At 48.6% G+C, this 142,122-nt stretch overlaps 1 protein-coding gene across 16 annotated transcripts; it reads left to right on the top strand.

Moving 5' to 3' along the window:
- Window positions 1-27,374: 27,374 nt before the first annotated feature.
- Window positions 27,375-135,139, top strand: ZNF532 (zinc finger protein 532). Of its 16 annotated transcripts, none has more exons than XM_058677063.1 (11): window positions 27,375-27,600; window positions 30,047-30,156; window positions 32,765-32,934; window positions 74,041-76,403; window positions 89,391-89,572; window positions 96,058-96,234; window positions 105,921-106,083; window positions 110,191-110,472; window positions 129,199-129,311; window positions 133,157-133,337; window positions 134,634-135,139. In XM_058677063.1, the coding sequence occupies exons 3-11, from the start codon at window positions 32,931-32,933 to the stop codon at window positions 135,126-135,128; spliced, it is 3,960 nt and encodes a 1,319-aa protein (XP_058533046.1). In that variant the 5' UTR covers window positions 27,375-27,600; window positions 30,047-30,156; window positions 32,765-32,930; the 3' UTR covers window positions 135,129-135,139. The 16 variants fall into 16 exon arrangements, with proteins under 16 accessions (XP_058533046.1, XP_058533052.1, XP_058533042.1 ...); XM_058677059.1 differs by lacking the exon at window positions 27,375-27,600 and adding an exon at window positions 28,189-28,318; XM_058677065.1 differs by lacking the exon at window positions 27,375-27,600 and adding an exon at window positions 28,214-28,318 and having other exon boundaries at window positions 30,089-30,156.
- Window positions 135,140-142,122: the final 6,983 nt, after the last annotated feature.

The following is a 142,122-nucleotide window of genomic DNA, read 5'->3' as shown; positions in this document are numbered from 1 at the left end:
GCAGTGTGTACCCAGGGGTGCAGTGTACCCAGGGGTGCAGTGTGTACCCAGGGGTGCAGTGTACCCGGGGGTGCAGGGTACCCGGGGGTGCAGGGTACCCGGGGGTGCAGTGTGTACCCAGGGGTGCAGTGTACCCGGGGGTGCAGTGTGTACCCGGGGGTGCAGTGTGTACCCGGGGTGCAGTGTGTACCCGGGGGTGCAGTGTACCCGGGGTGCAGTGTGTACCCAGGGGTGCAGGGTACCCAGGGGTGCAGTGTGTACCCAGGGGTGCAGGGTACCCGGGGATGCAGGGTACCCAGGGGTGCAGTGTACCCAGGGGTGCAGGGTACCCGGGGATGCAGGGTACCCAGGGGTGCAGGGTACCCAGGGATGCAGTGTGTACCCAGGGGTGCAGGGTACCCAGGGATGCAGTGTGTACCCAGGGGTGCAGGGTACCCAGGGGTGCAGGGTACCCGGGGATGCAGGGTACCCAGGGGCCTGCTCACCGTCCTCGGAGTCCCATGACCTTGCAGGCTGCCTTGGAGATCCCTCTGTGGTGTGCAATTGTGCAGGAAGCATGAGAAGCATCCGTCTTGGGGGGCATTCAGCCCACGTGCTCTCTGACTCGTGTTTACCTTTTTGCCAGATCATCACTTCTTTGAGATCAGATGTTGGACTCACTGGGTGACATAGTAAATGTCTGTTGCCTGCCATCCCTGGCAGGTCCCGTTTTCCAAGACAGCCACGCCTACATTTTCATCTGCTTGGACATGCTTCTCCTACAAGGAGACTGATACTTTGCCTCCACCCCTTGTATCTGAGGGACACTTGCCCTGACCAATGGGACATTCAGCAATTTGTTGACTTCTGAGGTTGGGGGTGAAAAGGCCATGCGGAGTCTAGCAGGCTGGCTTGTTCTCTCTCTCTCCACAGCTGCCCCCTAACTCCCCCCAACACACACACACATACACACCATCCAAAGCTTGCTCTTTGAGCAGCCCAGGCTTCATGGGGCACCACATGTGCCCATTCTGACCAGTTTTCCCCAGCAACTTGCAGTGGCTGACTCTTCAGTTGAACTCACGTCCAGATTTTCTAGCCAAGACCCAGACCAAAGCAGGGACTGGAGACCAGAGACCCTTCCACTCTGCTGTGACATCCTAACCCACGGGCACCAGGAGAGATGGCAGGTGGCTTTTCCTTCTAAGCTACTGTGTGTGAAGGCATTTCCTAGGTAGTGATAATAGTGAATACATCACCATGCTCAAAGCATTACTAAGTTAACTTTCTCTCTCTCTCTCTTTTTAAATTTATCTTATTTATTTCAAAGGAAGAGTTATACTTGATCTTAGCCAAAAGGCCAAGAAGCAATGAAAGGTAGAGTTAGAGAGAAAGAGATGTTTCCTTCCATCTGCTGATTCATTCCCAGAATGGCCATAACAGCTGGGGCTGAGTCAGGCTGGAGCCAAGAATCTGGAACTCCTTTTGGGTCTTCTTCATAGATGACAGGGGTCCAATTTCTTAGTCCATCTTCCACTGCCTTGCCAGGTACATAAGTGGGGGAGCTGGGTCAGAGTGGACAATGTAAAACATGAGCTGGCACTGATGTGGGATGCTAGGGACGTCATAGGTGGAAACAACTCACTGTGCCACAATGCAGCCGTTAGTTTTAACTTGACATCTCTTGACTGCTTGCATCCCCCATTAGTGCGCCTGGATGTGAGTCCTGGCTCCACACCCCATTCCAGCACCCTGCTAATGCTAGATGCTAAATGAAATGACCCATCCTTCAGGCGCTTCTAAATCACCTCACAGCCACATGAGCACAGCAGGAATGACAGCTGTTTGCGTGGACAAAGTAAAAAGATGAGCAAAATGAGTCATGATTGATTTCCAAATAATTGTTGTTTCCTTTTCATGTGTTTTAAGAGGCACAGATAGTGAGGCTCCCAGGAAACATGCCCAGTAGATGAGGCCTGGGAAGTACACAAGGTGGCTCCCCGCTTGCTGAGCAATCATCACAGTCAGGCCACGCTCTGAGAACAGAACTGGCTTCTGTGCATTGCAGTGGGAGAGCAGAGCTTGCTAGGCAGAGCTTGGCCTCCCGGCCATGGCCGGATGAGGTGGCCTGACCAGTCCAGCGAAATTCCTGGCTCCCATGTGTGTGCCTCTATGCCCATGGTCTTGCTAATTCTCCCGAGGCCTTTGTGGTGGTTACCACGCACCCCTCTGCACACAGAGTGGGCATCAGGTGATGGTATTTATGCGTCCACCAAGTCACGTGGCTCTAGGCAGGCCTCAGCTGGGGCCTGACTTCAAGCCTATTCTTCCAGAGCCACCTAGCCCATCCTTTGCCTGAACTTCACTGCTGTGGCCACAGCAACCGTTGACCCTGGCTGGTGCGTGGTAAGGCTCTGCTCCTTCTGAAAGCAATTCCGTGGGTTCTGGCCCTGCCCACATTCTTCAGGGTTTTATTTTATGGTATTTTGACAGCCTGGAGGGGCAAAATGGGAGGTACTCCAGACCGAGGGTTAGATTGCCTGTCTGCATCTCCCTACACCTTAAGGATCTGACAACTGGCCTAGGAGCACGCCTCTCTCAGGGAACCACACCTGAGTCTGAAGCCCTGGCCGTCCCTTCAACCAACTCATGCAAGCCATCCCTTGCACTAGGTGGCCCCAGTGTCTAGGACCAGGCAATCACCTGCTCAGCTCACCGTCTGCTAGAATTTTTAAACTTTCTAACTTAGGGTAGTCATTTAGCCTAGTGGTTAAGACATTTTTCCCTTATCTTAAGTATCTGGGTTTAATACACAGCTCCAACTGCTGCAGCCAGCTTCTTAATATGCATTCCACGAGGTAGCAGATGACGGCTCAAGTCACTGGGCACCTGTTGACCACCTAAAGGCCCAGAATGAGTTCCTGGCTCTGATGGTTGTAGGCATTTGGGAAGTGAAGCAGCGCATAGAAGACACCTCTTTCTGTGTGTCATTCTTTTAAAATAACAACCACAAGGGACATGTGTTTGCACTGCTTAGAATGCCTGTGTCCCGTGTCAGCATGTCTGGGTTCGAGTCCTGGCCCTGCTCTCAATTCCAGCTAATGAGCACCCTGGGACCCAGCAGCAATGACTCCAGTCCTTGTTGGAGAGTCATGCGGGAGACCTGAATGGGGCTTCCTGGCCCAGCCCCAACAGCTGCAGGCTTTTGGAAAAGGAACCAGTGGTTAGGAACTCTCTTCTCTCATCTCAGTGGAGTCCATGGTCACCTGGAGGAGAGGTTGGATTTGCTGACCTCCATCGCTCCCGTGAGTGGCCACGCAGGAGCAGGATGGACAGATGTAGAATCTGTGTGGCTCACAACCCCCTCCTCACTTCGTCCATCTCTGCTTTCTTGCAGCCATGTTTGAGAACATGACTGCTCCCAGGTCAGCCCACACGCCTGGCCCAAGGGCTGTCTTGAAGCAACTTGCTTATTCTTCCATTTGTCCAGTTTGTCAACCAGCTTGTCAAGCTTGCCATTTGGAGTTTTCTGTCACAATCAAGCCAAATCATGCCCGAGTCTGTGACAAATGGCCTAGGTGAGCTTAGGCCAAGGAAGAGGTAGTTAGAGACAAAGCTAATCACTGCATGCCTTAGCTGAAATGCCGTCCAGTGGACAAGTGGTCATGATGATGGCTTGCCACTGCGAGTGCTTTGTAATCGCAACACACTCTCAAATGAAGTTTCTCTTTGATCCTCAGAATAATCACCTGGGCAGAAGAAATCAAAGGGCCTAAGCCATTACCTTTCCACTGAGAGCTCTGAGAGCCGTCCTCCCAGAGCCCTGGGGCACAGCTTTTCCTACCAACTCTAAGCACCTGGGAGGGCTCAATGAGCCAGTCAGCAGCATAAGACAAAGCTGAGGGGCTGCTGTTTTTTGCCCAAGAAAAACCTGTTTATGATGAAGACAGCAAAGCTCTAGGGGAATGACTGTTCTCATGTTTGGAAGCCCTGATACCCAGTGTGACAGCATTGGGAGATAAGGCCATAGGGAAAGGCCCGGCACAGTAGCCTAGCGGCTAAATCCTCATTTTGCATGCACTGGGATCCCATATGGATGCTGATTCATCTCCCAGCTGCTCTACTTCCCATCCAGCTCCCTGCTTGTGGCCTGGGAAAGCAGTAGAAAAAGGCCCAAAGCCTTGGGACCCTGTGTGGGAGACCCAGAGGAGGCACCTGGCTTTGGATCGGCTCAGATTAGTCATTGTGGCCACTTGGGGCATGAACCAGAGGATAGAAGATCTTTCTGTCTCCTTCTCTCTGTAAATCGACTTCATAATTAAAAAAAAAAAAAAAAAAAAGAGCATAAGGAACGCTGTTGTAGCCACTTGGAGAGTGAACCAGCGGATGGACGATCTTTGTCTCTCCTTTCTGTAAATCTGACTTTCCAATAAAAATAAGTAAATCTTTTTTTTTTTAAGCCACTTGAGGCACCCATGCAGGCTCAAGTCCCAGCTCTGTGAGATTGTACCTAGGCCCGCCCTGTGAGGCAGCAGGTGCGGCTCAAAAACCTGGCCCCTGGCATCATGTGGGAGACCTTGACTGAGTTCCCGGTGGCTGACTTCGGCCCGGCTCAGCCCTGTATGCTGCTGCCTTGTGAGGATGAAGAGTAAACAGAAGATGCTGATTATCTGGCTCTCTGGCTCTCCAACAGATTAAAACAAAAGCAAATACCTTAGTTAATGCTCTCTGCATTTATTTGTCTTCATTCTGCTGAACTGGTCCTCATAAAATCTTGCAGTTCCTTGATTGATGATCAGTGAGTTCGGATCTAACCTGCTAGCTTCTGGCTGACCTCCCAGAGCTGCATTGTCTACATTTGGAAAATAGAAAATGTAAATAAAGCCAAGAAGTGAAAATGAAAGACGGCCTGCTGGTGAAGCACAAAGAAGACAAAACGCTGAGAAAAGAGGCGTGAACAGAGGTGGGATTCAACCAGGAAATAGATATCTAAAAAGAACTTGGGGGCCAGTGTGGCAGCATAGTGGGTAACTCTACCACCTACAGTTGCTGGCATCCGCTATAGGCACAGGGTCGTATCCCAGCCGCGTCTCCTCTGATCTGACTCTTCGCTAACGTGCCTAGGAAAGCAGTGGGAGATGGCCCAAGTGCTTGCACCTCTGTCAACCATGTGGAGAACCCGAACGAAGCTCCTGGTTCCTGGTTTCTGCCTGGCCCAGGGCCGGCTGCTGGAGCCATCTGGGTACTGAACCAGCAGCTGCAAGATTGCTCTCTTTCTGGACTTTTGAAATAAAAGAATAGATCTTTTTAAAAAAAAAAATGACTTCTATATTTTTTTAAAAATTTATTCATTTTTATTGCAAAGTCAGATATATAGAGAGGAGGAGAGATAGAGAGGAAGATCTTCCGTCCGGTGATTCACTCCCCAAGTGACCGCAACCAACGGAGCTGAGTTGATCCGAAAGCAGGAGCCAGGAACTTCTTCCGGGTCTCTCACATGGGTGCAGGGTCCCAAGGCTTTGGGCCGTCCTCAACTGCTCTCCCAGGCCACAAACAGGGAGCTGGGTGGGAAGCGGGGCTGCCGGGATTAGAACTAACACTCATATGGGATCCTAGGCATGCAAGGTGAGGACTTTAACCACTACGCTATTGCGCCGGGCCCAACATGTAGCCTTTTCAAGCTGGTTTCTTTCACTTAATAATACGCTCTTTCCTCCATGTTTCCCCATGACTTGCTTGTGTGCACCTTTTTAGCATTGTTTTCTGGGCATTCCACAGTTTATGCTGTGACCTATGGAAGATGAACGGCAAGCAGCAACTGCAGAGTATTCTGTTGGTGGTAGCAACTACACGAATCTACATAGCTGCAGAGTTCTAGAACTCCTCCCCCCACACACAAATTAGTTCAAGCAAAATTGGAGAAACCTGAGGTCTACAGATTATACCAATGCCAATATCTTGGCTGTAATACTGTACAGTAGCTTTGCAAATTGTTACCACCAGGGAGAACTGGACAAATCACACAAGGAAACTGTATTATTTTTTTTTTTAAGATTTATTTATTTTATTACAAAGTCAGATATACAGAGAGGAGGGGAGACAGAGAGGAAGATCTTCCGTCCGATGATTCACTCCCCAGGTGAGCCGCAACGGCCAGTGTGCACCGATCCGAAGCCGGGAACCTGGAACCTCTTCCGGGTCTCCCATGCGGGTGCAGGGTCCCAATGCATTGGGCCGTCCTCAACTGCTTTCCCAGGCCACAAGCAGGGAGCTGGACGGGAAGTGGAGCTGCCGGGATTAGAACCGGCACCCATATGGGATCCCGGGGCGTTCAAGGCGAGGGCTTTAGCCGCTAGGCCATGCCACCGGGCCCGAACTGTATTATTTTTTTACAACTCTGTATGAATCTCCAGTATATTGAAAAAAGATTTCTATTAAAAAGGATGATAAAAATGCTGCACATTTGATGACGATGCTCCTCAAGTGTGTAGTGGTTAAGTATTCTTGGATGCATATTTTTACAAGACGATTGATGGATGATTTGAAGGATGGTTAGATGTGAGAGGAATACAAAAAAATTCATTCTAGAAGCTAGGTAGTGGGGATTCACAGTGCCATGACAGACTTTCAGTGCGTGTAGCATTTTTCGTGCTAAGATGGTGGGGGCAAGGAAGGTGGCTGTGGCCATGGCTGGTTCTGCACACTGGAGACCTGCCAGTCCTGCTTGCCTGTTTTCCCTCTCCAGCTGACTCAGGGCAGGGCTGGGAGTCAGCTGCTGCAACACACACACACTGTGTCCCCAGCAGAGCCAGCGGCCAGGGCAAAGGCGGGTCTGCTCTTACTTGTCAGGCAATGAAATCTTGCCCAGATGCCTCCCAGCCGATGCCTGTTTACTTGCCATGCTGCTGAACAGTCATGGCCAACGGCACCCTCAGGAGAGGTTGGGAAAGACTGATTAGCTGTGCCATCAGCAAGCTGACTCTACATTGGGTTCTTGAGCAGAGATGACACTAAGCAGGCAGGTTGTGCTGTGGGTAGCTGTCACACCCACGCCTGATTGCACAGTCTGCTCACCAACACTGCAGGGCTTAGCCGGTGTGGGCCCATTTCTAACATTCTAGCCTTGTGACTCCCTCTGAATTTTCATATTATCTAAGAAGTATGAAAGTTTCTCCCAAAATATGTGATGTCAAAAGTGTTTTCCTGCAGACTTTACATGGCTCTCGACACAGGATATCATGCTATAGAAGACCTTAGTGATAGTGTGAATCATATAGCAGAGAATTGAATTTCACTTGGCAAAAGAGACTGTCATATCCCAGGAGATGCCTTGATTTCCTTCTTTTATGAGATGATATGTATAGAACATGGAAAAAAATTCTGATCTGGGCTGGCATCGTGGCACAGTAAGCTAAGACACTGTCTGCAACACTGCCATCCCATATGGGCATCAGTCTGAGTCTTGGCACCTCCTCTTTTTTTTTTTAAAGATTTATTTATTTTTTATTGGAAAGTCAGATCTACAGAGAGTAGAAGAGACAGAGACGAAGATCTTCCGTCTGATGATTCACTCCCCAAGTGACCTCAACTGTTAGAGCTGAGCTGATCCCAAGGCAGGAGCTTCTTCTGGGTCTCCCCCTGGGGTACTGGAACCCAAGGCTTTGAGCCGTCTTCTACTGCTTTCCCAGGCCACAAGCAGGGAGCTGGAAGGGAAGTGGAGCTGCCAGGACATTAATTTGTTATGGGGTGGGAGCCAGATCAAATCAGACATGTCTAAGGTTTAGCAAGGAGTCTTTATTTACCAAGCTTAGTGACAATAGAGCATACTAGAAATAGCATATGGCATCCAACCAAACATAACCCCTAGGGGAACAAATGGTCATTACCGTTAAGTCCATCCATTAAGCTGAAGACCTATGTCCCAGCTTCCCCAACAATATAAGTTATCCTAAGGGACATGCAATGAATAACCTGGACACACTTACAAAGCTGCAGACATTCAGCTTTCCCTGGCTTCTCTGCCCACATTCCACTACTGCTGGGCCTCACCTCCCCTGGAACTCCAGATAGTAGACAAACCAGAAATAACATTGTTATATCCATTGTCCCATCTAAGCAGTACACAGGGACCATGCCTATGGGATTACCTGTCCTGGCCAGGCCAGAGCAATGGAAGTATACAGCCCGGAATCCATCGAGAGAGAGAGCTCCTGCTTCAGGAACCTTTTTTAAAAAAAAAATATATATATATATATATATATATATATATTTTTTTTTATTGCATTTCCTTTTTTTAAAAATTAATTACATCGCATTATGTGATACATTTTTTTATGCACTGGGATTCCCCCCGCCCCTCCCTAAACCCTCCCCCCATGGTGGATTGCTCCACCTTGTTGCATTTCCATAGTTCAAATTCAGTTGACATTCTTTCATTGGAGGTATTTACCAAGCATAAAGTCCAGCATCTTATTGTCCTGGTAAGTTCAATGGTTTGTTGGTGAGACCATCTCTGGTCTGAAGGTAGAGCCGGCAGAGTATCATCCCAATCAATTAAAAGCCCCAACATATTTCCAACCATTTACAACATTATGGCATTAATTGACATGGTATTGATTAACCAATATGTTAATAGGAAAATGCAGGTCAGGAACCTTTTAAAGGGGCTTATGAGGGGATTGGTTATACAACAATGCAATACTGTCCCCTTTCAGATGATAGGTGAGTCACAGGTGGGCAGGAGCAAATACCAAGGTAGTGGAGGAGGGGGAGTGGCTGAGGATGGAATTAATATTCCATTGCTGTTAGGACCCATCTTCAGGACAGAGGGTGGGGGACACAGCCTCATTCCATTTGCCCACTGTCAATGGGTGCTGGCTATCACTGGCTGCACCCCATCACAAATTGGCACCCACATGGAATCCCAATGCATGCAAGGAAAGGATTTTAGCCACTAAGCTACCACACCAGGTCCAGAGCTATGAATTTTGAAGAGAACACAATTCAATCCATAACATTGTATATGTTTTTCAACATTTGCACAGACATTTGCTTCTAATATTTCCCGCACATAAATTATACCTCAATAAACCTAATTAAGAGGATGGCATTGTGGCATAGCAGGTAAAGCTGCCACCTGTGACACCAAAATCCCATGTGGGTGCTGATTCAAGTCCTGGCAGCTCCACCTAGCACCCTGCAATGCACCTGGAAAGTGAGCATGGGATGGTCCAAGTGGTAGGCCATCACTGGGTGTGAGATCAGGGTGAAACTCCTGGACCCTGGCTTTGGTGTGGCCAAGCCCTGGTTGTTGGGGTATTTGGAGAATAAACTAGTGGATAGGCAATCTCTCTCTCTTCCCTCGTTCCCTTTTCCCCCTCCTTCTCTCACTGTAACTCTACCTTTCAAATAAACAAACTTAAAAATGGATAAACCTAATTTAAAAACAAAAAGCAGGTGGGTTTTTGGCCTAGTGACTTTGGCTTTGGTTTGGCCTAGGCCCTGGATGGTGCAAGCATTTGAGGAGAGAACCAGTGAATAGATGATCTGCCTGTGGTTTTCTTTCTTTCTTTCTTTTTAAAGACTTATTTGTTTTTATTGGAAATGCAGTTATAGACAGAAGGAGAGACAGAGAAAGATCTCTGTCTATTGGTTCACTCCCCACATGGCCGCAACAACTGGAGTTGAATGGATGTGAAGCCAGGAGCTTCTTCCGGGTCTCTCACATGGTACAGAATTCCAAGGCTTTGGGCCATTCCCCTCTGCATTCCCAGGCCATAAGCAGAGAGCTGGATGGCAATGGAGCAGCTGGGACACGAACCAGTACCCATATGGGATACTAGTACTTGCAGGTAGAGGATTAGCCAGTTGAACCATCACACCAGTCCCTGTGTCTGTTTGAAAGAGAAAGTTGAGATGATGTAAAATAAAAGGAGGTGGGGGAGGAGAGGTATGTTGCACAAAGACAAGAACCCAGTGAGTGTTGCCCTGAGCATAGACCTGCAGGCATGGCTTACACAAGGGAGGGCTCTGGGCTGTGGGCTAGGCTTGTGCAGACCATGATCACATTAACAAGACTGTGTTGCTTGCTAGAATGAGTTGCAGGGATATTTTGCGGCTTAACATGAGAGATCACGCTGGAGAACTTTGGATGGGTTGGCATGTCTTCACACTGTACAAGTCCTGGAGCCCGTGCTGTTAATCCTGGAGACAGCAGCCTGTGGTGTCACCAGCTTCAAATAGCTCCAGGCAGCGGTACCCAGGAGTTGTTGGCACAGGCCCAAGCACAGGGCTTCAAGAACGACCCAGAGCACACGTGCCCCAAACTCCTGACCCACCCTGTACCCAGCCTTCACACACACCACCAGGACTCCAAAGCCATCAGCAGAGCTCAGGATTTAGAGAAAGAAAGAACCAGCAAAGATGTGGGGTTGAAAAGGGAAAACATTTTTACCCGGGTTAAACCACGTCCTGGGGTTAGGGCTTGTTAGTGGAGCCCACCTGCTATCCTTTAAAGCCATCAAAGACTTGCCAGCCTCTTCCAGGGAAAACTACATCCGCTCTACCTCCCTCCACCGCCTCCAGCTCTACACCCTGCCCCCTCCCCGCCACTCTCAACCCTGTAATTAAAAAGGTCTCTTTTCACACTGGAATACAATTCAAGCACAGTCATTATGTCCTGCCCTGTTTCTGTGGTTACTGTGAACTCCCTTAAATCTCATTAAAATCAGACTGGGGACTCCTCCTGTTTTGTTTTCTTTTGTTTTGTTTTTCTTGCCACACTTTCTATAAAGAAAAAGCTATGTTGATTTAAGTAATAATGTTACAAGTCTCAGGTAGGAGACCTCATTGGATTAGAGAGTAATATTATTTCTCTCTCTCTGAAGCCACTAACAAATCAACCATGAAAATGTGATAATGGCACTTGTCACCGCACATCCTTTCCTCGCAGGCAGTGTTCTCTGTATTTAACAGGAGAGGGAAACAGCTTTCTTTGATGAGCTGTTTTATTTCCAGGGCTTTGAGGAAACAGAAGAAAGGGCAGAAAGCATTGCTTTAGAAACCACTTTCAATTCATTTTTGTCCTATACATTTTTGATACTTAGGAGCAATTTGCTTCTTATTAGATTAAAAAAAAAGATTCTTAGTCAAACCAGAAGCAACAGTGGGTTTTGGGTTATTTTGTTTTGGGTTTTTTGTTTGTTTGTTTGCTTTAAGATTTATTTATTTTTGGGCCCAGTGCCGTGTTCTAGTGGCTTAAGTCCTTACCTTGAACACACTGGGATTCCATATGGGCGCCAGTTCTAATCCTGGCTGCTCCACTTCCCATCCAGCTCTCTGCTTGTGGCCTGGGAAAGCAGTTGAGGACGGCCCAAAGCCTTGGGACCCTGCACCCCTGTGGGAGACCTGGAGGAAGTTCCTGGCTCCTGGCTTCGGATCAGCTCAGCTCTGGTCATTGCAGCCACTTGGGGAAATGAACCAGCAGATGTAAGATCTTTCTATTTCTCGTCCTCTCTGTAAATTTGCCTTTCCAATAAAAATAAAATAAATTTTTTTAAAGACCTGGGAGGAAGTTCCTGGCTCCTGGCTTCGGATTGGCACAACACCGGACATTGCACTCCCTTGGGGAGTGAATCATCGGACAGAAGATCTTCCTCTCTGTATATCTGACTATGTAATCAAAATAAAATAAATCTTTAAAAAAATTTATTTTATTTTTATTGGAAAGGCAAATTTACAGAGAGGACGAGAAATAGAAAGATCTTACATCTGCTGGTTCATTTCCCAAGTGACTGCAATGACCAGAGCTGAGCTGATCCGAAGCCAGGAGCCAGGAGCTTCTTCTGGGTCTCTCACGTGGGTGCAGGGTCCCAAGGCTTTGGGCCGTCCTCAGCTGCTTTCCCAGGCCACAAGCAGAGAGCTGGATGGGAAATGGAGCATGCAAGGCCAGGACCTAACCACTAGGCTACCGTGCCGGGCCCCAAAAGTGGGTTTTTCTTGCATCCTGAAAAGCTTGAGAAGTATAATGGGTCTTCTATAAGATTCCGGATAACAGTGAGAGGTCCCTGTGTCTTACAGGGTGGCGTGTAACATCAAATGCGTTCATTTTTAATTTGGGTCTGTAAGTTGTGCTAGCTGCTATTATCCTTATTTTGACTTTAATTCTTTCTAGCACCATTCTCAACTCTGTCCAGCTTCTAACTTTAAACATGGTCCCTTCCCTCATATCTTTTTGCATCAAATAACAGAAATGGCTTAGTTAGTTTCTTGCCATCAAATGCCCGTATAGACTGTGTTGGACACAGTTCTTGGTTCTACCAGAAAAGGCCATGGTACAGCACTGTGTTCTGGTCTCTTGGGACTAGAGGGTCCAGAGACCACCTCCACTTACTCCTCTGCCACGAAAGGATCTTCTTCATCCCTTGTTCAGCCAAAATCAGTGTTGCTTTTCTAACTGTGCATGTGGTTGCTGTCATCAATGACAGAGCTGAGGTGGGTGTGAGGCAAACACCTGAGGAAAGGAGGTAAGATCCTGTAGAGGCAGGCATTTGGGACATCCACGTGCCACACTGGAGTGCCCAGTTCAAGTCCTGGCTCTTCTGCTTGTGGAATAGTTCCCTGCTAGATGATGGTCCAAGTAGTTGGGTCCCTCTTGCTCACATGGGAGACCCAGATGGAGTTCCAGGCTCTTGATTTTGACCTGGCTGAGCTCTGGCTGTTACAGGCATTTGGGGAGTCATTCAGGGGATGATGCAACTTTATTATTATCTCTATGTTTTTGTACAATTAAGGGAGAGGAGGTACATAGCAGGGATTGGCGTGCTCTGAGTGCCACATGTAACCCTGAGTCACCCCTCTCTCTGTATGTCTCTAACTGCTCCCACGGGGCCATTGCCTGGCACTTCTCTTTATGCTGATTTGGTTCTGCCTGTTTTCACACAATGTTCTTTCTTCATCCTGCACTAGACTGTAAGCTAGCATCCTTCCGGGCAGTCCCCCAGGGCCCAGCACAACAGACAATATGCCGGGGTTATAGGGAGAGCCTCTAAATACCCAATACTAAAGGTGTCCTGGAAGAACTGATGCAAAGAAGCTGGATTGTTGGGCCCTGGTCAGACATACTTTATAGGAAACGGTCCACCTGTTGATGGAATCACCTTCTGAAGGAGTTCAAGTAAAGCACACTTTAGCTCAGCACCAGAAATAGCTTTCACCTGAATTAAACTGGGATCCCTTAAGAAGACCTCTGGAGGTTTAGGAGTGGGTTGGAAACATCGCAGACAAAGGGGAGGAGAGGAGAGGGCCAGAGGAAGTAGGATTACAGGGACACACCCACTGTGAGATTATGCAGTGATTAGCACAGAAACAGATGAATATGCATGAGGGAGGAGCTGGGGCTTCTTTGAATAATCATGAACCTGCTTTCACCTAAGGAAACCTTTTCAGTCTTCCAGGAGGTGTTGGCTTGGGTTTATAGAGCTAGACAGGGAAGGGCAAGGACTATGCCAGCTCCACCATTTCCTGCTGCATCCTCCGAAATCATGCCGTGCGTGTGCCTCTCATGGCACTTGGGCTTTCATGGTTTGCTGTTTCCTGCAAGTCCACCCTGCCCTTGAAGACAGGAACTCCACACCCTTTGTCTTACAGTGCAGTCCTTCCAGGCCCGAGTTTCAGGAGGACTGAGTGACTGCCAGTGTCCCACATCTATATCACAGCCAGACTTACTCCTTGGATCCATTTATTGAGTCTCTTCCAAGTGCTAGGAGTAAATACTTGTTCTCTTTGTGGGGCCAGTCCTGGATTATAGCCATTATTCTGGCACCATCTCTAAAGGGCCACCCCCCTCACATTTGGAAAGTCACATGGTTTCTTTTGATGATGGTTTAAAGAGAACACTCAGTCCCTAGGGGAATATTATTTGCCAATAAGCACTGTTTAAAAAAAAATTTTTATCACTTATTTTCATTGTATTTGAAAGATGGAGAGAACTTCCATCTGCTAGTTCAAGCCTAATTCTCACAGTGGCTGGAGCTACGCCAGGTTGAAGTCAAGAGCTAGGAACTCAGTCCATCTCCGACGTGGGTGGTAGGGGCCCAAGTACTTGAACTATCTATCACCTGCTGTTTCCCAGAGTTCACATTAGCAGAACACCGGATAGGAAGGGGGTAGCAGGAACTCAAAGCACTTAAGCACAGCACCAAATGCCTGCCCCAGAGGCGCTTCCTTCAAAGGGAAAGATGGCAGGCAGCAGGGCAGCAATAGCACCAAAGGGCAGGAGTTGTCCAGGGAGTGGTGAGGCACTGGGGGCGAAGGAGGAGGCCTTGCAGTGAAGTTCTAATCTTTGCTGCTTGGATACACTTGCTTCTCACGAAGACAAGCAAGAAAGCAACAATGCACGAGGCTGGGGCACACAGAAGGCAACTGTACTGTATTCTGCAGCATCCTGGTCTGCTCAGGTGGCCGATACACGCCAGGCAGAAGCGAGGTCATCTTGCTCCTCAAGCCGGCCAGCCAGCCCCGAAGCCCCAGCTCTTTCTGCAGTCTGACCTTGGGCAAATCCTCTAGCTCTTCAGGCTATTGCAGCAGCAGGCTGGACCGTGTCAGGCCTGACCTCAAGCAGGGGTGTAGGCGAGTGCCTGGTTGGGGACAGACCGACATTTGGGAGCTATTATTAGGCAATCCTGCAGGCGGGAGCTGCTGCCAGGCCCAAAGGGAACTAGGGCGGGGGAGACAGGCGGGTGACTCAGCTTTCTGCTGCACTGTCCCCCCATGGGGAACACCTGCTGCCTCAGCTGGCATCTACCGCCCCGGGAAGGTTCTGGGACCTGGGGCTGTCAAAGCTGGATTCCCACTGGAGTTTATTTTCCAAGTCCTAAAATCAACCCCCTCTTCTGATTGACACATTCTTAATTTAGATATGCTAATGTATTCGTTAGATTACAGTTTGGTCTTATAGGGGACTGAAGGCTTTGTCAATTCTGGAGACTTTCCTTATCCAGTCTTTTACTTTGGACGTTTTTCTTTTCTTTTTATTGCAAAGTCAGATATATAGAGAGGAGGAGAGACAGAGAGGAAGATCCTAAGTCGGATGATTCACTCCCCAAGTGACCTTAGCCACCGGAGCTGAGTTGATCTGAAACCAGTAGCTAGGATTCTTCTGGGTCTCTCACATGGGTGCAGGGTTTCAAGACTTTGGGCTGTCCTCAACTGCTCTCCCAGGCCACAAGCAGGGTGCAGGATTGGAAGCGGGGCCACCGGGATTAGAAAAGGTGCCCATATGGGATCCCAGCGCGTTCAAGGAGAGAACTCTAGCTGCTAGGCCACTGCGCCGGGCCCTACTTTAGACTTTCTTGATAGTTCATCTAAAAGGAAGCAACTTTTTTTTTTCAATTTATATTTAAAGGCAGATTTTCAGAGAGGAGAGCCAAAGAAAGGCCTTACAGCTGCTGGACCACTCCCTAAACAACCACAACAGCTGGAGCTGAACTGATCGAAGCCAGGAGGCAGGGTCCCCTTTGGGCCTTCCATGTGGGTGCAGGGTCCCAAGGCTTTAGGCTGTCCTTGACTGCTTTCCCAGGCCACAAGCAGGGAGCTGGATGGGAAGTGGAACAGCCAGGACACAACTAGTGCCCATATGGGATTCCGGTGGCAGTGCATACAAGGCTAGGATTTAGCCATTGAGCCATTGCTCCAGGCCCAAATGCAAGATGGACGATCTTTCTCTCGGTCACTCCTTTTCTCTGTAAATCTGCCTTTCCAATAAAAATTAGTGTCATTTTTTTTACAAGTACACAGATTACTTTCAAAAGTACGAGCTTATTTTGATGCAAAAAATAGCAATCCATGTATAGCTTTTTGGTGATTTTTTTAATTTGAAGGGCATATTTATAGGGAGAGAAGGAGAGAGCCTGAGGGATCTTCCATTCCTGGTTCATTCCTCTCCCTGCAATGGGCCAGAGCTGGGCCGATTTAAAGTCAGCAGCCTGGAGCTTCTTCTGGGTCTCCCACATGGGTACAAAGGCCCATCTTCCACTGCTTTCATAGGCACAGTAAGTGGGAGCTGGATTAAAAGGGGAGCAGCTGGGACTAGAACTGGCACCCATATTGTATGCTGGCTGACACGTCGCAGACGAAGGCTTAACCTATTCCAGCAAGACATCAGCCCCTTTTTTATGATTTTGACAGGCCGCAGCTATGCATGGATTTCAAAAGGTTTGCACTGAGGCAGGCTTTGCAGTACAACAGGTGAAGCCACTTCTTGGGGTGGCCACATCTCATGTTGGAACACCTGGGGCCCAGCCCCGCTTCTGCTGCTTATAATGTACCTGAGAAGTCAGAGGATGATGGCCCAAATGCATGGGTTCATGCCACCTGATTTCAGCCTGGCCTGATCCTGCCCCGGCTATCCCAGCTGCTGCGGGCACTTGGAGAATGAACCAGCAGTGGGAGATCTCTCTCCCTCTCCTCTGTCTTTAGAAATAAACAAACAAAAAAAGAATATCAACATAAACATGTCTTTGGATTCCATCTCAGAGGAAAATGTGTGACCCATGGCAAGAAGCATGGATTTTCTGCTTTTGAGTGGGAAAAGGTGTGCCACTGGGGCTTGAGCCTCCTTTCTGGCTCCTAGCCTCTGGAAAACAAGAGGAATGCTATGGGTCACCAGAGTGACTTAGCTGAGTAAATATACATGAGTGATTAGGAGAGAATCACAAAAGTCTTCTTTAAGTAACCGAGTCAAAACTAACAATACTCATTTGTCAGAACACCAGATGAAGCTGCCCAAACCGTCACTATCGAGGCGTCCAAGTGTTTTAAAGACCAGCTGTTGTGGATGAGATGTGATGGATGTAGTTTTGGTCTTCTGGTGGTGCGAAGACAGCTCCTAAGAGCAGTAGCAGGGAGTGCTGTTTGAGGAAGGACTGCAGCGATACCAGGCAAGGCAAGGAATGGGCGAGAGATCTGTGACTTTCTTTTTCTTTTTTAAAGATTGTTTTTACTGCTGAATTTATGGCTCCATCCTGATTAGTGTCACTAGGATTTGTAAGCTGTCATTTGCCCCAGGTTTAGCAGTGTGCTGTGTACTGGTGGTCTTAATCCGGTATCTGGACCAGAAAGCAAATGTTTGCATCCTCGGAATCCCCGTTACAATTGCACATTTTCCGAGGAGACGATGGAGGCCAGATGGGAATGCAACAGGCCTGGCTGGCCCGGCGCTCAAATCCCCTGTCAGTGCTGGGTGGCTTTGTGCTCTGCCCCTGAGGGCCGACTGTATGCCAGACCTGACAAGTGTGGGCTGAATGTGGGGCTCTTAGAGCAGTGACTCCAACTGAGCCCAACTTTGCCCTCCTGGAAAGGAATGGAATCTGCAGTCTAAAAAGTATTGCCAGACATAACACACAGAAATCTAGGATATTTGTCAAGTCTGAATTTCAGGTGAATGATGAATAATGGTTTTTAGTGATGAGTGAATCCCAAAGGTTGCCATGTATTTTAATGTCACATGGTGGCAAGTGGTTTGGGACAAAAGAAGCTGCCTAAAGGGCAAGCTAGGCATGGAGGGGTGCAATGACAGTGAGGATGTCACTGTATTTGACATCTTCTCTGACAACGTGACAATTGAGTACAATAGGGCACAAGTGAGACAAGAGAGAGAGCCAGGCAGATGCCCGTGGTCACGGCCTCTGTCTTGGTCCATTTTCTGTTGCTATAATAACAGAAAACCTGGGATTTGGAAGTCTACAAATGAAAGTGGTGTGTGCTGCTCAAGACTGGGAGCCTGAATCCCAGATCAGACAGCTGCATCTGGGCCTCGTGCTGCACCAGGACGTGGCGGGAAAGTGTGCAGAGAAGAAGCCAAGGACAACCCAGCCACCTTTGAAACAACCTGCTCTGGGGAGGCCAGCTCCTCCCCCTCAGCATGGCCTCCCAAACACTGCAGCATCAGGAAGCAAGGTTCCCATCCACGCGCTGTTGGGGCACACATCCAAACCACAACAGCATCCAAGAGAGCAGGAACAGAGGCCTGCTGGCCAGTGTTATGTCAAGAATTGGCACTACATCCAGGAAACAAATGAAACAGGCTGGTCTAATTCTTCCGAGGCACACAGTACTATTAGCCACTCTTACTGTATGCTAATTGTGCAATAAACTTTTCATCGTGGGGGCTGGAAAAGGACAAAGACTGCAAAAGAAGGAAGCAGAGTGCAATGGGAATTGTGGAGCATCACTGGAGACTGGAATGCCACACTGGGGCCTGGGGAAGGCTCCTCTGGGGCTTGGAGCTATTGCAGGGCTCTGTGTTAGAGAATACATGGGGGACCAAGGATGGGCAAGGGACAAGCATTTGGCAGAGTAGTTAAGGTACTGCGTGGGAGGAGATAGTGTCATGGGAGCTAAGGGCAGCGAGAATGTTAATGCGGGACTGGCAGAAGGTACCCAGGCAGAACTCTCAGGGTAAGGGGATATTTCAGAGTATAGAGTTAGGTAGTTTCTTTTATCCTTTGAGAAGTAGCCAAATAAGGATCAAAGTTACCTAGAGCTTAAGCTAGATGGCTATGGTTGGTGCTATAAATTTCCCATTGGCCGTGGTCAGGTTGACTTCATGCTACTGTAATCAAGCAGAAAACCCCAGAGATTGTTCTCTGGTATGGATGCCAATGGCAACACAGAGACAGTGATTGAGATGTGAGCCGAAAGGAATGTATGTGGGTTGGTCAAGCCCTGAATTTCAGGTATATGATGAATAGTGATTTTTAGTGTTGAGTGTATCCCAGGCCCTGTAGGCTGCCATGCGTTGCAGGCTTTACAGGACTGGCTTTCAGGGAAGTTATACAGTTATTAAGTTTTGGAGGAATTCCAGGGAGGGTCATGCATATCTAGAAGGGGGCTGGCATGCATGCCCACCGAGTTATCACGGGCATAGCAGGCATTCCATGTTCAGCTGGGAGTGAAGCTGTGACGTTCCAGTGAGGGGATTTGACTTTGTAGGGCACAAAGGCAAACTTGAGGATGCGGCTCGTGCTTATGCACAGAATCCTTAACCTGGCCTCAGCTGGCCTAGGGCTTGCCGGTTTTTATCAAGGGGAGGCCACCATGGGAATGTGTGTGTGTCTTCCAAAAGCTACGACTCTGGCCCTCCATCAGGGAGGTTGGTTCAGCTTGTTTACTTTTCATCTGGCTGATTTGAATTAGTCTTAAGACAGGTCTCGATCATTTTCTTTGGTGTGAGATGTGAACATTTGGAATGGACACGAGCGAGGAAGGGTGGAAGAAGAGAATCCAGGAACTCTTCATAAAAGGTACAGTCCAGACTCTTAGATGGTGGGTCAGAGCTGAGTTGAAAACTGTGGCCAGGGCACACTTTGTGGGCTCTTCAAATGGCCTTTCCAAGCACAAGCTGAGTGTGACACGTTTTACTCTTTGCTTGATGCCTGGAGTAGGTGTATTCCTGGCCACATGCACTTTATTTCCCTACATGGAGGCTATTGATAAAGTGAAACCATAGAGGTTTTGAGTGTGAAAAGCAAAATTGAGCTGATCCACTCAGACAACTTTTGCAACTCCATGGTCCTTATAAAAATCTTTATTCAATCATTCAGCTATTTATTCATTCATGATTTTGTTAAAAAATCACTTACAGGTTAAATGTAGGTAATACTATCTTAACACACTATGAACATCCCAAAATATACACAAAAATAGAGATTAAAAAAAGGTTGAAATTATGATGAACTGGAAATGTCACCAAAATTTCCCTTTGTTAGTAATGCAAAGCACTTTGCTCTAACATTTGTAATATTCTGAGTTTAGTATGATGGATCATGCTGGTTGGTTGAAAATCCCCGTGTGTTAACCTATTTTCTGTTGTTATAGCAGAGCTGAGGCCAGCTTTGTGATAAGTTGTGTTGAGTTCACAGTTCCTAAGCCTCAAAGACATGGTGCTGGCATTGTCAGAGCTCTGGTGGGGACCTAGGGCAGATGGCAGCACAATGGTGGAGGCATGTGTGAGAAGGGTATTGAGGTTGCCTGTAGAGGAGAAATTTTGAGAGTGAGCCAGGTTTGCTTCTAGCAACCTAGTGTGCTGGGAACTGGGAGTGGGGTACCCTCACAACCTAATTATTTTCCACAGAATTCCACACCGCAAACCTGGGAAACAAGCCATCAGGGCATGAACCTTTGGAAGATAACACTCAAATGACATCTAACCCAGAACTTTTAGGGTAGCACGTGAAGGTAACATTTTTAGGTTTTTCAGCAAACAATTTTAGATCCACTAAAACTGGCTATTGGGAAATTTTCTGGTGTGTCTGTGTGTCTGTGTGTCTGTGAGTGTGTATATTTCAAGTTTGCAAAACTTCATATATGATATTTTATATGTACTTTTCTGATAATTATCAAAGTCAGTGTTCTTACACAGCTTTTAGCAACAAAAATCACATAAGAAGTGATTTCCAAACATTTGTTTTTAAAATGTCCTCTTCATAGCATGAGTTTGTTTTTTTCTAGGAATAACAACTTTCCTTTGCGTGGTTAAAATATTAGCTTGACCTCATAGGGATGGATTAAACATTTTTGGTCTCCAAATTATGGGCAGCAATTACCAAAGAAAGAGTTGGCAAACCTGGAGCTCTGTTCTTCCACAAAGGGCAATGAAGAAGTCCCTTGCTGTGCCATGGCCAGCAAACCATCGTGTGACACACAAGATAAAGGAGTCCTGCCTCATCTTCTTTGAAAACAGTAGAGGATGTCTCCTATGGGGACAGTTATCATACCCTCTCATCCACCCTGCATCCCCTTGTCAATAAAATCAGCCTCACAGGTGGTATCCTGTAGCAAGGTGTGAGCCTTGGGCGAGTGAAAAATTGTATGTGTATTGAAATTTCTGCAACTAAATCCTGGAATTATTAATTCCTAAATAGAAATGGTCCCATCAGTGGTTGCTGTTCCATAGATTTTAAATTTTGTTTTATTTATTTATTTTTTGTTTTATTTATTTTGAAGGCAGGGTTACAAAGAGAGAGAGAGAGACAGACAGACGCAGAGACAGAGAGATACACAAAGACAGAGGGAGAGATCTTCCATCTACTGGTTCACTCCCCAGATGGCTACAAGAGCCAGGGCTGCCCAAGAAGCCAGAAGCCAAGAGCCTCTTACGGGTCTCCCATGTAGGTGCAGGCAGCCCAGGGTCTTGGGCTATTTTCTGCTGCTTCCCTAGGTGCACTAGCAGAGAGCTGGATTGGAAGCAGAGCAACAAGGGCTGAAATTGCTGCCCATCTGGCTGGATTAGAAGCAGAGCAGCCAGAATTCAAACTGGCACCCATATGGCATGCCAGCATCCTCTGTGCCATAGCATCAGTCCTTGTTACATAGATATATTTATATTATATATGTATGTTTACTATTGAGAATACAACATTCTCCACTAGGTTTTTATTTTGTGATTCAAAAAAAAAAAAAAAAAAACAAGCATTTTCAAGTATGTTGGAACTGGGGCAGGTAGATAAAACTAAGCACCACATATCAGAGGTAGCTGCAGGGCTGGACTGACGGTGCAGCATGTAGAACTGCTGTTTGTAATGCTGGCATCCCATTTCAGAGTACCAGTTCAAGTCCCAGCTGCTCCACTTCCTATCCAGCTCCTTACTAACACTCTGGGGGGAGAAGTGGGTGGCAGTGCAAGTACTTGGGTTCCTGCCACTCACATAGGAGACTTGGGGGGAATTCAAGGCTCCTGGTTGTGGCCTGGACCAGCCCTGGTTGTTGTGCAGTAGATCTCTCTCTCTCTCTCTCTCTCTTCCTGCCTATCTGTCATTCCACCTTACAGATAAATAGGTAAAATAAATATTAAAAAAAAAGTAACTATGCTTTTCTTCAACAGTTGAACAAACCTCCTACACTGTGTAATCTATTCTAATACATGTTTCTTTAAGTCTATAGCAATAGTTTAAGCATTGTTTATATGATTGCTATTATCTATTTTTCCTTTTTTTCAACAATAGGTAGTATTTTCTAGTACATGTACATTCTGGTCTCTTGGTATTAACTAAAAAAAACCTCAATAATGGCTTAAAATACTTATCACTAGATTTTAACAGCAGACTGTAAAGTATTTGATAATCTCTTATTTTAAAGTATTGTTAAAAAGAAGAAAAACTCCTCTTGCTGTTCAGAGCACATGATTTTTAAATATCTTGCTAATCGTGATGGCACAGAGGAAGGCATTGTCCCTGACCTTGCTGGCTCTTGGGACTCAAGGGATGAAGTCAAAGAAAACGCAAATGTCATGTGACAAGGGCAAGTTAGGAACATACATGAAGGGCCCAGACCCAGTTTCTGTGTGTGGGGAGTGGCCAGGGAGGGCTTGTTTGAGTGAGTACCATCAGTGTGGCCTGAAGAACCACAGGACTTGGAGGAAGGAGGAGCGGGTTGCAGGGTGGGGGTGCCTTCTGGAAAGACAGCCACATGTGTGCAGGCCTGACAGCAACAGGGAGCAAGCTCACTCAAAGATGAAAAGTTTCAACAGGCCCACAGCTGGGAGTGCCTGCAGGGAGGGGCCGGCATGAGGCCAGGCAAATGGGCTGAATCCAATGGAACCGTCCAGTCCTGTTAGAGTCTGGGCCTCGTTCTAAGCACAGGGGAGAGACACAAAAACATCCAAACCTGTGGGTGATGAGATGACATCACTAGAAAGATGCATGGAGCGACGTGTTTTGCGGGGCAGAGAAACCATCACATGTGCTGCCCATATTCCATACGGGAAGACCTGGGTGGGAGTCCCACGGGGCTACTGATTCCAACTTCCTGCTGAAACACATCCTGGGAGACACCAGGAAGTGGCTCACGGACTTGGGCACCTGCCAGTCTTCTAGAAGACACGGATGGAGTTCTTGGCTCTGATTTGCTGCCTGAACCTGGCCCAGCCCTGGCGATTGTGGGGATTCAGGGAATGAACTGTTCGAAGGAGGGTGTCCTGTTCTCATTCTCACTCTCTTGCTCTGCTTTTCAAAAAGAGTTTGAACAGCAATTGCCAGGCTAGAGGAAGAACACCAGTTAGTGGCCAGTTCCAAAAGGAGGTGATGAGCCTGAGGTTGAGGCCAGGAGATGCATAGAATGAGGAGGGGTGGGGATTAATTGTCATTGGCGAGCAGGCATTTCCCAGCCAACGGTGATGGGGTTGAAGGGAGGGAATAAGTGCTGTTTTCAGAGAAGGCAACCCAGTCACTGCGTTCTGATCTGATTGGCTGAAGTATCCTGGGTTGGGTTCCACTGAAACAGGTGTGAGCCACTGTGAAGTAGTGAGGAGTATGGGATTAGAAAGAACTGGTCTGTATTCATCATTTTCTAGTGCCCTTACAAAATACCCTAGGCTGGGTATTTCATAGACAGAACAGGTTTACTTACTATATAGTATTGAAGTGCAAGGTCAGGTGCCCTATGGTTTGGCCTCTGATGGGAGGGGGTGCTCTTGGAGGACAACCTCACAACTGTGAGACTGGAGGCCAAGAGGTTCCAGGGTCACCACTGCTCTGTTTATAACAACTTAGTCTCTTGGGAACTAACCGGGTCCCATGAAAACTACCTTAACTCCTTCTTAGGGGAGAGCCACCACTGACTTTGAGATCTGCCTAGACGCTGCATCTCTTCATGGTCAACCACCCTTGAATACTACCACTCTGGAGTGACTTCCAGCACATGGACCTCTGGTAGCCACCCTCAACCACATCCCAACCTTTGTACACCCTTCCAACTGGCTCAGATGAAGGCAAGATGGCCAACTCTTTCTCTGCTTCAGCCAGATGCTGGCTTCTTTTTGGGAGGGAGGATAACCTTGGGTGAGACAGTGCCTCCAGACAGTGACAAGATGAAGCCGGGGTAATGTACACTGAGGGACTCAGCTGGGAGTTGTCAGCACCAAATTATTTTCAGCAGCTAGAATAACCTGTATGCCCTGAAGAGATAACCTAGAGAAATAACCTTACAGCTGCCATGGTAGTGGCAAAATATTTCAAGTTTAACTTGTATTTCCTTGGAAGTGCCCATGGAGTTTATGATGCATCCTTAGTTAACATGAACTATAGGGCCTGAGCAGCAAAATGCTACATCATCCCTTAGTTACGGGGAACTGTAGGAGGAGCACAGCACAGTAAGAGGAGGAGGGGGGGATGATGCGAGGATTTAGGCTCACTGCAGGAGACTCCTGGGGACTCAGTCTCCATTTCCTGTGTTTCCTTCTTAACGCTGAAAGTGTTCAATGGATTAAGCATGGTGACTTTCTAGCTTCCTCTTCCTTGGCTTCCCCTTCTCTTGGGGAGTAGAAGTGAACCCACACAGAAGCTGGGAGAGGGAAGCCCACAGGTGAGATACAAGAATCTGACGCAGTTCCCAGCATGCTTCTCCTCTGGATTATGGTTTATTAAAGATGATTCTTTGTATCCTAAACCCCCAGATCTCTGGTTCTCCCTTGATTCCTAGAAAGACCAGCCCTCCCCTGTACCTAGCCTTCAGTTCCCTTTGCTAGGCACCAGGCCAGTTTTCCAGCATTTAGGCTGAGAAAAGAGCTGGCAGGAAGGGAGGATTAATGGATTTTTCCAGGAGCCAGGACCTAGGAGGTCCTCCTCCCACCCTGGGGGGCCTCCTCCACCACAACTCTGAGCCCAACCCCCTCCCTTGGGGTCTGGGAGCCAGAGGCCTCTGCAGGGGTTTACTAACCGGGCCTCAGAGAAGGGGAGGTAGTTTTGCTACAGAAAACCTGTTTATGGCCTCCCCAACAAAGCATTAGGGGAATCTTCCCAGTTGAAATGATCACATTTCAACCTGGTTATGGATTTTATTTTCAGACGAGATGGGGCACATTCAGGGTGGCATGGCCGTAGATGGACTTTATTTTCAAGGGGACTTTTTTTTTGGAAATTAAAAAAAAAAAACTTCATTCTTTGTATTTTGTTCTTAAAGATAAAAGATGAGCTTTTTTCCCCCCTCCCCTTTGCTGGTTACGAATCTTTTTTTACTGCTAGGGTCGAACAGAACAGCATAATTCCTTTAAAAACAAGCTAACAAATTTAACACATTAGACTCTATAAACGTCTAGGTCTAGTTTGGTTTTGAGTTAAAACTGTGAAGCTCAAATCTGGGGGCTTACAGCCCTGTGCAAGGCCTTTAGATGGTGAGATAAGGAAAAGGCTTTTCTTTTTTTTTTTCCTTCTTTCCCTCCACTTTTTGTGTGTTTTGCCTAACAAAGGAATTTCCCTAATTTGATAATGGAATTCGGGAGGCAAGAATGATATAGACAAGCTTCTGCAGAACTGGCTTGCAACAACAAAAGAATACAACCAAAAAACAACTGGAGCTGGGATTTTGCAGTACACTGAGTGGAGGAAAAACCAAGCATGAAGAGTTAGCAATAAAAACTGCAACAAGGCAATCCTGAAGGGTTTGGAATTCCTTTAGTTTCTATTTGGCAGATGAATCATGATTCCTTTGTTCTGTTCTTTGCTATCTACTACATTCAAATAACAGTTCTATTTCATTCTTGCAATGGAGTTACTGAATCTATTGTTGCCGGAAGCAGTGCACCAGATAGCCTTACCAGTGTGGAATTAACAGAATGAGTCATTTTGTGTTGATTTTTGGAAGGGTATAGTGTCCATTTTTTTTTAAGCTTAGAGTAAAAAGCTGCTATGCAATGCAAGGATTTCGCAAAAGAGACTAAGCGGGGTGAGTCACTTTTAGCTACTGGGCTACCTGGCCACGCGGTGTCTCTGAAATCATCTTAATAAAAAAATAGAAAGGGGGATCATTTGCAAGAAATCATTATCTTTGGCTCTTTCATTGCTTATAGTATTCTGAGCAGTTGCAATGATACCTGTCACGGTTTGTGCAAATGATGAATTGTGCTTTTAAACCAAATTTCCTCCAGCCGAGGCTGCAGCAAAAGATGGGGCTTTGTATGCATCGTGGCTTCCAAAGTGTTTGGCTTTATGAAGGCACGAGGCCCTTATGCACCCGACTTTATGATCAGCAATTCAGGCTTTATTTTTGTTAATACAACTCTGGGCACCATTGAAATGCTGCTTCTCCCAGTTCTTAGGAAAAGGGTGTGGGGGAGGGGTGAGAGTATTTTAAATAAACACATTCCAAATCTGCAAAACCTGGGATTTTACGAAGGTGCACACATAATAAAACCCCTCGTATTGCAATACGCATAGCATATCCAGATTTCAAATGAGCGGGTCCATGTGTATTCTTTCAATGCCTATCCTGTTTTCACATGCATATTAATAAAGGCCTATCATTGGGGAGAAGGGAAAAAAAGGGCTTCTTTTCCAATGAAATCAAGCCCAGGTAGAGCTGAAACTCAACCCGCAGAGCCCTTGGCACTGTTTTTGGGCTCCAAGTTTAAATTTCAACATCTTGTAACACTGATCAATGTTGATGCTTGGGACTGGCAAAATCTGCAGCCCACAGAGGTCTAAATGTGTGTAAATGCGTGAATGGTATTCCAACAAACGTGTAGTCCAGGCAATTTGGTGCTTAAAATTAAGGACACCCACTCTGGAGGCAATAATTCGGGTCATTTGCATGAAGAGTCTTAAAACAGAAAAAATAGCTACTTCCACTTACATCATACAGTGCCCCTAGCACGGAGAACAGCCTCCATGGTAGAAGCCAGAGAGGCTTACTGAGGCTTTTTTTAAACTTCTCAGCACACTCTGCAAATATCAACTAATCAATCTAACTGAAAATAAAGCACGGAGTCTTCTCGGTCACACGAGTGTCTTCAGAGTCAGTTCCAAGGCGAGCAAGCCTTTGAAAGAGGTTCTGGTGGCACTTTGTCAGGTTCTTCCATTTTGTCCTATTTCCAGCCAGCACAATTAGCTTGACATGGTGGTGGTGGTGGGGAGAGTATTTCTCTTGGGTGTTAAAAACCCTTCCAATGGTTTGCAAGTCTGTGAACAATACAGGAAGGAGGATGCGGGAGCTGGAAAAATAGCAGCCCTCCTCTGGAATGGCAATCCCGGGCTGCCTGCTCATAGGACGGGTTACCCCTGTACACTTTTAGCCGGTCTAAACCTGTATTTTCATCGTTCTGTAGGCTACGACCACCTGCTGAGGTACAATATGTGCCTGTTATATTTGAATATTGTCTCCTCCCTAGAACTTAAAAGATCCAGCTATTACATCTTGTTTACTCAATATCATTCCCCCCCTAAAAAAAAAAAAAAAACCAAAAAACCAAAAACCAAAAACCCCAAAACTAACAACCCTACACGAACCAAACATCCCAGGTTTCAATCTGGCCCCAGTGGCTTTTTCTCTGAAAGCAAACGTGTCTTTTACACCAGGGCTTTCTCTCCACCCCAGGGGGTGTCTTCCATCCTTTTGTGGCTCGGTTTAAGGCGAAAAGGGCTCCAAACCACCAACCACCCTGAGGAGTGCCCCCTTCGTCCACCTCCAGGGAGAATTTCAGATTTCATTTAGCTGAAGATAGCATGCTGTCTTCTCACTTGTTTCCCACCATTACGAGGAGAACAAAACACCACCTTGGCTTCAAGATCCTGGCTTAGAGGCGCACGGTCTTTTGCAACCATCTTGGGAGAGGCCTTGCTTCCTTCCACTCGAGTAAGTTGCGGCTGGGGGCCATGGCAAGGACTGGGTGCGAGCCTGCCATGTCGTGTGAAACCCAGCAAGCCCTCCCTCCGTCCCCTCGCCACCACCAGCCCTCTATGCTCTCCGGGGCGAAGCTGCAATCCAGCAGCCCCATATGGGCGAGACTTGGCAGGTCTGCGGGGCGCCTCTCGGCAGCCGCCGGACTCGGAGGGGCTCGGAGCGGCTGGGCGTCGGCGCCCGCCGGCCGCGGGGCTTCCCGCCGCCTTTCCCCGAGTCTTCCCTTCCCCCACCGGCCGCCCCCTCCCCCTCGCCCGCGCTCCCTTTTGTTCGCTCGCCGCCCGGGCCGAGCCGCCGCCGCCGCCCGGGCCCGCACCCCCAGCGCTAGGCCCCGGCGTGGCGGGCCGGCCGCCGCCGCCGCCGCGCGGCCTAGAGCGCGGCGCCCGGGGAAGCGTGGGGCCCGGGCCGGGCTCACGGCGAGGCCGCGGTAGCGGCGGCGGCGGCCGGGGAGCCGGGCGGCGGCTGCGGCGGCGACGACGAGGCCGCTCCACGGCACACGCACACACAGACCCCGGCGGCGGGAACGCAGATGACACGCCCGTAACATGGAAGCCGCCGCCGCCGATGACAGCAGCAGCAGTCCAGCCGGCGGCGCCGCGCTGAACAAAGGTCATCCGAGCTGCGGCCCAGACGCCCGGGCTTGACCGCTGCGAAGGCCAACCCCGGGCACGGGGTGGGTGTGCGCCTCCGGGGTTGGGGGCGGCCGGCGAGGGAGGGGCGCGGGTGGGCGCCGGCGGGGAGACGTGCGGGTCGGGGGAAACGTGGGGCGCCGGCCCCCCAGTGCCCAGCCCTGCGGGGCCGGGTGTGGCGCGTGTGAGGCTCAGGCCCCTTGGCCTGAAGGCAGCGGCCTGTTCCCCACCCTGGCCCTGGGGACAGCTGGCCTTCGCCGCCCGCCAGCGGCCCTGGGGGGCCCAGGACGAACCGGCCTAGCTAGGCCCCGGCAGTCGGGAGAGGGGGCCACGTGAGAGCCGCCTGTGCCGCCCCCGGGCTGTGTTGAGCAGGCCTTTGGGCTCCCTCTTCCCCGCGGCCTGGGCCCCCACCCCGGCCCCAGTTTCCTTCCCTGAGGTGAAGAAGGGATTTGGGCTTCTCTCCCCCCACCCCCAGGTGCTTGAAAGAAGAGAAGGTTGGAGGAGGAGGAGGAGGAGGAGGAGACTGGGGGGCTGCTGGTGGTGGTGACAGGGCTGGGAGAGCGAGCCGAGGGACGGAAGGGAGGAGGGGGTTGGGTGGGGTGGGGGTGACATGCAGAGAGGAGCCCGGTCAACAAGCCAGCACCACTCTGCTAGAGGCCAGGCCGGCTCCCGCAGCCAACGCATCCCGTGTGTGAGGAGACACAGTGCTTTCCTGGGGGCTCAGCCACCAACACGGGGAACACACACTGACACACACGTACACACAGATCTGAGCCAGGTTGTGGGAGGTAAGTGGGGGAAGGCGAGGAGGGGGCAGCAGTGTGTGCGGTGGGCTCCGGACTGCAGGGACGGGGGGATGGGCCCTGAGGGGAGCTGGGGTGCTGGTGAGGTGCGCCTGGGCCAGCCTGGGCACTAGTGCTGCTGCTGCTGCTGCTACTGGTTGGGGTGGGGTAGGGTGGGGTGGGGTAGGGGAAGGACACATGATGACCCGCCCCGCCTCTGGAAAGCACCCCCAGCCAGGTCCCCCCCTGTGCTGATGATTTTCAGGGACTTGTTGGCAACTCAGCGAGGGTTGCCATAGCTTTTTTATGTAGGGTGACCAGAACCGGCTGAAACTGGTTTGAGGCAGATCAGCTCCTGAACACAATGCAGTCACTGAGCTCCTACAGTGGGATAGCAGCTTCCTCCCTTCATGGCAGCCAAAAGCAGAGGCGCTGGCAGGAAGGTTCCATCCCAACACAGTATGTGAATGCACACTTAGGCACCACACAGCACTGGTACGTGACGAATGGAGCCCTGAACGAGTCTGGCTAGAGAAGGTGGAGGAAAAGGGGCAGGTTTGCAGGATCTGAGGTTACGTGGGCTTTTCCTGCCTTTTTTCTTTTTGCTTAAGGGATGGACAAGGAGCTGAGATTTATGACCCTTATTAAAGGAAAAAGAAATAATGTGTCTTGCCAAGGTGGGGACACTTGGCTTATGCAGGCTCTCGTGGTCTGTGATTTTAGCAAAACCAAACCAAACTGAGCTGATGGGGTTGTAATGGTAGTTTGTTTGTTGCTGGGGAATGCTGCTTGCATGCCTTTCTTCTACAGGCTACGGGCTCTGTTCTGTTTTGTATTTTTTTTTTCTCTTTAGAAGCTACTAAAGGGTGTTGGGGCTACTTCTGACTGTTATGAAGTCCAAAAGGTAACAGTATTGTTCTAGCAAATGAGCATAAATGCATTCCAGTGATGCTGTGAGCCATACATGCTGTCTTTTTTTTTTCCTTGTAGGCCTGTTGGCTGGGGCTGCTTTTAACCCTTTCCTATTTGCAGAGAATGCAACCGTGCGACAGTAACTGAACAGTGGTCCACAGTCTTTCCAAAGGGTCAAGGTTCAAAAGGTGAGATGCATTGTTTTGAGCATGAATTTGTAAATATTTATATTTGCAGATCCATTCAGAAGCGGGCTGACAGTGGATTGGTACCCTGGAGATAAAGTGGGGCTCAGAGTGGAGAAGAAATAAGGCTGAATGTTCTCCAGGTTTAATGGGATTAGAATGACTTTCTGTTGGCATTGCTAATGGAGACAAAAACCTGAATGCCCTCGTTCAGTCCTCTGTGCCTGGGCGTTTGGGAGAGTGGGCCCTGGAAAGCAGCAAGCTGGGAGAAGGGTAGGCGTCAGGGCCTGGTGGAGAGTGTGCTTGCTGTTTTGCCTAAGACTGCATCGGGGCACATGCGGCATTTCCCTGGGATGGTGGGGCTGGCGAGGGGCTCCATCAGATCGAGGCCGCCTGGCTGCCTGGGTAGGACTTGAGGAGCCTGAAGGTAGACTCTCCTTTTGTTCCTGTACCACCTTGCTTTCCCCTTGCTCTGCGGGCACACCTTGGAAGGTATTTTCCAGTCCGAATCCCGTGGTGGAATGTCTTTTATTGATTTCGGGGGGCCGTGGATGGTGAGTTGGCCATTGGATTCTTTGTGGCATACATTTTCGGTGCGGAATGCTAACGCAGCACAGGAGGGAACCGGGGCCGTCTGGCTTCCTGCATGCCTTCGTGCATGAAAAAGGTGCCTGTTAGCCCAAAGCTTCTCTGTCCCAGATGGCAGAGGGGAGAGATCACCGTCCGATCTGAGCTGGCTTTTTTTTTAAGGCACCTTCCAGAATTGGAGCTTTGGGAAGAGGGGGTGGGGAAGCCAGTAGTCAGGAGTGTAGCAAAGTGAAGAACAAAGGCTGCTGCCAGAGCTTACCAGGGGAACTCAAGACATTTTGCCTTGGGGTTCCTGGTGAAAAAGAACTGCAACTTCCCCAAACAGGAAACCAGTAGCTCCAGAATCCATCCAGTGTGATCTGAACAACAGACGGACCAGTTGTGCCTTTCTGTTGGTACAAAGTACAGCGAGAGGAGCCCATAGGAGACTCGGTGGAGAGTCACTCCCCTTCCCTGCTTCTTGAAAGAGGGTATTTTGCTCCTCTGAGCCTTTTCTGAGATGGATTTTAGATTGGGTGGCTGGGTGGTGTGCTGGGGTGGGGGTGGGGTGGGTGTGCCTGGTACCCTCGAGGAAGGGTATGAACTATGCAAAGGGTTTCATTGTTCAAATGTTTTTTCTATCTGGCTGCAGAACATCACCCACTGTGGTAAAACTGGCAAAGGGAAACAGGAGAGGGCCTGGTTAGCTTGGAACACTTCAAGCAGCCTTTAATAGAGCTAAATCTGACCTCGGGCGGATAGACCAAGGCAAAGCTTATATGATGGGACTGAAAAGCAGTGTGCTGAAATTGGTTTTCAGTTCTACCTCAGTTTTTGGGTTGCCCAAGGTACTGCGTGAGCCTGGGGCAGAAAGATGCTTACGAAGCAGATCCGAATCCATGTTGCATGATGGGCGGCTGCTGCTGCTGCTGCTGCTTTTCTGATGCCAACTAAAACTCAGATGGCCAGCATGATAAGCCTTCATTAGCTTAATGCAGTAAGCCGCATGGTCATTTAGTCCTTCGTTCCTGTGTTTGGGAGCCTCTGTGGTTTTTATTTAACTTTGACAGCTAGTGACTGTGTCTTGAGATTTCTGTTAAAAAAAGAAAACAAAAGTAAAAAGCAAAAAAAAAAACCCACCTTTTTTAGGCATTGCGTGCCCTGGAATGTTCTGGTTTACTCTCCTGGTGGCTTTCGGCTTTGTTTTTTCCCTTCCCCCACTCCCCACCCCCAGAAGACTTCTGAAAATAGCAGTTGTTTTGCATCCGGGCCAGTCTTTCCAGCTGCAAATACTGCCGAAAAGCTGGCTAGCTGGTTCTCCAGGCAGCAAAGCATGAGGTCATCTTGGACCAAGGTTTGTCTCAGGTGCTGATCTCACGCTGAGGTCTAACAATGGGGCAGGCCCAGGTCTCCTGGGAGGTTGGCTGGCTTTGGGAATGTGTTGGGGGAGTGGGGAAAATAAGCCAGGGCATGTTCTTTCCTGGGAGAGCCAGAGGGAACAGGGTGGCACCCACACTGGGCGGGAGCCTGTGCTTTTGCTGTTGCCTTTCTGCTGTGCTGGCAGCTGCACCTCGAGCGCGAGCCTGGCGCCTGGTTGGGATTGCCTGTGGCAGTCTCTGTCTTCCCAGACTGGATGGCCTATAGCAGTCTCGGTTCCCCAGGACAGGATGGCCTGCAGCCATTCCCTGGAGGAGGAATGTGTGGTTTTGGCGCCAGAGCTTACTGGAAAGAAAGCGTTAACTGGATGTTGAACCCTTGCTTGTTTCTGCCATTTACCTGTAAGGTCATTCCTTCCATGTTAGAGAACTTTGGACCTGAGGTTCTTAAAACTGAGTTTAGAAATGAGGCTTTCTCATTCTCACTCTTCCTCTCTCAGACCCTGCTTCCACCCACCTCAGCTTGTTTTTCAGGAAGCTCTAGGAAGGAGGTAGCCAACTCTGTTACCTTTGAGTGGGACTCTCCCTCTTGGTTCCTCCCTAAACCACAGCCCTGAGCTGTGGAAGACCCTCTGGACTCAGCTGATTCCCAGTCTCCTGTCCCCCAGCCCCCGTACAACTGCAGCTGGAACAGAGGTCATCCTGACGCCAAAAGCAGGAAGTACCAGAACACATTTGGTGTTGCTGCTTCTTCATTGCTGGACACCTCTGCCACTCCTCCTCCTGCTGCTGATCTTGGTCCTTGCAAGCTGGGAGCAGCAGCGCCCACAGTGAATGGGTGAACGTTTGCAGAACTCCACACCTTGGCATTGGTTATATTTTTACAGATGACCTCAAGCCAAGTAATGGTTAAAGAACTTTTATTTATGTCTAGTAAAATTTACTTTGCAGTTCTTTGATTTTTTTTGTTGTTGTTGTTTAAAATTTGTATTTTATTTGAAAATGGGCAAGCAAGCAAGCAAGCAAACTTCCTTTGTTAGTTCATTTTCCAAATGGCAGCAACAACCAGAGCTGGACAAGGCTGAAGCCAGGAGCCCAGAAGTCTGGCCAGACTGCCATGTGAGCCCAGGAAGTGCATTAGCAGGAAGCTGCATCTGAAGTGGAGTAACTGGGACTCTTACCAAGTTGGACCAAACAAGTTGTTTGAATTCCAGTGGTATGGGATGTGGGTGCCCCAAATGATAACTTGAGCTGAAGGTCAGCTCCAATTTTGGCATTTTCATATTCAGAGTCATGGATGTGGCAGCCAGTCAATATTGATTATTGTCTTGCCACAAATTTCCTCCCTGTTGCTTGGAGGTGAGACTCTCCTTCCCACCCTTCCCCTGGGAGCTGGAGTTCCACTCAACAGACTGTCCTCTACCCCTCTGGCTTGATCCTTTCCCAAGTGGTCACATGAACAGCCTCTTTTACTTACAAAGTACATCTGAGAATTCTCCAGATTATGTGATGTATCCAAACTTGACTCATTTTTTAAATAATTAAGTAAAAATTTGTTTTTTCCCATGTACTTGAAATTTAGAGTGGGGGGAGAGAGAATCTCCTGTCTTCTGGTTCGCTGAAAATGACTGCAGCAGTCAGGGCTGGGCCAAGCAGAAGCAGCCAGTTGCTTGGAATTCCCAACCCATGTGGGTGGCATGGATCAAGTCCTCAAGACCCCATCCATTGCCTCTCACTATACATTTACATGAACCTGGGTCCCAGTGGAGTAGTCAGGACTGGAGTCTGTACTGGTAAGAGATGCTGATACTGGCGGCTTAACCCTCCCTGCCGCAGAGCTGTGTTTTCCGTTGTAGAGTAGTTCCTATTGCTTGTTGTTTGTTTATCCATGTGCTGCCTGAGGGATGTCAGCGTTTACAGTTTTTGGTGATCTGTAGATGAAGCTGCAGTAAGCGTTTGTGCACGGGTTTGCACGTGAACGGAAGCTTTCATTTCAGTAAGTATGTAGTGTTGAACTGGCTGGATTCTGTGATTCCCTACGTAAGAATTAGAGGTTTGAGTGAAAATAAATTGAGCTCAGCATAACTCACAGGAAAAATCCAGCCTTGACAGCTGCAGTTGAGACTTGCAATGACAGTGATGGCCGTGAACACGGTCTGAAGACGCACGAGATGGTGGTGATAATGGACCGCTCCCTAATGGGATGACATGCTTTATAACCCTGAACTAATCGGAATTAGCCCAAAGTGGAAACAGAAAGCTGCCAAGTGGCCCACCGTCCCTTGGTCCCCGCAGCAGTTATTTTGAGTCTTCAGAAACACATGGCAATGTAAATTTTGCATTTGTCCTCAGGTTCCATACAACACTGCCCAATAATGGAATTGAAGCTTTTGGACTGTGATGCTTAAGATCTTGGTTGGAACCTTGGTGGTGTGTAAACAACCTCTTACTTATATTTGATTCATTGACTACTGCAATATTGGTGTATTAGTAGAGTATTTTCACCTTTTATATCTTTTAAGGAAATGAAAATGTTTATTATCAAAGCAATGAAGAAGAGAGATTTTGGAGCAGATTTAAAAAAAAAAATTTAGATTTATTTCTTTTTATTGGAAAGACAAATTGACAAAAAGGACGAGCGCTATATGGAGAGTAAGTCTTCCATCTGCTCGTTCATTCCCCACATGGCCACAATGGCCAGAGCTAAGCTGATCTCAAGCCAGGAACCAGGAGCTTCTGGGTCTCCCATGCAAATGCAGGGTCCCAAGGACTTGGACCATCCTCCATTGGTTTCCTGGCCTGTAAGCAGGGAGCTGGATGGGAAACAGAGCAGCCAGGATATGAAGTGGCACCCATATAGGATGCCAGTGTGTGAAGGTAGAGAGGATTAGCCTGATGTGCTACAATGCTGGCCCTTAGGCTAGAAGAGTTTATGGAGCTGATAGGTCATGGTGGGTAGAGGGAGGAGAGCACAGGAAGTGGGAAGCAGTGTCCATTCGGTGATCATTTTAGCCATTTGACAGACACTTGCTGAGTGTTGGCTCAGCACCAGGCATTGTGCTGGGCTTGGCAGTAGAGCAGGGAAGGAGATTGGAGGAGAGGGAGGAGGCCTGCAGAAGCTAGGGTGGGGATGTGAACGGGCCCAGGAGGAACCCTTGGGGCCCGGGAGAGCCCAACAAGCGTGGAGGAGATGACAGAGGCTTGTGAGTTGCTGGAGCAGTGGGTGGACAGAATGAGCTGGCTGCCGCTGGGCTGTGGGAGTCTTAGGAGATGGCAACAGCAGACAGTAGCCCAGGCCGATGCCAGTCCTGTGCAGTCTCTTCCAGTAGGCGAGAGTTGACATTCATTGCGAAGATCTTGTGGCTAATGTCTGCATTAGAAGTTATTCACATAGAACAGAGATCATAGAACAAAGTGTAAAAAGTTTGGAGGTTGAGCGTCCCCTCAGACCCTATCACACGTGGTTAAAACTATAAATGGAGGATGGAGGAGTGATTGAGGAGCTTAAGCGTTTTGCCTTCTTCAGAACATTTCCAGAAAGGTAGAAAGTGGCCCCAGTAGCTGGTCACTGCAGGGTGTGGTGACCTTTCACTTTTTCTACCTTCTGTAATGTTGAAACAGTGAGATGAGCTGTCTGTACATTTTTGCTCCCATAGTACCAGTCTGGAAACTGAGACAGAGACCCTGGCCCTGGTCATAGCCTCTCAGCTGGGAAATGGTGGTGGAGCCGTGCTCCCTGTCTCCAGGCGGAAAAGGCTGGAGAAGGGCTGATCAGGAAGGTGTCTGGTGTGTGGAGGCCAGGAGGAAGAGCCTCAGAGAGGACATGGTAGGTGCCAAGCTGGGAAGACAGTGATAGCATTCAGGTTACAAGTGGCAAGTGATGGGGTTGTGACACAGCAAGTTAAGCCTCCTCTTGCCATGCCTGCACCCCATATCAAGTCCCAACTGCCTTACTTCTGATTCAGCTTCTTAGTAATGTGCCTGGGAAGGCAGCAGATGATAGCCTGAATGCTTGGGCCCCTGCCACCTCCGTGGGAGACCATGATAGAGTTCTAGGCCTCAGCCTGCCTCAGATTTGTCTGTGTGACATTTGGATAATGACTCAGTAGATTGGAGCTCTCTGTTTCCATCTGCTCTCGGGCGCTGTGCCTTTCAAATCAATATACAGAAAGGAAGAGTTGATGACTGCCAGGTGAGATTGTAATGGAGGAATCTGAAATATTTATCAGGTTTTCTTGCCTTTAGGAGAGACACAAAAGAGAATCTAGCATGATGCTTGGAATAATATATTTAAGAACCTCAGGCACAGGCCTGGCACATTAGCCTAGTGGCTAACGTCCTTGCCTTGCCTGCCCCAGATTCCTTTATGGCACTGGTTTGTATCCTGGCTGCTCCACTTTCCATCCACTTTGCTGCTTGTGGTCTGGGAAAGCAGTCAAGGACGGCCCAAAGCCTTGGGACCCTGCGCCGCATGGGAGAGCTGGAGGAAGCTCCTGTCTCATGGCTTTGGATCAGCCCAGCTCTGGCCATTGCGACCACTTGGGGGGAGTGAACCAGTGGATGGAAGATCTTTCCCTCTGTGTCTCCTTCTCTGTGTAAATCTGATTTTCTAATATAAGTAAAAAGATCATTGAAAAAGAAGAATCTTAGACTCCCTCCAATATGGGCGCCGGTTCTAATCCTGTTGGCCCTGCTTCCCATCCAGCTCCTTGCCTGTGGTCTGGGAAAGCAGTCGAGGACGGCCCAAAGCTTTGGGACCCTGCACCCAAGTGGGAGACCTGAAAGAGGCTCTGAGCTCCTGGCTTCAGACTGGCTTATCTCCAGCGGTTTTGGCTGCTTGGGGAGTGAATCATCAGACAGAAGATCTTCCTCTCTGTCTCTCCGCCTTTCCAAAAAAAAAAAAAAAAAAAGTATTTAAAAAAAAAAAAAAGAAAATAAGAAGAAAACTGAATTGAAAGTGGTGCTGAGAAAAGTCTGACAGTAAATAAACACACTTTAGAATTCTTGGAATTGGGGCTTGGCAGCATGGCCTAGTGGCTAAGGTCCTCGCCTTGATCCCATATGGCTGCTGGTTCTAATCCTGGCAGCTCCACTTCCTCTCTATCTCTCCTCCTCTCAGTATATCTGACTTTGTAATAAAAATAAAATAAATCTTTAACAAAAAAAAAAAAAAAAAAAAGAATTCTTGGAATTGGTGGCAGGCAGGAAGTTCTACATTCCGGCTGCTTCAGAACAAGTGGGGAGAGCACATTCTATGTGATCTGAAATGAGAGCTTTGCAGACCAGGACTCTTCGTTCTGTCTCACATGTTCCCTGCTGGGTCCTGCCTAGCTGATGGCCTCAAGGCTCTGAAAATGCAGACTTTTGTCTCTGGTTTTCCAGTAGTTATTGCAACTTGAGGTAATTAGAACTTCCAGGCATTTTGAAGGAAAGATAACAATCAGGGTGTTGGAGCCATTAGCTGCTTTCTGAACATCTGTTTTCTCTTTCTGGGACACCAACTCCTGCTTCCAAAGGCAGATTCTTGGGACCAGTAATGGGTTTTGGTTTGATAATTTTTGTCTATGAAGAATGAATTAGGAACCTGACTAGAGAGTTGGATTATTGAAAAGCTTCCTACGTTCGTTCTGTTTGAAAGGATCACATAGCTGGAAATGCTGCGAATTTATAGCTGTCTTCATTTTTTTTCTTTCTTTGATTTACTTATTTTTTTATTTGAGAGGTGGAGTTACACAGAGGTAAAGGCAGAGAAAGAGAGAGGGAGAAGTCTTCCATCCACTGGTTCACTTCCCAAGTAGTTACAGCAGCTTCTTCCAGGTCTCCCACAGGGGTGCAGGGGCCTGAGGACATGGGCTTGAGCCGTCCTCCGCTGCTTTCCAGATCATCAGAGGGAGCTAAATCAGAAGTGGAAAAGCCAGGACTCAACCATTGCCTCTGTGGGATGCCACCACCACAGATGGCAGCTAAACTTGCTATGCCATGGTGGCATCCTATCTCCATTTTCTTCAATGAGTCCAAACTGGGGCCTGGCTGTCAGGCTTGGGAGAAGAACCCAGCATTGTGGGCTCCTAGACCCACACTGCTTTCATCACTTCCTTCTCTTCAGCTTTCAAGCCCTATGTGTGTTGATGGCGTATAATCCATTTATGTTTTATAATCATCAAATGATGGGGAAACTGAAAAGGCAAAGTGATGATCCTTAGCGGTGTTGCTGATTTAATGTAAGAACAGGAGAGGTGCTTTGAGAACGGACTGTGCTTAGCAGTGTAGCTCAGTCTGGGTGGTAAGGTCGTGGAGATTTTTGTGTTTTCTTGTGAGGCTGTCGCTGATGTAAGCCCGTTTGTCTACCCCTCAGTGACACACGGCAGCCTGTGTTCATTCTACCACCTGATTTGCCGTAGGATCTAGAGCAAGTTGTTTAAATTGCAAAGCATGCTTGTGGGTTGTTTCAAATGCTTCAGCCCCAGAATTCTGCTGTATTTTGTCTGGGAGAGTATTGTGTCTCTTGTCTTGCCTTACCTCATTTATATGTAGATATGTATTTTTTTAACCTTGAAGACACATTAAACATACATGTCTTCTATCCGTTTGTTAGGAGTGCGTGTATAGGTGCCTTGTATCTGGTTAGATGTGGGCGAGATGTAGACAGGACTTCTTGGCTGTGCCTTTTCATGTGTGGTTAGAAAATCTTGTCTGAATTTTGAAGTCTAATCTCATGCTTCAGCTTTTTGCTTCTGGAAAAATTCATCCCAGTTAGTGAGTGGCAGTAGCCTTAGGTTGCCTCTGTTAGTGCAGTTACATTTACCCTTAAACAGAGGTGGGGAGTCTGGCCCACAGGCTGTATAACACTTTCAAAATCAGTTGGTCTGGACTGCAGGTGGAACCCAAAATTTGCTAAGTCCATAGCAGGCTAATTTTTAAGTTGATGATTTGTATGGGCTGTGAATGATGTTATAAATAGCATATCCAAATAGTCCTTGGCAGAAAAAGGGTTCACCAACCTCAGGTTCAAACCCAGACAGACTGAACTGTTAGCAAGGGCCTGTGTGCTGTCCCTTGCCAGTGGCACTGGGCCTGTTGTTGGTAGGATGGCCACCAGTTACAAACTGAATGCTCACTGACTACTTGAAATCAGGCTAGTTCTAATTGAGCTGAGGTATAAGTAGAAGATAAACACTAGCTTTGGAAGATGATAAAAGAATGTACATTTTCTTAGTTTTAAAGCTAGTTACATGTTGGATTGATAGATTTTGGTCAAATGCAGCTTTTTTGTTAAAATTTACTTTTCTTCCCAGTATTTGTTCCTCTCTTTTTGAAATGTGACTATTGGAGTATTTCAAGCCTCATGCATGGCTTTCATTATGTTCCTGTTGCACAGTGCGGCTCTGGAATGTTGGCTGGATTGCTAAACAGATTTAGCAATGACATCTTCCAGTGCCCGAGTGTTCGTATTTACTGATGTCACTGCATCTCTCTTTTGTTTGAAATAGAGAATGTAAAAACGGCATGAGACTCGCCCTCTCCTGGGCTGGGCTGTGTTCCAGATGTTTCTAATTCATGTCCAGAACTTGGAATCTAGGCAATCAGAAGGAGGGGAGAACTGTGTGTGCGAATGTTCCCTGCATGGTGTAATCAAGAGCCCGCCGTGGATTAGAGGTGGTGAGGTGACGCAGGTCTGGTGGCTCAGAGGGTCTTCCCCATGCCACTGCTCCTGCCCACTGCCCCTGTTTGAAAGCTGCTCCTTGATGCTGCTGTCCTGGCCCAGTCTCCCAGAGAAGCACGGGGTGCCCTTGTTGGGCAGATAGTGGCTTTCACAATGTAGTTTATGTAGGCCACCCAGGAATCGTGAAAATTTTGCGTCTCTGGCTTCTGTGTGATGTTGACACTGCTGGCATCTGGACTGGTCTCTGAGTAGCGAGGGGCTCTGGATCTGGACAGGATCCTGGACCTGCTGCCCTTCTCCTCTCAGAGCTGCCTGGCTCCACAGGGGCTTGCCCTGCCTTGGCCTGTGTTGCCAGCAGCAAGTATACAGGGATCAGAACAGATCTTTCTGGCACGGTTGTCTGTTTCTGGCATGAATACTAATTTCCAGATCCTGTGGATCTGATGGGATCCTTAGTATGTCCCTATTCTTGTGTTACTTCTGATGTCTTTTTTTTTTAAGATTTATTTTTATTGCAAAGTCAGATATACAGAGAGGAGGAGAGGCAGAGAGGAAGATCTTCTGTCCAGTGATTTATTCCCCAAGTGAGCACAATGGCTGGTGCTGCACCGATCCGGAGCCAGAAGCCAGGAACTTCCTCTAGGTCTCCCACATGGTTGCAGGGTCCCAAGGCTTTGAGCCGTCCTCGACTGCTTTCCCAGGCCACAAGCAGGGAGCTGGATGGGAACTGGGGCTGCTGGGATTAGAACCGGCGGCCATATGGGATCCCAAGGCATTCAAGGCAAGGACTTTAGCTGCTAGGCTACTGTGCCGGGCCCTGAGCTCTGCTGTCTTGATTTCCTTCACCCTTACATGCATATAGTCTACAATGGAAAGTAGCTAAAATAATTTTTTTAAAAAAATTATTTGAACACACGTTATGAACCTAGAGAAAACAGAGTGGAGGTGAGAACCCACTGCCAACTAAATTGTATCAAAAAACAATTAAAAAAATTATGTGAAAGGCAGTAAGAGAGAGAAAGAGACAGAGATCTTCCATCTGCTGTTCACTTCTCAGATGTCCCACAGTGGCCAGGGCTGGGCCAGACTGAGGCCAGAAGAACAGAAGTCCATCTCAGGCTGTCGTGTGGGTTGGGGGGAAGGTGAGTGGCAGGGGCTCAGCTGCTGGGCCCGTCAGCTTCTGCATCTCCGGGTGTGCATCAGCAGGAAGCCAGAAAGGAGAGCCAAGCTGGGAGTCAAACCCTGGTGCTTGGCCATGGGGTTCAGGGATCCCAAACAGCATCTTAGTGCTCTGCTGTGCACTTGCCCCAGTAACTTTAAAAGTAGATTACATCCAGGAGATGTGTGGCTGGAGCCCGGTTACAGCGCCTTTTCGTTAAGATTGTTAGGCCTAGGCCCGGCGCAGTAGCCTAGTGGCTAAAGTCTTTGCCTTGCATGCGCCGGGATCGCATGCGAGCAGTGGTTCATATTTTGGCTGCTCCATTTCCCTTCCAGCTCACTGCTTATGGCCTGGGAAAGCAGTAGAGGACGGCCCAAAACTTTGGGAGCCTGCACCCACGTGGAAGACGTAGAAGAATGTCCTGGATTCAGATCGACGGCTCAGCTCTGGCAGTTGCGGCCACTTGGGGAGTGGAGATGCAGAATGGAGAATCTTCCTCTCTGTCTCTCCTTTTTGTAAATCTGATGCTCAATAAAAATAAAAACAAATAAATCTTAAAGAAAAATGACTGTTAGTTCTTAGATCAGCACAACAGTTGGTGTGCTGCGTCTGGTTTAGGGATTCAGTTCCAGTGAGATGGGGCCCCCAAACTGGGACCTTGCCACTGGTTCTGTCCCCTGACTTCTGCTCGTTCATGAGGAATTCAGGTGTCTGCTCCTGAGTAACGCTGAAGGTGGTCACTCCACCGCTGCTTCTGCAGCACATGGTGAAGGCAGCCGTCCCTGGCTGTCGGGGAGGCTGCCCTGTGCAGGCTAGCCTGGGCCTGGCCTGGCCACACAGTGAGTTGTAGGAGCGAGTTTTTCTTTTTATTGTTTATCTTTTTATTATTTATTTCCATTTTATTGGAAAGACAGACAGATCTTCCATCTGCTGGTTTCCTCACCAAAATGCCTGCAACAGCTAGGCGCCTGAACTCAATCCCAGAGTCCCACGTGGGTGACAGGTGCCCAAGCACTTTGAACCATCAGCTATTGTCTCCCAGAGTGCACATTAGCAGGAAGCTGCCCTTGGCAGTGGTGTCTGCGCTTGAACCCAGTCACCCTGATGTGGGATGTGGGCATCTCAAGAGGTATCTTGCTGTGTCAAACTTTTGCCCATTTAGTTGAGTTTTAGAGCTTATTTAACCCCGAGAGTGCCTTGCAGTGTGGCACATTGGATGCAATTTGTCATCCACTGACTTTCAGCTCCCTGTGGCACACAGAGCCCTCTGTGCTTGGCTTGGGAGGAGTTTGCTGTGGAGTCACAAGTTGTCAGGGAGTGGGTCTGAAGGAATGGCACATAGCCATGGGGCCAGCCCTCGAGGAAGGAAGTTGAATTGTGGGAGTTTATTGGAATTAAGGACGAGTTTTGAATGCAGCAGGAAGCCTTGCCCAGGACATGCCAAGTGTCAGGGTAAGTCAGGAGTCGAATCTCATGCAGGCAAACCTGTAAACATGAACAGTCACAGTGCAAACGGTCACAGTGCAGGAGTGAGGAGCCACCCAGATGTAAAACGTGAGGATGCGAAAGTACAGGGCAGGAATCAGATGATCTGAATGATCCGTGTGGTGCTGATGGGAGGGACTCCATGGGTGACTGCAGTGAAAGGTGAACGAGGGAGGATGGTATATGAGAAGCCAGAGCAGCATTAGCTGATGAGTGAATCAGATGCAGCCTTACCCAATGTGCTTTGTGTGGGATGATGACTGAGGAGGACATCTGCTTGCCAGGGTGGCTGAGGTGAGGTGTGTGGATCAAGAAAAGCTGTAGCTTGTAGGCAAGACTCCGATGGCATAAAGAATACACAGTCACGACACAGCCAGTGAAGCTGTCCTACAGGGGAGCAGGTGATTAGCTTAGTGAGTGAGATGCCCGTTTTCCACACAAGAAGACCTGGATTCATACCTGGCTTTCACTCTTGCCTACAGTTTCCTGCTGATACCCTGGAGACAGATCTCTCTTGATTCACTCCCTAAATGGCCATAGTGGGCTTGGCTGTGCCAGGCAGAACCCGGAGCTTTGTCTGAGCCACCCAAGTGGATGACTGGGGCCCAAACACTTGGCCAGTGTCTACTGTCTTCTCAGGTGCATTAGCAGGAAGCTGGATCATAAGGACATCCCTGGAACCCAAACCAGCACTCATATGGGATGCAGGCATCACAGGAGGGGCTTAGCTTTTTTTTTTTTTTTTTTTTTTTTTTAAGATTTTATTATTATTGGAAAGCCGGATATACAGAGAGGAGGAGAGACAGAGAGGAAGATCTTCCATCCGATGATTCACTCCCAAAGTGAGCCGCAAAGGGCCGGTTCGCGCCAATTCGGTGCCGGGAACCAGGAACCTCTTCCAGGTCTCCCACGCGGGTGCAGGGTCCCAAAGCTTTGGGCCGTCCTCGACTGCTTTCCCAGGCCACAAGCAGAGAGCTGGATGGGAAGTGGAGCTGCCGGGATTAGAACCGGCGCCCATATGGGATCCCGGCACATTCAAGGTAAGGACTTTAGCCGCTAGGCCACACCACCGGGCCCGGCGTCTTTAATCTTTTTTTTTTTTTTAATTATTTTTTTATTAATTTATTAAAGTGTCTTTAATCTTGAAAACTCTTCTTAAATATGCTCACTTGGATTTCAGGAGCAAAACTGGGAAGAATACAAAAGAGAAAAGGATTGAATTTGAGCAGAGACTATTAAAGCCAATGCAGTCTGTTGAAACTGGTAAATAAATTGGCCAGAAAGGGAGATAGGATCCAGAGGGCTCTGGGCTTGGCAGGAAGAGAAATCGGAAACGTGGGCCTAGGGCCTGAGTTCAGCTGTCTGCCTGCATGAATGGTCTTTGCTTAGAAATGATGGCAAACAGGCATTGTAAGGAAGATTAGCTGAAGGTAGCACTTGGTCACCTTTGGGAAGTGCAGCTAAGGAGTGATTTCTTTGCAGTTTACTTGATTTCTGAGTAGCTCAGCTTCACAGCAACCCTGAAAATGGTTTGTTGTGTTATCCTCCTGGTTTTTTTTTTTTTTTTTTTAAGATTTATTTATTTTTTTTTACGAATTCAGATATACAGAAAGGAGGAGAGACAGGAAGATCTTCCATCCGATGATTCACTCCCCAAAGGCTGAAACAGCTGGAGCTGAGCCAATCCGGAGCCAGGAGCTAGGAACTTCCTCCAGGTCTCCCACATGGGTGCAGGGTCCCAAGGCTTTGGGCCGTCCTCTACTGCTTTCCCAGGCCACAAGCAGGGAGCTGGATGGGAAGTGGAGTAGCCAGGATTAGAACTGGCGCCCATATGGGATCCTGGCACGTTCAAGGTAAGGACTTTAGCCGCTAGGCCACTGCGCCGGGCCCTGTTTTTTGTTTTTTAATTTGTTTCTTTATTGGGCTGGTGCAGTGATTCAATAGGCTAATTCTCTGCCTAAAACACTGACATCCCATATGGGCCACTGGTAGGTGCCCTGGCTGCTCCACCCGATCCAGTTCGCTACTTATGGCCTGGGAAAGCAGTGGAGGATGACCCAACTACTGGGGAACCTGCACCCAGAGAGGCTCCTGGCTCCTGGCTTCAGATCAACTCTGCCCTGGTTTTTGCCATTTGAGGAGTGAACCAATGGATTGAAGACTGTTCTCTCTCTTCCCTGCAAATTTGTCTTTCAAATGAGAATAAATGAATCTTTAAAAAAAAAGAAAAAAGATTTGTTTATTTCTTTGAAAGGTAGAGTTACAGAAAGAGAGACCTTCCATCTACGAGTGCACATTACAGATTGGCACAATGGGCAGGGTGGGGCTAGGCAGAATCTAGCAGCTAGGAGCTTCGTCTAGGTGTCTCATGTGAGTGCAGGGGCCCAAGGACTTGGCCCATCCTCTGCTGCTTTGCTTTCCAAGGCACATTAACAAGGGTCTGGATTAGAAGTAGAGCAGCTGGGCCTGGCACAGTAGCCTAGTGTCTAAGATCCTTGCCTTGTGTGTGCCGGGATCCCATATGGGCTCCAGTTCTAATCCCAGTGGTCCTGCTTCCTTTCCATCCAGCTTCCTGCTTGTGGCCTAGGAAAGCAGTCAAGGACTGCCCAAATCCTTGGGACCTTGTGCCCATATGGGAGACCAGGAAGAGGCTCTGGGCTCCTGCTTTGGATCGGCTCAGTTCCAGCTGTTTCAGCCTTTGGGGAGTGAATCATTGGACGGAAGATCTTTCTCTCTCTCCTCCTTTCTGTATATCTGAGTTTCCAATAAAAAAAAATCTTAAAAAAAAAGTAGAGCTGCTGGGGCTTGAAGTGCTGCTCATATGTGATATCGGCATTGCAGGCAGCAGCTGTACTCCCTGTGCTATAGTGCCAGCTGCTATCATACCACTGAACTCCAAGAAACTTCAGATTCAGAAAGGTGAACTCTAAAGTTGCAGCTGGTATTTGCATCCTGGTCTTTTTGACTGCAAAGGCTTGTCATTTTGCCATTCTTCAGTACAATTGCTGGGGTATAGGCATTCTTTTGAAAGTGAATCGATTTCCTTGTGTCCCTTTACTCAAAATCTCAGAACCATTATATTAAGCTTGTAGTGTTGTTCCCTAAACAGTAGTAGCAATGGTGAGCTGAGACAGTTTGGCCAAAGGACTAGTGGAATTATTCTCCCATGTTGTTAGGGTCTCTCTTGGGAACATGATGTACCCTGAGTTTCTCATAGGCAGCAGTGTTGGGAGTGTGTGTGAGTTTGGGCCTGATCTGGCAAAACACAAGTCTCTTATCTGGCCATTGTTAACAGTGTGACACTTGATGAAATAATAATTAGGTATTTTAGTGGTTTTGATGTAGGTTATAGAATTTTAAAAAATTTTTTGTTCCTCCGTAAGCATTGTGGTGTTGTTGATTTCAGTTGGGGTTTCAAGTTGAGCTGCGACATCTTTGGTTACACAGTGTTCTAGTTTCAGGTCACGGGGGAGAGGTGAAGTCTGTACTGTGGCCGCTGTGCTTCTGTAGAGACCTCGCTCGGCTGCTTGCCTGCCAGCGCACCTGCCTGGAGGATGTTCTGGCCTTATCCAGGTAGCTGGGGAGAGTTCTGATGGAATGTCTTGCCACTGCCCGGAAGTGTCAGCACTGTTGCTTAATTTTTTGAGAACTTCTTCTGTGCTAGAATGCTGTAAATGGGCTTCATTTGATGTAATAACTGACACTGAATAAAGCTATAACATATCTGGGTATTTCAGTAAGGTTCTGCCTAGATTGTTTCGTTTAATCCTCACAGTAATGAGGTGAGGTTGCCCTGATCTGCATCCTCAAGCAATTAACTCACTTGGAATGGTGTACCTTTAAAAGAGAAAAACCAGGGCTCACCCCAGTTCATCTTGTTGTGAATCCTGAGTGTTTACCGACTGCACTGTACTGTGGTTGCTGGGTTGTCATTTCTCCAGCTAATTGGTGGCTCAGGTCTCTTTGACATTCAAAGCTATTGCTTCTATTCCAACCAGTATCTTTCCATTGTTCTTGCTTGCTTCGTGACCCGACCACGCAAGTCCATAAACACCAAGTGATACCAAACTCCCTTCCTATTCTACATTTCTGTGTGCTTGTGTGTGCAAGTACATTATGTGCTGTGGGCAACTTGTAGCCACACCTGATTGCCTCTGGACTTTTAGCTGAGATCAAGTGCATAATCCTTTTGAAGGCAGTTTCCAGCAGAGCTCCTCTAGAGGCAGTTTTTACTATTGCTCTTCGTTACCTGGAGGTGCATTCACTGGTTCATTCCTTGTGTTGTCTGGGTTGATGCAGGTGTGTGCTGGCACTAGATAACACAGGAAGGGCATGGACTGAGGGCTGTCAGGGAAATGGGCAGAAGCCCCTCTCTCACACTCCACCTCTAGAGTGCACTCTGGTTCCCTAAAAGCAGCTCCCAAATACTTCCTTAAACCTCAGGTATGACCCAAAGAGGCCTTTGTCTTGACTGCTCCACTCCAGCACTGAATAAGTGTGGACTGCAGTCCTGGATCTCTATTTTGAAACTATTTACTTTTCTGTATTAGGAAGAGAGTCAGACACATAGAACTCCCATCCACTGGTTCAACTCCCAAATGATCACAGTGGTCAAGGCTGGGCCAGGCTGAAACCAGGCACTGAGAACTCAGGCCAAGTGTGCCATGTGGGTAACAGGGACCAGAGTGCTTGAAATCTCTGCTCCTTCCAGGGTACATGATAGCACGAAGCTGGAGTCAGGGACAGAGCTGAGACTTGAATCCAGGTATTCTGATGTGGGCTGCAAGCATCCCAATTAACCTCATGGAGGCCAGGCCAAATGCCTGCTCCTGGGTCCCCATTAGGAAGGTTCTTATCGACCCTGAAGAGGTGAAGGAAGCCTTGAGAAAAGAAAGGTGTGTGTGTGTGTGTGTGCCTAAGTGCATCCTTTTCCAGATTGCTAGCTGTAGTTTCCTTTCTAGTCCTTGTTTTGGTGGAAAGTATAGTAATGGGAGGTGTGCTCCTGGGTAAACATTCTAAGCCGTTGGCTGTTGGCTGATGAAGTTAATGAAAAATGAGGGAGGGATACTCAGAGGACTTTATTTATTCTCTTCACAGCACACAGTAATTAGCAAAACAGTGAGTTTCTTTTCTCTGTGTTCTGTTTTTTTGTCTATTCTAGGGAGCACTTTTAAATGTGTTTGCTTCCTGCTGTTGAGTGATAACTTTAGGGCTAAGCTCTTGATTGTATTTGCTGGGTGGAAGTACTGTGTGGTAAGCGTGGTATCTGGTGTGTGAGAACTGTCCTGTGGATAGCCAGGGGATTGTTCTGGAACTTGTAAAGACTGCTCAAGGAACCTAAGCCCATTGGTACTTGCCTTGTAGGAGAGTTAGACTGTGATGGCTACCTTCTGCTTCCAAGGAGAAGATGTTAGTGAGGATGGCCTAAGAAGCAGGTCTGTCCTGGTTTTAGTAGAATTGAGTGTTGGTGGAAGGATGCACAGCAATTGGCAGGGTTCGCCAGGTCCAGCGCTGTTGACATCTGGGCAGGAATTGCATTGTAGGGTGATGTGGAGCAGCATCTCCCATCTGCCCGCTGGATGCTCGTCACCTCCCTGTCGGCTGGCTTGTGGCAACCAAAGTGCTGGTGACATTGCTGCTAAGCATCTCTGGTGATCAGTAGCTGACCTTGGCTTCACCCCGCTCACTGCAGGCCTTGCAGCAAGAACAGCGCTGCAAAACTGGGTGGTGTATGTTTCAAAGAAAGAGCTTTGTGGAGGGAAGCAAGCCAGTGGACAAGCCCCGGTGGAAGTGTGAACTTTCTGGAGAGGGTGAGGAGCTTCAGGAGGCTCGCAGGAAACATAGAAGCATCAGATAAGTTCAAGGGTGGGCATTAGGTACAGTGGCTGGAGTTGCTGCGTGGGATGCCTGCATCTCCTGTCTGACTCCCTGGTTTAAGTCCTGACTATTCCACTTCCCAAACACTGTTCTCTGATGAGCATCCTGGGAGGCAGCAGGTGGTTTGGTCCCTGCCATTCACTTGGGAGACCCAGATGGCGTTCCTACTTTCTGTCCACAGCCTGGCCCGGCACCAGCTGTTGTAGGGATTTGGATAGTGTACCAGCGGATGGGAGGGCTCTATCTGTCTTTGAAATGGAGGAAAACAAAAATTAGATATGAAAAGCTAAGTCGATTTTGTTGCTAACAAGATTGAAATCTGTGCCTAATTTTTTCATATATATATATTTATGCAAGAACTTTCAAGACCTGCCTATATGCATGAATTTCAAAATTTTTCACTGAAATAAACATTTAATTCCATTTTCATTAATTTTTTGGAAATATTTTTATTTATTTGCAAAACAGGATATAGCTAGGAGATAGCGAAAGGGAAGTGAGTAGATTGATCCAGCAATTGATTGGTCTGCCCAGTGGTTCACTTCCCAGGTGGCTACAGTAGCCGGGTCTTGACCAGACTGAAGTCAGGATCCTGAAAGTGTTTAAGTCTCCCACGTGGGTGCAGAAGGCCGAGCGCTTGGGTTGTTTTCTGCTGCTTTCCTTGATACATCAGCAGGGAGCTAGATTAGAAGCAGAACAACTAGCACTCATATGGGGTGTTGGAGCTGCAGGTTGCCTCTATGCGTTTTTTAAAGCACTCTTACTTTTTTTCCTTTTTAAAGATGTATTTATTTTTATTGGAAAGGCAGATTCACAGAGAGAAGGAGATGAAGAGGAAAAGATCTTCCATCTACTGGTTCACTGCCCAAGTGATTGCAACGGCCAGAGCTGAGCCTATCTGAAGCCAGGAGCCAGGAGTTCTTCTGGGTCTCCCACATGGGTGCAGGGTCCCAAGGCTTTGGGCCGTCCTCGACTGCTTTCCCAGGTCACAAGCAGGGAACTGGATGGGAAGTGGAGCTGCCGGGATTGGAACTGGCACACATATTGGATGTCAGCCCTTGAAGATGAGGATTTAGACACTGAGCCATCGCGCTGGGTCTCTGAAGCACTCTTGTTTTTTATTATTATTATTATTGGAAAGCCAGATATACAGAGAGGAGGAGAGACAGAGAGGAAGATCTTCCATCCGATGATTCACTCCCCAAGTGAGCCGCAACGGGCCGGTACGCGCCAATCTGATGTCGGGACCAGGAACCTCTTCCGGGTCTCCCACGCGGGTGCAGGGTCCCAAAGCTTTGGGCCGTCCTCTCCTGCTTCCCCAGGCCACAAGCAGGGAGCTGGATGGGATTAGAACTGGTGCCCATATAGGATTCCGGGGCTTTCAAGGTGAGGACTTTAGCTGCTAGGCCACGCCACCAGGCCCTCTGAAGCACTCTTGTATAAAAATGCCTATTAGTCTTCTCTGTGTTTTCTAATGCTAGGCGCCTCAAATATTTGTAAATATCTTTAGTACTTAAATTTTAAAAATAGCAGAATGGATGAGAACAGTCAGCAGATAACATCGTTGATTGGCTCTATTTGAAGACAACAGCCTCCTACTGCACACGTACGACTTGTGGGCAGAAATGGAGACAGCTTATTCAGATGATGGAAAAGTTTCCTGCGTGCTCTCCTTTCTAACCAAAGACGTCATTTCTAAATCTGAATTAGGAAATGTATCCTCTGTTCTAGGCGATGATTGTGGAGATACTGCTGAAAGGCCCAGTAAAATCCCAAAGTGGTGGGTTTTACTTTTGAACCAGCAATTCTTTGCTGCTGCCATTTACTTGGATAAGTAATTTCTTAGTTTTTAATCATGCTTCACATTTAAAAAAATTAGGCCATTTGCATTAAGCTAGCAATGCAGCTCAGGCTTTTCCCCCTAGTTTTCTCATTGTGGATCTGTGGCAGCCTCATGGTTCGGCAGGGGCTGGCTGTCCTTAGGTTGGTGATGGCGGCAGGTTAGCCCAGGCCCCTGCAATCTTGCTGTAAGCCACCAGCACAAAGGCCTGTTTGTGAAAATACAAATGTCCAGTGAGAACAGAGCTTGGACAGACTTTGGTGCAGATACGAGATTTTGAAATTAGAAATCTATGTGTATGTGGGCGAACTGCAAAAATGTAATGTTGCAAGGATATCAGCGGAAGTCAGTAAAGCTTGGTTAGGATTCTGGCTTCCTGCTGCCTGCCGCCCGGCCCTGTCTGGAGCCAGACAGCAAGCCGCAGATGTGCCCCTCTGTCTCCTGTGAACACCAACTGTATGCTTGTTGGCTTTGCCTTCTGCAATTTAGTGTGGTATAGATTTTGTTTTATGACGTGCTTTATTATTTTATTTTTTCAATGAATTGTCTAGATTGTTCCATCTTATTACTTATGCATCTACCTCACTTTTTCTGTTTTAATTTTTTATTTTATTTTAAAAGTAGAGAGAATAGAGAGAGAATGAGAGAGATCTTCTGTCTTTTGGTTCACTTCCCAAATAAATACCCACATTCGCCAAGGCTGGGCCAGTTTGAAACCAGGAGTTGGAGACTTTGTCTGAGTCTTCCATGTGGGTGACTGTGACTCATCTATTCGAGCTGTCACCTACTGCTTCCCAATGTGTTTTAACAGAAAGCTGGAATCAGAGGCAGAGCTGGGACTCGAACCTGAATACCCTGTCAGGCGGTGTGGGCCTTGCAACAAGCAGAATCTTAACCCTTGGGCCAAATCCCTGTGTACCCAAACCATGTGAATATATTAACCATGATGAACTCTACATTTACAGATTGGTTAAGATGGTAGATTTTCTCCTGTGTGCATTTTTCCAGGTTAAAAAAATGTCTCCCAATTGGTGCATGTACTGTAATCATTTCTCTGTTAATGGACATTTGTGTAATTCCTGTTTGGTTATGCCACCAGAGTTTTTGTGTATATATATGTTCTTCATTTTGGAAGCTTTGGTTTCTTTGGTTTCAAATGTTACCCCTGCATCCTAAGATGAGTGATGTCCAGGATATGCAGTGTGTCGCAGGCGTGTGAACATTCCATGTCAGGGTGCCAGTTCATATCCCAGCTTCCCTTCTTCCCATCCAGCTCCAAGTAATGCAGCAGATGATGGCCCAAGTGCTTGGGCCCCAGCACCCAAGATGTAGTTTTTGGCTCCTGATTTTGAAATGGCCCATCTTGGCATTTTGGGAATAAGTAAGGAAACAACAGGTTGTGTTTTGATCGTCATTGTTGTTGTTGTGTTGTTGAGGCTGTCTTGTAAAAGGGCTTGTAGAAAGGCAGTCTTGTCTGTAGTGTTTTTTTTTCTTAAGTTTCAGAGAGGAGGGGAAAGATTTTCTGTCCTCTGGTTCAGCCCCAAATGGACCAGTCCAAAGCCAGTAGCTGCTTCTTGGTCCTCCTATGTTGGTGCAGAGTCCTAAGGCTTTGGGCCATCCTAGACTGCTTTCTCAGGCACATTTAGCAGGGAGCCGGATCAGAAGTGGAGCAGGGGCCCAGCACAGTGGTCTAGCGACTAAAAGTACTCACCTTGAACACACCAAGATTCCATATGGGCGCCAGGCCTAATCCCGGCAACCCCACTTCCCATCCAGCTCCCTGCTTGTGGCCTGGGAAAGCAGTCGAGGACGGCCCAAAGCCTTGGGACCCTGCACCCACATGGGAGACGTGGAGGAAGTTCCTGGCTCCCGGCTTTGTATTGACACAGCACCGGCCATTGCGCTCACTTGGGGAGTGAATCATCAGATGGAAGATCTTCCTCTCTGTCTCTCCTCCTTTCTGTATATCTGACTTTGTAATAAAAATAAATAAATCTTTAAAACAACAACAACAAAATACCAAGAAGCAGAGCAACTGGAACAGGAACCTGTGCCCGTATGGAATGCTGGCACTGCAGGTAGAGACTTACTATGCCATGACACCACCCCCAAGATTTTCTTGGATTACATTATAAGACCCAGTGGGTGCTTGGGCAAGCCCTGCTCTGGGTAGATCCTTTTGTACTTCCTCTCCACCAGATGACTGCAGAAATGGTAAGCCCAGGTAAATTACCCAGTTCCCAAAGTCTTTGTGGAAATGAATTGAAGCCACCTGAGGGAGAAAATGCAGCCAGCCAGATAACTGAGTTCTGATAGCTGTGTTAGTCAGTTTATGCCATAACAAGATTACGCAGAGGCGTGCTGTGTTTAGGTTTGACTGGCAGAGCCATCTTTTTGATATGCTAACCAGCGGGCAGTCTTGGTTCTTTCGAGTTACATTTTTTCTTTTTAAAGATTTGTTCTTTTTTTTTTTTTTTTTTTTTTAAATTACAGCCAGATATACAGAGAGGAGAAGAGACAGAGAGGAAGATCCTCCGTCCGATGATTCACTCCCCAAGTGAGCTGCAACGGGCCGATGCTGCGCCGACCTGATGCCGGGAACCTGGAACCTCTTCTGGGTCTCCCACGCGGGTGCAGTGTCCCAATGCATTGGGCCGTCCTCCCCTGCTTTCCCAGGCCACAAGCAGGGAGCTGGATGGGAAGTGGAGCTGCCGGGATTAGAACCGGCGCCCATATGGGATCCCGGGGCTTGCAAGGCGAGGACTTTAGCTGCTAGGCCATGCCGCCGGGCCCTGAGTTACATGTTTTTTTAAAAAAAAAAACCTGGGGCAAGTATTTTTGGAAGCTGTGTATATTCAGTAAGTAGATCTTTCACTGTTCAAGAAGCTTCTACTCAGGGCAAGTAAGCACAATTCTATTTTTGACTCTTGAGCAAGGAAAAACATGGATCATGTGGCTTGACCGGAGTTGCTTAATTTGGGCATTGTTTGATGCAGATTTCATCCCGGCTGGCACAGCATGCTGGGTCTGCTCTGCCATTGTCTCTCAGACAGGGTGTTTTGACAGGAAGAGAGACAGAATGCGGCAGGCCTGTCGCCTTCCACCAGGATTGCCACACAAAGCCACAGACCAGTAAACCAACAGAGAAACCGGCTCACCTGTCACGCAAACCAGTATTGCTGTCTGTGGTTGCTGTGTCCCCTTCCCAATCCCGGCGCCTCGCTGTCAGTGATGAGGCCTGGCCGGGTCTTTCGGGGAGCAGCTGCGGTCAGTGCCACTTCCTGAGGAAGTGGCTGAGGCAGCCAGCCGAGGCGGCTTTACCCTAGGGCTCTGGATGTAGGGCAGTGGGAATCCTATGCAGGTGCCTTTGCTTTGAGCAGGGGTTCCAGCCTTTGAAGCCCCTCCCCAGAAGCTGGGCAGCCTGGACTTGAACCACACTCTGATCACCACCACATCTCAGGTCGTGGCTTCGCGCACTGTACCATAACACCCACCCCTTTAAGTTGTTTCCTGCTGCTCGGCTGTTGTTCTCAACAAGCTGGAAGAGCAGAACTTCTGTCAACGACCTTCTGGGATTATACTGAAGTATAAATTGTGCAAATAGTGTTTTTAAAAGAATTCTCAACGAGACAGTCTTCACAGAATATTTATTTTGGGTAAGCAGACCTAGAATTCCTCGGTGGAAAACAACATTCTGAAACTTGTGTGTGGTTTTAGCAAACTGTAAATCAGTATTTTTTTTTAAAGATTTATTTATTTTATTACAAAGTCAGATATACAGAGAGGAGAGACAGAGAGGAAGATCTTCCGTCCGATGGTTCACTCCCCAAGTGAGTGCAACGGCTGGTTCTGCGCCAATCCGAAGCCGGGAACCTGGAACCTCTTCCGAGTCTCCCATGCAGGTGCAGGGTCCCAAACCTTTGGGCCGTCCTCTCCTGCTTTCCCAGGCCACAAGCAGGGAGCTGGATGGGAAGTGGGGTTGCCAGGATTAGAACCGGCGCCCATATGGGATCCTGGTGTGTTCAAAGTGAGGACTTTAGCTGCTAGGCCACGCCGCCGGGCCCTAAATCAGTATTAAATTGATTCACTGAGTGTGAAAGTCAGGACCCATCATGGGTTCAGTGTTCTGTATTTCCTAATTCTGTACTTGCAGTTTACTTTCAAACAATGGAAACATACATGGTTCGTTGTTTATTTCTCCTTTTTCCTGTCTTCGGATCTTGGTTTTTTTTTCTTTGACTTTTTGATTCAAACATGGTAGACAGGTGTGCCTCCTGTTTAACATGTCTACGGGAAAGGCCCTTGAGTGGCTAGGTGGAGGTGGGTGAACTCCTGAGGGGAGCCTTGTCCCAGGCAGGCGGGGTGCTAGGTGCAGGCGCCCCTGGGCCATCCTCTTGAGCAATCTAGCAGACACCAGGTGGGGTGAGAGGAGTACTTCAGAAAGTTTGTGGAAGAAGTGTGAATCAAAAGATAAATGTGTTTTAGCGCAAAAATATTTTTCAAAGAGTATGCTTTGTGTTTTCATAATATGCATTTCTGTGACCATTTCTATGACATGGTGGGAAGACCCCATCATGTGTAAATTAAATTTTTATGCCAAAATAAACTTACTGTTAAATCTTTCTCTATAACCTTGTGTGTCCACACAGTTTTCATTTTTCCTTTAAGATGTGTTAGAGTACTCACAATAACTTTTGTGTGTTAGAGCAAACGCTTCAGGGAGGCACACTTTGAGGTAAAGGAAGTTTGGGGTCCCTGGCTGGGGTCCCTGCCTAGCTGCAGCAACCTGGCTTATCTAAACATTTGCTTTCTCCCTGGAGGGCAGCCACTCACTGTGCCTGGGGCTCCTTTTCCTGGTTCTTTGCTGGAAACAGTGGTGGTGGTGGTGGTTGTCTGTTTAAGTACTTCTAGCTTTTTTTTTTTAAACTTTTGACTGTACCTTGTATCTACCAGCCCACATCCCCACTGCCAGTAATTGCTTAAAGGAATCCTTTCTGGCCTCTCATCCCCTTTTGTCTTTTTTTTTTTAGGACTTGATTAAAGGCGGTTCACTTGCTTAGCTGCCCTACCCTAGTCTTGTCAGCCTCTGCTGTGTCTCTCTTTATTCCTTTGTCTTCCTCCTGCTCCTCCCCTTCCTCCTCCTCCCCTGCTCCCCCTTCCTGTCCCCCACCCCTCTCCTTCTGCTGTTCTTCCCCAGAAGGTAAATGGCTCCCCTCTCTCCTTTTGAATGGGGCCTGGGACCCTTGTACTTAGCAGACATATTACATCTCCAGATTAGACGGGTCCTGCTTTAGGTGAGCAAGGTTCTGAACATGTTCTGACACTTGTTTTTGACCTGGGTTGTTGCATTATGTTTTGAAGAGTTTTACTTAAAGTAGAAGTTAATTTATCATGATCTTGATTGAGCAAAGGCACCTTGTAACCTTGGCTGTGTCTTCCTGAACCATCCTTTTGTGGATGTGCTGTTTAGTTTTGCATCTTAGCATGAGGCTTTGCGTCCGCACACCCAGTGTGCCATCTCCACCGGATGTCTGATCAGCTTCTGAGGCCACAATGTCCTTGCCTTGAGGGAAGTGGCTCTGTACTCAGATGGCAAGATTTCCTTCAGGCCGAGCTCCTTTGGGAAAGTGAAAGTAAAAGTTCTGAAATACGGTGCCACTTAGCCTGCCAGTTCTGCTGCCTCTTGACCGATGGGACCACATGGTAACCATACAGGCCTTGATTACAGAGCGTGAGTAAATGGTCCCTGTTCCCTTCACCTTTTGTTCATTTGTGAGAGTTAAAAATACATCTCACAGTTTTAAAGCAGTGGGTGAAGCTCAACACTGTGTTTTAAAGGTTGCTTTCAGAAGTGTTGTTTTACAAGCATTTGTTAAGAGAAGTTGTCTTGTGGTTCTCTGCTTTGGCTCTAAACCCTTTCTAGAAAATACCACAATTTCCATGTGAAAGGGGACTCTGGAGCCACTGGAGTGTCAGAGACAGGTCTGTGGACATGCGGTGGGGTGTGAGGGGACTGCTTGGCTCACGTGTGTACCTGTGCTCATGGGCATGGGCAGATGTTTTCTTCCATTTTGCTATGATGACTTTGCCTCCCAGACGCTCATGCTTGGTGTAGCCTACACTGTGGTTTTAGTGCATTGGCCAAGGGCATCCACAGCTCTGACGACAGAATCCAGGAATAAGAGGGCAGTACGCTGGAGAAATGGCAGCCTGTTGGTTAAACCATGCTCTCTGTCAAGATGCTACCGGGCCCTGCAGCTTTGGTGAGTTCTGGAACCACAGCATTCTGTTGGGAGACGTGGGATCTGGGCTGGGGGTGTGGAAGAGGCCAAGGACAAGGCCACTGCCACAGTGTTCACATGGAGGGCTCAGGGTTCCCCCTGTGGCCATAGTACCCTGTGCGAAGGATGTCCTGAGAAACGCTTGGCAGTTACGGATCATGGACGATTAGTCAGCTCTGTGGTTTCTAATTTTGGGTTCAAAGGAAACAAAATAATTTAAAGTTTCTGTCATTGGTGATAGTTGGCTTTTAGAACTGTGTAAACCTTTGGACACTGAGACCTCTTGACAACCCAACTTGCTGCCTGTGCAATGCTTGGCTTGGTGTTTTGTTTATCTGTAGTGGGTATACCTCACAATGTAAGCCAGTGCGAGCTGTGTGTTAGATTCATCTCTTGCCAGGGAAAGAATAACTCAGCCAAATGTATGAAAAGAATTTAGATGGCCTTTATTTCAGGGAACCACGGTCATGGCTTCCCTTCCCCATGCAGCGAAAAGACAGACGTGAAGGAGTGGGCTGCAGAGTAAGAAGAACGCAAAAGAGACGGGGAAGGGACCTTTTAAACTCTCCTTGACATGGAAGCCGAGACGGGGGTCGCCTCGGCCCTTATTGGTGGGGGGATATGGGTCTGTGCCCCTGATTGGTGCAACGTTGGTCTCACTGTGTGAGGGGCCCGCCAGAATTCCTCCATCCATTCCGGGTTTGGTTGGAGGCAAACTAACTCTACCCTTCCCCAGCCACCATGGTAGCCATCACTGTGTTTGTGTGTGGGGCTAGGGAAGGGGTCAGCAGGGGGGTCCTGTTCATCGGCACCCATCAGGTTTATTGTGGCTTCTCTGTGTGTCTTCAGCTGTGAGACCCCTTGAAGAACGCCAGAAGTCCTGTCCACGCTGCTGCTGCTGCCTGGCTGGCCAATGCCTTGGTGGTGGCTGCCCTGCTCCTGCTTGCCAGTCTCCTACCTGCTGGCCCAGCCTTTGTCCATTCTTCAGAACACTTATTTTTAAATCTTATTTTATTTTGTGTATTTTAAACATCTTTCTGTCTGAGGGGCCGGTTTGCAAAGATGGGGGGCAGAGAAAGAGAATGAAATCTTTCATCTGCGAGTTCAGTCCCCACATGACCATAACACAGCTGGAGCTGGGCTGGTTCAAAGCCAGGAGCCAGGAGCTTCTTCCAGGTCTCCCATGTGGGTATGGGGGCCCGAATGCTTGAGCCATCCTCTGCTGCCTTCTCAGGCACATTAGTGGGGAGCTGGATTGGAAGTGGAGTAGCTTGGGACTCGAACCAGCCCTATCTTCAGAACACTTTTGAAAATAGTCTGTGTTCTTTCTGGGAAGGGTTTCAGTAGTCAGTGAAGGCAGTGCTTTTGATGCTATCCAGGAATCCCTCTTCCTTCTGGGTATCTGATTTCTTTGGTTTTGTGGACTTTTTTAAAAAAAAAGATTTATTTATTTTTATTGCAAAGTCAGATATATAGAGGAGGAGAGAGAGAGAGAGGAAGATCTTCCGTCTGATGATTTACTCTGCAAGTGACAGCAACAGCCAGAGTTGAGCCCATCCAAAACCAAGAGCCAGAAGCTCTTCTGGGTCTCCCATGCAGGTGCAGGGTCCCAAGGCTTTGACTGCTTTCCCAGGCCACAAGCAGGGAGCTGGATGGGAAGTGGCGCCCATATGGGATCCCAGGGCGTGTTCAAGGCGAGGACTTCAGCCACTAGGCCACTGTGCCTGCACCGGCAGGATTGTTATTAACAATTCATTAGATGTGCTTTTAGGTTTGCTAAGCAGGATGCAACAGTTCCTCTGTCTCTAAGTCAGATAGATACTTTCTGTAATACTTTCTGTAAGCCGTGCAGTTTTCTGATAGAATCTTAACAGTTACTCAATGCTGAAGGACTTTCTGCTCCCCCTTGTGTTTAACAACAGAAGGATCCCACGGAAGATCTTGTAACTGCATTTGAGAGTGGGGGAGGAAAAAACCTTAGCTTAATAACCCTCTTTTGCATATTCATGAAACCTAATTTTGCAAGTTAAAATTATTATTTTGGAGTTTTCGATCGCTTAACGTTGTCAAAAAAATAGCAGCATTTGATGTGATTCAGTTGTAAACACGGCAGAACACCTTGGGGTTACAGGGGTGTGAGGCAGGTGGAGGTGCAGGTGCGCTTGTGTTAGGGAAACAAGCTGCTGGCTGATGGCAGGAGGCTGGAGGGCCAGAGCGGCTTCTGTGGAGGGAGGGAGGGAGGGATGTGAAATTGAGGTCCTTAGGAAATGCTTCTGGACAGTTTGTCCTTTTTTTGTCCCATGTATGCATGTAGATTACAACACAGATAACTTTGTAGGCAGTTCATTTGACTTGTTCTCTTATTATTTTCCTGTTTTACATTTCTAGGCTTGCATTGCTGACTTTAGGCATGTCCACTTAGGTGTCACCCGCTGACTGATGGTCACAACAGGTTCTGGACTCTGGGGTATTCCTGTCCAGCCACCCTGTTCCTGGCCACAATGGCCCTGAGTGAGACATCTTACCTTTCCCTGCCTGGTGTCTTAGATAGGAATAATAATAATAATCATAGAGGCTCCTAAGCTTTCCCTTAATGTTTGTGGGGGCTGGGGCAACTGTACAAATGGAGATCAGATGGCTAAATATTTAAAGGCACAATTAAATATTAAAAGGGTATATTTAAATATTTAACAGGTATATACCATATAACTAAATATTTAAAGGTTTAAATCAAGCTCCACCTCTGGCCTCGTCCCCATGTCCACCCAGGGCTCCTGTTACCCTCTCCCCAGGCACGTTCCCCCATGCCAGAGTCTGAAGTGTGCCCCTGTGCTTGGGCTGGCCTGGAGGCTGAGTGACAGCCGGGCCTGCTTGGGCTGCCCAGCAGGAGGAGGGGCTAGGTCTGCTGATGCCATTGTAGGCTGTGCAGTGCAGCTTTCCCTGAGCCAGGACGTACCAATTCCCTAGCCAGGATTCTTTTTTTGCATTTTCCTGTCACCTTATTTTTCTGACCTAGAGTTTACAGACCTCTGTAACCTCCTCCCGAAACGGCTGTCTGTCTGTGCAGAGGAGCCTGGCCTGCACAGATGCCCACTCTGTGGTAGCTTAGTGGAGAGGCGTGACCTGCCTACCCCCGCCCCAACCCTGTACCCTGGCTGTTCACTTCATCCAGTTTGTAAAATTAAAACTAAACTAAACTTTGCTGTGAGACTGCAGAAGCTATCAGCTTTAGAACTTGAGGGAAATGGGTGTCCAAAGCTCAGGCCTGAACCATGGTTTCTTCTTGTCTGCTGGGGTTGGCTCTGGGTGCCCCTGCTTGCCGTGAGTACCTGCTTGCTCGCACCTGCAAACCTCGTGGAAGTCATAGGCCCAGTTCTTGCTGAGCCCTCGGTGTTGTTTGCTGTGCTGCTGCTTCCATTTCTGCTGCCCCAGTTTCGTGTCTGGGTGGACCACTGCATTCAGTGTGTGGGACTGTCAGCAGTACAGGGGGCTGCTTGATCGAGTGAATGAAGGCTATGCGATGCCCAGAGAAGTCGTGCAACATACTCAGGCTGAAGGATGGTTTGATTTGTTATTAAAATTCAGGCGTCCTGAGTTAATTGTATGTGGCAGCCCTGTGAAGGGCCGGGTAGTCAGAAACTGGCTGCTGACCCTGGGAAATGTCCCGGACTGCTTGCTAAATCATCTGTATTCTCTCTCTCTGGGACTCTCACTTATCTGACATTGAACATTTTCATGTTGTTATTACTGTCTGCGTTTCTTTTCTAGGTCATCTCTCCCAGACATAGCCTGATGTCCTTGACTGTTTTTTCACCTGTTTTGTCTTTTATAAAGTCATGAATATTTATGGTCTGTGGAGGCTCCTGCATAGCTTCCTGTTTTTTTTCCCTCTGAGAATAGGGTTGGTATGCATCCTCTCTTCTGGCAGCATTTTTGATTTCGCTGTCTCTCCTGCTGGGGCTTGCCCAGGCACCCCCTGACTTCCCCCGGGGAGGCGACTGAGGAAAGCCGCCCTGCCTACTGGCCGTGGCCCATTCTGGGGGCTTTTCTGGTGCTGGATTCCCCGTTGAAGGGTCTGGCACGGAGGCATCTGGAGGCTGTTGCCCTGGAGACCGTGTGTCCAGGCTCCTGCCTGAGGAGCTCATTTGGCCTTAGCAGCGGAGGAGGTGGGAGGCCTGGCTCATGCCACAGGACTCACCACCACCCTGGAGCCTCTTCAGCCTGAGTTCCCAGGGCTCTGAGCTGGAGGGTTCCTTTTTCCTGATCGCAGAGAGGTCTGGGACTAGCACGCTCTTCCATCAAGCCCTGGTCGAGCTCCAACCACTTCCTGCCTCTGTGCTTCGCCCTCCTGTGCGAACTCTGAAACCAGAGTGTCTATAGTTCCCAAGCCTGGATGGTCAGCCTCCACATCAGCTAGCTCCTGATCCTGATGCTACCCCCTCCAGCCTGTGCGGGAGCTACTGCTGCCCCAGCCTCTTCCTTTCGAGCCGTGCTGGTGCTGCACCTTGGCCTGGACTTGTGCTTATTGCACCGCCCTGTGCACATCTAGTACATGTCTTGCAAATTTGTGTATTCATTAAAGATTTATTTTGAAAGTCAGATTTAGAGAAAGAGAGAGAGATCTTCCATCTGCTGCTTTACTCCCCACATGGCTGCAATGGCCAGCACTGGGCCAGGCTGAAGCCAGGAGCTTCCTCTGGGTTTCTCACGTGGGTAGCAGGGGCCCAAGCACTTTGGCCATCTTCTGCTGCTTTCCCAGGTCATTAGCAGGGAGCTGGGTCAGAAGTGGTGTGGCCAGGACATGAACCCACTTATGGAATGTTGATGTTTCAGGCTATGCCTTTATGCAGCACATCCCCTTGTTAGTGCCCCGGATCTATTTATTTATGCAGTTTATTTGAAAGGCAGGTGGGGCAGGGAGAATAGACAAAGATAACTCTAAGCCATTGGTTCACTCCCCAAAATGTCTGCAACAGTTGGTGTTTGCCCCACCTCTGGCCCCTGAAGAACCCAGGACTCCATCTGGTAGTCCCATGTGGGTGGCCCGGACCCAGCTACTTGAGCCATTATCATTTGCTGCCTCCCAAGGTGTGTGTTAGCAGGAGGCTGTGGTGGGGTTAGAGCTGGGATCTGAGCCCAGGCACTGTGGTCCGGGAGTGTCCTCTGAACCTCTGCAGCACACGCCTAGCGCGTGCGGCTCTTTAAAATGACCGTCGTGCCGTGCCCTCCTGTGTATGTAGTTTGGTGGTCAATAGTGTGTTTTTGGAGTGGAGCAACATTGCTGGTCTGCTTACTGCAGGACTTGTTTGATACTTCAGGTAGAGACCTGTCCCTTCAGCTGTTCTCCTGTTCTTCCAGCTTTCAGTTCTGAGCCTGCTCGCCTGCTTTCCGTGTATCTGCTGACTCACATCTGTAAAGAAATCCTTTCAATGCCTTCTTTGCAAGAGAGGCCTGCCATGTATAACATTAAAACGCAGTGAGCATTCTGAGGGTGCCGCAGCTTGCCCTCGTGCTGCTCTGCGGGGGTAACCCTGCCTAGAGCCACTGTGCCAGCCACCTGTGACCCTGGGGCTGGGCTTGGTGGGGTCAGGCCAGGAGCAGCACCTTGATGGCCCATCCATGGGTAGCGTTTGATTGGGAAGACACATGTCTAAAAGTCGCAGGAAAGCCAGCGCCATGGGCTGGTACTTGAAGGACCACAGGTGTACACACAGTGGACTGTAGGCAAGGCCGTGGGTTCCAGAGGAATGTGATGCAGAGTGGAACCCACGCCCTTGCTGTGAGTGCCCAAGGACTTACTGGCTCCCCATCCCCAGTCACGCCCTCATCGCCTATTCTGTCCTCAGACAGAAATGAATCCAGTTTTGTTCACAGAGAGAGGAAGGAAGCAGTGTTTTAACCGTGTCTGAGGTGGGTCCCGTGCTGCTCGTTTGCATTCATGCTGTGCATCACCCTCTGCTGGCTTCCATCTTGAAGGTGCAGATGAGGTATTGAGGCTTTTCCTTTAGAAGAGCCCCCAGAACGGGCTCTGTGTGAATCTAGGTGGAGAGGGAGAGCTTGCTGTGTACACACAGAGGCCCTCAGCTGAGCAGCGGCTCCAGGTAGTTTGCCCAGGAGTTGGGCTGGGGCTGGGAGGGGATGCCTGGGGGTCTGAGAGGGAGGATGGCAGATAATTAAGCTCGAGTACTGGGAGAATCCATCTTGGCAGAGGGAGAACGTGAAGAAGCAGGGACCCTGGAGCAAGATTCCCCCAGTGAGGTCTGTGTAAGCCGGAAAACCATGGACAGTTTGCGTTTGCATGAGAGTGATGGCCTGGGGTAGGGAGGGCTCTGCTGCTCATGGTCATTGGTGAATTCAGTTTGAGGTGTTGGGAGTGCTGTGCAATGTCTGCCTAGCCACACCCCTAGGCCCTTGGGCTGGCTCTTAGTGTAGGAGGACACTGAAGGCCTAGTGGAGCCCTTTGGAAGTGAGTTGACTGCTCTGTTGTGTGTGGCTGTTTAGTGAAGGAGTTTTTAGAACTCACAAGTCTATACCTTGGAATGTCTAGGCATTTATTAATGGTTCTTCTGAGATGCTTAAGGGAAATCTTACACTGGGGGCTGCCTAGTTTTTCTCCTGTCTGTCTAAAATTAGGTGAGAGTGGGGGGCCTTTTTGGTTTTATTATTTTGCATGCTCTTAATGTGATGAAAATAATGTGTCTCTTTCTCTGTTGTCCTTTGTGTATGCCGTTACTGCCTCAGTACCTGATAGGGACACACTGCTGCATGTCGCTGGGAAGCAGTGGTTCTTGTCTGGGGCTGTACCATTTTGGAGTCCCAGAACCCAGACTGTTGTGGTAGAAGGAAGGGCTGTCGCATTGAGTCTGCACCTGCCCAGCTCCCGGCAGCTTTTCAGAGGCGAGATGGAGGTATATGCTGCTCTATCAGTGATGTAGTAGTCCTGTTGCCTCCCTTCGGCCCAGTCTGTCTGTGGCTACGGACTGGGGCTGATTGTAGTCCAATGGGAGACCCCTCCATCACTTGCTGTGCAGGAAGCCTGTGGGAGACCTTCTGTCATTTTGTGTGCAGGAAGTCTGGAGCAGGCAAACTTGCGAAAGTCTAGTTTCTAGTAAACCTAGGTTGGCAGGTTGGTGTAAGTGATTCTGATCAGTCCCTGGGCTGACCTTGAGGCAGCTTACTGGTAAGAGGATAAAATGGAGGCCTAATCTCTGTCCCATACAGAGCCTTGTCTGCGTTGCCCTAGGTCAATTTTCTTGGAAGTCATAAGACTGCAGGACACTGCCTCTGTCCCTCCCAGCCCCCCATATCTGTGTTCCCTCACACTCCTGCTCCCTTAACTGGTCACCAGCCTTATCCTGCTGCTGCAAACTGAGCGCCTGCCCACGCTTTGTTTAGATTTTCTAACATGCTTCTTCTGCCCATCCCATTAATGGAGCGGACGGTTAGTCACCACATGTCACTGCCAACTCCTCTTTGTGGTGACGGTTCCTCAGATGTCCCTTGCGTTTGGTGGCTGTGGACCTGTTGAAGACCTCGGGACGTGCCTGCAGTTTCTGTTCTGCTCAGGCTGCTTTTCTGCGTTAACGTGAGGGAGGTCTTGGGGGTGATGGCTGTTCTCATCACACTGCAGGGACCTGCAGTCAGGGTTCTGTTGATAGGCCCCAGCGCAGAGTTTTTCTTGCCTTTCTTTCCCTCTCTTCTGTACTCTGGAAAAAAATCAGCAAGAAGTAGATGCTCGTCTGTGGTGGGATGTTTGGAATATATATATATATATAGAGAGAGAGAGAGAGAGAGAGATTGGCATTTTTTTATTTGAAGTCAGTTTCATAGAAAGAGGGAGACACAGAGGAAAACAGAGACAGAGTCCATGTTCTATCTATTGGTTCCCTCCCCAAATGGCTGCAATGAGCAGGGTTGCCCAGGCCCATCTCAGGGTCTAGAAATGCATTCAGGTCTCTCATGTGGGTGTCAGGGACCCAAGCATTTGGGCCATCTTTCACTGCTTTCCCAGGTGCATTAGCAGGATGCCAGATCAGAAGTGGAGCAGTTAGGACTTGAACCAGTGCTCATATGGGATGCCAGCAATAGTCAGGAGGCCAAATTTAGGAGCCTGGAATTCTACTTGGGTATCCTTTATGGGTGCAGGAGTCCAAGCATTTGGCCATCTTCCAGGGGCATTAGCAGGGCACTGTGATGAAGTGCAGAAGCCGGTACTTGAACTATACCTGAACCGGTACCTCAGTGTGGGCTGCTGCGATCCCAGGTGGTGGCTTGACCCACTACAACTTCCTGCTGCCTGTGGATTTCAGGGGGTTTTGGTACCCAAATGAGAGGGGAAGAGAGACAGCACTCCCACCTGTACACTCACTTCCTAAATGCCTGCAGTGGTGGAGACCCTAGACCTGACTGAAACCAAATGGGTGCCAGGGACCCAGGTCATTATCCTGGGCCTGAAGGACCTGAGCTATCCCTTGCTGTCTCCCTGCATTAGCAGTAAGCCGGAATTGGTGCCAGGCCTTGGGCTCAAGTGCTCCAGTGTGGCACATGACGTCTAAACTGCAGCGCTAAATGTCACTCCCTAAGCTTCCATTTTCCGGGGACTTCTAGAAGTGCCCTCGTGCTTTGGTGTCATCCAACACTGCTGTTTGACCACTCTGGACAGCGGGTATGTCTTGGTGTCTGCTGCCCCTGGACATGCCCTGGGGGTGTTCACTCAGGACCTTCTCACTCTGGCTCTGCCAGGCGTTCCAGGATCATCAGCGGCATTTCCTTTTCCATGCGGCAAGGCCCAGTGCAGAGCAGGTTGGAGGAAGGCCTGGCTGCTGTGTCTGCCTGGTTTGGTCATCAGTAGGCGTCTGAAGCAGCTCTGGGTTACTTCTTCCTTGTTCTCTCGCTGGCTTCTTCCTTTCTGGTCTTTCCATAAAGAGGCTGCTTTTAGAAGGCCAGACTCAAAGGAACATGTTGGCTTGGGTGGGGACTTGGCAGCAACTTTTTTTTTTTGTCTTTTTAAAGATTCTTTTTTAATTGCAAAGTCAGATATACAAAGAGAAGGGGAGAGAGAGAGGAAGATCTTCCATCTAATGATTCACTCCCCAAGTGGCCACAAAGGCCAGAGCTGAGCCAATACAAAGCCAGGAGCCAGGAGCTTCTTCCATATCTCCCACATGGGTACAGGGACCCAAGGCTTTGGGCCATCCTCGACTGCCTTCTAAGGCAGGGAGCTGGATGGGAAGCAGGGCTGCCGGGGTTAGAACCAGTGCCTATATGGAATCCCAGCATTCAAGGCAAGGACTTGAGCTGCTAGGCCACCACGCTGGGCCCGGCAGCTACTTCTTGTGGTGATGTGGACTTTAGTATTGAGTCTGCCTAGGAATCTGGCTATAAAGATTGAAGTGGCAGGCCCAGTGCAGTAGCCTAGTGGCTAAAGTCCTTGCTTTGCATGCACTGGGATCCCATATGGGCGCCAGTTCTAATCCTGGCTGCTCTACTTCCCGTCTAGCTCTTTGCTTGTGGCCTGGGAAAGTAGTTAAGGACTACCTAAAGCCTTGGGACCCTGCACACCCTTGGGAGACCCAGAAGAAACTCCTGGCTCCTGGCTTTGGGTTCTCTCAGCTTCGGCTGTTGCGGTTACTTGGGGAGTAAAGCAATGGATGGAAGATCTTTCTGTCTTGTCTCCTTCTCTGTAAATCTGCCTTACAATAAAATTAAATAAAATCTTAAAAATATATATATTCAAGCCGTTGAACTTATCTGGACAATAAGATGCTGGACTGTATCTTTGGTATATGCTTGCAATGAAAGAATCTCAACTGAACTTGAACTGTGGTAATGCAACAAGGTGGAGGAATCCACTATGGGGGGAGGGTTTGGGGAGGGGTGGAGGGAATCCCAGTACCTATAAAACTGTATCACATAAGACAATGTAATTAATTAAAAAAAATATATATATATACACATATATATTAAAGTGGCTTGATGATTTGGTGTGTGGCTTGTCTCTTATAGCTTCCAGCATTGGACAGATTCTTGAAGCTTAGGGAGATAGCAGGATGTACAAAAGTTAAGTTTTGAGTGTTTAGTTTTATCAAGGCAAAATAGGTGACATTAGTGATGCTGGGAGCCAAAGATTTGCATTTGTCACTCTTTGATGAGGCGCAGCACATACTGTAGATGATATCACCCCTAGCTAATCTGTCGGGTTGCAATATCATTAAATAAAAGAGGGTAACTGGAAAAATATTGAATTCCTGTAATCTGTCTCTGGTAGGAAACTGTTTTGAGAACCACTTTCTTGTGTTAACCATGAAGGAACTATCAGGTGAAAACAATGTGCTCTTGTGTAGAGCTGCTCTGTAGCTGCTTTACCCCCACTTGGTCTCCCACAATGCATTGTTGATTTTTTTCATTAACTAAGACCCACGCCTCAGTTGTGTGATTCTTATGGCTCCCTCCAAGAACACGTCGCTTGTTGAGGGTCCCTGAGGTGTGGAGAAGGCTGGCTCGGACCTTCCTCGCCCCACAGGAGGGCTCCCAGTCTCTGTAGGGTCTCTGGAAAGGCTGGAGTCCTTGCACATGCGCCCACCAGGGCTGCTCCCCCCGCCTCTGGGCAGTGGTGTGACACAGCAATGGCCACGTCTGTGTGAATCCCTGTTTGTGTAGGACCAGGGGAGCTTGGGAGGATGGACCTGCTGCTCTTGTGCTTGAGCGTCTCTCCCATCCACCTCCATTTCTCACCTGTGTGGGGCGCCGTTTGTACCTCACCTTCTGACTCAGCTCCCTGCCGCGGTTCATCCCTTCAGTCCCTGGGCACCAATGGACAGGGTAAGCCCTTGGCCCTCCCCGCTCCCAACCTGAGGGTGATACCTCAGTAGGTTCTGTGTGCCTTGGCAGGCCAGCAAGGAGAATGCGGTGCTGATCACTGGCCAAATCAGTCTCTTGTCTTGGCTGTGGGGTGAAGAATGGCGGAGTGTGCTTAGGTCAATCATTGCTTGAAGTTTTGTGCTTACTCGACTAGATGTAATAATGGCAAGTTTCTCTTTACATTCCTGATATTGTTAGTTATATTCCCGGGGCTGGGTGTATGTCATCATGCTCATTTTTTAGATAGAAAGTGCTTGGGCACAGAGATCAGGGACCAAAAGGGGACTCGGGCGCAGTGGTGGAATCTTGCCAGCAGGGCTGCTGGGCTACCTGCCTGGGCTGGGTGCTCAGCCTCTTCACCCAGGCCAACTCAGCAATGCCACTGTGGGCAATTGTGTCTAGGCTTCATGCGTTCTTGCCTGTTAGCAGGTATATTGGTTTGTAGAGCTACACAAAGATGTGACTAGCGGATTCCTCATATTCATTTCTCAAACACACATTTTTATAAACAGAGGAGACGAAGGCAAAGCTTTCTTAAAGTTGAGTGGCAGCGTACACAGAAAGTTTGTCTGATGCATAACTGCCAGCGACAAAATGCAAACTTTTGGAAATAATTTTGAATTACTATGTGTTGATCAGAAAAACTGGCCAGAGCAGAATGTGAGCAGTTGACATCTCTTTTTGGGAGATGGATGGTTTCCAGTCTCTTAAAAGCTGTGGCATTTTGCAGCACTGGTTTCCTTGTGTAGCAGTTGGTGAGATTCTGCATGTGGAGTTCCAGTGTCTTCCTGGAGAACGTGAAAGTAATTGGCCAACATGAGCAGGGCCTGCAGGAGGGGACAGGTTGACAAGGCTTTCATGCGGGTGAGGCCCTGTGTTAGGAGAGCCCCATGGAATGTCCAATGGGCAGCTGGACAGATGGCCCCAAGGGTAGAACTGGGCCTGCCCATTGACAGGCCTGAGCTCTCTGAGGGTGTGTGGTTGTGGCCCCGTGAGTTGCCGTGGTTGGCTTTGAGCAACATCTGAAGGGACTTGCTGAGAAAGGGGGCGGTGGGGCAGTGGGTGTGTGGCAGAGAGGAAAAGGAGGAGCCAGCAGCCTCTTGGTAGTGCCTGTGGGCTCCCACAGAGGAAAATGGTGGGAATTGTACTGGGCAGCCTTGCGCGGCAAAGCCAAGAGATGGCGGTGGACTGCTGTGGCTGTGGTTTCCAGCCAGGGACACTTTGTATTTCATTTGGGAGCCCTACACTCTGTGTGACAGCACACAACTTGCTTGGCCTATCTCTGTATCTGTGATGTGTGTGAGGGGTGGGGGATGTTCAGTTCCCCGGAGAACAGGAGTACACAGCAAGGATCCCATGGCCAGAGCTACTTCTCTTCACTGCGTCACATACAGCCTGGGTTTCCTTTTCAGCTTGATGTTTTGAATTAGATTTTGCTTGTGGAAAAGTTATAGTAACAATATAGTTTTCATGTGCTGCTTCTATAACTTTCTTTAAGGTTGCTGTTTTGTATAATTATACCATACTACTCAGAAATAGAGGTTCGGTACTAAGTTCTTGTTACAGTTGTTCTTTTGTTGTGGGCCTTCTTGTTTCTGGTTGTCCTCCCCACATAAATTGTGTGTGTGTGTGTGTGTGTTTACATCTGTGTGCATGTATATGTATGTATACACATATATGCACATATACTAAAGAATTCTGGTTTTTAACAAATGCATGGAAGCGTGTTCCATACGGAAAGTTTCCATGATCTGAAATTGTGCCTTGTGGCCTGGATCCTGACAGTGGTTGCAAGAGAGTAGATTTCTAAGGGACTGGGCAGGTCTTGCGAGGTGCAGGATGTGTCCTGTCCTTGGGGAACTGGGACAGTGGAAGCAGTGTGACAAGGGGCCCGAGCACAGGGACTTCTGGGGTAGGACTGGCAATAGCAAGTCCTAGGGCAGGGCCAGTGTGGTGCCTGGAAGGAAGGAAGTGTGTGGAGTTGTGCCTGGTACAGAAGATCTCCAGGTGAACTGCAGGAAAGAAATGGGTGGAGTCAGGCAGGGGAAAGATTAGCAAAGGCCTGGGCCCCTGGCAGGATGTGAGTTCATGCTGAGGGAAGACAGGATTGCAGTGTGGGTGACTCTGCACACCCACAGTAGGATAGGGAGTGGGAGGCGGGCCTTGCTGCTTGCTGTGTTTCTCTGGGGCTCCTCTGGCTTGGTGTCTGGAGAAAACAGAGGAATTGTGCTTGCTGAGCTTCCAGATTGACCCAGCAGTCCATGTGGCAGGAGCTGTGGGCCACGGATTGCCGGGTGAGCTTTTGAAAAAAGGCTAACGCTTGTCATTTATCGGGACATAGGCCCGTGTGAGGGAACAGCCCCTCGTCTGCTCCCGAAGAGCTGGACGGGACTGGGGCTAGTCTCATTCCGGCGTTTCCCAAGGCTGTGCCCTGAGAAATAGTGTTGGTAAGCGACAAGCCGTGGAGTTTTTACATGTTAGGTTACAAACCAGGAGCATGCAGTGTAGTCTGAGGGAGAAAGCATACTGTCCCCACAGAGTGTGTCTCCTGACTGATGATGCCATCAAGAACCGGGACACCAGGGAAAGTGTGTTTTGGATAAGAGCAACTGGATCTGCTTACTTCTGAATCATGTTATGTAGAATCAACAAAACACGGGCTGTGTGTTTCTACCTGCATGCAAAGGTGTGGTATAGGGTGTGCATGCCTCGTGGAGACCCATCACGAATGACGAGCCCAGGTTATTGTTTAACAGCTGAGCTACCCTGGGCACTCTGTTGACCAGTTCTCTTCTTTTTCCGGGTAACTTGACTGACCTTTATCCCAGCTGGGCAAGGTAAAGAGAAAAATTAGGAGGCATTTGGAAGGGAACTCCGATGAGAAAATATCTTTCCTTGATAAATAATTCAGACAAAAGTGGGATAGAAGCAAAAGATCAGGTGAGAAGAGAGAGTAGGCAAGATCCTGACGTCTTACACAGGAAACAGCAGGGATAGAAGCAGCACTGGGCTTGGCAGGGAACCAGGCTCTGTGCTTCCCTAAAGACAGATGTGTGTGCACTGGGCGCCAGGGTGCGTTTCCTGAGAAAAAGAGCCACGGGTGTTCTCAGAAACTTCTGAATGTGAAGGGGAACAAAGCTGGAGACACCCATTCACTTGTTAACCTGGGCTGTCGTGGTACAGCCCGTGGCCACATTGGAGTGCCCACATTGGAGTGCAGCCACTCTGTTCCTTTTGTCTTGCTTTCTCTCTCTTTGTTTTTAAAAAGATTTGTTTATTTTACTTGAGGGTCAGAATTACAGAGGGAGAGAGACTGAGAGGAAAAGAGGTCTTCCATCCACTGGTTCATCCCCTGATTGGCCACAAGAGCCAGAGCTGTGTCATTCTAGAGCTAAGAGCTGGGAGCCTCTTTTGGGTCTCCCACATGGGTGCAGGGTTCCAGGGCTTTGGGCTGTCCTTGACTGCTTTCCCAGACCACAGGCAGGGAGCTGGATGGGAGTGGAGCTGCCCGGGACATGAACGGGTGTCCTTATTGGATCTTGACGTGTACAAGGCAATAATTTAGCCACTGAGCCATTGCACCAGGCCCAAAACATTACATGTTTTTATAAAAACATGTTAGAAAGAGAAACAGAGAGAAAGATCTTCCATTTACTGTTTTACTCTCCAAATGGCTGCAGTGGCCAAAGCTGAGCTGATTTGAAGCAAGGAGCGTCTTCTCTGCCTCTCACATGGGTGAAGGGTTCCAAGACTTTGGCCATCTTCCACTGTTTTCTTAGACCACAAGCAGGCAGCTGGAAGGGAAGTAGAGCTCTCGGGACATGAACCAGCACTCAAATGGGATGATGGCACTTGTAGGCAGGACATTACCCAATTGAGCCACTGTCTGGTCCTTGGAATTTTTTTAATGGAATTATTTCTTTTGGAACTGGCATGGTAACATAGCAGGCCAGTCTTCCAGCTGCGGCACTGGCATCCCATATGGGCACTGTTGTGTGTCTTGGCTGTTCCACTTCCCATCCAGCGCCCTGCTTATGGCCCAGGAAAGCAGCAGACATCCAAGTGATGCCCATATGGTATACTGTTGCCACAGGCAGCAGCTTAATCCTCTACACTGTAGTACTGGCTCAGAATTTGCTTTTTAAGTTCAAAGGAGGGGAAGGCATTGTGGCTCATTGAGCTAATCACCTGCAATGCCACTATCCCATTTGAGTGCTGGTTTGAGTCCTGGCTTCCAGTGCAGCTCCCTGCTCATGTTCCTGGGAAGGCAGTGTCTGGTTGCCGAGGTACTTGGGTCCCACCCTCTACTCTGAGACTCAGAGTTCTACGCTCCTGTCTGTGGCCTGGTCCGGCCCTAACTCTTGTGGCCATCTGGCGAATAATCGACCAGATGGAAGATCTCTGTGTCTGTGTAACTGCGTTTCAAAAAGTAAATAACCATTTAAGAAAGCTCAGTATGATAAGGACTTCAGTGAGCAGATACTATTACAAAGTAGTGACAGGAAGTCCTAAAAGAGAACAGCAAACCTGGAGTTCTTGCTGTTGTTTACAGAAAATTTCCAAAACAATGTCAGCATGGTCAATAGATTTTGATCTGTTTTCCTTTAAATAGGACTGCTAGGATCTGAAAGTTGATTTATTTTCATTAAGGAAAATGTTACTTTGAGTGGGAAACCCTGTTGTGTTTTCCTGAATTAGAGGAATGTGCGTGTTCATTTTGGAGGCATAACAGTAACTGGATTTAAATAGGAGTCTGGCAGCTTGGGGAGTGGTTGACGTTTGCTTCCGATGGGCAGAGTCAGCGTGCAGCCTTTTGCACTGGCGCTCTGTAGCTGGGGCTGGGAAAGCAAAGGTTTTGTATTGTGGAGTGTAAGAGCATGATGAAGAGCAAATAGGTTTTTAAGTTTTTCTTTGGACTTGACCAATTCTGACTTGTGTCAGTGGCTTTGGTAGGAAACGCAATGATTTGTTTCATGGGAGGGAATACAATGCTTATATGACAGATTGGAGTTCTTTCAATTCACTTTCCTGTCAACAGTCTTTTTCTTCACATCCTTTCTGTGTCTTCAAGTGAAAGGGCATTATGTTGGGCATAAGTCCCATTAGTGAATAGTAAGTGTTTTATAGGGCCTAGTTTTTTTTTTTAACTTTTTTTTTTTATTTGAAAGGCAGAGTTACAGAGAAAGAGAGGGAGACAAAGATATAGAAATCTTTTATCTGCTGGTTCATTCCCCAAAAGGCCACTATGGTCAGAGCTGAGCGGATCTGAAGCCCGGAGCCGGGAACTTCAGATTTTCCATGTAGATGCAGGGCCCCACACACCTGGGCAGTCTTCTGCTGTCTTGGCAGGTGCTTCAGCAGGGAGCTAATGCAGACCCTGGGAGGCAGTGGTGATGTATCCCTGTCCGCTGCCCCCCAACGTGAGAGACCTGTCTCCAGTACTCAGCCCTCAGCTGTGGGAAAGAAGAGCTGGTGCAGAGCCTGTTCTCTTTGGGTGCTTCCAAGCTGGGGACCCCGGGCTCTGGTCCCTGACTGGGAGCCTGGTCACAGTTTGGCACTGATGGTGCCAACATGACTGTCAGCCTGCTGTTAGGCAGCTCACAGGCAAGTGGGTGAGAAGACATTGAGTCACATGCCGAGGCAGTGTGCGTGCAAGAGGGCACATCCGCTCTGTGGGGCGGGGTGCGCAGGGTGGTGTCCTTCTAGACTCCAGCCGCTGTGTGTGCTTCTGCATCCTTTGACTTCAGCCCCAGTGTGGCTCACCATTTCCTGAGGAGACCGCGTGTTGGCTTTCCCAAGAGGAGCGTGGTGGGAACAACGGGGAGGAATCGGCTCCTCTCAGTGCCAGGTAGAACTGACGTCTACAGTAGGTATGGCAAGTTGGGACTTCGTTCTCTCTGAATATTAAAGTCCGTAATTGGCCGTAAGATTGTCGTTCGTTTGTTCCAGTGTGTCTGTGAAAGCTGTTTAATTCTCTGCTCGCCAAAATGTTAGGTTCGCCTACCACTAGGGAAAGAATAACTCAGCCAAATGTATGAAAAGAATTTAGATGGCCTTTATTTCAGGGAACCACGGTCATGGCTTCCCTTCCCCATGCAGCGAAAAGACAGACGTGAAGGAGTGGGCTGCAGAGTAAGAAGAACGCAAAAGAGACGGGGAAGGGACCTTTTAAACTCTCCTTGACATGGAAGCCGAGACGGGGGTCGCCTCGGCCCTTATTGGTGGGGGGATATGGGTCTGTGCCCCTGATTGGTGCAACGTTGGTCTCACTGTGTGAGGGGCCCGCCAGAATTCCTCCATCCATTCCGGGTTTGGTTGGAGGCAAACTAACTCTACCCTTCTCCAGCCACCGTGGTAGCCATCAGAAGCGAGCATGCTGCCTCTGCAGGACTGAAGGCCAGCAGGCTCCATGTAGGTTGTCAAGTAGCCTTTCCTCACAGCACTGAGCCTGGTGGTCAGTGGCAGCTCTACCTGTTACTCCACAAATACCTGCTCTTTTGGGCTCATCTGTCCCAGTTTCTGTCAGCTTCCTTCTGGTCAGGGTAGGAGTGGCGCTGGGATGCTGGCCAGCCCTCTGGAGAGATCCATCACTCACGGTGATTCTGCGTGCTTTGTATGCAGTGCCTGGATGTGCCTTGCATCGGGCTCATGTGTGGTGACTGCAATTACCATTTGCCCTTTCTCACAGGATTCACTGTGTTAATGCGACTCCTGCCACAGGGCAACAGCTCTTATTTTTACTGACCCTCTGACGGGCTCCTTTTCTGTTTATTTAACAGGACATCTGATCAAATTCATGACCATGGGGGATATGAAGACCCCGGACTTCGATGACCTCCTGGCCGCGTTTGACATCCCGGACATGGTGGATCCCAAAGCAGCTATTGAGTCCGGACATGATGACCATGACAGTCATATTAAGCAGAATGCTCATGGTGACGATGACTCACACACACCATCATCTTCTGACGTGGGAGTTAGCGTGATCGTCAAGAATGTGCGCAACATCGACTCCACTGAGGGTGTAGACAAGGATGGCCACAACGCCACGGGCAACGGCCTGCACAATGGCTTCCTCACGGCCTCTTCGCTCGACAGCTATGGCAAGGATGGGGCCAAGGCCTTAAAGGGGGATGTGCCCACCTCTGAGGTCACCCTGAAAGACTCCGCCTTCAGCCAGTTTAGCCCCATCTCCAGCGCTGAGGAGTTTGATGACGATGAGAAGATCGAAGTGGATGACCCTCCTGACAAGGAGGACGGGCGTCCAGGTTTCCGGACTGCCCTGTTGGCAGGCTCAGCTCCACAGCAGGACTATGAGAAGCTGAAGGCCCTCGGAGCAGAAAATGCAAGCAAAACGGGACACTCTTCATCCAGCAGCACGGAAAAGAGCAAGGCTGTAAAGAGAGAGACAGACACAAACTCCATCCACCTGAGTGTCTATGAACCTTTCAAAGTCAGGAAATCGGAGGACATACTGAAGGACAGCACCGAGAAGGTGCTGGAAAACAGAGTCCTCGATGGCAAGCTGAGCTCCGAGAAGAGCGAGCCTGGCCTGGTGGGTGTAGCACCATCCAAGAACAAGTCATCCTCCAAGCTGTCCTCATGCATCGCAGCCATTGCTGCCCTGAGCGCCAAAAAGGCGGCATCAGACTCGAGCAAGGAACCCGCAGCCAATTCTAGGGAATCTTCTCCGCTGCCCAAGGAGGCCAGTGACAGCCCCCGGGCTGCCGACAAGTCTCCCGAGACCCAGAGTCTCATTGACGGGACCAAGAGGGCGAGCCTCAAGCTGCCAGACAGTCCCCGGAGTGTCTCGAGCGAGAACAGCAGCAAAGGGTCCCCGTCCTCTCCCGCGGGCTCCACGCCGGCCATCCCCAAGGTCCGCATTAAAACCATTAAGACATCCTCTGGGGAGATCAAAAGGACTGTGACGAGGGTGTTGCCGGAAGTGGATCTTGACTCTGGGAAGAAGCCTTCTGAGCAGACGGCGTCCGTGATGGCCTCTGTGACGTCCCTGCTGTCATCGCCAGCCTCGGCTGCGGTCCTCTCCTCCCCTCCCAGGGCACCTCTGCAGTCGGCAGTGGTCACCAACGCAGTTTCCCCCGCTGAGCTGACGCCCAAACAGGTCACCATCAAGCCTGTGGCCACTGCGTTCCTCCCCGTGTCTGCTGTAAAGACAGCAGGGTCCCAAGTCATTAATCTGAAGCTCGCTAACAACACGACAGTGAAAGCCACGGTCATATCTGCGGCCTCTGTCCAGAGTGCCAGCAGTGCCATCATCAAAGCTGCCAATGCCATCCAGCAGCAAACTGTCGTGGTGCCGGCGTCTAGCCTGGCCAATGCCAAACTCGTGCCAAAGACTGTGCACCTTGCCAACCTTAACCTTCTGCCTCAGGGTGCCCAGGCCACCTCGGAACTCCGCCAAGTGCTAACCAAACCTCAGCAACAAATAAAGCAGGCAATAATCAATGCGGCGGCCTCGCAGCCACCCAAGAAAGTGTCACGGGTCCAGGTGGTGTCGTCTTTGCAGAGCTCAGTGGTGGAAGCCTTCAACAAGGTGCTGAGCAGTGTCAATCCAGTCCCAGTTTACATCCCAAACCTCAGTCCTCCCGCCAACGCAGGGATCACGTTACCGACGCGGGGCTACAAGTGCTTGGAGTGCGGTGACTCCTTCGCACTTGAAAAGAGCCTGACCCAGCACTACGACAGGCGTAGCGTGCGTATCGAAGTGACATGCAACCACTGTACAAAGAACCTCGTTTTTTACAATAAGTGCAGCCTCCTGTCCCACGCGCGTGGGCATAAGGAGAAGGGCGTGGTCATGCAGTGCTCCCACTTAATTCTGAAGCCAGTCCCAGCAGATCAGATGATCGCTTCCCCATCAAGCAATACTTCAGCCTCCTCCGCCACGGTCCAGAGTGCCACGGCAGCTGGCACGCACACCGTCACAAAAATCCAGTCTGGCATCACGGGGACAGTCATCTCTGCCCCTTCCAGCACCCCCATCACCCCAGCCATGCCCCTAGACGAGGACCCCTCCAAACTCTGTAGACATAGCCTGAAATGTCTGGAGTGCAACGAGGTCTTCCAGGATGAGACGTCGCTGGCGACGCACTTCCAGCAGGCTGCAGATACGAGTGGACAAGTAGAGTATCATTTACATTTGGGTGTTTCTGTGATGAGTCTGTAGGTGCGAATGCTTAGTAAGAAGCCGTGGATTTTAGGGATGGGAGCTCAGCTCAGTGGAGGGTGTGGCTGTGGGTGTGCATGTGTGTAAATGTGTGTGTAAGTGCACAAGTATGGCATGTAAAAGAAAAGATTGCTTTCACTGGGCAGGAACAGTGTTGAAACACACATCTTAAAAAAAAAAAAAGGCCCAGCTTGTTGGGAAGGTGATTCTTCCAACCAGACATAAGCTGTGTGTGCCTTGGAGTCCTGGTGTTTTGGAGCTAGGCGCTTGTGAGGGAGTGGCATGGGTGTGGGAAGTCCGAGGCTGAGCTGTTTATGATGCCATGCCGTTGGGTAAAGTGTTGGCTCATGCTGTGTTGCCAGTGTTGCTGCGTTATTAGTGACAATTTGGGGAATTTAAAGGCTACTGACTCTTATTCTCTTATTCGTTTTGTTACTGACACATTGTTAATATTCAGGCACAGATGGGTGGTCCTCACAGCGAGTTTCCTTACTTAAGACAGTGGCAAAAGTGCATTCCATGTGAACTGCAGTGAGCTCCACATTGCCCATCTCCAGTTGGGGGGGCTGGGTGTGTGTTTACGGCTTTGTTCCGTGACCATTTGTGAAAAACCCAGCCCAATGAGTACCTGCTTTTTACCTCTATCATTTTACTTCTGTCCATGGAACAGCAGTGGCTGACAAATGCACATATTTAACGAGCGTATGATGCCTGTTACTGGGAAGTACCTGGTGTGTGGGATGAAATCAGTTCAAGCTAGAGAGATCAAATGATAATTTGTGCCAACCACAAAGCCTGTAACATTCAGAGGGGGTGCTAGTTTGAACCAGTATACCCTGTCAGGCTTTCCTCTGAAAATCTCACCAGCCGCCATCTCTTCTTTGTCTTCCAGGATTTTTTTTGTTCATTTGTGCTGTGGTTGATTTGTAGCTCTGGTCCTGTTTTGGCGCTGAGCTCCTTGGGGAAGGGTGAGGGGGTTGTCAAGACCCATTGCAGTGTTTTTGTAGGATTTTGACTTTGGGGGACAGTAGATAGAGTCCCTGAGTGGTGTTTTTCTCTGAATTTTCAGCTTAGTGCAGGTGGAAGCGAATTTTGATCCTTTCTTGCAGGTTTGTGTGTTACATGTTTGTTTCATGGGCTCTGAGAGACAGAGGCCCAGAGATCAGGGGAGCAACTGCCTACTTCAGCCAGACAGTACTCACTGTGGCCTCCTTGGCAGATCCCACAGGCAGTGCTGGCTCTGTCTTTGTGGCCTCCTGTGTTGGCATCATTTTCTCCAAAGCATGCAGCTGGGCAAAAAAAGCCCAGAGCTACTCCTGCAGTTGGCCTGCCCTCTGACTTGCTTTTGTGTCTGCTAGTGGCCTGGGGTGGTCGACCTGTGAAGGCCTCGCTCTTAGCCTGTGTGCGCTTGTACTGGCCTTCCAAGTCCCGTCAGCTGTATGTGTCTGCTTTGGGACATCTCCATGCATTATGATTGAGGATGGCTGTGGGCAGAGAGGAAGGAATTTCCCTTCTTCCCTGTATTGCTGCTGTCTCAGTCTCTATTAGCTGTTTCGGCTTGGTGGCCATGCAAGGGTCAAGCAGGGGTGAAGCTCTTTGCCTGGGGCTGGAGTGGGAGGAAGATTGACAACTTTTCTTGTTTGCTTGGTGGCTGGGACCGTTAAAATGTGCAGGTCCCTGTTTCACCCAGAATCCTAATGAATGAGTCATGGCAGAATATATGTTGGCTCCAAGGCCAGATAAGTATGAAGCAAACCTCCCCTCCCCCATTTCCTGTCTCCGGTTATGCTGGGCTGTCATCCACTTGGCTCTCTGGAGAGAGTGCTTGCATCTAGTGATCTAGCCAAGTGCATGACCAGTTTCTACAGGCCTGGTGGTACGAAATGCCCCCATGGTGCCTTCTCATTACAGTTACAGGCCGAGTGCCCCTGCACAGTTTCTGTCCTCATTCCCAGCAGGGGGTGGCCGCTAAAGGCCCTCCTCCAGTCACTTTAGCCATTTCTGGGTGCTGTTGGTGATTGCTGGGACTGTGGAGGGAGGGACCACGGTGCGGAAGAGCAGGAGAATGAAGAGGAGATGCTCTGATTTCTTCTGCCCAGTTTGCCAGTGCCAGGCCTGTGCCATTGAAAGATTTATGACCTCAGGGAAAAGTCCATCATAGCAGTCACTTCCTTTCTGAAAGCTGTCCCTGAGGTACTTCCTCCTTTAGTGATGTTTTCCCATACAGTCCAGATGGCAACTCCCTGGCATCGTGAGTCCCAGAGCCTTGACATAGCCTTCTGCTTCTGTTCCACCCCACTCACCCCACCCTATACCACACATGTAAAACTTGTGTTTCCCATTGATCCCCACACTCTAAGACACCCAATGGTGAGCTGAGAACCAGCCAGTTCCTCGCACGTGGGCATGAACTGTGCCTAATATGCCTGGCCTGCCAACAAGCAAGAGGTACCAGCTGAGCCACTCACTGGAGTCAGCGTGGCTTCCCCTTGTGATTGTGGGGCTGACTGGGACTGTACTTGCAGCTGCTGCCCAACCTCTCTAGAGGCATAGCGCCGTGGGTCCCTCATCTACTGAAGCAGTGGGATCCAAAATCCCCAACGTGGGCTCTGCCGAGTGTGGGGAGCGGGGTTGCTGAAGAAAGCCCCGCGGTGGCAGCTGCGGCCAATAACCTAGGACCAGCAGCTGCTCTGCAAAGTGGAGAGATGAGAGCTGGTCTTGCCAGCAGGTGAGGCAAATTTGCCTCCTCTCCAGGGCCTGGCCTGGAGGTTGCAGGTGAGGCAGATTTGCCTCCTCTCCAGGGCCTGACCAATCAGGTAGCACCCAGTGGATCCACGGGAAAAAAAGGATATATAAGCAGCCTGCTGTAGGCAAGCTAGAGAGCGAGCTACTGGGAGCTACAGAGGATGGACAGACAGACGGGACAGACAACCACGACGACGAAGAAAGACTGGTTGGAAGTAAAGTGGCTCTTGAAACAGAGCATGGAGTGTCGGGTGATTTCTTCCGCGGGTACGGGAGACCCCGGGGGACCCCGATAGCCAAGTGTGCTCTTCACAGTGCTGTGAAGCTGGGCCCTCGTGAGCCCAAGAGTGTGGGTAGCCCATCCTTTGTACTGCTGGGTGGCGTTGCGTTGTACACCTGTACCCCAGCAGCTCGTCAGTTGCTTTTGAAGGGTCTCACCTCTGTGTTGTTCAGTCTGGGGCTGTTAGGAAGAAAGCTGGTTTAAGCATTTGTGTACAGCTTGCCCGTTTTTCTTGCTCTGAGAGGAAAGCCCAGGAGTATAATTGTAGGATGGTATGATAGTTACGTGTTTGGATTGTCAAGAAACTTTCCCAGAGCAGTTGTCCTGTTTTATATTCCCATGGGCAGTAGACGAGGGATCCAGTTTGCCTCCATCCTCATGGGCATGTGGTGGCTTTGCCTAGGTGGTTTTGGGTCTGGTTTTAGCTGTTCTATGGGAGTATAGGATATTCTTCGTTGTGGTTTGAATTTGTCTCCCTAAGGACCTGTGATGCTGGGTGTGTTGTCACCATCAGCTGCCATGTATCCTTTTCGGTGAGCTGTCGTCCAGTCTACTCATTCTGCTATGTTTAGTTTTCTTACCATTTTAGTTGGGCCAGCTCTTGATGGTCTGGGTCCTAGCTCTGCTGGGTGTGTGCTTGCAGTTCTCTTCTCCTAGGCTGTAGCTTGCCTTTTTCTCCTCTAACAGGTTTCTGGGAGAGCAGACGTTCTAAGTGAATCCCAGTGTACCAGTTTTCCCTCTATGGTTTGCACTGGTGGTTGGTTTGTCGAGTCCTGGATCCTGAAGATTTTCTCCTGGGTTTTCTTTCACCTAAAAGTTTTGTAGTTTTTCTGTGTTTTTTTTTTTTTTTTAAATGTCTTCCATTTTGAGTTCATCTTTGTCTAAGCTTTGAGACGTGAGTCCTTTTTTTTGGCCCGTGCAAGCCTGCTTCCTCTATTGCTGTTTGCTGGCAGTGTTGTCTAGTTAGGCCTGTTGGATGGCGCTTGTTAAGGATTCTTGATCCCGTCTCATTGGGCCTTGGGTTTCTCTTTCAGCATCACCCAGTCTTGAGTACTAATAGCACTTGACTGATCCCTCTAATATCATCCTTCTTTCATGGGATTATTGTAGCTACTCTAGTTCTTTGCATTTCCATTTGAATTTTAGAAAAATGTTTGTTTCTATCCACAGCAGCAAAAGTCTTGTTGAAACTTGGCAGCGTTCGCCTTAAATTTACCCGCCTTTTTGGGGGAGGGGAGACTTGACCCATGATGAGTCTTTCAGTGGGGGGACACACTCTGTATTTACCTGGATTTTTAGTGGTTTTCATCATGTGAGTCCTGTAAGTGTACCATTAATTTCTTTTTTTTCCTAATAATTGTACCCATAGTCATTGCTAACATGTGAAAATGCAATTAATGTTGTATATTTATTGTGTATCCTGTGACTGTTAACCTCATTGAATTTATTGGTTTCGGAGATTTTCTGGGGAACCACATTGATTTTTCAGATGCCAAAGTAGCTGTGCGTTCCTAAAATGAGTGCTGCTTGGTCAAGCTGCTGTGTTGTGGGTTTCATTTGTGAATGTCTCCCTAGGGAGTTTTGCACCTGTGTTCCGTTAGGCTTCTTTGATTGCTCCATGTTGCTGTGCTTTGGAGTAGCCTGGCACGGAAGTGTTCCCTTCTTCTCTGTTTTCTTGAACAGTGTATGTGATTGGTGTTGGTTTTCCTTTCAGTGTTTGGTACAATTAACCTGGGGCCCCACTGGGCTTGGGAGACTCCTTCCCTGTCACTACGTGGGCACGGCTGTTGGGACGCTTCATCCGGTCCCCTGGTAGGGCCAGACCGCCTCTGCCTGGACTTGGCGTGTTGGGGGCCCTGGTGCTTTCCATGGCGTCTGGAAAGAGTAGAGCAGTTGCTGTTTGCAAGTTTGCTCTTTGGCTATAGAGAGCTGATTTCTGTTGGGGATTTTTTTTTTCTCTGCCCAGTGATGTTTTTGAGGAGCCAGCTTCTTGGGCACCAAGTCTGGGACACAAGAGGCATAAAGAAGAATTTGGAGGTCCCGCCAGTCCACTGTCTCTGTCCTGGCTTTCTGTGTTACACCCAGGGGCTTCTGGTGGTCCCATGGAAACGCTGGGGCTGGGGACTTTGGTGCCTGTTTTCACAGCCAGGGAGTTTCACTGTGTAATTAAAGGTCGTCTGAGCTGCCTGCTCCCTGAGGGTTCCCACGGGCTTCTCAGGATTCTCCAGCCAGCCATTGGCCCTCCGGGTTTCTACTTCTGAATGCAGGTCGCTGTCTTCAAAGGCCTTGGCACTGCTAAGCTGAGCCTGCAAGCCCTCAACTGTTCCCTGGGACAGCTCAGTCCCCAGCTCTTACTTGTTTGTGTTTTAGAGCAGGCCTCTCTGTGTTCTCAGGGTGTCCTTTCCTGTGCACGCCTATGGCTACGCCTGTCACACTTTCTTGCATTGTTTCCTGCCTGCATGACATGTCCCAGAGGTGAGGTGTTTATGGCATTTGTTGACATTAACTTGCTGGGACTTTCTGGGGGCTGTCTGTGCAGAAGTCATCACTGCCACATAACATGCCTGCCGCCCACTTGAGCTGGGCCTGTGCTCTGCCATCCCCTTTAGGTCTCTGGTAAAGGTGAGGTGGCTTTGCTTAGTCTTCCCTGCCCTACATTCGTCAGGCTCCAGTTTTTATCTTAGAGAATTGTCCCACCCTGGTGTGAGATAGGACGTGATGGCTGCTTGGGAGAGGCTGCCCTGCTTGCTTATTTAACCACGGGGGTGGAGTGGGCTGCTGCAGGAGCAGCCAGAAAGCCCTGGAACTTTAACAAGGCAGGAGGAGTAAAGCAGTACAATAAAAACGGAGTTGGTGGGCGGTTGACTTTGTGTTCTGCCTGCCAAGTTAGTAATCCCTGCTGTGGGCACCTTGAGCCTGGAGGCCCAGAGCAGAGTCCTCCTCTCCTCCCTGAATTGGAGTGTTGTGGACTCACATCTCACCCTTGCCATGACTAAACTCAGCAGAGGACAGACTGCAGCGCCCACCATTCTTATGGTTGGAATCTGTTTTCTTTCTACAGAACCCACAGCAGCTTTAGCACCAGAGCATGCTCTAGGTCCTCTGAGCAGCGCTTTTACTTTACACTTGAAAAAGCACATGTCCAATTAGTGGCAGAACCGAGACTCAAGGTAGAGTTTCCGGTTCACTGTTCTTTCCACCTCATTATGCTGATTTCCCTAGAAAGGAGCAAGAATTTTACACTTGCTGGGATCTTAAGAATCAATAAGAATGGACGCTTGGGTGGTGGGTGGCTGAGGTGCCAGCCTTCTGCATTGGAGTACCTCGGGTCAGTGCCTGGCCCTGGCGCCTGACTGCTGCTTCCTGCTGGTGCCAGTGCTGGGCAGGGAGCAGTGATGGCTCAAGGTGTTTGTGTCCTCATCACCACTTGGGAGGCCTGGCATGAGTTCCTGGCTCCTAGTTTTGGCCTGGCTCAATCCCAGTAATTGAAGGCATTTGGACAGCGAACCAGGTGATGGGCACTCTGTCTCTCTGCTTCTCAAGGAAATAAATGGAAATTTAAAAGTACAGCAGTTAAAAAGCTTTACCCAGGGGAGGAAGGAAGAATGGACGCTGGGATTAGATCCATATGGGCTTCGAGAGCAGGTGCTTCGAGAGTGCTCCATTTGTGGTGGTCCTCATTTTTCGAGTTTGCTGATTCATCTTAGTTTCAGGAATTTCTGGGTGTCATGCACACAGCGCACCATGCGTATCACGCTGCTGTGAGCAGCCCGGAGCTCTCGCTTCTGTAGATGCTGCTCAGGCAGTTTCCTCCAGAAACCAGGAGCCCGTGCCCCCAGTGGTACTATTAGTGGGCAGACCTGGACTTGGGAGTTCGGACCTTCCTTCCCAATGTTGAAGTTTGATTCGGTCATGCAGTTCCTATTGCAGCCCCGTCTCAGTGTGCCCGGCCCTCTGTGCACCTCTGTTCTGCAGCCATGGTCACCTGACTGTGCTCAGATGCAGCTGTTCGTGATTGCGCCCAGTCAGCTGCCAGCTCTTCGGGTGGAGGTAGAGTGCAGCAGAATGACCTGAGGCTAAAACCACTGCCACAGCTCGCTCTGGGAACTAAAGTTGTATGCAAGGTGTCTTCAAAAAAAAGTTGTTTAAAGGAAAAATATGTATTTTTGGAAGGGTGGGGAAACTATGCACAGATTTTTTTTTTAAAGATTTATTTATTTTTATTGCAAAGTCAGATATACAGAGAGAAGAGACAGGAAGATCTTCTATCCATTGATTCATTCCCCAAGTGGCTGAAATGGCTGAAGCTGAGCCAATCTGAAGCCAGGAACCTGGAACATCTTCTGGGTCTCCCACACTGGTACAGGGTCCCAAGGCTTTGGGCTGTCCTCGACTGCTTTCTGAGGTTGTAAGCAGGAGCTGGAAGGAAAGCAGGGCTGCTGGGATTAGAACTGGCGCCCATATGCAGTCCTGGTGCGTGCAAGGCAAGGACTTTAGCTGCTAGGCTATTGCACCAGGCCCAAGATTAAAAAAATATATATATTTTGCACCAAAATAGCTTATCTTTCAATTCTTATTTTTTTAATCCACGGACTTTTTTTTTAGAATATGTCAGGCAGATAACTTTTTAAAAAAAGATTTATTTATTTTTATTGCAAAGTCAGATATACAGAGAGGAAGATCTTCCATTGAATGGTTCACTCCCCAAGCGGCCGCAATGGCTGGAGCTGAGCTGATCTGAAGTCAGGAGCCAGGAGCTTCTTTTGGTTCTCCCACGCAGGTGCAGGGTCCCAAAGCTTTGGGCCATGCTCAGCTGGTTTCCCAGGCCACAGGCAGGGAGCTGGATGGGAAGCGGGGCTGCTATGATTAGAAGCGGCGTCCATATGGGATCCCGGGGCGTGTTCAAGGCGAGGACTTTAACCACTGTGCTATCGCGCTGGTCCCTATCCACGAACATTTTGAAACCTCTCTCTTCCCTACCCCATCTGGCCAGTCCTGCCATCCTGGGCACTTCATGTTGTTTCTGTTTCACTGGTATTTGAAGTGAAATGTTTTCTTTGCGTTTTCATGGTGAGACTGGATGAAAATGAAAGCCAGGAAAGGAATGGTGGTAAACTTTGTCAATACTGTTGTTCTGATTGTTTTTGATAATAATCCTGTGAGCAGATTATGAAGTGGTAGGGTCATTTCCTTAGCATGTGGGCTCACTGGGCCACAGCCTTGACCTTTTGTTTCGGAGTTCCATGTCAGTTTGGGCTGTGAGTGTGTTTGCACACGGAGCAGAAACATGCGCTGCAGTTACCTGATTATCTCTGGCCTGTCTCACCCTCCTCCCTGGTGCCTGTCTGTGTTGAAGAACACGGGATTATTCTGCTGGTTACGGAGGCAATTCCTAACCTGCTGGAGGGCCGCACCAAGCCCCGACGGCCTTAGGCTCCGTAACTGGGCTGTTGTGCACCTGCTCCTTGCCATAGCTGTGTGTGCCAGCCCAGCATGGGGCAGGACAGGCATCACCCCGAGGGGATGTGGTTTTTTTCTTTGACTCTGTTGAAAAGTCAGATCTTCGTTGAACAGCAGCAGTTCTCTAAGCAAGTGAGACTGCCCCAGAGTAGAAATTAGGTTTGTGTATTCCTGACTACTGAAAACACCTATGCATTTTCAGGTGATGTAAATAAAACAGCAAGATGGGCCCGGCGGTGTGGCCTAGCGGCTAAAGTCCTCGCCTTAAAAGCCCCGGGATCCCATATGGGCGCTGGTTCTAATCCCAGCAGCTCCACTTCCCATCCAGCTCCTTGCTTGTGGCCTGGGAAAGCAGTTGAGGACGGCCCAATGCATTGGGACACTGCACCCGCGTGGGAGACCCGGAAGAGGTTCCAGGTTCCTGGCTTTGGATCGGCGTGTACCAGCCCGTTGCGGCTCACTTGGGGAGTGAATCATCGGACGGAGGATCTTCCTCTCTGTCTTTCCTCCTCTGTGTATATCTGGCTGTAATAAAATGAATAAATCTTAAAAAATAAATAAATAAAACAACAAGAGACCCAGAAGGCCACATAAGTGTGCTTTGTCAGGTGTGGAGCCTTTAAGATAGATTTTACTTTCTTTTTGGAAACCAAGTTGCAAATGGACAAGCTTGTATGTATTTGTGGAATGCACTGTGTGTCCTGCTATGTTGCGGCAACAAATGGTCAACTCGGAATCCTATGGAGATGATCATCTCAGACATTTTTTCCCCTCTTGGTGATGAGAGCATTCAGAGTCCTTTTATTGAATTAGAGAAAAGGGAGGGGTGAGACATGTGTTGTGGTGGTATGGGTTTAGGTGCTGCTTGGGACACATTCCCATCTCGTATCAGCTTATCTTGGATGGAATCCCACCTCTGCCTTTTGATCGAGCTTCCCACTAATGTGCTTGGGGAGCAGATGATGGCCCGAGCACTTGAGTCGCACCTTCACATGGCATGTCCGGATGGAGTTCCTGGCTCCTGACTCCTCATTCCTCGCTACCTGGAGAATGAACCTGCCGATGAAAGCTTGTTTTCTCTCTGCATTTTTCTCTCTGTCACTCTCTTTCAAACAAGTAAGACTTTATCAGCAAAAAGAGAAAGTCAGATTCTTTAAACCAGAAGGGAAATCTTTGTCTTCTCCTGTGCTGAAGTATATTCTCTAGATCCTGGAGGGTGGGTGGGGGTCACAGAAAACCCCATGCATTGATCATGGCTTCAGAGCATTTGAGAAGAGCAGGGGGCCTACACTTGTTGGTGCTGTGAAGACCCATTGCTGCTACTCCAGGAAGCGCTCTGTGTAGCAGGTGCAGTGAGGAGAGCTGGAGGGGTATAGTTCAGTCAATGATGTCATCTGAGTTTAAAACCGTTGCTGACCGTGCAAGTATCTGGGAGGAGAGTGTCTATACCTTATAGCATGCTTTTTCTGCCAGTGTAGTAGAAACAGTAAGCACAGGCAGAAATGGGCGAGTAGCCACAGTGTTTACGTGACGGGGCCGCACATGCATCTGTGCAAAACAAAGGTAAGTTCTGTGCTCCCAGTGAGCGGTTCTCACATTTCAGGAATGGCGGGACATGATAAGCAGTAGTGTTTGGTGGGATGCAGTGGTCCTGACACACCATCACGCTCCACCCCTGCCGACCCCCTGCTAAGGCAGATGGCACGCTTGAGCTGGTAGAAATGGTCAGGTGCAGAGGTGGGTGTGTGGGGAACAGAACTTTCCAGGCAGCCTTGGAGTCCTCTGTGACTGAGTTGTATGCGTGGCCACTTGTCAGAGTATTTTGGTGGAAGATAGGTGACGGTGGTTTTCAGTTTTCAGGAAAAATTAGCACTTGTTATTTCCATCACTTTACACAAGGTAACAGTTGCTATGGAGGCACTTGTCTCTAAACTTGTCCTAACTCAGTACTCTCTGGCACTCAGTGGACTTGTTCTGTTTCCTCTGTGTGTTTTGGTTTGTTGCTGGTAACCCTGCTCTGCTCCTCTCACTGGCCCCCTTGAAGAGGCCTCAGAGTCTGGCACAGCCTGGTTCCAGTCCTGGTTCTTCCAGTAGTGGCTGTGGGCCCTGTGCGCCCTAGGAACCAAGGTTCTTGGCCACACTTCATTTCTCGCCGTGAAATGGCACTACTCTCTTCTTCATAGATTAAGTGAATTAAGTGACATGATATATTGAATTTATATGTTTATATGGTTCTTGATGGAATAGAGTCAGTGAATTATTTTTAAAAGATTTGTATATTTTTATTGGAAAGTCAGATTTATGGAGAGAAGGAGAGAGAGAAAGATCTTCCAACCACTGGTTTATTCCCTGAGTAGCTGCAATGGCTGGAGAGAAGATGAGCCAAACTGAAGCCAGGAGCTTCTTCCAAGTTTTCCATTCAGATGCAGGGGCCATCCTCTGCTGCTTTCCCAGATCACAAGCAGGGAGCTGAAAGGAAAGTGGAGCAGCGAGGATACCAACTGGCACCCGTATAGACTCCTGGCACATACGAAGTGAGGACATTAGCCAGCCAGTAGGTTATTGCACTAGGCCACAGATTTTATTTTTTTTATATACACATGGACACATCATGTATGTGTTTTGAGTCCATGTGTATATATCTGCATTTATAGAAATAAAGTTTTATCCTTTTAACCTATTTGGCATGAAAGAAATTCTAAATTTATCTCGGGTAACTGTAAGCCATTTTTAAAGTACTTGCGCAGAGTCAGGCGTGATAATTTGCAGCCTGGAATTAATGATGTGTGAAGGGAGATGGAGGACTTCAGTTCAAAGGAACGGGATTAACCATGATAATGTCGATGTTGACAGGATCCTGTCACTAAGGAATCTGCCGGTTGTTTTTTTCTGGCTGTAGCTTGTTTGAACTCTTGAAGTATGTGTTATTAGATAAAGGGTGTTATTTTTTTAATGATACTACTTTCAAGCTGTCTGTAGTGTCCTAATCTGGCTACAGTAAACATCCTGTTTTTTTAAAATTTATTTATTTATCTATTTTTATTGGAAAAGCAGATTTACAGAGAGAAGGAGATACAGAGAAAAAAAAATCTTCCATCCTCTGGTTCACTTCCCAAATGGCCATAATGGCTGGAGCTGAGCCAATCCAAAGCCAAGAGTGTCTCCCACATCTCCCATGTGGGTGCAGGGTCCCAAGGACTTGGACCATCTTCCGTAGCTTTCCCAGGCCACAAGCAGCAAGGTGGATGGAAAGTAGAGCAGCTGTGACACGCACTGATGCCCATTTGGGGTTCTGGCATTTGCAGGGGGAGGATTTAGCCAATTGAGCCATTGCACTGGCCTCTACAATAATCTTATGGGATAAAATTTGTATTTTATTTCTTTCAGGGGAAAAATCAAGAAAAAAATTTTAAGAGAGTTTCCTATTTTTCTTAGTTTAGATCACTCAGAAAGTTCAATCTTTTAAAACTTGATTAAAAAGCTAAAATTAAAAAATAAAAACCTTTAACATTTGTAATTCTGTTATCAGTGTGAAAAATGTTTAAAATCCTAGCAAGAATCTGTACATTGAGGCTTTCTTTGAATTGAAGATAAACAGTGTATTGAAGACAGGAGATCCTTGACTGCGTGGATACGTGCAGTGTCCAGCACACGCGTGTCACAATGCTGTGTGGCTCACTGGCAAGTCCTAGGTCCTCAGTGTGTATTAACCTTCAAGGTTGCTTTGAGAAGTTGCAATTTGGTGTTTTTTGCCTAGGTAGGTCAAAAGCCTTTTATGAAGATTTCAGCCCAGTTTTGTTTTAAATGTATGCAGATTTTAAACTCAACAAAATTTCAGTGTAATGTCTGAATTTATGTATCTTAGGTAGAGCCCCTTGGTTTGATTTACAAATCATGTCATGGCCAGCTCATGCATTCAAATTGTTGTGGCCATTTTCCCTCTCCCCCAGAAAAGAGATTCCTGTGTTTTTCAAATAACTGAAGTGATAGGAAATTGGAGTGGGACGGAGAGATGGGATTAACTCCTAATTAATTTTTTATTTTGAAGAAGATTTATCAGTTGTGGAAATTTCTGTTAATATACAGACATTCATGATCTTGTTAGTACACATTAAAGTTGATTTGCTTCCATCATTTGCAAGCATGCCTCTTGTAATTCCTCCTCTCTGCACTAAATCTAAATGCACAAGTAGCAATCTTGAAGCTCAACTTGAAGCTGACATTCTGTTGGGCTCATGCATTCCCGTGAATATGACTGCATGGTATATATTCTTTTACAGGAGAAATAATTTTCTATTCAATGTATAATTTTGCAGCGTGTTCTTGGGCTTACAAGGAATCATAGCAGTGTCATTGGATTGAAAGATGTATAGTCTTTGTGAGGTGTAACCAAGGTTCTTTGCATATTAGCACATCCTTCGTAGGACCAATGTTGTTTCCCCCTTTGGTTTGTTTAGAAGACTTGCACTATCTGCCAGATGCTGCTTCCTAACCAGTGCAGTTATGCTTCACACCAGAGAATCCATCAGCACAAATCTCCCTACACCTGCCCTGAGTGTGGGGCCATCTGCAGGTCTGTGCACTTCCAGACGCACGTCACCAAGAACTGCCTGCACTACACGCGGAGAGTTGGTTTCCGGTCAGTATATTGTTCACTTTTGTGTCGAAAATGTGTGCTCCATGGTGACTAGACAGTGTTTGGGGTGGTATGCACACAGCGGCTACAGTGATGCCTCTATTAACAGATCCTCCCAGAAGCCTCCTGGCTTTGTGTTCTGACCCTGCTGACCCACATGGGCTCCAGTTTAAGTGGGCACACATGGTAGCACATTTTTCTTACCATCCTCCCTGCATGGCTTTTAAACAGTATTTGTTTCTTTGTTTTGAAGCTCAGCGTTAGGGAGAGAAAAGGAGAAACACAGGAGGAATCTTCTATCCACTGGTTGCTCCCTAGATGTCTGCAGTGGCCAGTGCTAGGCCAGGCCAAAGTCAGGAACCAGGAGCTGCTTGCAGGTCTGCCACGTGGAGGACAGGGGCCCAAGCACTTGGACCCTCTTCTGCGGCTTTTCCCAGGCCATCAGCAGGCAGCTGGGTAGGAAGTGGACCAGCCAGGACTCGAACTGGCACTTGTTTGGAATGTTATTGCACGCAGAAGCTTTACCTGTTGTGCCATTCCCTGTATTTCCATGTCACTGAGTACTTGCTGCCCGCTGGGCAAACAGGAATAGTTCACTGAACTGTTTCTCTTCTCTTGTCTCCACTGAAGGGTACAGGTGTGCGTCTTCCTCTGACCTGGCTTCTTCACCCACCATCCCAATCCTCTTTCACCTGAGTCCTGGATTCTCCTTGGGTGCCCTCACAAACTTTTTTTTTAGATTTATTTGTTTTTATTCAAAAGGCAGGTTTACAGATAGGAGAAACAAAGATCTTTCATTTGCTGATTCTCTCCCCAAGTGGCTAAAATGACTGGAGCTGAGCTAATCTGAAGCCAGGAGCCAGGAACCTTTTCTGGTTCTCACACATGGTGCTAGGTCTCAAGCCTTGGGCCATCCTCTGCTACTTTCCCAGGCCACAAAGCAAGGAGCTGGATGGGAAGTGGAACATCCTGGATATGAGCCTGTGCCCTTATGGGATCCCAGTGCTTCCAGGGTGAGGACAATTGAGCCATTGTGCCAGGCTCCAGGACAGTGATCTTAATTTCATTTTCCATTTAGGCCTGACGTGATAGCCAAGTAGCTAAACCTTTGTCTTACATGTGCTAGAATCCTATATGGGTGCTGGTTCGTGTCCCGGCTTCTCCATTTCCCATCTAGCTCCCTGCTTGTGGCCTGGAACTAGCAGTGGAAGATGGTCCAAGGCCTTGGGACCCTGCACCTGCATGAAGGACCCAGAGAAGCTCCTGACTCCTGGTTCCTGGCTTTGGATTAACTCAGTTCTGGCCTTTGCAGCCACTTGGGTAATGAACTAGCAGATGAAACATCTTTTTCTCTCTCCTTCTCTGTAAATCTGGCTTTCCAGTAAAAATAAAATAATCTTTAAAAATTATTTTATTTTCCACTTTATGATTTTCTTTACTCAGTCCAGTGTGTTTTGAATCTTGACCCAATAAAGAAGATTCTCCCCCAAACCAAATACGCAGTGTCTGTTAATAAAGGTATCACTGTATTTAGTATGTATCTTAACATTGTTTATTACTTGGTAACTTTAATATTAGCCTCTTACAGTGGTTTATTTTAAAGTTTTGATATGGTTTTGATGTTTTTATAAGAATGACATTTATAATGGTTGACCTGATTTAATGGTTGTATTTCCTTGAAATTTATCCATGGTGTCGCTTGTTACTGGGTGGTTCTCCCATTTTTCTTCACACCAAAAAGTCAGACTTGACTGCATTTTGATTTGGTGCCTCTAAATCTGTGATGCACAAACATTTCTTGCTTTGAGAATTTATCCTTGTAGGGGACTCCGGATTTCAAAACCACTAAGCTAGAGGTTTTTTTTTTTTTAAGATTTATTTTTATTTTTATCACAAAGTCAGATATACAGAGAGGAGGAGAGACAGAGAGGAAGAGCTTCCGTCCAATGATTCACTCCCCAAGTGACCGCAACGGCCGGTGCTGTGCCAATCTGAAGCGAGGAGCCAGGAACTTCCTCCAGGTCTCCCACGTGGGTGCAGTGTCCTAAGACTTTGGGTCATCCTTGACTGCTTTCCCAGGCCACAAGCAGGGAAGTGGAGCAGGCGGTATTGGAACCGGCGCCCATATGGGATCCCGGCGCGTTCAAGGAGAGAACTTTAGCCACTAGGCCACACTGTCGGGCCCTAAGCTAGAGTGTTTGTACCAGTCCTGCCAGTGGTTAATGTACAGTTGTTCCTGTACCCTGTCTGTGCTGTGGCACCTTGGTCTGTTGCTGGCCTGCAATTGCCACAGGATGCTGCAGGGAAATCCAGAGGGAGCTGTACAGGCCAGGGCCGAGCTTCAGGCCATCACAGCATGAGGGAGTTGCTCTAACGCACCGTGGTTTGGCCGTATTCTCCACGCAGCCTTTTCAGTGATGGCACATGTTTCTCAAATGCTTACTCCACTTTTCTAATGCAGTCAAAGTGCGTTCCAACTTTGATGGAAATGAATAATGGAAGTAAGACTTCTTTCACATGAACAATTCTTGCTGTTTTAAAAACAACTTAAATTGGAAACTTTGCACAGAAAATAAAAAGAAAGCAAACCAAAACACAACAACCCTTCCACTCAAAAGCAAAAACCCAGAAATCCACTTTTTCTTCCCCAGTTTTTTTCTTTTTACAGTTACTAGATTTTCATGCCTTGTAGATTTTCCAACTAAAAGTTCTGTGGTAAGTACAGATTCCCCTGCTGGATTTTAGGCTTTGTGAATTGTAAAAATATTGGATTGGTTTCGTAAGAAGCTTAGTTCAAGTTGACCTCTTTTATCTCATTTTTTCCTGTTGTTTTCAGTGATGGTGCAGTCTGGTCTTAGCCTAGGGTTTGGCCTTGGCCCTGCCCTGCTTGTCCCACTGTTTTGATTGTATCTTACCAAAGCTGGAGGAGTCTGTGGCATGGCTACCTTACCTAGTTCTGTCTCTTTTGGACAAAGCATTCCAGCCCCTCTTCTGTTGCTCTTGCTGGCTCCCCCTAGGACTGGTGGTCATCCCTCAGTTTCCTCACTCGTGGCTAAAACACTGGTGTTGATAAAAGTCAGGTGCTTTTCTGAATTTTCTTTGCTCCTGATACATTTGTTGTGTCTGCATCTAGAAGGGGAAATTATTATAGGATTGAGTGCTGCAAACATTTTCCCTAAAAATATATTTTTGCCTAAAAGGAGACGAGCTTGATTGGAACTGAGAGTTCAAAGGGCTTGGGGTTTGTCTGGTATTCTGCAGCTGGGTCTGCAGTGGTGCTGAGAGCTGCCTGCAGCCTCCAGGTCTATCTTGTGTCCCTGGCTCCACACATTTGGCCGCTTTCCCTCCCCCCGGGTTCTTTTCAAAGAGTCCATGTCATGGCGGAGCGCTTTCAGCTCCCCTTGCCGTGCTTGCTGCTGTGCATCTGGTAAGAAGCGGGTTTCCCAGCTGCTGGGGTCCCGCTGCTCTGGAGTTGCTTGCTTCTGGGCTTTCCCTCGCTCACACCTGGCTGTTGCAGGCGCTTTCAAGGGTGAATCAGAGGATGGAACATCTCTGGCTCTGTGTCTTGCTCTGCCTTTCAAATAAATAGAAAAGTCCTGTAAAAAGCCAGGAGCCTCTTTGCCTCTCACATCCGGGAGGGTGCTCTTGGCCTGAGCTGTGGTCGCTGCTGCCTCTGTGTTAAGACTGCTGCTTCCCAGTTCCCCCGCGGAGCAGGCCACGCTGCCACTCCTTGTGTCACCAGGAAGTGGGTGCTGGTCTCCTGGCTTCCTGGTCCTCCTTCCCGCGACTGTAACTGCATGCCTGACGCGGGGCCAGGTGTAAAGAGAAGGTATTTGTTTTAGTTCCAGGTTCGGGAGGTCCAAGGGGCACAGAGGAGGGCTGTCCGGCCTCCCACTGGTGGGGACTGTCCCAACTCTCTTTCCCCTGATGAAGATTCTGGGCACCTGCCTGCCTGAGCTCCCAAAGGCCCTGCCTACACACACTGCCAACACAAGGATTTGGGCTTGAAGATTCTACATGAGATTTAGACTGTACACATATATGGGCAGTAGTACTTAGTTTTTTTTTTTTTATATTTAAATAAATAAATAGAAATAAGTAACACAGAAAAAGGAAGAACAAGAGAGAGAAAGAGGAGATCAGACCAAACAACCAGACCTGGGCAAGACTGAAGCCAGGAACCCACAGCTCCATGTGTGTGTGCCTTGTGGCTAGTAGGATCCCAGGCACCTGGGCCATTGCAGGCACAGGAGCAAGCAGCTGCATCGGGAGTGCAGTATCTGGGGCTTGAACTTGCACACTTGTAATGGCAAGCAACTGCTTAACCCACTATGCTACCATGCCATCCCATATCTTTTGCCTTATGAAGGTGGTAAACTGTTCTACTCTTTTTTTTTAAAAGGATTGATTCTGCCCCCTCCTACCCCTCCCTGAAAGGCAGATTTACAGGAAAGAGACAGAGACCTTCCATTTCCTGGTTCACTACCCAAACAGCCACAGCAGCCGGGCTGAAGCCAGGAGCCTGGGTGGCACAGCCCCAAGCACGCGGACTAACTGCTCCAGGTGCATTAGCAGGGTGCTGGATGAGATCTGCTCCAGGTGCACTAGCAGGGTGCTGGATGAGATCTCCAGGTGCACTAGCAGGGTGCTGGATGAGGAGTGGATCATGCAGGGTTTGGATTGGTGCTCATGGGATGCTGGTGTTGCAGGAGGTGGCGTTTTAACCCACTGTACCACAGCATTGGTCCCCGTTCTTGCTGGGAAAACCCTATAGTTTATGGTTCATGGTGTTTTAAGATTTTTATTGGAAAGGCAGATTTATTTTACTGGAAAGGCAGAGAACCATCTTCCATCTGCTGATTCACTCCCCCAATAACTGCAGTGGAGCCAGGAGCTTCTTGTGCTTTCCTAGGCAATTTGCAGGGAGCTAGATGGGAAGTGGAGCAGCCAGGACACAAACCAGCACCTGTATGGGATTCCAGCGCTTCCACGAGCGGGATTTAACCACTGACCTAATCCAATTCACATTTTAAATGAGTAACTAACTGTCCCTCAGGGAGCATAAAGCGGTTGGAGACAAGGCAGAGCTTGTGCGTGGCTCTGTCGCTGGGAATAGTGGATCATGCAGGATTCGATTTTTGCTTTCGTTCTGGTTTCCTGGTGTTATGTAATATTTTAGCATATACAAAAGGATGCTTCAAAGAATTAAAGCTAGTTTTTTTTTCTATAATACCCTTTTTGTGACCTTTTCGAAGACTTCCCTTGTATGCAATGATTTCAGATTTTTATTTTTTTGCATCAAATAAATTTAGATTTAATTTTATTTTATTCCAACTGGAGTTTAATCAGGATACTTGGACATGCTGGCATGTTAATCATGACTTTTAAAAGTCCTGACAGAGTTTAATGTGGTATAGTTTACACGCTATATGCAACTTGCAGCGTGCTGCTCCTATCTGACTCTGGAAGCATTTCCTTCCATGATGCGGAAGTGAAGCTATGAGAATGGGAATATCTAAGATTCAGGAGAAAGTCTCTGGGCACTGCCTCCTGAAGGCAGGTGCTGGCTTCCTGCCCCAGGGAGCTCCACATGCATCCAGGAAGCAGGTGTGTTCTGCTGTAACATAGGTACATCTCTGGGATGAGATCTGAGCAAGGAATGAGCTAATTTTCAGAAAGTAGGGAGCACAGCTAGGAGCTGATTGTTCAGAAGTTTGTAATTAAGCAGGTGATTTATTTTCCAGGAGACAGAAAAGCCTAGTCGATTGACCTCCATCTCACTGGCTAGCTTGCCCTGCTGCCCCGGGGCCATGGCCGTCTCTGTGTGCTCCTGGAGACAGCCACCATGGCCTTGGGGCCAGGGCTGGTTGATTCTTTTTTTTTTTTTTAAATTATTTATTATTTAACTTCACTAATTACATTGTATTATGTGACACAGTTACATAGATACTTGGGTTCTCCCCACCCCTCCCCAAACCCTCCCACCATGGTGGATTCCTCCACCTTGTTGCATAACCACAGCTCAAGTTCAGTTGAGATTCCCCCATTGCAAGCGTATACCAAACATAGAGTCCAGCATCTTATTGTGCTGGTTGATTCTTATCTATCTGCCTCTCTATGGAGAGTTTGCAGATTGAGTGAAGGTCTGTATCTTCCACTACAAATGCCATTTTGGGTTGGAGATGGATAGGAACTTCACACTCTGATATTAGAATCCAGCACATGGAAGTTTCTGGAGCTCAGAGCCCTTGGTCTCATCCTTGTTTCCTATTCCCAAAATAGTCGATTTGAGTTGTACTGCTGTTCATCACGCATGATCCTCTCTACACACAGAAACATAATTTGGTTTGTTATAAATAAACTACCCCCTTTCCCGAAGAGCCTGTAGAAAACCTGAAAAGGCTGTGAAAAGAAGCTCCCATTACACAGTTGAGTGATGTGTGTTGAGCGGTCTTGTGCTAACGACTGTGTGTTTATTCCCCTAACAGATGTGTGCATTGCAATGTTGTGTACTCGGATGTGGCTGCACTGAAGTCTCACATTCAAGGCTCTCACTGTGAAGTCTTCTACAAGTGTCCTATATGTCCAATGGCGTTCAAGTCTGCCCCAAGTACACACTCCCACGCTTACACACAGCACCCTGGCATCAAGATAGGAGAGCCGAAGTAAGTCGTGCCAACTCTGAATTCTCACCCTACGGCTTTACTAGCAATGTAGAAGAGGCAGTCGGTCGGGGGAATAAAATGTAAGATGTGGAAAAGTGTGCAGGTCTGCCCGTATCAGTACTCTGTCAAGTATGGCCTGAAGCTTACCCAAACTTTGTGTTCTTTCCAGGTAAAATCTGTCTAAAAATGTTATCTTTATGCTTCTGTCATCAGTGAATATTTTATGTTTTTTTTTTCTTTTGTCTTTTCCTCTTTTTTTTTTTCTTTAGGAAAAGGACTTATTTATCTGAAAGGCAGAGTGGCAGAGGGAGAGGGAAACTTTTGCTGGTTCACTCCCCACAAGGCCCTAATAACAGGGGCTGGGCCAGGCTGAAACCAGAAGCCGAGGATTCCTGCCCTTAATGGTAGGGACCCAAGTGCGAGGGCCATCATCTGCCACCTTCCTAGAGGCATTACAAGGAAGCTGGCTCGGAAGTGGAGCAGCTGAGACCCAGACTGCACTCTGACATTGCAAGTGGCAGCCTAAGCTGCTGCACGCTAGTCTTGTTCCTTTTCATGAGTTGATTTTAATGAACTAATTTCAGGAAAACCATAAACAAAACAAGAAACAATACTAACCCTTCATCTTTGAATGTTTCCATAGTTTCTTTCTTATAGGATATGCCTTCCTCATTCGTATTTGCAGGAGGAGGTCCGTTGAAGACACTAGTTATGGAATGTAGCTTTATGGTTTTGCCCATTTGACTTTTGCTCTGTGGAGTCTTTAATCCTGAAGTAGTCATTGAGCACTCAGAATTTCTGCCTGCAATAGGATCAGCTTGACACAGAGAAAGGGGTGTGGCTGCTGGAGCTGGTTAGCGCCCTCCCACCCCTCCACTGCATGGCTGGAAATGAGCTGGTGCACTAAAAATGCAGGCTACACTTCCTGCTTGGGGAGGCTGGAGAGCCCTGTCTCCTGGGCTGCATTGTTGCTGCTCATCACTTCCTTGCTGGGCTGTGATGGTATGATGTCCCATAGAGTGTGATGTCCTCATCTGTGGGTGGGAGTTTCCTTGGAAATTCATTATCAGGAAACTATTCCAGGAAAGATAATCTGAAGCTTTTAATATATATTCTGTGTTGTATTTTGGCACTTAACAGTTGAAATGGTTTAATTATTTAACAATTACAATATTAAACTTTTTTAAGATTTATTTTGTTTGAAAGAGTTATGGAGAGAGAGAGGAAAGACACAGAGGGAGAAATCTTCCATTCACTGGTTCACTACTCAAATGTGAAACATGTAGCCCATCTTTGGCTGCTTTCCTGATGCATTAACAGGGAGATAAATGGGAGGTAGAGCAGGTGGGACTTGAACCTGTACTCACATGGCATGTTGGTAATCACAGGCTGTGTGTGGCTTAAGGTGCTGTGCCACAGTGCTAGACCGAGCATTTAAAGTTTTTAAGGATTTACTTAGCTGAAAAAATGTCAGAGAGATGGAAAAGGCAGGGAAGATGGGAGAGAGAGATCTTCTGTCCACTAATTCATTCCCCAAATGCTGTGGCAGGGATGGACCAGGCCAAAGCCAGGAACTTTTTTTGGCATCTCGTTTGGGCCCTCACCTGCCAGCTTCCCAGGTACATTAGCAGGAAGTGGATCAGAAGCAGAGCTTCTGGGAACCTGAACTGTTAATAGCTTAGCATGCACAGTCCTAGTACCAGCTCTGACATCTGATTTTGAGTACATCAGCAGTGATCATTTACCACTAGCTCCACTCTGACCTTGGAGGATCCATGGACCATGCAGATGGGGGCTTGGGGGATTGTGTTATCTTGAGTGTTCATGACTGTACAACTGTAGTGTGCTCTGGCCACCTTTTTCTTCCTGTGAGTGTAGCTTTTTTTGGGGGGGGGGTGGTTGTTGTTTTTGTTTGGGTTTTTCTAGAATAAAACTTCTTGTCTTGAGTGTATATGAAATTTGAAGCAGTCATTGTAGCTTGGAAAAACAGAGCAGCAAATCATTTAAACAAGCAGAAACCGTATTTCGCAAATGTGAGTACCTTATACTCTTTCCATAGTGTTAGCTATCTCTGGCACAAAGGAATCTGAAATTATTAAATGGAAACTTCCAGAAATTAGTGCATGAGTTCCAGGTTACATGATGCTCTGAATGGTGGGATGAATCGCCTCTTGTTGCATTGTCCCATTTGGGTTGTGAGTCCTTCCATCCAGAATTTCCGTGCTGGGTACACCACTTGCCCGAGTGCCATGGCCAGTGACGGTAGTTGTCACATCAACTTGGGGTGTCACAGTGTTTGCTTTCAGGTGACCCTTTTTGCTTAAAGATGCTGAAGCCCTGGATCAGTGATGCTGGCAGGTTGGGAGTGCGGAGAGGGGCCACGGGTGGTTCATTTTAGGGGAGGAGGAAGGGAAAGAGGTCTTGACTTAAAAAAGGAAAACTTAATGACGAGGTGGCCAAGCCATGCTTGTGTTAAAAAGAAACTGAAAAGAGTAAAAAGGTTCATTACAGTGTTTCTGTAGCATCTTTCACTTCAGAAGTCATGGCTGCCATGTGTGGTCAGTTCTTAGTTCAGATGGAGCTGGCGTCTGCGAGAGGGTTCTGGGCCATTGAGGTTTCTGGCCTCCTCCAGGGGTCACAGAAAAGTGTCACCTCCAAGGAAAAGGGGACCCTATAGGACACAGAGAAAAGTTCTTCCAGAATTTACTTTTTGTTTCTTATATTTTTGTTTATTTGAGAGAGAGAGACAGAAGGGCTCCCATATCTGTTCTCTCCTCAGAGACCCCTGGCAGCTGGGGCTGGGCTAGGCTCAAGTCCTGGTTTTCCATGTGGCTGGAAGCAGGGCCTTAGCGACTTGAGCCAGCACTGCTCCCTGGAGTGCATGTGTGTAGGAGGCAAACTGGAAGCAGAGACAAGATGCAAACCTAGGAGCCCCAGGATGGGATATGGCTGTCCAAAGCATCGTCTTTAACTGCCAGTCCCAATGCCTGTCCCTGTGGCAATATCCACTATCTCCTTACAGCTGCTTTTTTTGTTTGTTTTAAACTACCTTAGTTTTTTAATAAATGCAAGCCTAAAAAGTATGTGTGAACTACTGTGTTTTAAACTGAAACGAATTTACAGATAAAGTGGGAAGCAGAACTCTGAAGCTGAGGCATTCATTCCGAGTGATGGCTGTGGCTATGACCCCTGCATGGCAGCTATTGTGGGTGCAAAGGGCTTCGCCTTGGCTCCAGGTATGCCAGGCCCATGCTGTGATGCAGAAGTAACTTGTCCCTTGTCCCCTTCCCATCCAAGCCGCTGCTAGGTCTTCCATGGTTTTACACGTGACCAAGAAGCTTCAGAGCTTCTCTCTGCTCCACTTGAAAGCCCAGTCCTGAAACCTCCCCACAGTATTTGGTTAAGGGGTAGTTACATAAATCATTTAGAATGACATAGTTGATTTGCATTCATTTTAAGCAATCAGGATTAAAACACCTCTCAAACTTTTTCTTTCTTTCTTTCTTTTTTTTTTTTTTTTTTGCTAAGAATTATTTCATTTTTTTTTTTAAAGATTTATTCATTTTATTACAGCCAGATATACACAGAGGAGGAGAGACAGAGAGGAAGATCCTCCGTCCGATGATTCACTCCCCAAGTGAGCCGCAACGGGCTGGTGCGTGCCGATCCAAAGCCGGGAACCTGGAAACTCTTCCGGGTCTCCCACGCAGGTGCAGTGTCCCAATGCATTGGGCCGTCCTCAACTGCTTTCCCAGGCCACAAGCAGGGAGCCGGATGGGAAGTGGAGCTGCTGGGATCAGAACCGGCGCCCACATGGGATCCTGGGGCTTTCAAGGCGAGGACTTTAGCCGCTAGGCCACGCTGCCGGGCCCAAAAATTATTTCATTTGAAAGGCACAAAAAGCAGGAAAGAGAGATATCTTCCATGCTCTGGTTCACTCTCCAAATGGCTACAGTGGCCAGAGCTGGGCTGTTCCAGAACCAGGAGCTTCTTCAGGGTCTCCCATGTGGGTGTAGAGATCCAAGGACTTGGACCATCCTTTGCTGCTTTTCCAGGTGCATTAGCAGGGAACTGGTTTGGAAGTGGAGCATCCAGAACTCAAACTGGCCTCCATTTGGTATGTTGGTGCCACAGGCAAAGGCCAAGGCTTAGCCTGTTATACCATGGTGCTGGCCTGCAATCCTCTTCTTTAAAGAACATATTGGGTGTCTGAAAATACATTCCTATATCCCTTAGCCCTAGCACCTCCATGTGAGAAGCAGGACTCAATACTATCACACACATTTGCAAAGTGTTTACTGTATACCTGCTAGTGTCATAAACTGGTTTTCTTTACCAACTGTGGGCTGGTAGATGATCTAATTCAAGTCTCTGTGAGCTGGCAGTAGCATGAATCCACTAACTCAGGGCTTGGGTGTGGGCATAAGTGCAGAGTGAAGTTCTCTGCAGCTCTCTGGGTATGGTTGAGGCTATTTTAGGCATCCGTGTCGGAGCTCACAGACCTTTACTCAGGCCGGCGTTAAATGTGTGTGGGTTAAGAGTCTGCTTGGGGTGCCCACATCTTGGTTCAGAGCACTTGGGTTCAAGTCCTCGTTTGCTTTAGCTTCCAGCTTCTTGTATTTCTGTGTGTGGTATGGGAGGCTGCTGATGAGGACTGAAGTCCCCAGGTGTCAGTTACCAGGAGGGAGAGCTGGCTGCCCTCCGTGGGTGAGGCCTAGCCCTGGCTGTTGGCAGGAGTTTGAGGGAACTGAAACAGCAGATGGAAGGTCTCTCTCTGTTTCTCCCTCTCTGCCTTCCAAATGAATGAAAAATAAATAATATGTAAAAAAGACTCTTCTATATTCTATTCATGTGTCACTAAGTTTAAGGGCAACACTGTGTTTTGGAAGTGCTTTGATTGCTAAATCTGTATATATATAAGATTTATTTTATTTTGTTGAAGTGTAGAGTTAGAGAAAGAGGTCTTTCATCTCTTGGTTCTCATCATTGCAAATGGCCACAAAGGGCCTGGGCCTGGCCAGGGCCAGGCTAAAGCCAAAAGCCAGGAGCTTCTTTGAGGCTTCCATTTGCATGCAGGGGTACAAACATTTAGGCTGTTCTCTGCTTTCTTTCCTGGCATATCAACAGGGAGCTGCATCAGAAGTGAAGCAGACGGGAATAGAACTGGTGCCCATATAGGAAGTCAGAGTCCTAGGCGGTGGCTTTACCTAATTTGCCACAACTTTGGCCCCGTATTGCTATGGTGTTGACCTTTTATTTTTAGCTTTCTATTGTTTCTTCTGCCTCCTCCCTTCTCCTCTCCTCTCACCTCCCTCTTCTTCTTTCCTTCCCTCTCCTTTTCTTTCTTTTTTTTTTTTTTAATTTTTGACAATCCTTACATAGTTAATTAGGGCACAAAGGTTAAAGGGCTACAGGAAAATACGTAAGACAATTATTTCCATATTCTCTTCTTTTTTCTGTATCTGGGGTAAAGGGGGCGGTAAAGGGAGAAGCCCCATCCAGCCTCCCATCCACCCCAGGTCCCAGATGTGGGGCATGATCCGAGGGTCCTGCTCAAGTGGTTTTGATAGTTCAATAGTTCTGAATTGCTGCCAGTCTTGCCATTCCAAGCACGATGAAGTTGCTGCAGAACCCACAGATTGACATAGTCCACCATAGAGTCTCTGTCTGCCCAGGTTTTCACTGATTTTGCTGTCTGCTGCTCCGATGAGCCTCTGAGGAGGCTTGGCTCTGGCATTTACACTCCGTGGCAGACCATGGACCCTGCACTTCTCTTCATGGTTGAGGTTCTGAGTCTGGCAGTTCAGTTGGGGAGATCCCCAAAGAAACTTTGAGGTGATCCCAGACCAGATTCTCGTGTGTACTTGCCCAATACAGGCATTGCCCAAATCAGCTGGTGGTTGCAATTACTGGGTTGGTTCTGTTTCCAGCCCTGTCTTCCATTGGAACCAATGGGTGTTGCAGTCCAGCCTGATTCTACCCAGCACACATCCGGTCCTCACATAAACCAGTGGGAGCTGCAGCCTAGTCAGAGCAACCTGCAATAACCCCCACCAGGCCCACCCCCTGCCCTGGTTCCCATGCTTGCCTATATGTACAGCAGACTAGTCCAGTCTGTCCCACATTCCATTCAGCTCTCAAACATGTCAATGGGCATTGAAGCCTAGTTCAGCCCAGCTGGGCCTACTATTCAGTCCAACCACATGCTGGTGGGTGCTGTTCTGTCTAGCCAAGTCTGCCCCAGTCCTGGTTTTCATGCTCTTCAGTGGGAGTGGTAACCCAAGAGGGAGGTGCCCACTATTTCCCTCCTAGGCCACTCCCACTCCTGGATCATGCACTTTCTGGATGGTTATGTAATGTAAGTTGACTGATTAGCCCCCAGTGCCAGCATCTGCTATCTGATGCTGTGGCAAAGCCCAACCAACCTTCACCCACTCTGATTTATGCTTGCACCAGTAGGGACAGTCAACCAAGCCTGGCTCTTTCCTGATCTGGCTCACATGAGGCCTACAGGTGTTATAGCACTGCCTGGTCTGGTCTGCCCCCAACCCAACTCATGCTCTCTAATGGGTGAGGTGTTCCAGCAGGGGACCCTTCACATTCCCCCTACCAGCTTTACCCCCTCCCTCCCTGGTTCCTACTAGTGCTGCGTCCCAGTCTGGCATGGCCCGCTTCACCTTAGCGTTTGCTAGTGGGTGCTGTAGCCCGGCCTGGCTGGCCCACCCCCAAATCCAGCTGGTGGGGGTTACAGTGTAGCCCAGTCCCGCGTGTACCCTGTCCCAGCTGTAATGTGTATTGGTATGTGTTGCGATCATTCCCCTCTCCTTTTCTCTCCTCTTCTTGTTTTCTCTCTCTGTTCCTGCTGCTTCAGCTTGTACACAGCATAGTTCTACCAGTCTCTTAACCTTGAGCGTAGCACTAGGTCTAGACTGTCCAGGTTTGACTTTCAAAGCCCTTCCTAACTCTATGCCTCTTTCTCCCTGCCTTAGCCTGCATCCTTGTGAGCGCAGGCACATGGTGGTCCCTGCCATTCTCTGGGCGTGCAATGCCCTTTGAAACTCTGACTCCTGCGGGTTGGTTGTGCCCCATCTTGAATGCATGGGGCTTTTCTGTTATCCTTGGATTGACCTTGTTTTCATGCTTATGCCCTAGTAATCCCTTTTGTGAGCATCCTGGCACCTTACTTGGCCTCCCCAGCCCTGTTTTCAACATAGGCACCTGGCTGAGAGTCTGTGTCCTGTCACCTGCCAGGAACCCGGTGTTAATCCTGATGCATGCAGTTCGGAAATATCATTCTGATTTTTCCAGCTGCTGAGAAAGGGTTGTTTTTCTCGCTTGTTGAGGTCCTGGCTGGGCGTACATATTGGGTCTGGTGGATTGTCTTTCCTCACTATGCTTCCGTCTTTAGGAGCTGTTCATCGCTTTGTCCGGGAGAAAACACAAGCTCTTCATCCCAGGGGGCCCCTCCCTGGTCTGTTGTGGGATAGGAGCTCCTGATGCGGGTGCTTTAGACCTGATGCTGGGTTTCTCCTGGGGTGTGTCAGCCAGGGGTGTGGGCAGGGACCACTAGTCTGGACTAGTCTGCCCTACTCTTTGCCACTGAACGAGCTTCCGTTTCCCCTTCCTATTCATGCATATTTTGCTGGGCAGGTGACCTGACATTGTACCCCTTCCTCGTGTTCTTTAAGAGTGATGTCCCTGTCAACAGATCATCTGCTGTACCCTTTTTCTGTTACTTAACAGAATTACTATTTTGTTGGTTTAAAGGGCAGAAAGAGCTCCCCAATTGCCTGCAGTAGCCAGGGGCTCTATCCAGATCTGCCATCTGAGGGGCAAGGACCCAATGACCTGGGTAGTTACCTGCTGTCTGTCTCCCAGGTGCTCATGGAAAGGATTCCGGAATCAGGAGCAGAGCTCGGATGTGAGTCCAGGCCCTCCGCCATCGTGTGTGGGTATCCCGAGGGAACACCTGCCCCTGTTCTGTTATTGAGTCGAGAGAACACAGCAAAGTCAACAGAACCGCTCCAACTGAATTACAGGAGCTGGACATTTTTCATGAAATAGTTATTTCTGGCAATGAGAGAATGTAACCTCAGGGTTTCTATTATTGGCCCAGCTGATAAATGTCAGTTCTCTTCTTGGGACTTACCTTTTTATTATTATAGCAAATTATAATTATAGCAAAGCCAGGAAATACAGATAAACAAAAACAATACAAAGGGGAAAATAAGTATATACACACACACACTTTTGCCTAGCAGCGATGACAGGTGCATGCCTTCTGTTTCTCTTCTGTGCCCTTTAAAAAATGTGCCCTTGTCACAAATCTTGTTTTCTTACCTGTTTGAATTTCCATGGAGATCTCGCCAAGCTGTTGGTGTGGTCTGCAGTCATATTACCTCCCTGCACGCTATCTTCATGCCCTTAAAGTGCTGCCAGCTGCGGGGTGGCCCACAGCACTGAGCTGTTTCAGAATCAAGCAGAGGAGCATCCATGTGGTGGTGCAGCCAGGGTATGGCAATGGGCTGGACTGTGGAGATATCAGAAAGGCCTCCTGCCCGCAGGCACTTATGCTTGTATTCCAGAGAGGTGGGCAGCCTGGGAAGCCTGGGGAAGCGTGCTCCGGACTGGTTTTGTAAGTCCTGAGTGGGAAGAGAAACAAAGCTAAAATTTGGCATTTTGGGGCAGAGCACTGCATGACGAGACTTGAGGCTGTGTGAGAGGTGCTTTGGTGAATACTGGAGAGGGGCATTTGGTTGAGAGGACTGTTTCTGGTCCAGCTTCTTGTGAATGCATTCCGGGACAGCTCAAATACTGGGTCCCTTTCACCCTCGTGGGGGATGTGGCTGTGGTTTGGGGCTCCTGGCTTTGGCCTGGCCTAGCCCTGGCTGTCGGCAATTTGGGGAAGTGAACCAGCAGGTGAAGATAATGTACTCTCTTTGCCTGTCTCTATCTGTTGCTCTGCTTTTCAAATAAAGAAATTACATAAACATTTTTAAAAAAGGAGACCTGGAGTAGAAAGACGAGTGGTAGGACTTCATTTCTTTAACTTTGTGGGAGGAAAGGCAAGTAAAGCCTGTGCTTGTCTTTGTTGTCGCTGGCCTTGCCCTTCAGTAATCCCTCTTTGATCTTTCTCTCGGTTGCCCCAGGGCCAGGATGACCTGAAGTTGGGATTTTGAAGGATATTTCTTGAGGTCAGAGCCATTCCCAGTGTTAGGCAAAGGCATCCGGAAAGAGTCCTTCCCTTGAGCCGCCACCCCACCCCCTGTGGCACCCCTCTCCCCAGCGTCAGAGGGGGCTGTACATCAGAGGGGGCTGTACGTGGGTTGGAAGGATTGGCTGCTCTTAAAGAATACCCAAGAAGAGAAATTGGGATGCTTTGCTCTGTTAAAGTCACCCACTGGTGAAGACTGTGCAAACCTGTGTTACTGGTAGATTGGCAAGTCATCAAATGATCTTTCAATTAGATCTCCAAGCACCTGTTAGCGTCTTGCCTCCAAGCGTTAAGAACAACCTACCTTTGAGCATTGCCTGACGCCTGCGCAAGTTTAACTGTTCTCTTTATTGTGTTTGTGTGTTCCCGTTGTGCTCTGCCTCCTAAAGCTCTTCAGGTGTGAAGGGGCAGAGCCTTCGGCTGCAGAGATGAGGCTCACTGACGTTGTTTCGCTACGCTTCTTCTGTTCTAGAATAATCTATAAGTGTTCCATGTGCGACACTGTGTTCACCCTGCAAACCTTGCTGTATCGCCACTTTGACCAACACATTGAGAACCAGAAGGTGTCTGTTTTCAAGTGTCCAGACTGTTCTCTTTTGTATGCACAGAAGCAGCTTATGATGGACCATATCAAGGTGTGTGCACATCTGTCCTGTCCTTTGAATGAACTTGCCGGCTAGGTCGTGGGTCCTGATTCGGGGTGGAGCTGCAGGGGAGGGGTGCATGCTGGCTGTGGTCAGTTAGCAGCACTCCTGCTGTCATCTGTTGTGCTGGTGGGGTCACTGGACGCCAGGTGCTTCTTACTCAGGAGTCCGTTCTACCTACCGCAAAACAGAAGCAAGTGCATGCCTGAAGTTTAAAGGAACAATAAAGCGGTAGGGTTCTTTTTTCCACATAATGAAAATGGTGACTGTGAAGTGAATTGTTCTGGGAACTCTGTGTTGTATGGGGTTTAGAAACTGACACACGGGCTCTGATGAACTGCGTTAATTCCTACATAGATTGGTATACTTAGAAAATGAAGCTTTTTTCCTTTGAAATTATGGGAATTTTTACATTTGCATTATTATTGAGGTCCCTGGATCTTTTCATCTATTCAAAATGCATGTAAACGGACTTAGAAGTAGTAAGTGCTACAAGGAAGTGTGGTATCTGGCTACCTGGTGGACGTCCTGTTAAGAAAGTGAGTCAGTGTTCAGTTTGGACTCTCTGTCCTCAAGTGGTTAAAAAAGAAAAGGCACCAGAATCCATATAAGAAAATTTTTTTTAAGATTTATTTATTTTTATTGGAAAGGCAGATATACAGAGAGGAGAAGAGAGAGAGGAAGATCTTCCACCCATTGATTTACTCCCCAAGCAGCCGTGAGGGCCAGAGCTGTGCTGATCCCAAGCCAGGAGCCAGGAGCCTCTTCTTGTTCTCACACGCGGGTGCAGGGTCCCAAGGCTTTGGGCCGTCTTCGGCTGTTTTCCTAGGCACAAGCAGGGAGCTGGATGGGAAGTGGAGCTGCTGGGATCAGAACTGGCACCCATATAGGATCCTTGTGCGTTCAAGGCGAGGACTTTAGCCGTGAGGCTACTGTTCCAGGTCCCCACATAAGACTCTTTTAAGCTTGTGGCCCGTGTTTAGTCCTAGTTTGCTAACTGCTCACTGAGATAAGTGAAACAATATTATTCCTTGTGCAGTGAAATGACAGCCAGTGTCTTTCAGAGATTGAAATGACTCATTCTCTATAAAGAGTGAAACGAGACCCACTATTAATGTGTGCTCACCTTCTTTCTCAGGTTTTTTTTTTTCTCTCTTTTTTTTTTGTAATTGGAAAAGTAGATTTACAGAAAGAGGGAGAGACACAGAGAAAGATCTTCCATCTGCTGGTTCAATCCGCAAGTGGCTACAACAGCCAGAGCTGAGCCAATGTGAAGCCAGGAGCTTCTTCTGGTCTTCCACGCAGGTTTAGGGTCCCAAGGCTTTGGGTCATTCTCAAGTGCCTTCCCAGGCCCCAAGCAGGGAGCTGAACGGGAAGTGGGGCCACGAATGGGTGTTCATATGGGATCCCAACACATGCCAAGCAAGGACTTCAGCTGCTAGGCTACCGCACCACGCCCAGATTTTCTCTTTTTAAAATACATTATGAAAAGAAGAAATGGTGGGATTGGCTGAAACAGCAAATAAAGCATTTGAATGATCCTCATCTGGTCTCAGCTAAATGAATGGATTATGAATCTTTTAGATTGACTGTTGGGAGCACACTTGAATTCACACAGAATAAGTACCTTCTGCAAATGACCTTGCTGTCTCCCAGAGTCGCCTTATGGACAGGGTGGAGATGGTTGTGGCCATGCGTGTGGCTGGGGTGGATAAACTGTTTGGAATGTGTCCATTGGCCTCCCTTGAAGTTCAGGAAAATCCTACTCCCATATATTAAAGCATTTTAGCTAAAATTATGAAATCATTTTAACAATGTTTTTGTAGTGAACAATGAGGATAAACTAAAAAACTGCTAATAAAAAATGTGTGGCTCTTGGAATTAGACCAGAATATGAGAACATGCTGTCTGAAGGCCAGAAAAAGAAGAAAGTTACTTCTGAAGAGGCTTTATTCAGGCTGCTGGCTTTTTGCAACTCATCTTTCCATCTGGAAGTAGGCTTGTTGGCCTTGTGGTCAGGATCCTCCCTGCTAGCGAGAAATTTGGAGGAGTACATGGTTCCAAGAAATGCCAAGGCCACGGAGAGGAAATGTTTGTTATTTACCTGAGCCTTCAGCAGACCGAGCCTACAGAAACAGGGCGGTGACAGTGAGTGCTCACTCACATTCTCGTGTCCTGAGTCTCCTGTGTGCTGTAAGATACTCCTCTGCAGTTTTGGTGTTGGGAGTTTTAGGGGAACCCTGCTCCAGGCTTTCCTGTTTGGAGAGAACGTGCGTAGAGCTCTTGTCCCTGACTTGGTGGCCTTGTGCTGTGCTGCTGCGCTGGCTTTCATGAGGAAGGGACACTGAGGGCAGGGCGAAGCATCCATGGCACTCACAGGTGGATTTTATTTGCCAGTCCAGACAAGGGCACAGGCTTACTTGGAAGGGCATTTTTTATCGCTTGTTATGGTACAGTTATTCAGATTTTTATTATCTAGACAGCTAAGAAAAATGAATTACGCTGGAAGAACCAAGTGGCATTTCTTTTATTAAAAAGCATATTTTCTTCCCTTGTTTTTGTTTATGTATGTCTGTAAAATTTGCAATTCTCATTTTAGCATCCCTCCCATCACCCTCTTTTGTCTTGGCATGTGTATTTTCTTTCCTATAATTTCTTTATATTCTAGGGCTGTCTCATAAAAGAATACTTGAGCACTCCACCTTTCTCATTGGTTTCTCAGTAAAAATGCCTTTGCCTGGAAACTGGAAGTTTAGGAGGTCTGGGGTTTTCCTGTCTTTGAATTTTCAATGGTCACAAATGCAAGGGCTCAGCCTTTATTTCAAGGAATGCCATGCAGACGCTGAAGCGTTCTTCCTGGCCTGGTAGAAAGCAGCAGCCCACTGCGTGGGGCCTCTATGGGGCACACCTTGCTCCCGATTGTCTCTTTGCAAAGCCACATATGAAGACCTTCACCCCAGCCGCCTTTGTGGTCTGCTGCTTGTGTAGGCCTCGCTGCCTGTGCTAATGGGGAAATCTCAGAGCCTTCTGTTTGCCCTGTGGGGAAGCAGAATGGAACTGCAGGAGGTGGTTTAATTCTTGGCACTGGCTAGAGAAGGCCTCACAGTGACGGTGTGCGGGAGGATGTGCTTCTGTGACAGCTTCTCCCCAGGGCACTGGGGATGTGACGCCTGGTCCGAGGGGAGGGTGCGGAAGGGAAGCTTGAGACCGGATCAGAGCATGAGCCACAGGAGCCCAGGAAGTTCCTCCAGGAAGGTATTGGGCAGGTGCCTGCATTCAGAGGCCAGTCCAGATTGTGTATTGGGTCACAAACTGACTTGGTTCTTTTGGGGGGACTCTGTGCTTTCAAAACAAAAAAACCAAAGCTTGCTGGCGTTTAGAATCCAGTGGCACTAATTTTGTCCCTCTCAGGTTTGAACTTCTCTTGTGAGTTTAAGTTGAAAGTGGCTGTTACAGCAAAGTAGTTTACCAAGACCTTTGAGTATCTGTTGTTCCCAAGTTCATGTCTGGGAACTATTTGTAGTAAGTGATAGATCCCAGTGGAACATGGAAAGATAAAAAAAATTGCTTTCCCAAATCCGAAGTATTACAAGTGTTTAAAGTATGGGGCAGGGTTAACCATGAAGGAGAAGGGTTTGCTCGCATATGCTGTTGTTAGATGTGGATTCAAGTCCAAGAACTAAAGGCCCTGAATACTTTAGTGATCGATCAGCTTGTTTGAGGTGTCTCTGGGCTGAAAAGAAAGTGTTTCCTAGAACAGATCTGCCATGGAGGGGACTTACTCTGGCACATGGTTGGAGGGTACAGGAGCAGGACTAGTGAGTATTCAACATAGAGAATTTCCACTAAAGAATTTTATATTGACCCAAATATGTAATTTTAAAAATTACTTGAAATTAGAAGCATGTGACAGTCACAATTTTCCTGTCTTTCTGACAATGTGCACGATAGTGTGAGTTTGGGTGTGTATTGAACAGTGTGTCTGAATGAATGTAAAACCCAGCTGCAATGTTGCCAAGGGCTGGCAGAGTCATCCACTTGTGCTTCCTGCTCAGGGTGTCATTTGTGACCTGCTTTTCTTTTCTTTTCATAATACAGTCTATGCACGGAACTTTGAAAAGCATCGAAGGGCCTCCAAACCTGGGCATAAACTTGCCTTTCAGCATCAAGCCTGCAACTCAGAATTCAGCAAATCAGAGCAAAGACGATGCCAAATCCATGAACGGGAAAGAGAAATTGGAAAAAAAGTCTCCATCGCCAGTGAAAAAGTCAGTGGAACCCAAGAAAGTAGCCAACCCTGGGTGGACGTGCTGGGAGTGTGACCGGCTGTTCACACAGAGGGACGTGTACATTTCCCACGTGAGGAAGGAACACGGGAAGGTGAGTACCCAGCGGAGCCAGCCCTCTCTGACCAGCCCCGGGAGCCATGGCTCTCTCAGGAACCAGCACCTGTGCTCCATCTCTTCCTCTGTAAAAACAGGCATTCCCATATCCTTGCGATCTTGTGCTGCGATTCTGTTGATAGCCGCCTTCACTGGTGTGCCCCTGCCCTGTGTCAGTCATGCACCACGTCCGTGTGTTTAACTGATGACACTGGGCCACCAGGGACTTAACCCCTGTGACAAATAGCAAGAGAGGAGGAGAGAACTATAGATAGCCTTACCGTGAACTTGGTGGGGAAGAGGACTATTGCCCTTGGACTTACAGGGGAAGCTCTGTGGGGAACCAAGTCACAAAGTGTGTGTTTTTTCCTTTAAAAACACCGGTCATTAGATCTAACAGAAGTAACCAGGCTGCTTCCCTATAATACCTGTTACCAGGTCAATCACAACACGAGGCCTTGCTCAGCTTTTCTGGAGGTCTCAAAGTTCATTCTGTTGAGCATCCAGAAAGAGTCTGCATTTTCATTTATTTAATTGTTAAATAATTTAATCTTGTGTATGTGTGTGTAAAATTATTGGAAAGGCAGAGTTAGAGAGAGTAGAACACAGAGACAAATAGAAAAGACAGAGAGAAAGACCTTCAGTGGCCCAGGCTGGGCAAGGCTGAGGCCTGGAGCCTAGAACTCCCACGTGGGTCGGAAGTGAACAGCCAGAATTCGAACTGCTGTTCATACAGGATTCAGGCACTGCAAGGGGAGACATAATCTGCTCTGCCATAATGTTTGACCCACTAATCTTTTATCCTGTGCAGTCTTTCCATTCCATTTTATTTCTTTAATGCACTGTCAGTTTGTTGGAAAAATCGGGTTGTTTATCCCCTGACTTGATCCTCATGTTATTGCATCTGCTTCTTTTGAACATTAAACTTTCTCCTCTGTGCCCTGTAATTCCTCGAAGTTGGGTTGAGATTCAGCATGAATTTCTTAGTTACTAACACATTACAAATGCTGTAGTCTTTATGTATCACGTCCCGAAGGACCATTTCATCCCGTCTTAGTGATACTAAGGCTGACCAGTTGATTCAGACCTGTGATGTTTTCAAAGACAGCTATCTTGTTACTTGAGCAAAAGTCAATAGAACAGTGTTCACTTCTGCAGCACGTGTACAAAAGCCAATAGAAGAAACTAATTTTCCTTTTGTTTACATGGAGGATATAGGAGTAGGTTTGTGGTAAATATATTCTAGATCGTTTGAAAACTTTGTTGTATGTTTTGAGCCATATTGTACAGCCACCTTTATTTATACTGTTTATTTGAATTGCTCATGAAGCTAACTTACTTTCCCTTACCAACATCCAGATGTATAAACTTGTTTTGGGCATTGATCATAGTGCTCACATATTGTGATAAGGTACTTTTGCTGTTTTGGGTCTAATGCTGCAGAATTCTTTTTGGGAAAAGGAGTTGCAGCCTGCACTTGTCTCTCCTGGCACACCGCTGATCGTGGCATCTCACTTAAGACCTGCCCACCAGCATCTTGAGATATTTATTATAATTGATGGGTGGTTCTCAAGGAGCAGTATCACATGGTCCTTCTTTACTATAACTTTCTTGTAATATTTCAGAATTCTCTGTGTGTGCTTTGAGCTACCTTTATCATGCACATCTGATAGAAACTGTAAGTTGGAGACAGTGCCAATAAGTTGACAGGATAAAATTTGCACTCACTGAAACTGTTTGCCACAGAGCCCACCCCAGTCAGAACACATGCATGCATGCATGTGTGCACATGCCCAGCATGTACTCTGTCGGATGGAGCCATTTGCCAGGGAGATGTTTGACATAGCAGGATGTTAGGTCTCCCTTGGAAGGAGTCTGAGGAATGAGACCCATCCGATTAGATTACAGTTTTCATTCTGCTCACTCAGTCTCCCAAGCGTGCCGGGGGCACTGGAGGAGGGGAGAGAGGGTGTGTGTAAGAGCTGATGAAGGAGTGAGAAGGCGGTGCTGTTGCTGGGTCAGGCCCTCCACTGCAGGCAGCCCCTGCAGCCTGCCCAGGATCTGCTGCCACACCCTGCCCCTCCTCCTGACAGAAGATCTGTCTCCTCTATTTCAAAGCCAGGCTTCAGATCTTGGATCTGTCCTCCCCTGCCCTCCCTCCAGGAGCCCAGCCAGCATCGTGCTGTGCCACCTGCTGCCCTCTGACCTTTGTGTCAGCTCTGGCCTTGTTGCTGACCTGGCTCCCCTGGGACCCCTCCTTATTGAGTCCCTTGGACATGGTTCTGCCTTGACTGCAGTTTACACCACCGCTGTGTTTTGCATGACTGGCAGTTCTTTCTAGATGTCTCTTGTGTCCTAACACTGAGTACCATTCCATCCTGGTTTCCCGCTATCATCAGGACACACAGGGTTTCTGTTCTTGGAAGGCTGAAGTCCATCTGTGAGAAACTCAACCGCCGCTGAGGCAGCTTTCCCTTTCAGATCCAGGCCAGGTCTGTGGCTCCGTGGCTCCAGCTTTGGTCTCTTTGCCTCAATTCAAGTCTCCAAACCCAATTTCTTGTTACGCATTTTCAGTTTTCACCTAGCTCACAGACACTTTGATTTAAACCTGCCCAATAAGGAACATCAGTTGCCTTTCTTCCTAGTCTACTGTTTCCTGACATTTCCACCATTCTTATAAAACCCTGGTGTCCAGATCCACTTGGTGATGTCTTCCTGCTGCTCGGCTCCCTGGTCCCCAGCCAGCCAATCAGTACTGACTAGTCCGAACAGCTGACTTACCTTCACAGCTTTAGCTTTCTTCTAGGAAGCTGTGCCTGTGTAATTGTACTGACTATAGTCAGAGAGTTTTCTTGCTTCGTTTTTTAAAGATTTATTTATTGTGAAAGAGTTACAGAGAGGGAGGGATGAAGATCTTCCATTTGCATGTTCACTCCCTAAATGGCTACAATGGCCAGGGCTGGGCCAGGCCAGATCCACGAGCCAGGAGCTTCTTCCACGTTTCCTACATGACTGCAGTGGCCCATTCACTTAGGCCATTTTCAGCTGCTTTCCCAGGTGCATTAGCAGGGAAGTGTATCAGAAGTGAGGCAACTAGGACTTCATCCAGTATCCACATGGGATGTTAGCATCACAGGCAGCAGTTTCAGGCATTGTGCCACAATGCTGGCCCCGAGAGTTCTCTGAAGTACAGAAGTCTTGAAAAAGTTTGTGGAAAATGCATACCATAAAAAACTGAATAGATTTCAGTTTGTTTTACATTAAACTCACCTGTAATTCCATCTTCTACAGAATTTCTCAGCTGCCCTTGTCCAGATGTGATTGCATTGTTCCGTTGCTGCAGGTGCGAGGTTCTAATGTCCTCAGTCAGGCCCAGCTTTGAGATGTGGCTTATCAGGGTCACTCATTGTGCTGCCCCCTTTGGCTGGACGTCTGCTCACACAGTGCTCCCTGCATGATTGAGGACACCTTCACTATCTACAGTGCTGTTTGCTTATTTGCCATCTGTGGCTTGCCAGGCTGTAGTGTTCTGCTGGTTCCATGGAGCATTCCTCTCTTGACCGTTTTCTCTCAGTGCTTTAGGTCTTACATATCCCCGCATTTGGAAAGCCTGCCTTAGGCCTTTAAGACTGAATGGGTCCTCTACCTACATGTTTCCATGGCAATATATCCTTTCCTTATTGGCACACCACTCTAGGATGGATAACCCTAACCCCTTGGTCCCATTAGACTATACTTTCTGTCTGTCGTCAGTTTCCATCCCCGAAGTCTTTTGGATGCTCCTCTATCAACCTGTAAATGCTGAAAAATATTTCAGGGCAGATGTTGGGCGTGGTGGGTAAAGTTACTGCCTCTAATGCTAGCATTTCAAATGGATTCTGGTTCTTGTCCAAATGTTCCACTTCCCACCCAGCTTCCTGCTAATGCACCTGGGAAAGCAGTGGAAGAGGGGCCAAGTGCATGGGCTCCTGCTTAAAAAGTGCCTTGCTTCTGACTTTGATCTGACCCAGCCTTGGTTGTTGAAGCTTTTAGGGGGAGTAAGCCAACAGATAAAAGATTTCTCTGTCTCTTCCTCTTTCTTTCTCTGTAATTCTGTCTCTCAAATAAATAAAATAAACCTTAAAAAAAAAAGAAGAAAAATAGTTCTTATAAGACTGGTGAGTTGTGGTTTTCAAGGCATCTAAGCCTCCTTAGCATTACCTTCTCCTTTAGCATGGGGGCTACCTGTGCTTCAGTAGCCCCGTAGCATCTTCTGCCAGGAGAGACCTAGAACTCTAAATGGGATGAAACTCAGCCTTCCGTGCTGGGCAGGTGGTTAAGATGAGATGCAAGTGTGTTTTATGCTGTGCAGACACAAAGGATTAAAAATTGCACTTGGCTCAGGGCCTCAGGAGAGCATACTGCTTCTGTCCGCCAGGTGGGGGGGCTTCTGGAGAGCTGGGTTTCCTGGGTTGCTCAGTCTGAGACCACTGCTGTCAGAGTCAGCCCAGGCATGTTTGGAGCCAGTAATGGAGGGTTTCTGGCTCCCAGCAGCCGTGCAAAGGGTAAACTAGAAGGTGGCAGACTTCATTCTTATTTTCTCTCTCAGATACATTAAGAAAATGTAAAATGGAACCATGTCCACATTGAGTGGCTTTAAATTTTTTCTCAATAATGTGTTGTAATCTGTCAAGTAAAAAAAATTGTTTTAAAAACGTAATAGATATTTAGTGTGTATTTATATTGAGCACTTTCTGAAGCTGGTGTTATCGTTCAGTCGAGCCAGGCTCCCACTCTCATCTTCCAAGGTAAGCCCGCTGAGGCAAGTCCTCGCTGTGCCTTCTTACTGTAGCGTCTGCGGCTTTGGGCACTGCGCCTTGAGATGATCTCATCTGTCACCGACTGCAGCGGTTTACTTTGGTTTACACAGGTGGGAATGGGGCTTTGGGTTTGTTAGAGATGTATACAAGTGGAAGTCAAAATTCAGGCATTTCAGCAGTTTCCTCATCACAGAAATCCTTTCCCTATCACAGTCTGTGTTCTCAACCATAAGTTTCGGAGGATGGTTCCAGCTTTGTGGCCTGTCTGAGCAACAGTTCAAGTCCTGACTCGGCATCCTATTCAGCTCATGTACCTGGGGAAGTAGGGGGAAATGGCCTGACTGCGTGGGTCCCTGCCACCCAGTAGCAGACCTGAATGGACTTCCAAGCTCCTGGCTTCTCTTTTGCCCAGCCTTACCTATTGCAGCCATTTGGAGAGTGAATCAGCAGATGGACAATCTTTTTCTCTCTCCATATAACTCTGGCTTTCAAATAAATAAATGGCCTATCAGTGTCATTAACCTGATGATCTCATCCAGCCTGTTAGACTTATTTCAGCTCTGTGCAAAGTCCTGCAATTTTAGGTGGATTATGTACTTTTTTTTTTTTTTGAGGGGGTGGTGGGAGAGAAGGGTTGCTGTAAGGGGTGCTGTAGGAACCTCATATCAAAGGCTCTTGAATGAGACAGTATCTGAGATTGTTCCAGATACAGCCATTCTACAGCTGTATGAGCTGGAAGTTGAATAAGAATTAAGGATCCTGCCTTGGATATCACAGGGGATCTGTGATTAATGTTCTTGGGCATCTTTCGTTGCCTTGTCCCTGTCAAGAGGCCATCACCAAGCTTTTTCATAGGAAGACACTAAGCACAGGAGCAGGTGCCAAAGTCAGGAAGTGGGACTGTGGAACACGGAGCACCCTGTGTTTCAGGATTCTTCATGCAGCAGATGTGTCTGCCTCTGAGTGCAGAACTTGCAACATGAGAGCCTGACTGACATGATTTTAGATTCTGACACCACTACCTGCCAGCAGTGTGGCTTCGTTTGGGGGGGAAAAATCAGTACCTGACCGCATCATTTTACGGAGGCCGAGCATGGAGATAATCATACTGGCCACACGTGGTTCTTTCAAACTGCAAATCAATTGAGATAATGTTTCTGCATAGCACACAAAGAGGTTTTCTCTCTGAGTCTCCCCTGTGTACATAAGTGGTTTGAAAGATTTACTCACCAAGATAAACCTTTGTTATGTTATTCAGTTATAAACTACAATTTCTGTTTTTTCAAATTTTCCTTTTGAAATGCCTCAGACTTAGCAAAGAAAGTTAAAAAAATAATGAGGCACTTCTATCTCCCTTCCTCACAGCTTTCCAAATGTTATTGTCTTACCCAAACCTACGACAGGGGTCGGAACCTGGACTTGAACAGTGACGTGGGAACTATCCCTGCCTCCACAGCTGCCCCACTGCTGTTGCCTGCCTTGCCGCAACATGGTTGCCATGTTGCACTCCGCAGCCAGCCTCCTTGGGCTTGCGATGCATGCCCAGTCTTTCTTGGTGAGTCTGGCGCTGGCAAAGTTACAAGTCCTTTGGGGAGCTATCCTGTAGCTTGGAAATGTCTGGCAGTTCCTCTCAGATCATTTAGGCTGCTTATGTCTGGTAGGAATGTCCCCAGTGTGATGTTGTGTCTTTCTGAGTGTGCTGGCGGTATGAGTCACATGTGGGAGACATTAACTGAGAGTGCTTGATTATGACTGTAGCTGCAAGACCCCCCCCCCCCCACCTGTGATTTGCTGTTTTCCTTCTGAGTAAGAAGCATGTGGGGAGGAACTTTGAGACCACACAGTGCTGTTACTCATCTTTCTTACACCTGCTGATTTGTATGTCCCACCTTGATTCTTGCCTGCAGCAGTCCCTGCTGCCGTGAGTGCCAAATGGATCTTTCACTTCCATCTCTTCCTCTGTGCTTACTGATTGGGACTGTACTGGGGGAGTGGGGTCAGTTTTTAGATTTAGTTATATGGACTCATGGATGTTTGTTTTAAACACTGCATTAGATTCCGTTGTTATCATTTATTGTTATGCTAATGGTTCTGCACATGGGGGGTCAACTCCAGGCACTCAACAGCCAAGTATTGTTAACCAGTCCCTTGCAGAGGACTTCTTTCTGGTGTCATATATACTATAGTCCTGGCTCGCCTTTTCTTGACCCTGTTCCAGTCAGCTACCTCCGCTAGCAAGCTGCTGCTTTGAAATCTTGGTACGTATCATGCCACTGTCCTCTACCGTGATGGTTACACTTGACATTCCTGCATCCAAGTATTTGTACACCACGCATGTGATGTGGTGCTTACCACGCAACAGCTGATGCTCTGGGCACTGCTTAGGCAGAGATTTAGAGCAAACCTGTCTCGTTTAAGAGATCCAAGAGGCAGATTGAGCTTGTCGCCGCGTGTGGGAGACTGTAACTGGGAAGGCACAGCTTCAGAGTGGCTTTCTGGGCATGCCGAGTGGGAGGTCCCAACATGTTTGCTTAGAGATTTTCCTCAGATGCTTCCAGTTAAAATGTCCAAGAGCTGAAGCTTGTAAAGTAGACCCTAAGATTGAGAGGAACATTCAGTTCCAGGATGACAAAGGAAGCATCTATCTTCAGGAAAGCTGTGCTGACTTTCCAGGGGACTCATAAGGGTGCCAGGCAAGGGCACTGGGTCAGGAAGGGTGGAGGCAGAGTGGGGGAAGGGCACGTGGCCCTGGCCCAGTGTCCACCCGCATCACTGTGTACCCCAAGCCGAGCAGAGAAACTAGGGTTACAAAAAGACAACACGCAGTGGGTCATTCTTGTAAAGAGAATGCCATTTATTTGAACTTGGCCTGCCTTTTTATAGTCTGCCTAGTTCCTCCCAGTATTTTTCCAATGCTCAAGCAACTCGTAAGATCCCCCAGGGGCATTTAGAAAAAGGGGAACGGGATTGGGAACTTGCTGTCAAGCCAGGGGGCTAAATGTATCAGGCCAAGATTGCATCCTGTTACCCCTTGAGAAACAAGCTAAGCTGTGGAATTAACCCTTGGGAGACCAGACCTTGCAGTCCAGGTTCCCTTGCTGTGGGGGTGGAGCAGTGAGCACAGATCTGTGTGCTGTGGGGAATGCAAGCAGCCAGCATCATGCTCTTCTGGAAAAACAAGCCTGAGAGAGTCTGTGGGTTTCAGGTTAAGTGTATCCAACTCCAACGGCCCAGTCATCTCTAAGCACAGAATGTGAAGTCGCCAATCCTGCCACAGCACCACGGCAATGAAACTGAGGACTAAGAACATGTGCCTTAACGTAAATAGCCTCGTCCTTTTCTTCACAGAGGCATGGTATGTAGATAGAATAACACAAACAACAGGAACTGGGCTCTCAGCAAAACTGACACTGTTTGTATTGACACTGTTGTGTAGACAGTGCCAAAGGGTTGGGGGGTAGCCCTGCTGCACTGCAAGAAAACATCTGTGTTGGGTCAGCATCTGCCAATCTTTTTTCTTCCCCTCTCTTTTTTCTTTCCTTTTCTGGTTTTTTTCTTTTTTCTTTCTTTTTTTTTTTTAAATTTTACTTATTTTAATTGGAAAGGCAGATTTACGGCGAGATGGAAAGACAGAGAGAAAGTTCTTCCATCCACTGGTTCACTCTCCAAATGGCTGAAATGTTCAGAGCTGAGCTAATTCAAAACCAGGAGCCTCTTCCCAGGTCTCCTACATTGGTGCCGAGTCCCTGGGCTTTGGATCATCTTCTGCTGCTTACTCAGGCCACAAGCAGGTTCCTGGATGGGAAGTCGAACAGCCAGGACCCAAACTGGCACCCATATGGGTGGCTGGTGCTTACAGGCAGAGTATTAGGCTGTTGAGCTAACATGCCAGCCCCATCTACCCCCTTCAGTGGTTTGGTTATAGCGAGAGAAACCGGGATGGTTTTTGCAAGGTAATTCCCATAAATAAATGCAGAATTTGTCCTCTAAAAACCAGGGACAGGCACTTGCCCTAGACTTGCAGATGCTTCTCGGGATGGCCTGTCTACTGTGTCAGTGTCTGGACTTAACTCCTGGCTCCACTTCCTTTCCAGCTTCCTGCTGGTGTGCATTGTGGGAGGCAATGGTGGTGGTTCAATCAGTTGGATCCCTGCCACCTGGTAGGAGATCCCTGATTGATTGGCCTGACTTAGTCCCAGCCATCTTGTGCCTTCAGGAAGTGAACCAGGGAGCTCTGTGTGTCCCTCTAGTTCATTTATACATTTTAAAAAGTAAGTCAATAAGCTATCCAGGTAGCTGGAGTTTGGCTAGGTCGTGTGAAGACATATATTGCTGGTGTTTGGCCACTCTACCGTGGCTCTGCGAGTGAGTGCTACAATCGGGGAGAGGTACGTGGCATTCCCAGAACCTGAGCATGCACCGTGTCACCTGGCAGGTTTGTAGAGCCACATGTGGTGGCCTGCCCACACACCTCCCCATGCAGTAGGGCTGGGCAGGAAACCCATGTCCTGGGTGTAGGGCCTGGCAATGCTCTCGCTGCTGGTCTTGGGACCATACTCAGAGCTATCGGTGTGTGGACCCCGTGGCAGTAAGACGTGCCGGAGCAGTCTATCGACTCACTCTGTGAAAGTTTATTTCTTATACACACAGAGTTTGCTGAGTTCGCTGTGGGTCTGATGGCCTTGCTTCTAAGGCTGTTTCCTTCAGCCATGATGGTGACACAGCCGCGACTCAGCAGGAGACTCGCCCCTGCCTGGCCTGCCTCCCTTGTCCTGCCTGTGATTCATGGACGCAAAGCACATGAGCAGCCTAGATGAAGGGGGCTGAGCAGGGGACCCTGTGCGACTTGGGGAGGTGGCTGGGGTGACAAGTACCATTTACCAGTCCCAGTCAGTTGGTCACACAGGGTCTGAGGCTCTGAGCTCAGCTGAAGGTAGGTGCTGAGCGTGTGAGGGGAACCCTGCTGGGGAATGTTGGGGACTCTGGTGGGAAGGGGCTGGAGGGGGAGCTTGCATGGCTGACTTCAGGAACCTACACAGTCAAGGGGACTGCAACACAGGAAAATGACAGGCCAGCAGGGCTGGGTGGCGCATGTCAATGCAGGGATCTGCCAAGTGCCCACCTGTGAATAGTTGTAGCAGGGAGGGACAAAGGGACCGTGAAAGGATTCCAGGGTCAAGGTAACCTTGCAAACACCAACCCTGGGACCGAGTGAAACCACCTGTAGGGAAACAAGAAAAATGTAGGGACTGATGTTTGGGAGCAGACCCAGTCTACAAAGTCGGTCTTGGAGCCAGTCATGTGACTGTTCAAAGCGTTTCTTTCCACAGCTGGTCTGATATGCAGATGGAAGCAATATTTCCACTAATAAGCACTCCGGGTTAGGAGCAGAGCAGTGAAGTGACACAGGAGCTGCCCGTTAGAGCTATGGGGAGAGCTAAACTTCCCGTGCACCTGCTCTCCAGTTGACTGGCTCTGCTTGTTAGAGGTCCCAGGTGATAGCCACAAGAAGCCGGGGTGCACAGCGCTGGCAGCCAGCCTCCTGGTTGCAGTGGCCTGTGGTCAGTGTAAGAAGTACTGGGTCACGAGATGTCCCTGCTAGTGGCACAGTCTGTGGGTTGCAGCAATTTTAGCACTTGTAAGTAGAGCAGCAGCCAGGTCCAACATCGCGTTATGAGAGTTGAACTGCTTTTGGAATGTCTTCCTGTTTCTGTCCCCAGCGGTTTGTAAGCCCTTCATGGTCAGACGCATATCTGCATATACTTGGTGTTAGGGACCTGCAGTACCCTCTCATTCCATCCTCTGTGTTCTGAAGAATGCCTCATTGTCTGCGGAGAAGTAGAAACAAGGAAGAAAGGGCAGTGGCAGAGAAGGAAGGTGGAGAAGGCAGCATGAGGCAATGGTGATTAGCCAGGACAATGGGTCCCAGCTGGGAGCAGCCGTGCTTTGGATGAGCGTTACCTGAGGCGTTGGAGACTCTGTATGCATCCTACATTATCATTTTATAATACCCATTTTCTATAAATTATTAAATATTTATTTGAAAGGCAAACTTAACAGAGAGGGGGGTCCTCCATTCATAGATTCAGTTTCCAAATGACAATGGGAGGAGCTGGACTGATCCAAAGCTAGGAGTCTCTTCCAGGTTTCCCGTGCAGGTAACAGGTCCTCAGGATTTGGGCTATCCTCTACTTCTTTCCCAGGCCACAAGCAGAGAGCTGGATGGGAAGTGGAGCAGTCAGGATACCAACCAGCGCCCATATGGGATCCCGGCATTTGCAAGAGATATCTGAGTGTTGATAGCGGGGTAGCTTATGGCCATGTTGGAAGTTGGAGTGGTGATGGCGATGGGCAGGCATGGATGAGGGCCTGCTGTGTGTTACCTCTTATGGCATGAAGCCGGCTCCCAAGGGAGATACTGTGATTGACCCATTTTCCAGGTGAGGAAATGGACCCTAGCAGAGGCTTGGCGGGGGGAGCCTGCCCGTGGCTGCTGATGGCTCTGTGCTGGTGCACAGAGGTGCTATCTGGTAGTCCCTGCCCTGCCCAGAGCTCTGGTGTTTCCCAGACAGGGAGCACTGGGCCCGCCCATGTAGTTGTGGAGCAGTTCACAAAAACAGCTCATGCCCTGGTGTTATTTCTGCTTTTGACGTAGTGACGCTGGTTGAGGTTGAGGCTGCTTGTGCCACGTTTATGGAATGCATGCCGCTGACAAGGGAGGATTGTCCCAGCATAGTGCTGTCACGGTCATGTCTGGCTGGGACCTTGCTTCCCCAGAGTGAGCTGCATTGGGGTCAGGGTGCTGCACTAACTGGTGGACAGAGTCACAGTAGCTTGGGTTTGCTGGTGTCCACCCGGGGCCTATCTGGGAGCTGAAGGGATCGTGGCCAGGCCTTGGCCTCATCAAGAGGTCTTTGGGTAGTTCTCAGAAGATTCTTCTGCAGTTTCAGATATCTGGAGACATATAGAGAGCGGAAGCTGTTAGCAGGGAAACCCGCCCGATCTGAGTTTCATTTTGCTTTTTCCCCTGCTGGTGTGGATGTGGGGCTGGGTGTGGAGGAGCTTGTGAAATCCCACTGGGTCATTGTGTGGCCAGTACACTTGCTTCCCTCCTATGCGCCTACCTTCTCCTTTCAGTCCACGGGAGTTTGCTGCTTGACAACTGGATGACAGTCTGCCCACATCAGTGGCAGGACGCCCACACATTTAATCCCTCTTCCACTGCCTTCCCAGGAGCATCAACAGGAAATTGGGTTGGCAGCAGAGCCGCTGGGACTGGAACCTGCATCCTGACGTGGACTGCTGCTGTTGCGGGCAGCAGTTTAACTGTCTATGCCCCAACACTGCCCAACCTGCTGCCTTGGTTTTACCTTGCTGCCCAGCAGAGGAAGCCTTTGGCTAGCTCTTCTGGCAAATCAGGCAATGGTTTAGCCCAGACTCTTTAATAAGGAATTAGTCCCTTGAAGTGCTGGAGTCCCAGACGGCTGTCTGGCTCTGAAGAGTCCTTGCCCTGGAGGCATGTGATCGTGCTGCTGCCACATGCTATCTTGTGTGAGGCATTTAGGGATGCCTGGACATCCTGGCCCCTGGCACTTCCTGTTTGTTGCTGGGAGGCCCTGGAAGAGGTGATGGCGTCCTTGAGGCAGGGCTGATACTGTTTGCCTAGACAGGAAGCAGAGGTATGTTTGGGTGGCTGTCCCAATATGTGCCGGCCAGAGAGCATTGCTGACTGGAAACGTCTCCAATGGCTGGAGACTGAGTCCTCTCCCTGTGGAAGAATGTCTTCGTGCTGCTTGGGCACAGAGGAGCATGTATGGGCACACCTTGGCTTCCTGTCTCGATACCCAGCCCACACCCAAACCCATGCCACTCCCAAACCCTGCCTCTGCCATGTCTCCATGTCCCCAGGATCACCCTCAGGTAGAACATAGATGTGACTCCTGTGGGGGTGGCGGTGGGACCCGGGGATTGGAGAGCCCAGGTTTATTAAAGGTGTAGTACATGATTCTGCCTGTAAGGGTGACATTATCTGCAAACAGAAACAGACCTGAAGCCAACTCCGTCTACCACCAGTGGAGGCAGGCTGACCCCATGAGGGAGGGTCGCGCAGGCGCTGGAAGAGGCGGGGGTGGAAGCATCCTTGTGGGTGAACTATGCAGGCGTGCGAGGACGTGGTGCACTGCTGTCAGAGGGCATGCCCTTTGGGCATGGCATGTGGGGTGTCCCTAGAGCCCTGCAGGAGACACTGCATAACCCCACCCTCTTCCTCACCCTGCAGTGCAAGGGCTGGCCCCCCCTTGCTGCAGCTCCTTTACACAGCTGGGAAATGCTATACGATGTAGCCCCAACACCAAGAGAGAAACGCTGTCCCCAAGCTAAGTGTTTGCTTTTGTGGGACTCAGCTGAGCTCCCCACATGTGAGCAGCAACTGGGGCCTGAACCAGGTCACCCACAGGGGCAGGGACCTGGTGACAGCAGCCGTCACTGCTGCCTTCCAGGGCTGTGTCAGCAGAAAGCACAAGGCAGGAGCCAGGACCAGCAAGTGGATCCTTCCACCACCAGACTTGACATTAGATTCTGCTCAAGTCCTCAGTGTATACTATTTTATTATTTAAACACACATACACTAAGTTATTTGAAAGGCAGAATGACAGGGAGTGAGATCTGTCTGCTGGTTCATGTCTGAAATGGCAGCAGCAACCAGGTCTGGCCCAGGCTGCAACCAGAGCTCCATCTGGGTCTCCCACGTGGCAGAGGTGCCAGTATGTAAGCCATCAGCAGCTTCCTTCTCAGGAGCATTAGCAGCAAGGTAGGGGCCGCCAGCGTTGTGGACGGTGGTTTAATTGGCCGCACTGTGGTGCTGCCCCCCCACAGTATATTGTAATCTTTTTATTGTATGTGGATATTTACCCTTTTACTAGCAGTTGTTGGGAAACATCTTTTGTGATGTCTCTCTTCTGTTGAGATTTTTGTTGTTGTTACTTTCTTTGGAGATTCTTTTATAATTGAAAAGGGCTACAAGTGCATGGGAAGTCATTCCAGAAAGGAAGTGTTATGTCTGCCCTATGAGTGAGGGTGGGCCCGGGTCAGCAGGGTTGCAAAGGCCCACAAGACCCGGACAGAGCCGCCACGTGGGTCTGCTTAGGAGACACCCCAGACCCCACTTCCTGCTCAGCGGGGACTCCTTGGGTCCCCCTGGTGCTGGGTTCTGTGGCCACATCCTTGGCAGCCTAGTTGGGAGCCAGCCTTCCTCACAGCGCTCTGCTTCTCTGCTGCCTGAGAGTCTGGTGGCCGCTGAGCAGGGGCATGTGTGTGTGACACGTTTCTGTCCCTTATGCTATGTTTACTGCTGTTGTGCGTCTCTGCCGTTTCTGGCGTCTGGATTCACACCTGTGCTTCCATGTTTCTCCAGACCCGTCCCCGTGCTGTGTGGCCATGCTGTGTACTCTTCCCCTTACCTGGGAGCCCCTCAGTAGCCTTTGTGGTTGCAGGTTGGCTGTGGCAAACTAGGGGAGCTTGTGTCCAGGGAAGCCTTGTTATAGTTAAAGGGGCGATGCTGGCAGTTCCATTGACTGACAAGGCACCGAAATGTACTTCCTTTAAGTGGCGAGGTGAAGCATTAAGGTGGGCAATCCTGTAGTGTTTGCTACTGTCTGCACTTGACGGTGTCCACTGGCCTTAGAACGGACCCCTGAGAACCGGGGTGGAAAGGGGTCCATAGTATCAGCATGGGTGCAGCCGCGTACTTTCTCTCATTTCTGACACAGCCCAGCTGATTAGGGGAGGTTCCTGTTCCAGGTGACTCTCTGTTCCATGTGTTGTAGTTCTTTTCATAGCAGCACTTTTGCTCCTGCTGTGTGGCATTGTGTTGTTGCGTGTGGGTAAAATTTATGTGCCTCATTCTCTTTTGGCACAGCCTGCACAATAGTGCTGGAAATACCCAAGCACCCCGCCTCTCCCACGGTCACACTTCCAGTAAAACCGGCTTGTCCCACCGCCACAGAACTGGCAGGGGACAGCTGGGGCCAGGGGAATTCTGCGTTGGCTTGTGATTCCATCCGTGGGGAACACTAGCTGGGCCCAGAGAACCGTGGAGGAGTTGGGTAGGACCAGGGGAGGGGTGCAGAGGTGCACAGATGACCCCATGCATCCTGCTGGAGCTGCCTCTTCTCCCCAAGAGCAGTCACCCCTACCCCACTGCGCAGCAGCTGAGAGCTCCTTCCCTGGGCACCGGGCACAGGATTTGTAGTACTTCACTATTCACCTCATGCCAGGCAGAACTGGGTCCCTGTGGGCGGCACACGGGCATGCCGTCCTCCAGCTCCATCTGTGAAGAAACTGGTGGCATGGTTCTGTGGTGTGGTCAGTTAAGGAAAGGTGTGCAGTGTTGAAGCAGCATGAACTGCCCCACGCATGCAGCCTGGGCTGAGGGACAGGTGTTGGGTGGAAGAGCTTAGGGCTTGCAAGGACTGTGTGGTGCTGAGTGACTTCTGTCCTTTCTGAGGTTTTCCCTGGCCTTCAGGGAAGCGCACGGACAGAGCCGTGACCCGGCCAACCCTCTGCACCCTCTAGTCTCACGGGTACCACTACTTCTGGGTGTGTGAGGGCTGTTCAGGAAGCTGCCTGCATTTGGGCACAGCAGGTGCCTCATGCACGAAGGATTTTCAGGGCAAGGCGGAGAAGTGTGTGACCTTGTGACTGTCTTCAACTTCTTCAAAGTCACCTGCAGCAGAAAGAGGCCTGTCTGCAGAGTTGGGAAGGGATTTGGCAAATGGATTTTGTCTGACTGAGAGAGCCCCCCAGTGCCCCTGGACAGAATGGTGGCCTGCAGAGCTCCCACAGCCCCAGAGTTGGTGCCTTCTGACAGCTGGGAAGATGAGGGCCCAAAACTAGAAATCAAGAAGGCTCAGGCTCGGTACCCCAAGATGTTTGTATATTTTGCTCTAAGGTTTTATGGTCTACTAATTGGCTACTAAAACACTCTGGATTTGTATTTTTTAAACATTTTGGAATTTTTAAAACTTAATTTTGAGGCAGAGTGAGAGTGAGTCCATTCTGAGGCTCTCTCTGAGTACCTCGGGTGGTGGGGCAGGCAGCTCGATCCAGGGCTCCCACTTGGGGGGCTATGACCTAGGCACAAGACAGCACCTGCCACCTTCATGGAGGTGGAGGAGTCAGGATTTGAACCCAGGCATTTGGAATAGGGATGGTAAGATCCAACACCTGGGACTGGCACTGTGGTATACAGGCTAATCCTTCACCTGCAAGTGTTGGTATCCCATCTGGCACCAGCTGGTGTCCTGGCTGCTTTATTTCCAATTCAGCTCTGCTTATGGCCTGGGAAAGGAGTGGAGGATGTCTCAAGTCCTTGGGCCCCACACCCACGCGGGAGGCTGAGAAGTGGTGTCTGGTTCCCAGTTTGGCTCAGACACTGGTGTTGAAGCACCTGGTCCCCTGGTCCCCTGTGAGCCCAGAGCCCTGCAGTTTGGGGTTGCATAGTTTACTGCTGCATCTTCAGGGTGATGCCTAACACGGCCTCGCACATCGCTACATCTTTGGAAATGGCCATGTGTGCAGCAGAGCTGCCCTTTGATGTGAGTGGTTTCTTATTGGGGTTTCTCTGTTAAAATTGTAAATAGTCATGGCTCTACAATGGCAAGAAAAACAAGTGAATCTTTTTCCAAGAAAAGTCTGTTTTCCGGTCTCCGGGGCATCCTGCCCGGCTTCACTGGGAGTTGTGTTTCTCCTTTCAGGGTCCTCTGTGAACACTGGCCTGCTCTAGAGGGATTTTCTGTGCTGGGCCCTCTTGGGGTAACTGTGTGGCGCGACCCAGCTCCCTTCTGAGCACTTAAGCACCGTGGCCTTGTGCCTTCCTGAGCCTGCCCTGAAGCTTTGTTATAGTACAATGCATACAGGCCCTGCCTGCTGCCCCAGAGTCCCTGGCTGGGTGGGAACCCCGAGGCTGCAGGAACCACGTGTTTCCCCAAGGTGCCAGCTACTCCTGCCACCTTTTGGCCCAGCTCCTCTCTGAGATTATAGGCTTAAGAAAAGCACTGAGAGTGTTTCATTTTTAAAAGAAATGTTTTTATTTGAAAGGTGGGGTTATAGAAAGATCTTCCCATTTGCTGGTTTATTTCCGAGATGGTTACAATGGCCAGACCAAAGTTGGGAACCAGAGTTTCTTCTGGGTCTGCCATGTGGCTACAGGGTCCCAGCACTTCGCCTGTCCTCCACTGTTTCCCAGGAGCATAAGCGGGGGGAGCTGGATGGGAAGTGGACCAGTCGGGACTTGAACCAGCGCCCATGGTGGATGCCAGCATTGTAGGCAGTTTTACTCGCTGTGCTACAACGCCAGCTCCTTGGGTTTCATTTGTATCTGATTCCAGTCTTGCCAAAGTTTGAGACCCTTCTGCACATTTACTGGACTGGTTTACTTTATTTAATAAAGGCAATGATTTTTCGCCCCTTAAACTTCAATTTTAAGTTTGGACAGGTAGCAATTCTATTCAAGGGACACTTAGCGGTGTCTCTGTCTGCTGGCCTTCAGTTGTTCCCCATCTTCCAGCAGCACCCCAGGAGGAAGGCAGGAGGGCATGGCCAGGGCTGGCTTGTACCCAGAGCTGGATTTTCTGCCTCTGTAACAGATCTGTTCACCTGTCAGAAGGCGTGCTGTCAGGTGGACATAAGGATGCTCCCATCGGGCCAAGCCTGTCTTCCTCTCTGAGCGTGCAGGGGCTTCCATGAGCCAAGTACCTGTGTTTCCTCACAGGACCACTGTTTCTCAGGACCACCACTCCTGTTTCTGCCTTAGTGAGGGTTGAGCCACAGTTCGTTCCATTTACGAGCCTGATAGTTTTTATGATTTAATTTCCTTGTGATAGGACATTGTTTAGTTCCAAACTGCTATGCATGTCATACCTAAAGAATTTGTTTTAAAGTCAAGCCACTAGTTTACTTTATAGGGCACACATTGAATTACCATGATCATGAATTCTAGAAAAATGTTCCCTTATATGAGGGTTCTTGAAAATATTAATGGAAAACTTTGGAGCAAGTTTCCTTCATTTGCTTGCCTGTTACTTTAAGGGCAGAGATAGTTCGGGTCTGCTAGCCAGGGCAGGAGTAAGCTCAGCGAGTAACACAGTCCAGCTCTCCCGTGGGGGAACCTGAATGCTTGTGCCTGTCAGCAGGGAGCCAGGCTTGGGAGGGGGCTGAGACTTAGGGCTCTGAGGGGGGTGGTCCAAGCAGCATCTCCCCAACCCTGCCCCTTGCCCACTCCACTACTGCCTGAAATGGTGAGGTCCGTGCTTACAAGGAATCTTCAAAAAGCTCATGGAAAACATTATGAAAAAAGTTCTTAGATTTCACAGATTTTCATATCAAAAGGTGCCATATAGAGTAAACCAATGAATAGGATTAACTCTTTGCCTCTCTTTTAAGAGAGTTAAAAATGTTTAAGTATTCAAGAGAAAAAAAAACTAACGATTTATTTGTTTGAAAAGTAGAATTACAGACACAGGGAGACAGGTCTTCATCCATTGGTTCACTCCCAAATGGCCGGGCCTGGGTCAGAGCCCAGGAGCTTCATCCAAGCCTTCCTTGTGGATGCAGGGGCCCAGGGACCTGAGCCGTTGTCTGCCACTTTCTCTGACACATTAGTGGAAAACAGGATCCGAAGTAGAGCACCTGGGATTTGAATTATGTATGGGATGCTGACAGCACAGGCTGTGGCTTAACAACACCAGCCCCAACTGATAGTTCTATCCCAGGCTTCTAAAATCAGCCCACTTGTAGTCTACCTAAGGCCTTCCCTGCCACCTTGCTGTTTTTAGAAATAATTGTTACTGTGTTACTGAATAATATAACCTCAGCTGTTATGAAGGCATTTGTTTAACCTGCTCTGTTTTCCTTTTTCTCCCATAAAGCAAATGAAGAAGCACCCATGCCGCCAGTGTGACAAGTCATTCAGCTCATCACACAGCCTCTGCCGCCACAATCGCATCAAGCACAAGGGCATCCGGAAGGTGTACACGTGCTCGTGAGTGCGACGCCGGCCGCGGGCGGGGCTCCGCCACACTGTTGACTGAGCACCGGAGTGGTCGGTGGGGTGGCCACTCTTAATGCAGATGGGAACGCTTCCTTGCTTGCCCGGTGTCCATTTAAGGCTCTTCCCTTTCGTGTATTTTTAAAGATTCATGATTCATTCATGAATTGGAGGGCAGTCAGAGACACAGTGAGCCATCTCCCATCTGCTGAGTCACTCTCCGAGTGGCCCTGCTGGCTGAGGGCAGGAGCTCCGTCCATGTCCCCCTGCCGAGGGCAGGCCCAAGGACCTGGGCCCCTTCACACTGCATGCTCTGGGACCTTAACAGGGAGCTGGCATTTTTTTTTTTTTTAAGATTTATTTTTATTGGAAAGGTAGATATAGAGAGGAGGAGAGACAGAGGAAGATCCTCCGTCGGATGGTTCACTCCCCAAGTGGCCACAATGGCTGGAGCTAAGCCAGTCCAAAGCCAGGAGCCAGGAACCTCTTCCAGGTCTCCCACGCAGGTGAAGGGTCCCAAGTCTTTGGCTGTCCTCTGCTGCTTTCCCAGGCCACAAGCAGGGAAGTGGAGCAGGGAGCTGGATGGGAAGCGGGGCTGCCGGGATATGAACCGGCACCCATATGGGATCCCGGCACGTTCAAGGCGAGAACCTCAACCACTACGCTATCGCGCCGGGCCCGGGAGCTGGGTATTTTAAGATTGGAGTGGTCAGCACTCTGATGAAGCGGACTTCTCACATGTGTACTGGTTTCAGTCCATCCCACTTCTGATCCAGCTCCCTGCTAATGGCCGGGAAAGGCAGTGGCTTGTGGCCGAAGTGCTTGGGCCCTTGCCCAGGTTTCAGCGTGGCTCAACTCTGACCATTGTGGCTGCTTGGGGAATGAACCAGTAAGTGGAAGAGCTAATTCCCCTCTTTCTGTAACTCTGCTTTTAAGTAAAAGTTTATTTGAGAGGCAGAGTTACACAGAGAGAGGGACAGTTATACAGAGAGAGGGACAGTTATACAGAGAGAGGGACAGTTATACAGAGAGGGACAGTTATACAGAGAGAGGGACAGTTATACAGAGAGGGACAGTTATACAGAGAGAGGGACAGTTATACAGAGAGGCAGAGTTATACAGAGAGAGGGACAGTTATACAGAGAGAGGGACAGTTATACAGAGAGAGGGACAGTTATACAGAGAGAGGAACAGTTATACAGAGAGGGACAGTTATACAGAGAGAGGGACAGTTATACAGAGAGGGACAGTTATACAGAGAGAGGGACAGTTATACAGAGAGGGACAGTTATACAGAGAGAGGGACAGTTATACAGAGAGGGACAGTTATACAGAGAGGGACAGTTATACAGAGAGAGGGACAGTTATACAGAGAGAGGCAGAGTTATACAGAGAGAGGGACAGTTATACAGAGGGAGGAACAGTTATACAGAGAGGGACAGTTATACAGAGAGGGACAGTTATACAGAGAGGGACAGTTATACAGAGAGAGGGACAGTTATACAGAGAGGGACAGTTATACAGAGAGAGGGACAGTTATACAGAGAGAGGGACAGTTATACAGAGAGGGACAGTTATACAGAGAGAGGGACAGTTATACAGAGAGAGACAGTTATACAGAGAGAGGCAGAGTTATACAGAGAGAGGGACAGTTATACAGAGAGGGACAGTTATACAGAGAGGGACAGTTATACAGAGAGAGGGACAGTTATACAGAGAGAGGCAGAGTTATACAGAGAGAGGGACAGAGATCTTCCATCCACTACTTTGTTCTCCAAATGACTACAGTGGCCAGAACTGAGTCAGACAGAAGCTAAGAGCTCCTTCTGGGTCTCTCACATGGGCAGGGGTGCCTGGTTGCTCAGGCCATCTTCCACTACATTGCCAGGCACATTGGCAGGGAGCTGGACTGGGTGTGGAGCAGTGGGGACTCAAACCAGGGATGACAGGTGCTACAGCAGGCACCGTAACCACGATACCACGATGCCATCCCTGAGGAGCCTGTGTGTCCCAAAGAAGGTGCTGCCTTGGAAGGCTGAGAGATCCCTGGTCTCTGTACATGGTAACTTGGCAGCATTGGCACTGAGGCTTCAGGGGAGGCCCGCAGGCCCAGTCTCTGTGAAGGAGACTATAGCACAGGGTGTCAACTAACAACCTGTCATTGGGGCTGGCACCAGGCATAGTGGACTGAGCCTCCATATGGTGCTGGTATCCCCATATGGGTGTTGATTTTAGACTGCTCCACTTCTGCTCCAGCTCCCTGCATACAGTCTGGAAAAGCAGCAAAGGGTAGCTCAAGCGTTTGGGCCACTGCACCCATGTGGAAAGAGTTCATGGCTTCAAACCAGCCCAGTTCTGGCCATTGCAGCCATTTGGAGAATGTACTAGCAACTAGAAGATTGTCTGTCTCTCCTTCTCTATCACTGATTCATCCTGGAACATGTTTCATGTGAGTTCTTAGAGCATGATACTTGTAGCACCCAGAGGATGAGAGCCAGTATAGGGCACAGAGGTGAGCAAAGCCAGGTGGCCTTTTGCAGGTGGCATGCGTCAGATTTGGCCCGTTCAGGAAACTTTCTTGGGTGGGCAGACACAGGGCTGTGGACACCCCCCTCCGTGGAGTGCCAGGAGAGCAGTGCATGGAGGAGAGGCAGGCACGAAGGAGCTGGGACCTCCTGCCTCCATCTATGCTGGCTGCAGTGTCACTGTTAAGACACAGAAGGGCAGGGGTTTACTGGTGGATTTAGCTCTAGCAAAAGCCCATGGGCATTTGTACCTTGGTGGCCCTGGCTCCTGCCACTCTGCAAGCTGAGGTCATCAGGGCTTGGGGCCAGTCATGATATTCTCAGACCTTTGTGCAGATGGCAGAGCTGGGTCTGAGGACCTGAGGCACTGCTTCTGCCTGTCCCCGCAGTTAGAGCATCTCCTGACACCAGGACCATCAGCTGCCACCTGCTTTATTAACAGCCAATTCATATCTCTGAAAGAAACTCTTCATCATCTGCCATATTTCTTATGCAAGGTAAAGTAAGCAAACAGCAGTATAACCACAAGGGCATGCACCGTGGCACATCACGGTAAGTACTGCCTGAGGTGGCATTGTTCCACTTCCAGTGCAGCTCCCTGCTAGTGTACCTGGGAAGGCAATGGAAGGTGGCCCAAGAACTAGAATCACTGGCACCCGTGATGTGGGTGCTTAGCATAGAGTTCTGGACTGCTGTGGCTATTTGGGAAGTGTCCCAGTGGATGGAAGATGTCCCCCTCTCTCCCTCTCTTTGTGCCTTGAAAAGAAATACAAGCATACTTCAAGTTCCATAGAAATGAAGTTAAGGTATGTTTCTGCTCATGCAAAAAAGTTTTTCCATAACACTCAGTTTTCCATGAAATACTGAATACGCAGATGTGTTTGAGTGCCGTTGGAGCACACATACTACATCTGTGCTTTGATGAGGCAGCTGGGGAGCCAGACACTGTTCCCTCCCGAATGGAAAGAGCAGTATCTCATGACATCAGTGCTGAGAGAATCTTCTAGAAACCCAGTGTTCTTTCAACTTACAGCTGTTTAGCATTAGACACAAAGTCATACTGTAACCTAAGCTAGAAAATGTTCCCTCAGAACCAAATTACAGTTGATCCTAGAAGGAAGCAAAAGCAGCGGGGAGCATGCTATGCAGTTCCTTCCCAAGTGGGAAAGTTTGCTTTAGAGCACAATTGCTCGTTCGGCTTTGAACCCTGGAGCGGCTCAAGTTCTTGGCTGGTCTGAGCATGCCGAGGGGCTTCGTCCTGCGCGGAGGGGCCCCGTGTGCTGGAGCCTCACCCACGTGTTCTCTGCTGCCCAGGCACTGCCCGGACTCCAGGAGGACGTTTACCAAACGGCTCATGCTGGAGAAGCACATCCAGTTGATGCACGGCATCAAGGACCCCGACCTGAAGGAAATGACCGAAGCCACCACTGAGGAGGACGTCGAGGTCAAAGAAGACGCCGAGGTCAAACAGGGCAGATGTCTTGTGGATCGTGAGGTTGGGTTGTGGTGACCTTCCCACCCGTTCTCTCCCTTTACAATTTGGGAAATTCAGACCATGTGTCTCACCTCTCATCTTGCTTCTAGAAGGGAAGGTTTCTTCTTTCTTCTGGCACGAACAGCTTTAAGGATCTGCTTTTGTTCGCCCGCCAGGAGGAATGTCTGATGCCAGTACCTTTCCATGGGCAGTGTGGCAGTGTAGCCCGGAGGGGCACTAGTGAGAAGCAGCTCCTTAATGCTCTTGGCAGTGATAGAAGTCATGAGTCTCTGCCCCTTTCCTCTGGTGCTTGATGGCTAGGTCATAGGGTAAGGGTCTTCCAAAAAGTTGGTGTAAAATGCAGGTGAGGAAAAGATTCCCAAGTTCTCAAGTTTTTGATCTTGATTCAAAAATTCTACAATCTTTGCATAACCTTCTAATTCCATTTTCACAGTGGGAAGATGGAATTAAATTGTCTGTATTTTTCATGAACTCCTTGAAAGTCCCCTCTTAGCTGTGCACCTGTAGCCAGGTGTATGTCAGCCAGGTGCTGCCAGAGTTGAAGCCCCCACAGTCCCGCTGTCTTGTGCAGTGTGCGAGGGTGGAGTGTACCTGGAGAAGTAGTGTGTCTGTGTTCTCCCAGAGTGAGTCAGCCAGTTAGTCTCAACTCTTTGCACATAAGCTCAGGGAATAGTTAACAGGATGCACACAGAGGGAGCTTCTGGTCAGGGCCAGTGGGGCAGACACCCTGGGACCCAGGAGGGAGGCAGCAGACAGCGCAGCAGGGAAAAGGGGGGTTCATTTTACTTGGGGTTTTGAGGGGGGTCTGTTGCAGGCAGGGGCTGAGAGCTACAGAGGGAGGTACAGCCAGCAATACAGTGAGTGGGCAGGGAACAGTGGCTACCTCAGGCCAATCTCACCCCACCTGCTGTCCAAACTGGGAAAGCTAAAGTTCCCAGGCATAACCCTAAGCTGGCCCCCTCCCCTCCCCGGGCAGCGTGCCCCTCACACGGGCCTGCACCTGGCACCTTCACACTCAGCACCTCCCCTCCCTGGGTCAGGTCTGTCTGCCAGTGTCGCCTGTCACCATGGCTTCTCCTTCCTGGTGTACCCCACTCAGCATTCCCATTCCCGCACACTGCCCTTACCCGGGGTGCCTGGTCCTGTCTTCACCTTTGCTGCTGGGCCACTGGCTGCAGGGAACTCAGTTCCTGAGGGTGAGGTAGAGAGAGGCAGTTCCCCCACGGGGGTGCTGTGCTGGAAGCCACCAAGCAGGACAGGGTTGGTCACGTCACAGTTGTTGTTCTCGCCCCGCAGGTTCCCAGTCCCAAGCGGAAGTTGGAGGAACCTGTTTTGGAGTTCCGGCCTCCCAGGGGAGCCATCACTCAGCCCCTGAAGAAGCTCAAGATCAACGTGTTTAAGGTGCACAAGTGCGCCGTGTGCGGCTTCACCACCGAGAACCTGCTGCAGTTCCACGAGCACATCCCGCAGCACCGCTCCGACGGCTCCTCCTACCAGTGCCGTGAGTGCGGCCTCTGCTACACGTCGCACGTCTCGCTCTCCCGGCACCTGTTTATCGTGCACAAGCTGAAAGAGCCGCAGCCTGTGGCAAAGCAGAATGGGGCGGGCGAGGACAGCCAGCAGGAGAACAAGCCTGGCCCTGAGGACGAGACCGCGGACGGCGCCCAATCAGACCGCAAGTGCAAGGTGTGTGCAAAAACCTTTGAAACGGAAGCTGCCTTAAACACACACATGCGGACACACGGCATGGCCTTCATCAAATCCAAAAGAATGAGCTCTGCGGAGAAATAGCCCCAGCTGCCCCGGCTGCCCCGGCTGCCCCGGCTGCCCGGCTGGCGGCCCCACAGGGAGCCGAAGCCACGCGGGCCGTGTCGGCTGGCGGCTGCTGGCTGCTGCAATACTTCTCTTCCTGCCCCTCGGATCTCTCCTCCCTAGTATTAAGCCGGTGTTTTGCGTTTCACAGAGTTTGTATATATTTAAAGGGTTACCTTTTTATACTCTTTGTTACATGTTTGTATGGTATCTAGTGGACAGTGTTTTCTTGGTTGTTTTTTGGGGGGGGGTTAGGATTTTTCTTTCTTTTGTACCGTTTCTTAGTCACAGGGGCGATTCCCGATTTCAGCTCTGCCATTTTTGTATGTTACGGATTTGAATGCATTCACTAACTACAGGCTGAACGAGATGCCTTTTTTAGTGTTTTTAATTTTTAGAACTCACTACATCAACTGTAGGCGATCGTGGGTCTCCATTAACAAACACTAGGAACTTGGGCGTGTCTTAGCACTGTCCTCCATGACCCGGTTTGCCCTGCCGGAGGAACGGCCTCGCAGGTGGCCAAGACCTTGGCCATCCCTCATGCCAGGGGGAGGCAGGAAGTCCCTGAGGCTCGCGGTGTGGGCAGTGGGGGCAAGGCTGGCTTCAAGAGCACAAGGAGACGCGAGACGGTCTCCCAGTGACCCAGGTGGCCTTGGCCATAGTCAGGTTTCATGTCATTGTAACTTATTAACCATTACGGAGACACAACTCTCAAAGAATATCAAGTATTCCTCTGGCTCTTGACATGAAAACAAGTCACAGTCGACTTAACCCTTTGCTGTCCAAAACAGTTGGCATTTCCTGTTGTGGGTGCTACTGCCAAATGTTCTGGAACCTCGAGATGGGATGCATACTCTCGCCCACCAATGTATTAACACAGCAGCCTGCGCGTCGCCCTCAGCCATTAGGTGAAGCACTGAGCCACGCCCCGGGCCTCAGCCCTCCCGGCGCTGTCCCCTGTCCCCGTACAGGTTCCGTTGCTAGTTTTCCGCTGTACTTTCTGGTTTGGCGGTAATTTTTTTGTGTGTGTGTTTTTTGGAGGGGGGGTATTATGTTTTTTTTCTTGTTTTTTTCTTGTTTTGTATTTTATATCTTGGTATTTATCCAAGAACACATTTTGTACTTTTTTGTTTTTTAAGACTTGTGTGTAAATAGGTACTTGCATGATACACTGTAGCCAACATCTGGTTCCTCTGAAGGTCTTGCTGCTGTCCGGTGTGCTGCACCAGCCCCGTCTTCACTGTCGTCAACACATTTCACCTGTAAATAAACGTGGGACGTTTGGCCCTTGTGCTTCTGTGAGAGAGTTATTGCTGGGGGGCGGTGCTCTGGCCCCTCTGTGGAGCTGGGGCTGTGATGGTGGTACGGACGAGCCCACGGGATGACAGCGTTCCTGCCACACAGCAGGGCAGTGTCCTCCTTGGTGGCGACCAGCCATCTCGCCTCGCTAGTGCCATCCGTGCATCAGTACCACGCCAGGGTGTGACGACATGTTCCTCAACTTGAAGACTCAATCGCTGTTACTTGTTCTAGTTCCTTGTACTGCTCCAAGTGTCTTCACAGCACTTTTCACGTGTCTCTGCATCTGGACTTTGCAATAAACCCGTGTGGTGGCCCACACGGATCCAAATAGCCTTGTTTGATGGTCAAGGGAGCTGAGCTCAGATGAACTTCTCTGTCTATGCCCTCACAGGTGGTCAGTGGTTCTGCCTGTTAGAACCTAAATACTCTGCTCTCAAATCTAGTGCTCGCTCTGTGTGGCTATGTACATATTGACAAATATTCACCTCTTCAACAAATAAAACATACGTGCAAAACACAATGCCAGAATTTTTGTTTTTGGCACTATGGCTTTTATAAGATAGCCTGAGAATTTTTCTTTAATACCCAGAAATGCTTGATCCTGTGTGTTCAGTATCTACTTGTGTGTTTAGGAAAGTTGCTGAAAATGACGGGTCCTGAATGAAAACAGTGGGATCTGGAGTAGAGAATGCTGTGTGGACACCACAGCTCTGCAAGCACAGCTCAGTGGCTCAGTCGAGGGGGCATTGGCAAGCTGGAAGATGGAGCTTGTGGAAGTTAGCTGGAATTCAGCTTCGAGCTAGCAGACAGGATAAAACAACCAGAAGGACAGAATGAAAAAAACCCAGTTAAGCTTAGAAAGAAGCCCAGAAAGAGAATAGAATTGGAAAGATTCAGTGTTGAAGATTCCTGGCTGTTAACAAAAGCCATGAGTAGTTGGGTCAGCATCGTGCGTGACGCAGTAGGATCCAGCCTCACAACAAATAACGCCTTGAATGACAAAGTGTTTGCACTTCGGTAGAAGCAAATTATTTAGGCAGGAAGGGGACAATACTAGGTGAGTCAGTGACAGCATTTAGGGAGAACTGACAAGGTTAGGACATGCTATGGTTACACCAAGATTGAGCTTCTTGTTTCCACTCACCATCTGTTGTGGGTTGGCTAGGGGCATGGCTGTTTTTCTGTTAGTCCCATGATGCTACTTTCACAAAGTTTACAGGTACCCGTGACAAAAGGAAAGTAAAACGCTGTCTTTTGGCCAGGGTCCTACCTCAGCATGGAGGTCGAGAAGTGCAGTCCCACATGCCCGGAAAGCTCAAAATAACAGCCTAAATGGCCGTTACAGGAATGGAATTTAAAAGGCTATGATGCTAACAGATGACCTAAAAGAGTGGAGTAGATTAGAAGCTTCAGTCATAATTGACATTTGAAAGTAGAGAACATTTTATACTGTGGGAGAGAGAGAATTGATATGAACATGCAAGCTTAGATGTCAATTTTTAAGTGAAGGTCAAAATGAAGAGCTGGCTATAGGGAAGAGGATGAGTTTGGGAAAAGATGGAAGGTGTGTCATTTGTGAGTATTTGGGTAATTTTATTTTGTTTATCAGCAAAACAGCATAAATACAGTAAAATTATACTTTGAGAAAAAAATGTACTACTACATGGCATAGAGCACTTGCTCCACCTAAGCTCTCCTGGGCCGCCTCACCAGTGGCTGTGGACCTGTCAGCTTCCATCTCAGGACCTTGTACTGATGTTGAACTTTGCTCTCGGCAACTTTGGGCAGCCAAGATTAACATCTTATTCATATTAGTGTGTTCATCATGTGATAAGCAGTTTCCCTTTCCCAAGCAGCCATTTAAAAGGTATGTTTTAAGAACTTAATGAAACAGCTTAGGACAACCCTTGGCTGACTCCGTGGGTCACTGAGAATGCAGCTTCAGATGCAGTCAGGATCCCAGGTTGCACCCCTTGACCTTGGCCGGCTACCTTCCAAATACAGAACTTAGTCACCCTCAGCCTGTGGTTCCTACACAGCTGTAGTTCATTCTTTGTTAAAGTGGATCCTGAACCACCTTTGAATTACTTTCAACCTCATCTTCCTGCTAGGTTCACAAACAACAATACGAACTATTGGCCTGCCATGATCATGATAGATGATAAGTAAGGCGCACAATTAAGGTGGTTGAAATAACTGTCTCCTCTGACGGCGATGGTATAAAACTAGGGAGCAGTCATGGAGCAGGATTCCAGAATTCACAAGTATGTAGAAATGACATAGAAATGACATGAACAAGTATGTAGAAATGACATGAACAGCCAAATGGTTCGAAGAAAGAAAATCTTTGAGGCAAATGGAAACATCATGCCAATACCCATGTAGTGCATCCAAAGTAGTTTAGAAGAGGAAAAACTAAAATAGTACCTACATTTCCACAGCCTTCTGCTTCTGGAAACTTCTGCACTGAGCCGCTACAGTTCTGTCTTCACCATTGCTCCCTGCTCACACGTGTCTACAGGCAGGCTGACCTTAACTCTCCTGTTTTCTCAGACCACCATCTTTTCTCATCCATTTTCCCCTTTCCACAGCCCTTGTGGGTTTGTGAAGACATGCACATCAGATAAAACTTTCATAATCTTCAGGAATGTGCTTATTTCTATTTGCTGCATTCTTTAGAAGCATAGCTCCGGGGGTTTTTAGTGTTAAATCTTGCTTCAGTTAGAGTGCCAGCATGCTACAAATCACATACTAGGGATCATTTAACCTTTAAATTCAGGAAGGGACTACAGACAAAGCTGTGGGTTGTATCATGAAATGTTGGGGCACCCAAAAGTGGAGAACCACACTCTGCTCAGAGAAACTGATTAGAGCTGGGAGTGGGGCTGTCCAAGGAGCCACAGCTTGAGCTGCGGTGACACCAGGAGGGTGAGAGATTACCAGGAAGCTGGCTTTATGCTCACGATTCCGTGTCTATGCTGTGCACCTGCAAAAGCTAAATAAAAGGAGCACTAGGGAGTAATAAAGGTCCAAGTCCTACAGATGCCAATAGGATGGGCACAGAGGACAGGAGAAGGGGAGCTGGATGAGAGACACGGGGTGTAGGGCAGCTGTTAGAATGATCCAGTGTTCCTTTAGAAGAGGGCATCTCCCATGGGGTCAGCGCTGTGGTATGGCTGGTACAGCCACTGTGGTGGTGGCATCCCACACGGGCACCAGCTTGAGTTCCAACTGCTCCACTTCCAATCCAGCTCCTGCTTAGCAGATGGCCCAAGCCCTCGGACCCCTGCACCCACATGGGAAAGTAGCTGCTGGTCCCTGACTGGCCCAGCACTGGCTCTTGTAGCCACTTGGGCAGGAAGTTAGTGGATGGAAATCTTTCTTTCTCTCTCTAAATCTAAGTTTTGCCTTTCAAATAAATAAACGGTTTTAAGAAATGCACACTCCCACTTGTTTTCTCAGAGATCTGCATTTCTCCCTGGCAGGCCATCAGATGGGGCACAGTATATGGGGTCTACACTTACCCTCTTTCTCAGTATCCTACCAGAATTAACCTGCAAGGGCACCCTTTCCCTCATGGTTATTATTTTTTTTAGTAGCATTTTCTTTGTAAAAATCAGATTTGCCAAGAGATGGAGAGACAAAAAGATTGTTCATCTGCTGGTTCACTCCCCAAATGGCCACAATGGCTGGAGCTCAGCTGATCCAAAGTCAGGAGCCAGGAGCTTCTTCTGGGCCTCACACATAGGTGCTAGGTCCAAAGGTTTTGGGCCATCCTCAGCTGCTTTTCCCATACCACAAGCAGGGAGCTGGATGCGATGTGGAGAGCTGGGACATGAATCAGCACCCATATGGGATCCCAGCACTTGCAAAGTGAGGATTTAGCCATTGAGCAATGGTGCCAGGCCCAGTTGGCTATTCCATAATGAACTGCTTACTCTTAAATTTTTCTTACAGTTAGATGGCAAATTGCCCTGCCCTGACAGGCCTGTTTTGAAATGCAGTCCTTTGCAAGCCCATGCTTTTATCTACAGAGATCTGTGGTTAGGGTCCACTGAAGCACATCTCCTACTCAATTCAATAAAGTATGGGTTTGGCCCAATTGTGAATTTCTGGATGGGTCGTTTCTGGATGATAGACGCTGTTTTTTTATTAATGTAAAAAACAAGGCAGGCACAGATCAACTGACCAAGATGACACCAGTGTATTGAGAAGTCTGTAGAGAGCAGAGCTATGCCTGTTGCCACTTTGGAAAAGGGAAAACGCAGCCGTACACAGTGGTCATGGGTGTCCACCCTCACTTTGTCAGCTTAGTGTCTGAACATTCCCTACTGTTACAAGAATCTCAGCGAGAGACAGCTTCTGCCTCCTAGGGCAAGAAGCCACCATAACCCACTGGCAGCCCGACTCTCGGCACGGGATGACCAATACTTGACTAAAGCCATACTGCTGCCTTTGACCTTGACTAGGCGATGCAATACAAGTGACAATTGAAATGTATTCACCCTAGCAGCACAGTGGTGCCTGGATTGACAGCCCCCTATGAAGTTCACTTGTTCTCAGGAAGAGAACAAGTCAGCCTTTAAGGAATCACCGAGCTGTCTTGGACTCAGGAGTACTGACGTTATGGTGGGGCACCAGGAAGCACCATCCAGGGCACCAGTTTGAGTCCCAGCTGCTTTACTTTCAATGCAGCTTCCTACTAATGCCCTGGAAAAAGCAGAAGATGATCTAATTGCTAGGGAGACCTGGATAATGCTTGTGGCTCCTGGCATTGCCTTGACTGGCTCAGCCACAGTTGTTATGGCCATTCGGGAAGTGAGCCAGTGGACACAAGATCTTTCTGTCTCTTTCTCTCTGTTTGTAATTGGCTTTTCAAATAAATAAATCTCAAAGAGAAAGCAATCACAATGAAAGCTTCATTGGATGCTCTGAACAGGGCAATTAAAAAAAAATGTTTTTCTTTTTAATATTGTTTGCTTAGTGAGAGGGATGCCAGGCCATGTGGGCCTCTGGATAGGGCGGGGAGGGTCAGGTACTGAGGAAAGTGGGTGGTACATATGTTTATGTTTTTTTCTCTTTTGTCTACATGAGAGAAGGGAGAGAGAACCATTCTTTGCTATCAAACTACATCAGCACCTGAGGTTAGGAGATGGTCATTTGATGACACACTAGAGACCCTGATGTGGGGCATTGCTTGTGTGGTTTTGAGAGTTCAGAGAACTTGTTGGCTTCATTGCGCCAGGGTTGAGAAAGTCTTCCCAAGGTCTGTTGGCTGACAAAGTCCACCTTAGAGCATCTACAGACCCAGGAACGGGCTGCAAAATGTGGTCAGGAAAATAGCACAAGTTATAAGTGAAGGTTGACATTTCACATTCACCTGCTGTTTAACCTGTAACTGATGCAGAGAAGCAGCAGGAACCGCCCCCGCCTCTTCCAGCATCATGCATCCAAGGGAGAAGGGCACTTCATCAAGTTCAACTGCGGTGCTAACATTCATTGCAAGAACAAGAGTCTCTTCTATAAGGGACGAAGGAAATTGGATATGTCATGCAGAATAATCAACACAGGTATCTCACAACACACACACACACACACACACACACACACACAATATCAAACCAGCATGCACTGAAGACTTGAATGTAAGATCTGAAACTACAAAATT

Source organism: Ochotona princeps, chromosome 18 (assembly GCF_030435755.1).
Source record: "Ochotona princeps isolate mOchPri1 chromosome 18, mOchPri1.hap1, whole genome shotgun sequence".
NCBI lineage: Eukaryota > Metazoa > Chordata > Mammalia > Lagomorpha > Ochotonidae > Ochotona > Ochotona princeps.
Note: the sequence above shows the minus strand (reverse complement) of the source record. Positions and strands in the feature narration are given on the sequence as shown.

Coding starts and splice junctions, on each gene's coding strand:
- ZNF532 (XM_058677057.1), top strand. Junction 96,235..105,920: donor ATCAAGATAGGAGAGCCGAA/GTAAGTCGTGCC, acceptor CTTCTGTTCTAG/AATAATCTATAAGTGTTCCA. Junction 106,084..110,190: donor TTATGATGGACCATATCAAG/GTGTGTGCACAT, acceptor TTCATAATACAG/TCTATGCACGGAACTTTGAA.